Source organism: Peromyscus californicus, unplaced genomic scaffold (genome assembly GCF_007827085.1).
Source record: "Peromyscus californicus insignis strain IS unplaced genomic scaffold, ASM782708v3 Scaffold_20__1_contigs__length_68692818, whole genome shotgun sequence".
In the NCBI taxonomy this organism is placed as follows: domain Eukaryota; kingdom Metazoa; phylum Chordata; class Mammalia; order Rodentia; family Cricetidae; genus Peromyscus; species Peromyscus californicus.
Window position 1 is genome coordinate 53517044 of NW_026294503.1, and position 113578 is coordinate 53630621.

Here is a 113578-nt window from a genome sequence, read left to right on the forward strand (position 1 = left end):
CACATCTTCACTTTGGAGTTGTCTGAGTCACGGTTGTAAGCTTTTTAAAACCATTCTTCAGCAGCCTCCTCAGCTTCTTCCAGGAGGCCTAATGGGCCTCTCAGACATAACCCCTCTGAGGCTCGGCTTCAGCCTTCATCCACAAATTGCTTTGTTGTCTTCCTTCACTGCAGGAAGAGGTGTGTCTCCTGTAAAGGTGTTTTGAAGTCCTCAGTCACAGTACTGAACCATGACCTGGTTTGGAAACAGTCCTCACATGTGTACTCAAGGTCATGTCATTAAGCCAGGCCCTACTCCTGTGCCTAATATCCTTGTGGGAAACAGGAAATTGAGACACAGTAGGACAAAGACTGCAGTGATGTTACCACAAAGCCAAGGATGATGAAGGCCTGACAGCTTCATAATCAGGAGCTAGAAGAGACAGGAAGGGTCTTTCACTCAAGGTTTGAGAAGGAGGTGGCCCTACAGACACTTATTTGGGACTTTTGGCCTCCAGACTGTGGGACAACAAATTTCCTTTGACGAAGATATTCATTGTGTGTTCCAGAAGCTGTATGACACGAAGAAAGTCTCAAATTACTGGGACCCTCTTGCCTCTGAATGACAAGCAGTCTCAACTGCTCACACAAGATCCATCAGCAGTCAGACATGGTGGTGCATACCTTTAATCCCAGCACTCAGGAGGCAGAGACAGGCAGGTCTCTATGAGTTTATTGAGGACAACCAGAGCTACACAGTGAGACATTGTCAAAAAAAAAAAAATTCCATCAGCAAATTCTGTGAGTTCCTCTTACAATGCACCCAGAACCAGACCTGCAACACCAACTCCTCTGTTCTCCCAAGGCCAGTCAACATCTTTCCTCACCTGGATGACCCCTGTGTCTGACTCATCACTCAGATCTTCTTTGTACCTCCCTATTTCTCTATGCATTTTCCCATGCAGTGCAGCCCCTCAAGTGATTCCATCGTTCCCAAACTGAGAACATCATGGATGCCATCTCCCTCAGAATGAAAGACAAGATCCTCAACTCAAAACAAAAAACATTTTTAAAAATGGGCCAAGGACTGGAACAAACTCTTCTGCAAAGAGCACAGGGAAACACCCCACATCATCAACCATCATGGAACTGTAAATGCAAGATGTGACTGACTGCACAACCTCGGGGATAAACAGAACCCAAAAGGTCTAGGGTGAGTGCTGGCAGGGATGTAGAAACACTGAGACTCCTATGCGTGGTACTTTGGAAAAACAGGGGCTGCTCCTCAAATGCTAAGCATAAAGTTAGCCTGCCACTGCGACTCCACTCTACATTCATGCTCAAAAGAAATGAAAATACAGCTAGGTGGTGGTGGCACACACCCTTAATCCCAGTACTCGGGAGGCAGAGGCAGGTGGATCTCTGTGAGTTCGAGACCAGCCTGGTCTACAGAGTGAGATCCAGGACAGTCATAACTACACAGAGAAACCCTGTCTTGGAGGGGGGGAAAATAAAAGAAAGAAAGAAAGAAAGAAAGAAAAAGAAAGAAAGAAAGAAAGAAAGAAAGAAAGAAAGAAAGAAAGAAAGAAATGAAAATACATGTCTTATACAGAACATTAAAAGCAGTATTATTCACAACAGGCAAAAAGGGGGGAAGTGACTGATGATAAATAAAATGTATAACCATAAATAGAATATTATTTGAGATTAAAAGGAAGATGAACTACTGACATGTAATAATGTAGGTGAATCTGGCAAACAAGTTCAGCCGAAGGAGCCAGACACAAACGACACACGCCATGCGTCTCCACTTGGAGAAAATGTCCCGACTAGGCAAATCTACAAAGATGGATTTAGTTGCCAAGGACTGTGGGAGAAGGAAATTGAGAGTGACTGCTGATGGCTCTGAAACTGCTCTAAAAGTGACCGTGGAACCTGGCCTGGGATACCCGTCTGCGATAGCAGTACCTGACAGACTGAAATGGGGCACGACGAGGCAAGAGCCTGTCTCAAACCAGTAGGTAACCAGAGGCTTCTAGTCAAGCCTGATGATACTAATCTCTTCCTGCTCCTTCCAACCAAGCACAGCTTTTAAGTGACACAGCAGATAATTGTAGAAGTCTCCATGACAGGAAGAAGAAAGCATGCTGGCCAGTGGCCTAGGAAACACACAAGTTGTTACAAATTATCTTGAAATAGATGAACAAATAGAAAAGATCAGGAAAAAATTCTTTATCAAAAGAACCAGAGGCAAATTACAGAACTCAAAAAAAAAAAAAAAGATTTTGAAAAACTTACTGGATAGATTCAATAGCAAATTAAATAGGATATAGGAATGAATCTGGACTCTGAACTGGAAGATAAGGTCATAAAAGTTTCCCAACCGCACTAGAGAGAGAAACTAGATTGAAAGAACTTGAACATAGCCTTGAAGATGATCTATAAAACTATTAAAATAAATCTAGTTTTTGCTAGGCTTTTTGTCAGTGAAGTCCAAGAAGAAGCATGGGTCTGAGAACATTTTTTTAAAGTCTAATAGCAGAAACTTTGCAAATACAGCAAAAGATATAAACCTGCACATTCAAGGTTAGTGGGGTCCAAATAAGACAACCCCCCAGAAGCCTGCTCTGTGCATCGTAGTTAAACTTCTGAACTGGGGACAAAACATCTGCAAAGTGGACCCAGGAAGATGATACACTGCCTGCAGGGAAGGGGTGTCTCAGCAGAAGCCACTGAAGCCAGGAAGATGTGGACACCACTCTCCTAGAAAAGAACTGTCCACCAGGATTTCTCTATTTAATGGAACTCCTTCAGACTGAAAGAGAACAAATAAAGAGAATCTCTAATGTTAGAGGAACAACAGGAAGATGAGAACAATGCACAATCAGAACAATGTGAACAGAACTACACAGGAGAGAGACACAAGCAAGAGCAAAGACTCAGCAGTCAGGGAGCCCGCTGCACAATCCAGAGAACAGGAGTTCAGGTCTCAGCGCACGTAACAAGCTAGCATCCTGTGAATGCCTGTAAAACCCCAGCTCCTCCGAGGGGCAGACAGGAAGATTGCCGAGGCTTTCTGGCTTCCAGCCTAGCCCAGAAAATGGACGAAAAAATAAAAGGAGCTCCAGGTTCTCAGAAAAACCCTGCCCCAAAGGAACAGGCAGAGATAAGTAGAGGACCCCAGCACCCTCTTTTGGCCTCTGTGCACATACGCAGATATGCATGTGTATGTGTGTACATGTCCGCATGAGTGTGTGTATGTTTGTGTATGCCTGTGTGTATGCAGGCCCATGCCTGTACATATGTGTGTCATACATAGGACGATTAGCTGAAGGAAGCTCTCAAGGAGGAAAATCATGATAACAGAAGCCAACTTCAGCAATGGAAAAAGAATAATGCAATGAATGCAAGACAGGTAAGTGAGATTGGACATCATCAATGTGTTTCTTTTTTTTTAATTTATTTTTTATTTTATCTGCTTTGGTGTTTTGCCATGGGTGTTGGGTCCCCTGGAACTAGAGTTATAGACAGTTGTGAGCTGCCATGTGGGTGCTGGGAATTGAACCTGGGTCCTCTGGAAGAGCAGCCAGTGCTCTTAACTGCTGAGCCATCTCTCCAGCCCCATCCATGTGTTTCTTCAACCATACTGACGTTGTCATACAGACATACATGCAGACAAAACACCAATGTACTTAAAATAAAAATAAGTAAATTAAGCCGGGCGGTGGTGGCGCACGCCTTTAATCCCAGCATGCTGGAGGCAGAGGCAGGCGGATCTCTGTGAGTTCGAGGCCAGCCTGGTTTACAGAGCAAGTTCCAGGACAGGCACCAAAGCTGCACAGAGAAACTCTGTCTCGAAAAACAAACTAACAAAAAAAAAAGTAAATTAAACCATGCTAAATTGTTGAAGCAAAAAATAACACTGTCTAATGTTGTGGAATATCATTATTTTAACTAGGCAAAGATGTGTTACATTTGTTTATGTTGCAGAATATTACTTTAACTGTGTAAACGTGTGTTACATTTGTTTCTGCTGCCTTTAACAATGTAAAGATGTGTTACATTTATTTGTGCTATATTTGTTTAATTTTGTGAAAATGTGCTGCAATTGTTTCACCTTGCGTGCCTAAGGCACCTGATTGGTCTAATAAAGAACTGAACGGCCAATAGTTAGGCAGGAGAGGGACAGGCGGGGCTGGAGGGCTGAAAGAATTAGGAGGAGGGGAAATCTAGGCTTGAAAAAAGAGAGAAAAAGAGAATAACACACCCAGGGCCAGAAGCCAGGCAGCTGCCAGACAGACAGACATGAAAAACAGTGAAAAAGTAGGACACACCGGGAAAAAAAAAGGTAAAAAGCTCCAAGGCAAAATGTAAAGAGAAACAGAGTCAAATAAGAGCTAAGATAAGGACGCACATTCATAACTAATAATAAATCACTGTGTCACGATTTGGCCTAAAAGAAGGCCTGCTACAGTCTATATACATATAGGATATGTTATATAAATGTACATATAGGAAATTTTTTTTAATTATAGGTTTTGCTCAGTGATAATGCTGCACACCTTTAACCCTAGCACTCAGGAGGCAGAGGCAGATTGATCTCCAACTTTGAGGCCAGCCTGGTCTATAGAGTGAGTTCCAGGACAGCCAGGGTTACAGAGAGAAATTCTAAAAAAAAAAAAAAAACAACAACAACCAAAAAAAACAACAACCAAAAAAAAACAAAAGTATTTCTAGGTTTCAGTGGATAAGGTAAGGAGACAGATGTAGTGAAGTTTCTGTACTTCACTCATAATACTAAATGTCAATATGAGTAGACTATGATAATATACTCATGTTTATTGTAATACCCAGAAAACCACTGAGAAAATTACACAAATATTATGCTAATAACACTACAAAAAAATCAAAATGGAATTCTAAACAATGTTCATGTATCCCACAGGAAGGCAAGAAAAGAGAAGTGAAATGAGGAAGAAAGAAAATAAAAAGTAAAATGGCAAAACATTGCAATTTCTTTTTTCATTTTATTAAAAAATATAACTCAGGAGTAAATAAATATTAGGGAATAAGCTTGAGAGATCCACAGAGCGACAGAGACATGAACATCTGTCTCTCCCCACCAGCATCTTCTCAGCTCCTCCTTTTTCTCCTCCGTGTGTTCTTCTATCTCCGAGTGGACCAGGAAACTCTATGGTCCACTCCAGCCAGCTGAATGTGTACTCTGCCCTCTGAACCAATGTTGGACTCTACTGGTGGTCTCGAGCAATCAACAAATCTCCCCCAACAAAAACTAAAATCCAATGTACCAATAATTACTTTAGCGGGGTGGTGGTGGCACACACTTTTAATCCCAGCACTCAGGAGGCAGTGGCAGTAGGATCTCTGAGTTTGAGGCCAGCCTAGTCTACAGAGGGAGTTCTAGGACAGCCAGGACTACATAGAGAAACGCTGTCTCGAAAAAACAAACAACAACAACAAAACCTGGGTATGGGTGGGTGGTGCACACCTTTAAATAATAATGAAACACATGACACAGAAACATGATAAAAGCCTGGTGTGGTGGCACATGCCTGTAATCCAAGAATTTGGGAGGCAGAAATCAGGAGGCCTGAGAGTTCAAGGCTAGCCTGGTTTATTTGCTGAGATCCTGTTTCATAATAAGGGCTGAAAAGATGGCTTAGTGCTTAAGAGTATGTATGTACTGCTCTTGCAGAGGCCCTGAGTTTGGTTTCCAGTTACAATATTAGATACTTGTAACTCCAATCCAAGGAAATCCTCTTTTGGTCTCCTTGGACAGCTGAACTCACATGCACACCCACACATATACACATAAATACTAAAACTAAAAATTTAAAAATATTAATTTATATTTTAGGTATATGAGTGATCTGGATGTATGTATGTGTGCCATGTGTGATGCCTGTGGTGTCAGAAATGTGTGTGTGTATGTGTGTGTGTATGTCAGATCCCTTGGAACTGGATACGAGCTAGAACTGGGTGCTGGAATTGTACCCAAGTCCTCTATAAGAGCAACAAGTGTTTTTAACCACTGAGCCATCTCTCTACCACCTAAAATTAAAAACCAAAACAAGGCCGGGCGGTGGTGGCGCACACCTTTAATCCCAGCACTCGGGAGGCAGAGCCAGGCGGATCTCTGTGAGTTCGAGGCCAGTCTGGACTACCAAGTGAGTTCCAGGAAAGGCGCAAAGCTACACAGAGAAACCCTGTCTCAAAAAACTGAAAAAAAAAAAAAAAAAAAAAAAGAAACAACAACAACAAAAAAACACACACAAAAAAAACAAAGCAAAACAAAAAAGAAGTGGGTTGGGGGGAAGGCTGGGGGGGCAGGAGGAGGGAGGAAGGGGAATCTGTGGTTGCTGTGTAAAATGAATAGAAAATCTCTTAGTAATAAAAAATAAAAATAAAAAATAAAACAAAAAAGAGGCATTAGGAAATTGAAATACATTATATCCAGTGAAAAAGATACAACATATCAAAAACTGTGGACACAGGGAAATCTAAACTCTAAATACATATCTTAGAAAAAAGAAACATGGCCAGGCTTAGTTGTATATGCCTGTAATCCCAGAACTCAGGAGACAGAAGCAAGAGGACTGCTCTAAATTCAATACCAGCCTGGTCTACACAGTGAGTTCCAGGTTAGCTAGGGTTACATAGCAAGAACTTATCTTAAAAAGAAAAGAAACAGTATCTCAAAGCAATGGTGCAAGATCCCAGCTCCCATCTTTTTTTTTTTTTTTTTTTTTTTTTGGTTTTTCGAGACAGGGTTTCTCTGTGTAGTTTTGCGCCTTTCCTGGAACTCACTTGGTAGCCCAGGCTGGCCTCGAACTCACAGAGATCCGCCTGGCTCTGCCTCCCGAGTGCTGGGATTAAAGGTGTGCGCCACCACCGCCCGGCCCATCTTTTTTTTAAATGTTCACTGGTGTTTTGCCTGTATGTCTGTGTGAGGGTGTCAGATTCCTTGGAATTGGAGTTACGAACAGGTGTGAGCTGCCATGTGGGTGCTGGGAATTGACTCTGGGTCCTCTGGACAAGCAGTCAGTGCTCTTAACCACTGAGACATCTCTCCAGCCTGCCCCCACCCCAGCTCCCATCTTGAGAACATAGATATAGATGAGCAAAATTAACCCAAAACAAATGAAAGGAAATAATATAAAAATCAGTGGAATTGAAAATGAGAAAATCAGCCAGGCGGTGGTGGTGCACGCCATTAATCCCAGCACTCGGGAGGCAGAGCCAAGCGGATCTCTGTGACTTCGAGGCCAGCCTGGGCTACAGAGTAAGTTCCAGGAAAGGCACAAAGCTACACAGAGAAACCCAGTCAAAAAAAAAAAGAAAAAAAAAAAAAAGAAAATGAGAAAATCAATGAAACAAAAAGTTGGTTCTTCAAAGTGATCAATAAAATTGATAAAATTCAGTCAAGGAAAGAAGACCAAGTACTGATTGATATTGATATTGGGGAGACATAGGAAGTCAAACTCTGGAGCACCCAGATGTTATGAATCAGAGGGAAATGATGATGGCTAATAGGTATCAATGTCCCTGGGTATATTAGTTTGAATGACAATGCCTCTCAAAGGTTCATATATTTGCTTGCTTAATCGCCAGTAGATGAAATGTTTGGAAAGGATTAGGAGGCATAGCCTTATTGGAGGAGGTGTGTCAACAGAAATGTGGTTTGAGATTTCAAAAGCCCAGGCCAGGCCCAATCTGTCAGTCAGTCATTGCCTGCCTACCTGTCTGTCTCTCTCTTTCTGCTGCCTATGGATCAGGATTTAAAGCTCTCAGCTACTTCTCCAGCACCACACCTGCCTGCAGGCTGCCATGCTCCTCACCATGATGATCATGGACTAACCGTCTGAAACTGTAAGCAAGCCCTCAATTAAATGCTTTCTTTTGTAAGAGTTGCCTTGGTCATGGTGTCTCTTCACAGCAATAGAACAGTAACTAAGACACTGGGTCACCATACTCAGATATTTAGTCAAACATTCTGTTTGTTTCTGAATGAGATTTACTCTTCCGTCAGTGAGCTTTGAGTAAAGCAGATTGATCTCCATAATGAGGGAAGGCCTCTGCCAATCACTGTCTGCCTGAATACAAGTAATTGCAGTATCTCCAGAGCAAGAGGCTCCCTTTGAATATATTCTGCAACATCAGCTCCTTCTGGTTGACAGCCAAGGCTACACAGAGCAAACCTGTCTTGAAAACACATTAAATAAACTACCACCATCAACAACAAAAACCCTCCTAGAACTAGGGACTGGAGAGATGGCTCAGTGTTAGGTCTCAAAAAATTCGTTTTCCCAAAGTCTGGCATTTAGACAAAAGCATTTCCTCAAGGACTTAAGGGAAATATGGCTCCTCCAATAGCCTATGCCTGTGGTGCCTATCAGCATATCAAGGTCTATGCTAACCTCTGGGCTCCTTCAGTCTCTACTTACAAATCATCCTGTCTGACCCACCCCCTACCCTAAACCTCTCCAGCTCCTAAGCTTCCCTTCCCTTCCCCCAGCTTCTCTTTTCTCCTATATATAACCCAGTCGTTTTGGCTACTTGTTCTTTGGGTCCTCTCTTGGTTCTCACGAGCTCTCTTGGCCTCTTGGTTCCTCTATCTCCCTGTCTCTCTCCTCCCATGGCCTGGTTTAGTCTGTAACTTCCAGATGCCTCTGGCTCTATTCTCTCATGTCTACAATAAAACCTTTTCCTCAACCATAACTAGGATTGACCATGTCTTCAGTTTCTTTTCTTTTCTTTTCTTTTTTTTTGGTTTTTCAAGACAAGGTTTTTCTGTGTAGCTTTGGAGCCTGTCCTGGAACTCACTCTGTAGCCCAGGCTGGCCTTGAACTCACAGATATCCGCCTGCTCTTCCTCCCGAGTGCTGGGATTAAAGGCGTGCACCACCACCACCGCCGCCGCCGCCGCCACCACCGCCGCCAGGCCCCATGTCTTCATTTTCATTCACTCAGCAGTTAAGGGCACTTGGTGTTCTTCCAGAGGAATGGAGTTTAATTCTCAACAAGCATGTTAGGCAGCTTACAATGCTTGTAACCAGCTCTAAGGAACCTGACACCCTTTTCTTTCTTCCATGGAAACCACACACATGTGCAAACACACAGACACAGATACACATAAAGAAAAATAAACAAATCTTAAAAAAAAAAAAAAAAAACCTTAGAACTAATAAGTGAACTCGGCAAGTTTTCAAGACAGAAAAGACTTAAAAAAAATTTTTTTTTATTTTGTGTATATGAAAGTGCAGGTGCTAGCATGTGTGTGGAGGTCAAAGGGCAATTTCTGTAGTTGCTTCTTGCCTTACAACTTGTTGAGGCAAGGTCTCTCTTGTTTCTGCTATTCCACTGCTTGCTCCAGGTTAGCTGGCCCAGGAGTTTCTGGGTAATTCTCTTCTCTCCACCTCTCACCTTGCTGTAGGAACACAAACAAGCACATGCAGCACTTACCAAGTGCTGGGGATGGAACCTGGGTCAGGAGACCTGCACAGCTAGTACCTTTCCATGAAGCGCTATCTCCCTGTCCCACAAATAACATTAGAAAAAATCAATTATATCTTCCTACAAGCAGTAAACATAGGGACACTGATACTTAAAATACCACACATTTACAATGGGTTAAAATGGAATATTTAACATAAATTTAACAGAATACAATTTGTACACTGAAAACTATAAAACACTGATTAAGAACAGTTTGCTGGATAGTGGTGGTGCATACCTTTAGTCCCAGCACTCAGGAGGCAAAGCCAGGCAGATCTCTGTGAGTTTGAGGCTAGCCTTGTCTACAAAGCAAGTTACAGGACAGACAGAGTTGTTACACAGGGTAAGAAACCCTGTCTCAAAAAAAAAAAAAAAAAAAAAAAAACCACCCTTCCACGCCCCTATCCACACCACCTAGCAAAAAAAAAAAAAAGAAAGAGAGAAAAGAAAACAATGTTTGGCGGCCCCCCTATAAGCTGCCACAAAGTTGCAGTGAGATTCACAAAGTTGCAATGAGGTTCACTGGATCTGCCCACCTTTCTTTGTTCCAATTGAGAAAGGTGTAACTACTCATTTTTCTTTCTCTTTCTTGCAAATGCTGGCCAGAACTATGTTTTTCCTTGCTCTTTCTCTGAAGGCTCCTTTCCCTCCATGTGGCTGCCCACAAACAAGTGGCGGACCTCCATGCCAGCTTAACTCAATCAGCATGGCTTTTTCCTTCTCTCCTCCACTGCTCCCCTTTGGGCAGTAACTGAGATTTACAGCTTGCCTGCCTTCAAGTGTTTTTCTTTTAAATACTAATAAAATTCCCCCTGAAGTTAGAAAAAAAGAAAGAAAGAAAGAAAGAAAGAAAGAAAGAAAGAAAGAAAGAAAGAAAGAAAGAAAGAAAGAAAGAAAGAGAAAGGAAGGAAGAAAAGAAAAAGTTCTAAATAAATGAATGAGACATATTATGTTCACACACTAGTATATTCAAAATAATAAAAACATCAATTTCCTCCAAATTTAGCTCTAAGTTTAACCTAATTTCTACCAAAATCTGAGCAGTATTTTTGGATAGATACAACATTATTCTAAAAATTGACATGACAGCTAAAACAATTTTGGAAAAGGTGAATTATGGAGGAAAAAACGTCAGTCCACCTAACTTACTAAGAAGTGAAGCTGGGGGAGGGGAAGGCGAAGGAGTCGGATCAACCTAAGAATATCAAACTTTATGCAAGGATTTAGTCAAACTGAACAAAGGATTTAAATATAAACCTATCATCCTTTCCAAAAAGCACTAGTAGGAAGTCTCTGGGATCTAGAATTAAGCAACAATTTCCTAAACTGAATATCAAAAGCATGACCTCAAAAGGAAATATTGGTAAATGGGACCTTAACCAAAGCCGAAAGCATACCCCTACAAGGGTCTAAAAAGGTAAGCTAAAGATAGGAGAATATATCTGCATTCCACAAAAAGATGGACATACGGACCTTAACCTTCCAAGAGCTCAACTCAGCAGTACATATACTGAAAATAAAAGGATACAGACATTAGCATGGCCCCTGTGCAATGATGCTATGCAAATTCATGAAATGTTTTATTATTAAAAAAAAGTAATAGCTGGGCGGTGGTGTTGCACGCCTTTAATCCCAGCACTTGGAAGGCAGGGCAGGAGGATCTCTGAGTTTGAGGCCAGTCTGATCTACAAAGTGAGTTCCAGGACAGCCAAAGCTACAAAGCATCAAAACCAAAACCAGGGTTGGAGAAGTCGCTCAGTGGTTAAGAGCACTGGCTGTTGCCGGGCGGTGGTGGCGCACACCTTTAATCCCAGCACTCAGGAGGCAGAGCCAGGCGGATCTCTGTGAGTTCGAGGCCAGCCTGGTCTACAAAGTGAGTTCCAAGAAAGGTGCAAAACTACACAGAGAAACCCTGTCTCGAGAAACCAAAAAAAAAAAAAAAAAAAAAAAAAAAAGCACTGGCTGCTCTTCTAAAGGTCCTGTGTTCAGTTCCCAGCAACCACATGGTGGCTCACAACCATCTATAATGGGATCCAATTCCCTCTTCTGGTGTGCATGAAGACAGGTCACTCATATACATAAAATAAGTATTTAAAAAAATCAAAACCAACCAACTAAACAAACAAACAAACAAAAAACCCCAAACCACTCAGCAGGGTGTGGTGGCTCACACCTTCAATCTCAGCACAAGGAGATGGAGGCAGATGAATTTCTGTGAACTCAAAGTCAAAGTTACATGGTTAAGACACTATCTCAAAAAACAAAATAAAAAAACAAAACAACAGTAATTGCTGTGATACCACATACCTATAATCTCAGTACTCAGAAGGCTGAAGCAGGAGGCTCACTCCAAGTTTAAGGTCAACCTGGAATACATAGTGAGACCCATTCCCAAAACCAAAAGGCAGACATGGTGGTACAAGCCTTTAGTCCAGCAATCGGGAGTCAGCTTTATCTACAGTGAGTTCTAGGCCAGCCGAGGCTGTATAGTAAAATCCTGTCTCAAAATGAACGAACAACAAAATGTCAACAATATTTTTTGAAAATTTTATTTTCATCTTGGAAAATAAGTCAGAACCAAGGCCACTAGAAGTTGTTATCTTTCATGACCTTCTGGCAAATAGCCCATAGGGGCCCATCTGAACCCTCAGCTTCCACAGTCAGTCCAGCTTTTCCCTGGACCCCATTACCCTTCCCCCACCAGGACCCTGCAGCAAACCCTTAAACTCCTCCTTCCTTTGCTCCTTCCTAATGTCCTCACCATGATCCACCCTTCTCCTCATCCCTGCATACTGACCTTTCTCTCTCCATAAGACCCTTGTATCTCAACACTCCTGAGAGTTCCCTCCAGAGTACACAAAACCCTTCCCAGTCACATAGCCTTCTTTCCTCGGCTGCTTAAGTTTTACTGGTGTTACTCACTGCTATTAAGAACCTTTGCCTGTCCCTAACTCCCACGAGTTCCATCTCATCTGAGCTTAGCAGCCCCCTAGGTACTCATCTCCAACTTTCCTCCAAGGTAGTTCTTCACCAAGCGGTGCCCATTTTATATCACCTAAGGTATCTCAGTGGTCTCTGTGGATGGTCTCAAGCTGCCTCCATATCACCCCAGTGGTTGTCTAAACATTTCTCATCACATGCATACCTGTCACCTTGCCACCCCAGAAAGGGGCTCCAAACCCAGTCAGCACCCAGTGAGGCAGACAACCATAAAGAATAGTTTGGCAACCTGGGACTCTACTTGGTTTAGACTATGCACACAAACCTTTTTTTTTTTTTAATTTAATTAATTTTTTTTTTTATGCCAGATGCTGTTTATTGAAGGAGGGAAGAGGTCTTAAATACAGGCTTACAGCACAATGGGAGAACCCTGGAGGGCAGAAGTTCGCTACAGATGTTTTACAATCTTGCATCTCAGCTGTTAACGCCCATTATGCAGGATACACAGACAAGGAACTTCCCTTAAGCATTCAGGAGGGTGGAACCTGGCAGGGAATTAGCATAGGGAGGTTATCAAGATCAAGGTCAGCAAACAAGGCAACAATTTCCCAAAACGGGGGCTAGGACCCTACAGGTCCCCCTTTAACTAAAAGATGAGCTTCTGACTTAGGTTTCGACACACAAACCTTTTATAATGCATTTAACATTTTAGGACTTTTACCTGTATGTACTATGCACACACACACATCTCTCTGAGCACTGTACATAGCAACTTAGCAACCTAGGACTCTCATTTGTACTTAGCTACAAACCCACTCCACTCTGAAAAATGGAAGAAGTTTCTCGTCCCCTTAAGGCGCATCAAACTTGGCAAACAGATTCTCAATACAGGAATACATGGGTACAGAGGAAGTGGATTAATCTAACCTGGACTGGTTTGGGGTACATGTACAATAAAGCAAACTGTCTTCTCTAAGTGAACTTTTAAGGAGAAATCTATTTACTATTTAATGTCTGTGCATAATTGGGTATGTATATGATTAAAATCAGATACACTATGAGAAAGAATATGCATAGCATTAAAGTTTATGACTCAATCTGTCAAGATAAAGAACCATGCTACAGATCCCCCTAGTAACCAAACTCCTCTTGAGCTCCATAAAAGGAAGCCTTATGACTACAGAGATGGCTTGGAGGTTAAGAGCACTTGCTGGTCTTGCAAAGAACTTCATTTTGATTCCCAGTATCCACATGGTGGCTCACAGCCACCTGTAATTCCAGTTCGAAGGGATCTGAGGTCTTCTGGCCTCTATGAGCACTGCATGCAGGTAGTGCACAGACATCCATGCAGGCAAAACACTCATATACATTTTTTTCTTTTTTTCAGAGCTGAGGACCGAACCCAGGGCCTTGCGCTTGCTAGGCAATCGCTCTACCACTGAGCTAAATCCCCAACCCCTCATTTACATTTTTTAAAAAGGAAATTGTGCCCTTGAGTATGGACCACTATTTTCTTGTGATGTGTTCTGAATTGTTCTATTCTTTGAATAAAGTTTCCATGCTATTTTACAACAATCTGTGTGGGCTTTTATTTCACTTAAAGATTTCTGTATTTTATGCATATGAGTGCTCTATCTGCATTCACACCTGTACAGCAGAAGCGGGCTTCAGATCCCATTATAGATAGTTGTGAGCCACCATGTGGTTGCTGGTAATCGGACTCAGGACCTTTGGAAGAGGTCTCTAGCCTTTTCATTTCACTCTTTTTTTTTTTTTTTTGGTTTTTTGAGACAGGGTTTCTCTGTGTAGCTTTGCGCCTTTCCTGGTACTCGCTTTGGAGACCAGGCTGGCCTCGAACTCACAGAGATCCGCCTGGCTCTGCCTCCCGAGTGCTGGGATTAAAGGCGTGCGCCACCACCGCCCGGCCTCATTTCACTCTTAAACAAGGGGCCAAGAACCTGGAAACACCTAGCCCAACATCCTCTCCAGTGGGAATACTTGCACTTCTTCCTGTTATCTGGGCTTCTCATGCCTTCACTTAGAAAAACTGGCCATTTCGGTGGTTTGACCATTGGAGCGGTTCTTCCCTGGCTGCCCATCCAGACAGGGTTGGTGTACAAGCAGGGAGCTGTAGTGGACACAGCTCTTCCAAACCTACTCCATGTCTCAGATGGGAAACAGAGGCCTCACTGAATCTCAGTAGCAGGACTGGGATGGAGAGTGAGTGAACTAGAACCCAGAGCCCAGCACAGATCAGTATCCTGGCCAGAGTTCAATACATACCTTTTGGTTGGTGCCTGCACCTTCCTCTTAAAACCTGTGATATGATTAGTGCTGTCAACTTGATAGAGTCTAGAATTGCCTAGGACACAAGCCTCCGGGTACACTGAGGAGTAATTTAGGATAGCCTCTGGGCATGCCTGTGAGGGATTATCTTGATTAGGATAATTGAGTAGGAAGAACCACCCTAAGGGAGGGTGGCAGCATTTAAGGAAGCTAGCTAAACACCCATGTTCATTGGTCTCTTCTTCCTGACTGCAGATGCAAAGTGACCAGCTGCTTCAAGATCCTGCCACGCCTCCCCTGCCAGGGGTACTGTAAGCCAGAAGTAATTCTTCCGGCCTTGTTTTTGTCGGGAGCCAGTGATGACAGCAATGACAGGAACACACAGCACCCTGTCACCCCTCTAAGTCATCAGTGGACTCAGAAGTGGCCACTGGTGTAGCTCCACGATCCCAGGGATCAGGGCAGTCGTTCTGGAGCAGACTGTGAAGGAAACAGGGGCCTGGACTTCTGCCCTTGAGAATGGAGGAGGCAAACACCTCCTCATATAGGAAGCCTGGCAGGCACTCCCTTTCTGGACCTTGGAGCAACAGACGGTCTTCTGTGGGGTGGTCCTCTTAGAGCTGAGATGCAAGAGGTCATGACCAGAGCCTTTCCTGGACCCAAGGGGGTTCCTGTGCTGAGGTTTCAGTCTTCCTCGACATCAGGTAGGAATACAGCCAGATGTCTTAACAAGCCAGTTTCTGGCTAACTAGACCGTGCTCTTCCCCTTCCTAGGGCCAGTCACTCTCAAGGGGCTGCTGCTTTGCCTGATGCATCCACCTCCCGTTCGCTAGGCCCACTGCCTCACTAACATAGTAAAACAGAGACAAATAGGATTTCAAGTGTTGTCATCATCTTTTGCCGTTTTTTACTTGCCTTTTACACGGTCCTTAGGGACATGCAAATGTGCCCTAGCCCTCCAAAACCCCTGGGCATCTTGACGCTATGCAAGTCATGGAAGGGGAAGCCTGTTCTTTGCACACTGGGCAAGCAGCCTCGCTGCCCTTCCACTTCCCTTTTCCTTCTTCCCCTGCTCAGCTTGGGCAGGGCTAGGAGCATTGAGGGCACTCGGCCTGGCCTTGAGGGGCCACCTCCAGGTGAAGAGTTTGGGCAGGTACTTCAGTATGAAGGGGGACAAACAAGCCAATTGAGACCTCATGCTGGGCTGAGACACTCTGTGCAAATGCTCACTCTCTCCTAGATAGTTTACTTGTTCCAGACCCGACTCTCAGCTCTACACCCCAAGAACCCATGTCTGGAACAATTCTCCTGGGGCTTCTGAAGTCCTTCGTGAAGCTGGATTTGTCCCTGGGGTTGAGAATCCCTGCTATCTCTTGCATGAGGTGTGCGGTGATGTTCATGCGCGAACATGGGGAGGTAGATTACTGGAGAGAAACTTTTGTACCCTACAGGAACCTGCAATTTGAGGACCTCCACCCAGGCCTGTCTGCGTTGTTCCCTATCTAGCCTGATACGGAACCACCACCTCCAAGTACATACAACAGCTAACCTGAATGGAAGGCAGAGAAGACAGAAGACAAGACTCGAGGTTCCAGACCATTGACGGCCATTAAGTTCCATCCGCAGTGCAAACCACCTTCCTTCAGGCCTTGTCCTTGAACCTTGGCAAAAGCATCTCCATTGACTAGTGACTGTGAATCAGGGCAAGCAAGCCGCTTCAACCTGTGACATCAGCCACCAACCCAGAGCTGGGTTTATAATCCTAAATCACAGAAGAAACTCTCCCCAAATCGCAAGGCAGGAGACAAGCGTAGGCTAGAACTTCCGCATAAAATAACAAGCCGTGGTCTCAAGTGTCAACAGAGATTTCTGGGTCAAATTTCACCTGCAGAAATTATTTGGTCCGCACAGGAATTTGAATCGGGGGTGGGGGGGTGGGGGGCGTTCTACGACAAACACATATTTCTTTTACCCAAACAGGGCCTCAGGCCCCATGCAGTTAGCACCTGCTGTGTCTAGCCTCCACCCATGGGCTACTGGAAGAAGCTGCGCACACGCCCCCGTGAGGGCACCCGTCTCGACCACAAGCCCGGAAGCCCCGCGGCCAGCCGTTGGGAGGGCGCTGGACCACCACTAACGGCCCAGCCCGGAGAAGAAACCGCGGAGGACGAACGTTCGCAAACATGCAAGTCTAACCAACCGCCGCGGCGACTGCGCCTGCGTAGTCTGTGGACGAACCCCCTAACCGGGCAGGTGCGCCGGACCGCGCTTGCGTAGTTTGATGGAGGAGACCAGCAACAAGGCCCAGTGCGTGAGACTGCGCCGGCGTAACCTGACCTCCAGAGAGTGGGGGCGAGGGGGAACTGCGCCTGCGTAGTCTCCGCGGCCCCGCCCCATTTGCCTTGCTTAATTTGCTCAAGCCCATCCAGCGGTCTTCTGGGCCCAACCCAAGGCGGGGCAGGTGCGCACGGATTGCGCTTGCGCGCGCCAGCCCCGCCCCGGGCCCCGCCCCCCGACCCGCGCGGGGCCCTGGGAGGGGCGCAGCGTCCGGCGTCGCGGGCGGCGGGGCTGGGGCGGCGGGAGGGGCGGCGGGGGCAGACAAAGCGGCTAATGAATGGGCGCGCCCGTCGCGCTGTCCGCAGCCCGCGGGCCCGCGCTGCGCCGCGCGGAGCCGGCGCCTCAGGTGAGTGCGCGCGGGACGCTTCAGCGACGTCTTCGACGGCCGGCGCCGCGCAGGGGTCGGGGACCGCGCCATTGTCCGTGCGCGGCGGGCCGGGCCGGGGCTGCGTCCCGTGGGTGCACCCGGCCGGGCCTCTGACAGCTGCGCCTCGCGCCCCCGTCGGGCCCAGGCCGCGGAGAGGAGCGGCAGCGGGACGCCCCGCGGGATCTTTCATCAGGTGCCCGTCTCCCGCCCCGTCGTGGCACCCCCAAGCCGGTGCCGGTCGGCGCGCGTGTCCAGGAAGGGGCGCCGGCAGCCTGCGCGGTGGTGACACGAGTCGGTGTCACGCTTCTTGGTGCCTTGGCTGTAGCGTGTGCTTCTGGGGCTGACCTACCGAGGCTTTTACGAACACAAAACTTAACTCACGCCTTGGCTCCGCAGCGTCTTCCCGGTCGCAGTACCTGCCGTCATTTTTGTTCCTTTTGTCCTTTTTGGGCGACCCACTCGCCTCTGCTGGGATGGCTGCGGGTCCTCGTTCTGTGTGAAGGTTCTCACGAGGCTCGTGCGCGTCTTTTCAAGTCCCTGCAGCTAGGAGCCTCCGGAGGAGCTTCTGTCGCTGTTGTGGTGTTTGTAAAAAGGGAAGTCATTTGTTTTGAAGTTAATTAGGATAAGATTAAGTGCCGTTTTTAAAAAAAGACACACTTCAGGCTTGGTAAAACCAGTCAGCTATGGCAAGTGCATTCTTGTGACTTTGTAGGAAGAAAGAATTTTTTCCCCTTTATAGCGTGCTGATAAAATTAAGGCTAGGGAAATTTTAGTTTGAGTTTTTTTTAAAAAAAGTGCTAGAGATAATCCAAGTTTCGGGCTTGAGTTAATTCCATACTAACCAGAGTTGAGAGGTAGCTATAAGGTTGACGCTACACCAAAGGTTCTCAATCTGTGGGTCGCGACCCTGTAGGGTCGAACGACCCTTTCACTGGGATCGCTTAAAGACCATCGGAAACCACAGATATTTACATTCTGATTCATAATAGTAGAAAAATTACAGTTACAACGTAGCAATGAAAATAATTTTATGGTTGGGGTCACCACAACATGAGGGACCATATTAAAGGGTCGCAGCATTAGGAAGGTTGAGAACCACTGCTCTACATCCTGAGGGTTTCAGTAGCCAGTCCATGAAGGTATTGATGCTCCCTTCCTGTAATCTATAAACATATCTCTCTTTGTGATTTTTATTTTCAGGAAAAGATATATAACAAAATATTTTGTGAATCTTTAAAAAGTTTCAAAGTCTCAGTGTGCAGGTTGGTTTTTGTCAACTTGACAGAAACATCGTTGGAAGAGGGAATTTAAAATTTTTTTTTTTTTAAATGTTGGGTCCCCTGGAACTGGAGTTAAGAAAGTTGTGAGCTGTCATATGGGTTTTGGGAATTGAACCCAGGTCCTCTAGAAGAACTCTTAATCACTGAGCCACCTCTCTAGCCCCCAGAAGTGGGAGTCTTAATTGAGAAAATGCCTCCTTAAAATTGGCATGTAGGTAAGTCTGGCATTTTTTGATTAATGATCAATATAGGCAAGTCATGCCCAGGAAGATGGGGAGTGATGTGGTATGCCACCCCTAGGCAGGTGGTCTTGGGTGGTATAAAAAAGCAGGCTGAGCAAACCCTGAGAAACAAGCCAGTAAGCAGTGCTCCACGGCTTCTGCCTCCAGGTTCCTGCTCTGACTTCCCTCAGTGTAGACTGTTACTTGGAAGTGTAAGATGCAATAAACCCTTTCCTTCCCAAGTTGCTTTTGGTCATGGTGTTTGTCATGGCAATAGAAAGCCTAAGACACTCACTCTTTTAGGTAGGTATGCAATCTCCTACGTTGAAAGAAAGCAAGAGACTGGAGAGATGGCTCAGAGGTTAAGAGCAGTGGCTGTTCTTCCAGAGGACCCAGGTTCAATTCCCAGCACCCACGTGGCAGTTCACACCTGTCTGTAACTCCATTTCCAGGGCTTCTGACACAGTCACACAGACATACATGCAGGCAAAACACCAGCGAACATAAAGTAAAAATAAATTTAAAAAAAGGAAAGAAAGCTCTTAGTTCATTTGACAAGGGTTACACAAGTGTGTCCCTGACCAGTTAATCCCTTACTGTGGTGACCGATGTTTTGGTGATCGAAAACTCTTTGATGTTGGTACATACACGGAGAGTCCCTAACACCTTTGAAAGGGTTTTTAGGAAATTATGAGGGGAGTATATGAGAGCTCATGTATAGTATTTGTTCAGTGAAAACAATGTGTATGTGTTTCAGGTCTCTGGTGGGTCTAGAGTTTGGAAAGAGAGAACTGGGCAGTGAAGCTCCAGAACCATGGAGACAGTAAGGCCATGGTCACTGCCTCCGCCTCTTCACTTCATATCTGCGTTTTCTATGTGCCTGGCTTCAAATACTTTAGTTTTGACTTCTGGTTGACCTGATGAGAGGAAGGAGTAGGTAAGTGACTCTTTTCTTGGCCACCAACTGGTTAGCCCTGTGGTGGAGCCATCTGGGGCTAGAGGCCTAGCCACTAACCAGAGGCTCTTCCAACCAGCATTGTTTCCTTCTGCACATCTGCACAGACCCATTTAGAGTCACCTCTGTCACCCTTCTCATTTGTCACTCTTTGAGGATGCTGTTGTAGGGATTTGTAGTTCCTGCAGGTGTTCTGTATGTTACTGAATGTAGCTGCAAGAGTCTCAGTGTGTCCTTACCCTTCCTGACCTTCCTGATATCTGGGAAGTGCAGCAGCTCCCCAGGCTGTCATCCTCCAGGCCACTTTTTATTTCACGTGCATTGGTGTTTTGCCTGCATGTGTCTGTGTGAAGGTGTCAGATCCCTTGGAACTGGAGTTACAGGCAGTTATGAGCTGCCATGTGGGTGCTGGGAATTGAAACCTGGTCCTCTGGAAAAGCAGCCAGTGCTCTTAACTGCTGAACCATCTCTATAGCCTTCTTGCCCTACTTTTTAGTGTCTAGGCTTTTCTTTATCCTGGAATATGCCTGTAATTGGAGTCCTAGGCCAGAGTCCCAACTCCAGGTTTCGGCATACCAGGTCCAGCCACTCATCCCTGAAGAAAGCAAACAAGTCAGGCATGATGGCACACACCTTTGATCCTTTAATCCCAGCACTCAGGAGGCAGAGGCAAGCAGGTGTCTGAGTTCAAGGCCAGCCTGGTCTGCAGAACTGGTTTCAGGACAGTCAGGGCTACCCGGAGAAACCCTGTTGCAGGTGGGGAGTGCAAACAGAAGTGTGAGAGGGCACGAAAAAGTATAATCAAAACAACCATTAGGGGAGATGAAAAGTGTTTAAGCCCATCTTCGGGGCATGACATGAGCTGTAAGTTTAAACAGAATTAGGTAGGGGCAAGAGAGATGTATAATTAAGTAGTCTTGGTCACAGTGTGGTCTGGTTGATCATTATCTCAGTTCTGGTTCTTCAAGGTGGTAAGAAGACAGTCCAGTTACTCTGAGATGAGTATTCCTGCTGGGGGGTGATCTCATCATGAGGTGATGTATCTGTGGGGTTTAGGACAACTGGAGACTTAAGGTGCCTTCTGTGGGTTTGGGATAGGACATTGTCAAAACTGACAGTAAGATACCTCAGTTACTCTTTGTGCCTTCAACCTTGAAGGAACAGGAAATGGATTGGCTGTCATCAGCTTGTAGACGAGACTCCTTGAGGATATGGCATAGCTACAGTCAGAGTTAAACAGGTGAGGGACCCAGAGTCTCAAGACAGGAGACATGCAGAAAGAGGCCAGGAATGCCAGGCTTTTTGTTTGTTTGTTTTTGTTTTTCGAGACAGGGTTTCTCTGTGTAGTTTTGGTGCCTGTCCTGGATCTTGCTCTATAGACCAGGCTGGCCTCGAACTCACAGAGATCCGCCTGGCTCTGCCTCCTGAGTGCTGGGACCAAAGGCGTGCGCCACCACCGCCTGAATGCCAGGCTTTTGTCTGCATTTAGTTATCATGTGGTCCCAGGTGAGGAGTTGTTGCTTTTTAGCAAAAGTGATTTCAAAGTACTTGTTAATAGCAAGTTATTTCCTTGCTAATCATATTTTAATTTTTTTTTTATTATTGTTGTGTGCATGATGGGGTGGTGCATGTGCCACAGAACAGGACACATGTGGAGGTCAGAAGATAGTAGAGGCAGTTTTCTCCTTCCACCATTATGTGTATTCCAGGGATCCAACTTGGATTGTCTGGTTTGTGTGGCAGGCACCTTTACCCACAGAGCCATCTCAACAGCCCATCTTGCTAATTATTTCTAATTTTTAAAATTTTTTTTAAAATTTTTTGTAGTGCTGGGGATTGATCTCTGGGCCTTGGACCCGCTAGGCAAGCGCTCTACCACTGATCTACACTCAATACATAGCCTTCTTGCTAATTATTTGATATATGCTTTTAGTAGTTCAAATTTTGGAGGGTATTGCTAGGAATAGTAAAACTTTTCCTGTTTCTGAGGAAGAGGACATCTGGAGAGACGGAAGAACTTCCCTGCCTCGTGGGCCATTCTTGCCTCTTCCCTGTACCTGGTACTGCACTACCTGCTATAATAGTGGTGTCTTCATAAATTCCTGTTCCCAGAGAATTTTATAATTTTATAATGGTGGTAGGGATCTATATTGAGAAAAGGGCCCTCCCTGTACCTGGGTACATCTTTTGTTCCCAGCTCTTGAGGGAAGAGGCTGAGGCCAGAGGTTTGTTTGAACACAGAAGTTCAAAGCCAGTCTGTACAAAATATTGAGATGCTATCTCTAAAATAAGAAAATAAGGAGCTCCAATTCCCAAGTAGTTTTCTAAGGAAGATTAGACAGTTAAGGGCAGACTTGTTGCTGTGTGTTCTGTCTGAGAGTGTGCTATGAAGTGCTTCTGGCTCATTTGAGGGCATCTCTGAGGGGCGGTGCCGGGGGCGGGGTGTGTGTGTGTGTGTGTGTGTCCTGCCTTCAGGGTCTAGAGCCCGTCAGCTGTAGCTTCCTCCCCACTTCTTTTTTTTTTTTTTTTTTTTTTTTTTTTTTGGTTTTTCGAGACAGGGTTTCTCTGTGTAGCTTTGCGCCTTTCCTGGGACTCACTTGGTAGCCCAGGCTGGCCTCGAACTCACAGAGATCCGCCTGGCTCTGCCTCCCGAGTGCTGGGATTAAAGGCGTGCGCCACCACCGCCCGGCTTCCTCCCCACTTCTTTAGGGATATGCTTTGGGAAGTCAGTGGCCACACAATTTAAATGACTTGGTTGGTGTGAAAATGCTGGGACAAAAGTCCAACAAGGGACGAGTTCTGCTTACAGCTTCTCCCATGTGAGGGCCTCCCAGCAGCTGTGGCCCAGGTTTCTCTTTCTCTTTTGTACAGCGTCTACACTAGCAGCAGCAGTAAGCCTGTTTTTCTTTGCTGTCCTACAAGGGTGCTGTCGTGATTGCCATAGCTACTACTTCCTGATCTGGGGTCCCTTGGCTTGGTGAACCAGCAACCCCAGATTTGCATTGTTTAACTGCATTACCTCTGAAGATACTGTGAACAGTTGACTTTTCGTCTAAAGCAGCCATCATGGCTGCTCACTAAGTGTCACCTTATGGTCTCTTCTCCATCTGTCAGTCACAGGAATGTGGCTCTCTTTGGCCACTGCTGTATCATGAAAGCCACATTCACATCCTGTGAAGGACATTTAAAGATTTCCAGCGACTTTCAGCCGAAACTGTGGCTTAGGCCTGTCACTGGTGACTGCTTAGATCATAAAGGGTAGTTGGTGAAGATGCTAGTGTTAAGTTCAGGGGAAATACAAAAAGAGCAACCAGAAAAATCCAGGCTTGTGGTATGTGACCCAGAACATTTCAGGGACTAAACAGGGACCAAGTGACCTCAATGTGGGCTGTTTGCTTACTGTGGAATGTGCTTTGTTTCCAAGGTAGCCTTATCAGGGTTTCTGACCATGTCTTGTGGAAATAACTGGTTCTAGATTTCTGAAGTTTAACTCTTTGTAGCTTTGCGCTTCCCATCTCAGCATAGTCTCAGTGGTTATAGTTGTCATCTAGATAGGCCCAGTGACTCTATGGCATTTGTGGCATTAAGGCTATTGATGGTGTTGCTTCCCCTAGAATATGTTAGTTTTGCAGAACGCCTAGTAGATTAAAGTTGCCCTCGGGTATGGGCCAGGTTTTATTTAAGATCTTTGGAAACGAAGACCCCCTATGTGTCTTTGATAGCTCTGTGAGGACTTGTAAAGTCCCGTTGAAGACAGATGTTTCTTTTTTGTTGTTGCTGTTGTTTTTTGTTTTTGATTTATGTTGTGGAGTTTCTGAACTGCAGAGTTGGTGCTCCTTGATGTCCCATCTCTAGATGGGACCCTCAGGGTGCCAGCTGTCTCCTCTGTGGGCTTACAAACTTTTTGGAGGAAATTGTGGGTGTTAGAAGTATTCTTTTCTCTCCACTCCATTTCCATCACAGATAGCCTAAGAAATGAGAAGCCCTGGTATCATCCAGTGGCCAGTCTGTAGTTAAGTTCCCACTTGCCTTGAGTAGTTGTTTCTTCCAGACCAGAATCCTGTATCTTGGTTAGTATTGTGTCTGTTCTTCTGCCTCTGTATAGACCTTGTGACCTGGCATTTGGAGACTTCAGTGAGTGTAGGTGGCATGTTTGGACACATGGCTTGGGTGATGGAATATTCTTTGGTAGCCAACCCACAGGAAGGAGTCCAGCTTTGATCACAGCCTGCCCTCTACCACTTCATCACTCAGTGCAGCATGTCTGTGCAGTTGTCAGCATATCCTGCGGGTAGCAGACCTTCCCTGTGGGTTCCAGTCTTGCTGTGGAGAGTTCTTGTTGCCGAAGATGTCCTGTGTGCTCTTTATTTGGGGAGCATGGTCTTTTAGGTCTAACTAATCCTAGTATGGGGTTGCTAGGTGGAAGGGTAAATGTCATTCTGGTAAGAGCTTCTACATTCCCTCTTGTAGGCTTGTTTGACCTATATGAGAGCCTTAACCATAAAGGGCACTGTAGCTAGAGTTTTTCTGGTCCTGCCTGGCCCACAGTCAGGACAAGTCTCTCTCACCCGCCAGTCCCACAGCCACTCAGACCCAACCAAGTAAACACAAAGAGACTTATATTACTTATAAACTGATTGGCCATGGCAGGCTTCTTGCTAACTGTTCTTATATCTTAAATTAACCCATTTCTATTAATCTATAAGTTGCCACTTAGCTCATGGCTTACCCGTATCTTAACATCTGCTTCTCATCATGGTGGCTGGCAGCGTCTCTCTGCCTCAGCCTTCCACTTCCCACAATTCTCCTCTCTGTTTGTCCCACCTATCCTATACTTCCTGCCTGGGTACTGGCCAATCAGTGTTTTATTTATCGATCAGTCATAGCAACATATATTCACAACATACAGGACATCCCACAGCAGGGCACTCTCGTGTGTGTGGAGTTTTGGCAGAATGCTGCTGTTGAGAAATAGTATTTTAAAATGGTTTTCATTTAATATGTTACAATTTGAATGTGAAAAAGGAAAAGTTAATGCTGCCCCATGTTGGCTATATCAGGTAGTCAAAGCAGTTGAGTTGACTAAATGCAAGTGGGTGGTTGTGTTAGGAAATCACTGAGTGATCCCCACTGAAAGGGGGAGTGTCATCCTCATTGCGCACTTGTGCATAGCAAAGCTTTCATTAGAAAGCAACATTTTCTCCCAAATCAGAACATATGTCTTAAATTGAGATAGTTCCATGCCATGCTGTCTAAACTGTGGAAAGGATCCTTTGAACCAATTACTTTAAAATTTAGGAGGTTTTGTTTGGTTTGGTTTGGTTTTTCCAAGACAGGGTTTCTCCGTGTAGCTCTGTAGACCAGTCTGCCCTCCCCCACCCCCATTAAAGGTGGGCACCACCATTGCCTGGCTAAATTTAGGACTTTTATATTTGAAACTGAAAAATACAAAATACTAGAAAATTTGTTTTGGTGGTTTTTTTTTTTTTTTTTTTTTTTTTTTTTTTTTTTTTTTTTTTTGGTTTTTCGAGACAGGGTTTCTCTGTGCAGCTTTGCGCCTTTCCTGGGACTCACTTGGTACTTGGTAGCCCAGGCTGGCCTCGAACTCACAGAGATCCGCCTGGCTCTGCCTCCCGAGTGTTGGGATTAAAGGCGTGTGCCACCACCGCCCGGCTTTTTTTTTTGGTTTTTTGAGACAGGGTTTCTCTGTGTAGTTTTGTGCCTTTCCTAGATCTCGCTCTGTAGACCAGGCTGGCCTTGAACTCACAAAGATCCACCTGCCTCTGCCTCCCGAGTGCTGGGATTAAAGGCGTGCGCCACCCCCACCCCCCCCACCCCCCGGCAAAAATTTGTATTTTTTTTTAAGAATTGTATTTTATGTGCATTGATATTTTGCCTGCATGTATGTCTCTGTGAGGGTGTCACATCTGGGAGTTGCAGACAGTTGTAAGCTGCCATGTGGGTGCTGGGAATTGAACCAAGGTCATCTGGTAGAACAGCCAGTGGTCTTAACTGCTGAGCCGTCTGTCCAGCACCAAAAATTTGTATTTTTGAGTGCTCCCTTTCTGCCTCGTCTTTCCCTTTGTTCTTACCCTGCTCAAGCTCAAGTGCGGCAATATTTTCCACATCAAATGACTAGTCCTGGGTCAGAGGGTGGCTCTTGAGCTGGAGAGGGCTAAAGGACTGGGTCTGTTCTGGAAGGAACCTTTGTTTGTCATTGATGATCTTACTTTATATGTATGCCTCATGGAGAGAGAGAATACTTGTATGTGCAAGTGCATGCATTTGTGCATGGAGACCAGAGGAACATGTCAGATGTTCTGCTGTAACTCTACAGTATTACTTTACAATAGGATCTCTTGTTCAACCTGGAGCTAGGCTGGTGGGCAGCAAGGCTCAGCACTTCTCTTGTTTCTACCCTCCACAGTTCTGAGGTTACAGGGATGTGTGTTGCCATACTTGGCATTTTACATAAGTGCTGAGGATTCAAACTCAGGCCCCCATACTTTGGTAGCAAGTGTCTTATCCACTGAGCCATCTTCCCAGCCCTTAGTTTCATTTTAAACTGATTTTTATTTCCTGGAGAATAAAATGAGTGCTATGGAATAGATGCTGGCTCTGAATGCCATCCTCCTGGGAACTTTCATCTTTCAAGATCAAAGTGTCACCCCTACAGTCTTGGGATAGGTAGATTTTTTTCCCCCTATATCAGTTTTATTTAAAACACAAATAAGTATTTCTCTTTCGGTAATGGCAAATGGTTCAAATAATATTGAACGAATCACTGACTAATACAGGGCATTAAATATAAACAGACTTTCTTTTAAAGCAAAAGAATAGAGGTTATATACAAAAGGGACCTACAATCTATAGGCCAATTCAAAAAAGAAAATGTGTTTATAAAATGTGTGGTGAAAGCAGAACATTCCACCCCTGCTTTGGAGAAGGGCTATCTTCCATCATTCAGTCAGTCAGCTGAAGATGGATTGGTACAAGTGTCTATACATAAATTTCAAGTCATTTTTGCATGTGCAGAATCATCCAGATCTTCCCAGCCTGGAGGGCAGTCCTGTGGCTTTCTTCCTTTCCCATATTGCCAACAAGGCTACATGAACTTCAACTCTTGATGAGCCGCTTACAACAACAGTTCCTTAGGAGCCAACGTGACGACGACGGGCGGTCCAGGATTTCCCTGGGAGAAACAAACTGGCCGCCTACACAAAGTTTCACAATGAACAAGTCTTTCTTTCCGCCTTCCAATTCTGTACAGTGTCTCATTTCAAGACTATGACCCTCATCAGTAAGTAGATTCTTCTTCACATATGTGTGACAATGTTGTAGAGCCACAGGAGTCTGGTGCAGCAAAAACCAAAACTAATGTGCTTCCCCCCTCCTCCCTTTTTGATTTGAGGCCGAAGTAGCATTAAAAAAAAAGTTTTCTTAAAAAGATGACAAAAACTAAAATTTTGCTATTTATGGTTATAAAATGTTGAAAGTAATGGGGCTGGAGAGTTGGCTCAGTGGTTAAGAGCATAGCTGGGAGGTGGTGGCGCACGCCTTTAATCCCAGCACTTGGGAGGCAGAGACAGGCAGATCTCAGTGAGTTCAAGGCCAGCCTGGTCTACAAAGTGGGATCCAGGACTGTTACAAAGAGAAACCCTGTCTCCAAAAAGAAAAAAAAGGAAGATTAAAGCAGTGTCCCTCCCACACTTATTTAGAAGAGTCTGTCTCAGTGCTCTACATTGTTGCTACCAGTTTCTTGGGTACCATTGTTTGAATAGTTTGGTAGCCAAAAGGAGGTTCACAACTGTCTCTTTAGAATATCTTCCTTCCTGCCAGCTCCATTTCCTTACTCTTTGTTTTCATACTTCAGTCTCATGGTGAAATAATGCCTGTGTCTGAAACAGATATAGACACAATTTAAGTAGGATCTACTGTTAGGGTGTCAGGTAACCCTGTGTAAGAACCATTTCTCCAAAACAACTTTTCTTTTGTCTTTTTTTGGGGGAGGGTGGGGGTGGGCAGGACTTCACTATATAACCCTGGCTGGTCTGGAACTCTGTGTAGACCAACCTAGCCTGGAACTCCACCTGCCTCTACCTCCCAAGTGCTTGATTTAAAGGCATGCACCACCGTGCCCAGTTTTCTGTAACTTGGCTCTAGTCACTTTTGGAAGTGGTTCCTTTTGTTGTTGGCTTTGAAATAGGGTCTCTGTATGGGCCTAGGCTTACCTCAAACTTGAGATTCTCCTGCTGCAGCCTCCCAAATGCTGAGATCATAGGCAAGGACCATCATGCTCAGCAGATGTTGGTTTTATCCTGACAACTTCCCCACCTTGTCTCTGAAAACTACTCCTGTGAAAACACCACCGCTTAACCATCTGGTGGTTTTATCTCAGCTGCCCCTCATTGCCAGAGTGGGGTCTGTCCTGCTTGGTCTGGTCTGATCCCATGTTGTTGGGTAAGGAGTAAGTGAGTGATGTTAAGACGTTAGTGCCGATAAAAATCTTCACGTACAATTTTAACCAACTAAGCGGTTTAGAAGGAGTGGCTCTCAGGTCGGGCTGTCTTGGAGTCTGTTCTTCTGCTTTAACTCTGCCTGTTCTGTGGGCAGTGGGACTGTCGAGATGGCCAAGGGGTAAAGGCACTTGTTGCCAAGCCTGGCAACTTGAGTTCAATCCTAGGCCTCACATGTTGGAAGGAGAAAACTGCCTCCTCTGATGTCCATATATAGTCAGGTGCACATACACGCACAGTACATGTAATAAATTTTTTTTGTTTTGTTTTGTTTTCATTTTTTGAGACAGGATTTCTCTGTGTAGCCCTGGTGTCCTGGAACTCGCTCTGTAGACCAGGCTGGCCTCAAATTCAGATTCACCTGCCTCTGCCTCCCAAGTGCTGGGATTAAAGGGGTGTGCCACCACCACCCTGAAATAAAAATAAAAAAAGTTTTTTCAAGGGGCCAGTGAGATGGCTCATAAGGTAAGGGTGTTTGCCACCAAGCCTGACAGCTGAAGTTTATTCCTAGAAACCGTGTAGTAGGAGAGGACCAACTCCTGCAAGTTGTCTTCTGACCTGCCTGTGGAAGCATGAATACACATGCAAATAAATGTATATTTAAAATGAAAGAAAAAAAACATTGCTCAGGTTCTCTTGCTAGAAGTTGTACCTCTGTAGAACGTTCACAGACAACAATTAGAAAGATTTACAAAAACACAATCAACAAGAGCAAACATTTAAAGGAAACTGTTTTGAAAATTAAGTACTGCTTTACGGATGTGCTTGCTGGGTGGCAAATGTCCAGTGTCTTCAAAATTATTAGGCAGTGTTTGGGGTGCATGGTGTTGGGACATGTCTAGTGATCTTTGCTTAGAGAATAGTCATAATACAATTAGGAACCCATGAATAGGCCTGGGGAAGGTTAGCACCACTGAGAATTCTAGTTTGGAGGACACCAGCTTGGTAAAATATTCTGCTAAGCTTTGCATTTTAGGAAACTTGTGTAATACAATAAACACAATAGCTAGCAGCACTGTGAAGTGCTTTGTACAGCCAGATGGGTGGTAGCAAACGCCTTTGTGGTGATACTGTGTTCCCCAAAATATTGTGCACCCTAATAAACTTATCTGGGGTCAGAGAACCAAACAGCCACTAGATACAAAGGCCAGAAAGTGGTGGTGGCACACACCCTTTTAATCGTAGCATTCCGAAGGTAGACATCCATCCTGATCTCTGTGAGTTCAAAGCCACACTGGAAACAGCCAGGCATGGTGACTCACGCCTTTAATCCCAGGAAGTGATGGCAGAAAGCAGAAAGGTATATAAGTATATAAGGCATGAAAACCAGGAACTAGAGCTGGTTAAGCTTTTAGGCTTTTGAGCAGCAGTTAAGCTGAGATCCATTTGGATGAGAACACAGAGTTTTCCAGTCAGAGGAAACAGGATCATCTGAGGAATTGGCGAGGTGAGGTTAGCTGTGGCTGATTCTGTCTCTCTGATCTTCCAGCGTTCACCCCAATACCTGGCTCCAGATTTGTTTTTATTAATAAGCCCTTTTAAGATTCATGCTATATCTAGGTATTTATTGCTTACATATATTGTATATAGTTATTGTACTTGTTGTATATAGTTTTTCTTATATTAGTTATAACTTTTTCCTTTTTTCTTTTTATTAGAATAGAAGGAGGAAATATGGTGATATTTTATTTGTGCTGAAATGTGATTTTATTTGTATGTTAATAAAGTTGCCTGGGGATCAGAGCTAAGAGCAAGCCATTAAGCAGAAGTCTGGTAGTGGTAGCACATGCCCTTAATCCCTGATCACATGGCAGACAGAATCTCTGTGTGTTCAAGGACACAGCCAGCATGGAGACACACGCCTTTAATCTCAGTATCAACCATAGAGACCTGGAGGTCTGTATAGACAGGCAGTGATATATATAGTCATGTGGTTGGGTTTACAACCAATGAGAAGGCAGAACAGAAAGGCAATTAAAAATACAGATATACAGGAAGTAGGTCTCTTTCTCAGGGGAAGGACGCCAGTCACTGGTAAGCTAAAGGCAATTCGCTAGTGCTCTGACCTCTTGGGCTTTTAACTCTGTATTTGGCTCTGTGTTTCTTATTTAATAAGACTGTTTAGAATTACATCTACACGCCTTTAATCCCAGCACTTGGGAGGTAGGGGCAGGTGGATCTCTGGCCTGGTCTACAGAGCAAGTTCCAGGACAGCCAGGGCTACACAGAGAAACCCTGTCTCAAACACCACCACCACCTAAATAAAACCATAAAATATCTTAACATAGCCAGGTGATGGCACACGCCTTTAATCCCAGCACTTGGGAGGCAGAGACAGGCAGATCTCTTAGTTCAAGGCCAGCTTGGTCTACAAAGTGAGTTCCAGGACAGACTCCAAAGCTACAGAGAAACAATGTCTCGAAAAACAAACAAACAAACAAACAAATAAAAATTTAACACAAAGCTGGAGAGATAGTTCTGCTGTTAAGAGGATATACTGCTTTTTTTTTTTTTTTTTTTTTTTTTTTGAGACAGGGTTTCTCTGTGTAGCTTTGCACCTTTCCTGGAACTCACTTGGTAGTCCAGGCTAGCCTCGAACTCACAGAGATCCGCCTGGGCCGGATATACTGCTTTTGTAGAAGACTGGCGTTCAACTTCCCAGCACCTCACAATCCAACTTCAAAGGATCTTATGCCATCTTCTGGCCTCCATGGGCTACTGCAGTCACATGCATATACTCCCATATAGACACAATTAAAAAATATTCTTGCCAGGCATGGAGGAGGCATGTGCTTTTAAGATGCTCAGGATGTAGAGGCAGGTGGTTCAAAGACAGCCTTGCCTACATAGGGAATTCCAGGCCAGTCATGGCTACATAGTAAGATCCCGCCTAAACATAAACAAACAAATAAATAAAATCTTTAAGCAGATACTTAGCTGAACCTTGACCTTGTAAAGATATGTCTCTAAGTAGTCAATTCTGTAAGAATCAGCTAAAAATGAGGCTGGGGTGGTATCTCAGTGGTTAAGAACACTGGCTGTTTTTCCAGAGGACTTGGGTTTGATCCCCAGCACCCACATAGCAGCTTACAACTGTCCAGCTTCAGTCCCAGGGTATCCAACACTCTCTTCTGGCTTCCAGGGCCACTGCACATACCACACATGGTGCACAGACATACATGCAGGCAAAACACTCATGCACACGAAATAATAATTTTAAAAATCTGCAGAAAATAAGCAATTATGTTAATAATTAAAGCCTTCATGATTTTTCAACATGTATACCCAGTAAGTTATTAAAATATTCACTGTCATTATGTACAACAAAATGTTAGCATTTATCTCAAAATTCCATCTCTACATTGACATGTACACACACATATACACATATTTCATATGGACCACAGTATTTGCATACAGACAATCTGAAAATTAATTTTAAAAGTTTACATTTTTAAGTATGCCTAGCAAAATGTAATTTTTATGCATTTAGAAAAAGCATTAAAAGTTTTATTACTGCACTTATTTGTGTCTGTGTGTGGGAGCACACATACCCTTGGAAAGGTCTGAGGACAACTGGTGGGAGCTGTCTCTGCTTCCACCCTAGAACTCAGGTTGTCAAGTTTGGCAGTAAGCACTGTTATTAACTGCTAAACCACCTCACAGGCCCAGCCAAAGCGTTTTTACAGCCTAATTTTCTGTTACCCTTCCCTGCTAAAAATAAATAAAATCCAGTTTCTTCGTAGAATCTGTTTTGGAAGAAAATTTTATTAAAACTCTTTTTTTTTTTCTCTCTCTCTCGAGACAGGGTTTCTCTGTGTAGTTTTGGAGCCTGTCCTGGATCTCTGTAGACCAGGCTGACCTTGAACTCACAGATATCTGACTGGCTCTGCCTCATGAGTGCTGGGATTAAAAGTGTGCACCACCACCGCCCGGCTGAGTTATAAAATTTAATAATGTCTATAGAGGCCGGGGCAGTGGTGGCCCACGCCTTAAGTCCCAGCTCTCGGGAGGCAGAGCCAGGTGGATCTCTGTGAGTTCAAGGCCAGGCTGGTCTACAGAGTGAGGTCCAGGACAGGCACTAAAACTACACAGAGAAACCCTGTCTTGAAAAAAACAATAAATAAATAAATAAATAAATTAATTAATTAAATAAAAAATTATAACTTAACAAAATTGTTATCTTGGTGCCAATGAATGTTTCTTAAATAAACTCTGCTTTCAGTAAAATATTTTAGATGTCTGTTGACTATAAATAATTGTTTTAGGAGAACATTTACATCTCTTGAATCTTGAAACAAGATTTTTTTTTCTCAGCCTCAGTTTCCAGAATTGACATTTGGCGCCATCCCCAAACCATTCCACCTGAAAGAAAGCTGAAAATTACCATTTCCGTTAACATTTTAGTTAGGCCTGCCTCTGGTAAAGTCCTCATAGCCAGTTTCTTCAGTCCCCAGATCTATAGTTAATCGTTAATTATTTTCAGAGGAAGAGGAAAACAAAGAGAGGCCAAAGCTCCCCTATATTAACAGTCCAGAAGTCATTCCCAAATTCCCTCATGCACTCAGAACTACATTTAAATCAGGCATGCCAAGAACAGTGATTTCCGTATGTGATAAGTTCAAAAATGGAAAAAGAAGTGGGCAGGGGTTTGCTGCTCAGTTATTTTCAGGAACTTTCCAGGACAATTAATTTTTTCTCATAAGTTGTTAACCCCACCGATTAAGAATAAGACCACTACCACAATTTAAAACCAAATTTGAAATACGCTTTAATTAAATACTGGCCAGGTGAATGGGTTCAGGCCATGTCCATACCCAGGTTCCTGGGAAATGGCCCAGGATCAAGTTTTACCAGGGCTTAAGAAGGAAAACTATAATTCATTGTATTTCCCATCAGGGGCAAGCATACATACATCCTGAAGTACCTCCAGCCTATGTCCAATCAGGGGCAAGTGTACATCCTGCCCATTGAACCTCCTGCCCAGTGATCAAGCACAAACTTGTTTAGGGGAGTGAAAACATGTGGCTTGTTATCTCCATAAACAGTAGCTTCCAGTACTCCAGGAACTGTCTGTCCTTGGGCAAGGGGCTTGCAGATTAGAAGCATTTTTGTTTCATGGATGGCTAAGGCATGTAATTAAAACTTAAAATGTAACTTTGACTCTCACAAAGTTACAAGAGACTAGTTAACTAGATTTCTCCTTCAGGCATCAAGACAATATAGGCAATATTTTCCATGGTTATATAAATCACGGTAGGGATTTCTTCAGCACCCTTTTCCTGTTGGAGCCCATTTAGGTTTCCTAGTGGCTTTGCCCAGCAGGTCTGCCCCACATTGTTCAGCAGAACCCCAGTGATTCAGCAGAGCTCCAAAAGACTAATAATACATTTCAACCTTCCCTTGCATGTAGCAGATACCCAAGTCATTCAACAGACCTCCAAATTTTCTTAGCTTCTCAATTGACAAGGCCTGTCATAGAAATGGCAACAATAGCCAAAATAATTCAACAGAAGCTCAGTGGCTCCAAGACCTCACCAAGGGACAGTTGCTAAGATGGTTCAGTAAGAGCCCAGACAGCTCAAGGGAGCCTAAGCTAACAGGAAGGCAAAACCTGAGGTGCACTGATCTGGGAGGACTCACCCTGCTTCACACGATGAAAGTAGAAAGTACCCAGTGCTGGCAGAAGTGGGAAGATGGATTTCTGGAGTTCCCATAGCTGTGTGGCCCTGCGTAGTCTCTCCTGGAGTCCACGTGCTCTAAGTGACTGACAGGCAAAATATATCTTTTCCCCTGCCCTGGCTCACATTGTTCCCAGAGTTGTTGGGGTCAGAACCTGGCCCCTGTCAGCCTAAGCTTAGTCCCTTGCCTACAATAGGTCAACTAAGCAGAGTAGTGAAAAGCACAGAAAGATTTATTTAGTGTGGACATATTGGGAAAAGGAACAAATAGAGGTTCAGTGGCCCCACCCCCCAAATCCATCCTTGGACATAAGGTTTAAGTGGAAGGCAAGAGGTATACATAACTAAGCAGTCCTGGTCAAAGACCCATCATCTGGACTTCAGTCTCCTCAAAATGGTTCAGCAAGTCAGAACTGTGTCATATCTTCTTGGAGATAGATTGTTTTTCTTTGTTGGCTCCATGCTTCAGCTTTTCACTTCTCCTAGCATGAGATTCCTGGAGGAAATTCCAATTTCTTGGGGACCATTTTTTCAATAATCTGATAGTGAAAGAAATCAGATTCCCTTGGAATAACTTTATTCCTGGCAGGACAATTATAGCATCGTCTTTATAGAAATGAAGGGCATGTGTATCCTGTCTGTTCTTCTACCTTACCCTGGAGACCATCAGTCTATCAGCTCCAGTGCCACAGAGTCCTGTTGCTTTGTGTATGTGTATGCATGTACTGTTATATGTTTATTTAAAATATTTGTGTATGTGGGTGTGGATGTGTCAGTGCACACATGGAGGTCAGAGAAGAGCCTTCATGAGTTGGGTCTCCATTTCCACCATGTGGGTTTCAGGACTCAAACTCAGGCCATCAGACTTAGTGGAAAGTGCCTTTACCTCATGAGCTAATTTGCAGGCCTATGTATTTTTTATTTATTTTTTTTAAAACTTTTTTATGGCCGGGCGGTGGTGGCGCACGCCTTTAATCCCAGCACTTGGGAGGCAGAGCCAGGCGGATCTCTGTGAGTTCGAGGCCAGCCTGGGCTACCAAGTGAGTTCCAGGACAGGCGCAAAGCTACACAGAGAAACCCTGTCTCGAAAAACCAAAAAAAAAAAAAAAAAAAAAAAAAACTTTTTTGTAATTTTTATTTTATGTACATTAGTATTTTGCTATGGGTTTTGGGTCCCCTGGAACTGGCGTTACAGACAGTTTTGAACTGCCATGTGAATGCTGGGAATTGAACTCAGGACCTCTGGAAGAGCCGCCAGTGCTCTTAACCACTGAGCCATCTCTCCAGCCCCTTATTTTTTTGAGATTATTATTTTTAAGTCTTACTCTGTAGCCCAGGCTGACCTCAAACTCATGGCAATCCTGCCTCAATTTTCTAAATACTGGGATTATAGATAGAGGGCACTTTATGTTGTATATATACATACACACATATGTATGTTCCTAAGCCCTTCTTTCTTTCTTTCTTTCTTTCTTTCTTTCTTTCTTTCTTTCTTTCTTTCTTTCATTCATTCATTCATTCATTTATTTATTTATTTATTTATTGTTTTTCGAGACAGGGTTTCTCCTTGTAGTTTTGGTGCCTGTCCTGGATCTCGCTCCGTAGACCAGGCTGGCCTCGAACTCACAGAGATCCGCCTGGCTCTGCCTCCCGAGCGCTGGGACTAAAGGCGTGTGCCACTACTGCCTGGTTAGGAGTATCTTATTTTGATTGGCAGCTACTGGTGTACACCTGTAGATACGTACAGGCAGGCTTCTTTCCAGAAGCTACAGTTGTGTTATGGTTCTGACCCAGTTTGCTCAGTTGTCAGCTGGACTTCTACAAAGAAAGAACCTCTCCTTGTACCAAAGGTAGGAAACTAAAGATAGTGATTCTTTCTTCATATTTACCAGTTTACAGAATAATAATACTTTTCTTTTTTTTAATTAATTAATTTATTTTTAAAAATTACACTCATGATATTCATTAATTGCACTCATGATATTAATTACATTTGTGGTATTCATTGATTACATTCGCAGTAGAATAATAATTTTCTAATCATCTTTGGGTATCTGTGTTGTTCAGCTTTGTGTTTATACAGTGAGAGATACTTGAGGTTCTGGAAGTTTCCATCCAAGAACAGGTACCACTGTTAATCCCACAGACTCAGAAGACGACGACCACCAACCTCAAATCATGGCCAAATCAAAGCAAGCTTGTTCTGTGCACAGCAGAACTCCTGCACCCATCCCCCTCTTAAGACAGCGTTCAAGAGGTCAACCTGGAGCCAATTTCTCAAGCCTCTGTTATAGGGCAGAAATACAAGGCGGTGGGGGATTTTGCAAACAAGCATGGTTACAGAAGCAAGACTAGCTGTTCAGGAAATTTTCCTTTACAGAACATTGTGTGGCCATGGGAGTGGGGTGCAGCCCAAGAGACAGAAGCTTAAGTTTTATAGTAAACAGAAACCTAACTGGACAATGGCTGCGGTTACAAAATGGAGTCGGGCTGGTTTCTTATTCCCCCCCTCCCATTGTCTTATGTGTCCTTCTCAAATCCTTGGCAGGTAACTTTCATTTCTAGCTGCTGTAGGGGCTGATGATGCTGACAGAGGGCAAGTATTTTATCACTTGTTATCTAATGGAAAACAAAATTGTGAGACATTGGAAGATGCATGGACATTATCAGGAGAAGTAGGGTACCTGCAGCAGTTGCAGTAAGAGTTGTTAACTAGGGACCAGTTGAACAGTATTGGTACCAATTGTTTCCCTCCTGCTGGTGTAAATGCTTAGTTTTAGGATTGTTTCTAGTTATTCCTGCCTGGCTGGCATAAAAACAGTAGGTTTCTCCTAAGGCTATACATAAAGAGCAGGTTGAGGCCTCTCCTATTTTGTAAACTACCTCTGTTAGCAAGTCTACCTGATGTTCCAGTATGGAGACTGAGCTTTACCAAATACCCTAAGTCATGCTGTACTTCTTTGCTCAAGGTTCTAACTGCTGGTCTTGCAGGACTAGGACTGATGTTCCTCATGCTGCAGAACCTGTGATCCTTGCACCCAATAAGAGTGGAACCAGGGCTGGAGAGATGGCTCAGCGGTTAAGAGCACTAGCTATTCTTCCAGAGGTCTTGAGATCAATTCCCAGCAACCACATAGTGTCTCACAACCATCTGTAATGAGATCTGATCCCTCTTCTGGCCTGCAGGCAGAACACTGTATACATAATAAGTAAATAAATCTTTAAAAAAAAAAAAAAAAGAAAAGAAAAAAAAAGAGTGGAACCAATGAGAGGGGTCTGCTCATTTAGGTTGAGGATGGTCAAGTGCCATGGCTAAATGCAAGTGGTCTGTGTCCACATCATAAATATAAATTTATGAGAGGATGTGGGTAAGGATGCCAAAAAGTGGATGTGTCCCATGATCGATGCAGGAGATTGAGAGACATTGGGTAATACTATCTGTACAGGCCCACCGTATATTGGAGGGCGCAAGGAGGAACAGCTGCTGGCTTTCAGTACCCGGAGGTAGTCGAGTTCCAAAAATAGTTGCACAATTGTCCAAATAAGGAAAAGCCAAGTTATCTAGTAGCTTTGACATAATGCATAGTCCTCACCCTTGTATCATCTAGTGTTAATTTGGGTTGGGACCAGGAGCAAGTATCAGCAGTGGCTTGTGGCAATGCTGAGAGTAGTAGATAGTAAGGCATTCCTACATAGTAAGGGGGGGTTGGGTCAAGGCAGTGCCAGCAATCTTGTTTTAAGTTAGATGCAGAGTGGTTGAGGAAAGAAAAGGTTGCCATTAACATAGTCAGGAGAGACACTTCCAATGGATGGGTGGTCAAGGGTAGCTTAGGGGAGGTTAGAATAGGCAAGACAGTAGTTGGTGGATCCTTGGGGCGAGGTGCATAGCAGCAGATCTTGGGGCACTGGGAAAGGGTTCGTATTGGAACCTTTGAGTTAGGTATCTCAGATAAAATGCATTTTCTTTGGATTATAATCAAAGTACCTGGGTCTCTCATGGAGAGATATAACCTAGTTCCTCAGGTCCTTCCTGTGTCTCAGAATAATTCATCTGGGGAAACACGGGTTCCTGTCCATGGCGTTTAAGTGTGAAAGTTATGGGGTTGCAATTATCCCTGTTTACAATTGGGACTAATCTCTGTGGGGTTGGGAGGTGATAAGAACATCTTTTCCAAGGGGGCAATAGTTACACAGCTCCAAGAGGCACAATGATAGGTGCGTCTCCCTGGCAGGATTTAGGGTTAAGTGCAGGTGCCAGACATGTATACATTTTGATACTTTGTAAGTTTTTCTCCAGTTTTAAAGTGCCACAACCCTCCCCCAAAGTGCCCAAATGAAGTTTCCATCCTTGTTCATGTCCTTCTCCCCAAGGAGAAAAGAGTTTGGAGAGGGTAAAAGGCAGGAGATCAACCCAGTTACCACCAGTTTCAAGAGTATTTAAGACTTCCTTTACAGTCCTACTCATCTTTTTATCATTGCTGAACTCTGAGGAGTTTCCAATTTATATTGAGAGATTTTTGAGATCAATTGAGATAGCTTGGCTATGAAAGCCAGGCCATGTCAGACCCCAGGGTTAAGGGAAAGCCAAATCTTGAGATAATTTCCATCATTAATTAATTAATTAATTAATTAATTAATTATTTTTTTGGGGTGCCATCTGGGCCATTTCTGTTTAAGTTGGAAAGGCCTTTACCCAGCCCAAGACAGTGGCAGTAAAGACTAGCAAGTATTTCTATCCATATGGTCTTTGTTTGACTTCAGTAAAGTTCAATTCCTAGAATTCACCAGGTACTGTACCTTGACTCCCATGTCCTTTGGAGAGCATGCTCTTTTTGGCATTTATCTGAGCACAGGTTAAGCAATGATCTGAGATGTTTTGGAGTATCTCCCAATGTCCAGGCAACCAACACAAGGGGAGATGAGTTCTGAGGGTGTGTGTGTGTGTGTGTGTGTGTGTGTGTGTGTGTGTGTGTGTGTGTGTGTGTATGAAATGCATTGACTTGTGGAGAACAGTCAGCCAATTCCTTCCCAATAACTTCAGCATGCAAATTTTCCTGTCTGGTTGGATCCATAATCCATGGCAAATTTGATGGGCTCCCATGCTGGAGTATAATTTAGTCTCCTCTGGAGAGTACGTGGGGGCATTTTCATTGAGGTGGAGTTGGGACTCAGGATGGCTGATAGCTCCAATATGGTTTGGGGGCAAAGGTCCCCAAGAGCTGCCTCCCTGGCTGCTTTATCTACAAAATTGTTCCCCTGGGTCTGGGGGCCATTGTCCTTTTGATGTCCTGGCCAGTGTGTAATAGCTAGTTTAGCTGGCTTCCAACGGTTGGATGACTTTGTGCTTTGTGTTTGTTTTTAATTTTTTTCCCCTTCTGAGGTTAGTAGGCCTCTTTGTGTATTTATTTGTCCATGAACATGAGCATAGCAAAAGCATATCAGCTATTTGTGTAAATGTTCACTCTCTTTCCCTTGGCCTGAGTTAGGGCTATTATTTCTGCTCTTTGGGCTGGTATGCCTCTGGGTAGGGCTTGTGCCCATATTATTTCTTTCTAGCTTGTAATTACTGCCATCCCTGCATACCTTATTCCTTTATGGATGAAGCTGCTGCCATTGGTATAGAGGTCAGTGTCTCTTAAACAAGAGGGAACATCTGTCAGGTCTGGTCAGGAACCTTTGATGACATCTAGCATCTCCAGGCAGTTATGAATGCAGGGTGGCAGAGTTGATAGCCATGGATTTGTCAAAGGTCAACCTGTCCTTTTCTAGGAGAAGGGCCTGGTACTGGGTTAGGTAGGTGTTAGACATCCAGCAGTAGTGACAACTCTTAATAGGGTCTCTACAAGTTGTGGGACCATTATGGTCGGAATCTGTCCCAGGATAAGTTTATTTGCCTCTTTTACAAGAATTGTAGTAGCTGCTATGGCCCATAAACAGGGAGGCCATCCTGAGGTCATGGGATGCCATCTTTCTGAGATACAGGCTACCAGCCTTTTCCAAGGACCCAGGGTTTGGGTCAGGACTCCCCTGGCAACACAGTTTCTCTCATGAATGTAGAGATGAACGTGCTTGGAGAAATCAGGGAGAGTTAAAGCCAGGGCCTCTTTCAAGTTCTTAAAGGCCTGTTTATGTTCCTCAGTCCAGTCCAAGGGGGTGTTGCCTTATACTTGCCATGGCCAAGTATAGGGAGGGGCCTGGCAATTTCGGCAAACCCAGGTATCCAGAGACAACAGTACCCAACGGCCCCCAAGAATTCCCTAATTTGCTTTTTGGTGGTTGGAGTAGGAATTTTCATTAAGACCTTTATGTGGGCTTTTGATAATAGTTTTTTTCCTTCTTTTAATTCATATCCTAAATAGGTGACCTAGAGTGTGCAAATATGAGCTTCCTTTTTGGAGACCCAGTAGCCTAAATGAGCCAGAGTTTCTAAGAGACCCCGAGTGGCTCTTAAACAGTCCTCTTTGTCTTTAGCTACTAACAGTAAATCATCCACATATTAAAGTAGGGTGGCTTCTGGGTACTTACTGCAAAAAATGACTTAAGTTCTGTTTGAGGGCTTCATCAAAGATGGTAGAAGAATTCTTGAACCCCTAAGGTAATCAAGTCCAGGTTAGTTGCTCCAATATTCCCAGTTCAAGATCAGCCCATTCAATTGCAAAGATGGGCTTGCTTAGTTTTGATAAAGCTATGGGAAAGAATGCATTCTTCAAATCTAATACAGTATAAACCTTATGTTCCAGTGGTAACATTCTGAGCAGTATATAAGGATTGAGGACAGTTGAGTGAATAGTCTGCACCTGCTCGTTTACTTCTCTTAAGTCCTGTACTGGTCTATAGTCTCAGGTTTCATGCTTTTGAACTGGTAATAAGGGAATGTTCCAGGCTGATTGGCATGGAGTGAGTATGCCTGCCTTGAGGAGGCGTTTGATACAGACCCCATCCCTTTCTGGCTTCTGAATTGATGGGGTACTATTTGACTTGATCCTTTCTCTGGCTTCTGAACTGATGGGGTATTGTTTGACTCAGATGGGCATAGCCTCAGAGGTCAGTTGTACTATAACTGGTGGTACATGTTTGGCCAAACTAGGAGAGTTGTCTTCAACCCAAATGATTGGAGCATTCTTAATCAGTTACTCTTTTAATTCCCCTTCAGGGGCCTGAGTTGGGCCTGGGAGGAGGAGGTACTCCAAACTCAAGGGACAGGTGAAGATCAAGGCTTTGGCCGGCCTCCCATTTGTAGCATACGTTGTACCTCCTGAGACCAAGATAGTTGCCTGGAGTTTATTCAGAAAGTCTCTTCCCACTAAGGGGAATAGGCATTTGAGGATAATGATAAAAAGAATGAGTTACTGTTCACTTTCCCAGATTAATGGTCCATTCTGTGGTTCATTTATATTTTCTGACTTACCTTGTTGCTCCCTGCACCATTCATTGTTAGACTGATGAGGGGCCCCAGGAACTTCTGTAATATCGAATATGAAGCTTCCATGTCAACTGGGAAGCTTACAGGTTGGCCTCCAATTGAAAACATTACCATAGGCTCCCAGGGGTCCAGGTTGAAAGATTCATGACCCTACTATTCCTCCAAGGCCAAAACTGGTCTTGCATTGAGGGCATTCATTTTTCCAGTATCCCAATTCTTTGCAGTAAGCACATTGGTCTCTTTGCAGGGGCTTTCTCTTTTTGTTGTATGTTGGTTACCCAGGATTGAGGGTGCCAGGGGCAGGGGCATGTAGCATGGCCTTCGTGCCAGATTTACTTTCCTTGTCAACAGCTCTTCTTTGCTGTCTTTATTGTCAAATACTTTTTGGGCTATTTATAATAACTCTGACCTGTTCTTCCCTGCAGACCCATTCATTTTCTGGATTTCTTGCATATGTCTGGGGCAGACTAGGCTACAAAGGCTAGGTTAATTGCCTTGAGATTTACCGAGTCTTCCAGGTCTATGGGAGTATGTAGACTGTAAGCTTCTAGGAGGTATTTGAAAATGCCAAAGGCAATTTGGTTGGGCCTTTTCTTACATCTGTCACCCTAGACAAGTTAGTGGGTTTTTGGGCCGCCCCACTTTAGTCCCTCCAGTAAAGCCTGATGGTACTTAGTGACTTCCTACTTTCTTCCGTTCTATAGTTCCAGTCAGGTCTCTGTCTGGGCAGAATGGGGTTAACTGCATCTGCCCTCTGTTCATTGGTCAATGCATCTATTCCAGGGAGTACCTTAGCTGCCTCAGTCAGAATCCATTACTTCTCTTCCATAGTAAAGAGGGTACATAGAGTCTGTGGATAATCCCAGGTAGGAAGATGGTTAAAGAAGAAAGAGTCAGTTAGAGAGATTAAGGAGCCTGGGTCTGTGCTGAAAAGGGGAATTCTGGTTCTTCCAGTTACAAAGATCAGTTGTAGAAAAAGGAACATAGACATATCAGTTATCAGGGGGAACCTGGCACAGGGGAAGGACAGGGGATAATATTGCTCTTCAGTATGCTCAGGGAGACCATAAAGGAGCCCTTGGCAGATGTGGGAGGGGAGAGGACAGAAGGTGAGTGGGGTGAGCTGACTGGTGGAGTAGGGGCAGAGGGGGTAGTGGAATGAGGTAGCTGAGGCTAAGGGTTGGGGTTGAGGTAGAGGCTGAGGAATGGGAGATAATGGGGCACAAAGGTGATTATATGGGGGAAGGAGTGGGTCTTCATCCTCCTGAGGGTCTTGTAAAATGGGGGGTTTCTGAGCTTCCTTTGAAGGTCCCCCAGGGGCCCTTCCTGTAATGACCAAGACCTGGCCGTCTTGTCTGTGGGGCGTTTACTCACCACCCCCACAGTTCCCCAGAGTTTTCTTGAGTGCGAGCAGCAGGAAATATTAGATAGAAGAATTTATTGCGGAGAATCTTGCGGAGATAAACAGGTAGAAAATAAAGGATAGCCTCGAGAGGGCCTGGAACCTTTTCCAACAGGCCCCAACAGTCTCTGCCCCAGGGTTTTTATAGAGACGCCAAGGGGTGGAGCAAAAGACCTCCTCCCCCAGCACAGCCAAGTGCAGACCATCTCAGACACCTGCACTCATGCCCGTGGTCCTAATCATCCTCTATGCGGACCTGCTGGGTAAAGCCACAAGGAACCCGAGAATGGGCTCCCACACTTGTCCATTGTGGACTATATAGATCTTCATTTATGGAGGCAAATTTGATGTTGCTTCTGCTCATGGCAAGATGTATGTGATGTAGTCAGAGTGACCAGAGTTTCCAAGGGCAAAATTTGGTATTGCCCATGCCACTTGAGGGTCAAACGTACCCTCTGGGGAATCATTTGACCCCCAAAATGGGCCACTCCAATTTACAGAGAGTGTGGAGAGAGCCTTTAGTGATGGGATAATCATAATCCTGTGACTATAAGAGGATAAAGTTTTTCAGAATTTTTTCAAGACACAGCTTAATGGAGTATCAGGCTTATTAGTCTTGTTGCCCATTCTGTCCGTCCTTCCAGTCACCTCAAGTCCAGACCGTGGAAGATACACAGTAAAGAGAAGAGACAAACAAAACAGAACAAGACGTGGGGCCAAGAACCAGGCAGGGGCAGTATGATGCCTTGCTTAGTGCCTTGGAGAGGAGCTCTTCTCTTGTACCTCACCAGACACCTCACTGTCCCCCGATGAGAAACCAGCAGAACCAGAACCAGATGTCATAGAAATAGAACTATGACTTGTTGGACTGTGACTTACAAATGGAGGCCTCTGCAGACAGGTGCTTTCTGTTTTCTTTCTTGCTGTGGCCATTCACTCCAGCAGTCTGCCAATCTGAAAGCAGGCCTGGGGCCTTGGAACATTTCAAGTTGTGCACCACCTGGGAAGCTGTGCTCTAATCCTGGAGACCTGGAGGAAGGGTCTGGCTTCTGAATTTGGGTTGGGGTCTTAATATTGCTGGGGCCTCCAAATGTTAATCCTACAGCTGCCAGGAAAAAGACCACCAACCACAAATTATGGCCAAATCAAAGCAAGCTTTATTCTGTGCACAGTAGAACCAACCACTCCTGTGGCTGTCTCTCCCTAAAATGGGGATTCAAGAAATTAGCCCAAAGCCAATTTCTCAAGCCTCTTTTATAGGGCAAAACTGCAGGGGGACGGGGGATTTTGCAAGCAAGCATGGTTACAGAAGCAGGACCCATGGTTAAGGAAATTTTCCTTTACAGAATATTCTGTGGCCATGGGGGGTGGGGCACAGCCCAATTCCAAGGAACAGAAACTTAAGTTTTACAGTAAACAGAAACCTAATTGAACAATGGTTCTTGGTTACAAAATGGAGTTGGGCTGGTTTCTCACAAACCCTTCCCATTGGTTTGGGACTTTGCTTGGCAGGAGTCCATGTTAAAGCTGGGAGCAGATAGACACTAGGAGATTGGGATCCCACCATCCCATCCAAGGGTACTTCAGTGATTTAAGGATTTCCCATAGATTTCACCTCTTAAAGACCCATAGCACCTCCCAGTCCTGCTACTCTGGGGACCTGTAGCATGCACTTAGTTTGTATTCAAACCATAGTGGTGCACAGTGACTTTATAAATTTAAACATTGATGTATTGCTTATTTGTTTGTGTTCAGATTGTTTCTCTGGGCACTAGAAAGCTTTGCAAGAGTCTAGATGCTTTTGAAATCGATCTCATACACTCTGAAAGGTTTCTTGCTGTCTGCCATGCCAAAATGTTCTGGGCTCATTGTGTATTTGTTCAGCTCCAAACCTAAAATAAGCCATTTCCTCATCTCTGGTTTTCGTTAATAGTTTTGAAGAGATGGTTTTGAACTATAGTCCAGGCTGGATATGAGAGATGCCATTCTGTGAGCTGGTTGTTGTTTGCAGGCCTTGGCAGTGAACAGAATCAGTGTATAACTGTTTAGAGAGTATAGGGTATATCCTTGCTTCAGTTTCTGTCTCCTTTTTACACTGGTCCTTGGGAGCAGAGGTGATGAGAGGAGAAGACTTGGCAATTACTTATTAGATTATGTTTGCTTTGCTTTGTGATTTTTGACACTTTCAGTTACTCCCTAAATTCCACATAAGAGAGAAAACGTGCTTGTTGTCTTTCTGAGTCTGGCTTATTTCACATAACATGATGATCTCCAGTTCCATACATTTTCCTGCAAATGACATTTCCTTCTTCTTTGTGGCTGAATAAAACTCTTTTGTGTACATTAGTACATTTTCTTTATTCATGTTATTGGTGGGCTCCTGGGCTGACTCCATGACTTGCTTGTGAACAATGCTGTGATAAACATGGTTGTACAGGTGTCTCTGAGATAGACTGACTTAGACTCCATGGGGTACATACCCAGAAGAGCTATATAGCTGGGTCATATGCTAGGTCTATTTCTAGTTTTTCCAGGAATCCTCATAATGATTTCCATAGTGGCTACACAAGTTCACTTTCCATCAGCAGTGTATGAAGGCTGCTTTTTTTGTCATATCCTAGCCAGTTTTTGTTGTTTTGAGGATAGCCAATTCTGACTAGGGTGAGATAGAATTTGAATATAGTTTTAACTTACATTTTGTTGATGGTTAAGGATTTTGAACTTTTTTTTTTGTTTATTTATTGGCCATTTGTACTTTTAAAAAATTGAACACCTATAAATCTGTGGGGGGAGGCACATGAATGCACACATGTGCCACAGCATGTGTTGTGTATGTGTGGAGGTCAAAGTACAGATTGAAAGACTCAATTCTCTCCATCATATGGGCTCTGAAAACTAAACATGGTTTCTCAGACTTGGCAGCAAGTGCCTTTACCTGCTGAGCTATCTCACTATTTTTTAAAAAATGGTCTTTAACAGTTTTTAATTTAAAAATACATTTAAATTTTTATTTATATGTTTGTGTGTATGTATGCACATGTGTGCGCCATTGCCCCAGAGACCAGAAGGTGTCAGATCATCTGGAGCTGGAGTTGCAGGCAGTTGTGAACCACCCAATAATGAATGAGTACTAGGAACTGAACTCTGGTTGTCTGCAAGAGCACCATTGCTCTTAACTAGCCAGCCAGCTCTCCATTTACATTTTTTTTAATATCCATAGCTATAAGCCTCCCCTTTAGAGCTGTCATGTTGTATACTGAAAGTTCTAGGATGTTTTCATTTTCTTCTTTTTTCTTTTCTTCCCCTAATCTTCCTTCTTTCTCTTCCTCTTTCCCTTCTTCCTTTCTTCTTTTGTGTATTACATGTTTGTGAAAGAGTGTGTGTGCACAGCGCATTTGTAGAGAGATCAGAGGACAACCTTGAGTGTTGGTCTTTGCTTTCTACCTTGTTAGAGACAAGCTGTCTCTTGTTTTTTGCTATATATGCTGGGCTAGCTGGCCTAAGAGCTTCTGGGGAGTCTGTGTCTCCACCTCCCATCTCCTTACAAAGGCACTGAGACTGCATATGCTTGCACTACACATCCATCCTTTACATTGATTCTGGGTATTTGAACTCAGGCCCTCAGGCTTGTGTGGCAAGCGCTTTTACTCACAGCGCCATCTCCCTAGCCCTTCTTACTTGATTTAGAAGTACTTAAATTTCTTCTCTGATTTTCTCAGTCACCCATTGATTGTTCAAAAGTTTACTCAGTCTTCATGTATTTCTATAGTTCATGTAATTTCTCTTTCTATTTGTTTCTATTCTTTTCCATTATGATTTGGTAAAATACAAGAAATACTTTTATATTTCTGTATTTGTTAAGACTTGTAGTCTGTCTAAAATGTGGTTTGTCTTGAAAATTTTATGAGCTGCTGAGAATATATTCTGCAGTTGTAGATGGAATATTTTGTTAAGTTCATTACATTTATGGCACAGCTCTTTGGTTCTTTTGATTTTTTTGTGGGGGAGTCTGACTAATCTTTTGATTAGAGTGGAATATTGAGTTCCCTACTATATTGTATCTGTACCTGTGTGTCACTTTATGTCCAGTAGTATGTTTTATTAAATTTGGTGCCTGACATTCAGTACGCATATACATTTAAAATCCTTAACACATCCCCTGTTTGAGACACTGTCTCACGTAGCTCATACTGGCCTCAAACTCTAGCTAGCCAAGACCTTGAACTTCTGATCCTCTTGCCCTCGTTTCTCCAGTGCTGGGATTACAGCACACCTGACTTACACAGCCCAGTGCTGGGGATCTAACCCAAGGCTCACTGCATTCTAGGCAAGCATTCTACCAACTGAGCTACATCTCCAGCCCTATATATTTCTTTTTGACAGATTGTTTCCTTTATTAATTTGTAATGACCTTCTTTATCCCTTCCGATTTGACTTGGGGTCTGCTTTGTCAGATATAAATTAGCTACTCTTGCTTGCTTCCGGGTTCTATTTCCTTAGAATCTGGGTAGTAAGTAGGAAAGCTGTTGCCAGCTTTTCATGTCTGTGATCACCACCCTGTGCTGACTGCTGGTCTTCACCCTGGTTGTCCCAGGTGTGAAGGTAAAACCTACTACTATATCACAGCTCAAAGTATAAGCCCTGCACCATACATATGCTCAAAATAATATGTAAAAACAAAAATACATCTTGTAATTACTGAATGAAGTGGTGCACTCATGAACACAACACTCAGGAAGCTTAGGAAGGAAAATTCCAAGTTCAAGATCAGCCTGTATAACAAGGCCCTTTCTTAAAAAAGAAAGGAAAGAGCCAGGCAGTACTGGCACATGCCTTTAATCCCAGTGACAGAAGCAGGTGATAGCTGTGAATTTGAAGGCAGCCTGGTCTTCAGAGCAAGTTCCGGGACAGTCACAGCTATACAGAGAAAACCTGTCTCGAAAAACCAAAAAGAGAAAAAGAAAGAAAGAAAAAACATCTCATAAATAAGAATTTTATTTTGAGAGGATATTATTTATATAATTTTTAAAATGCATATTTTGCAGCTAATCATCTGTAGAAATACAGTTGCTTACCTGGGTGTGGTGGTGCACATCTTTAATTCCAGCACTTGGGAGGCAGAGGCAGACAGATCTCTGAGTTCTAGGACAGCCTGGGCTACACAGAGGAAAAACCCTGTTTTGAAAGATTAAAAAGAAAAAGGAATAAAAGAAAAAGAGTTGCTTTTTGTATGTTAACCTTATGTCTTGCAACTTGCTTTTTTGGGGGGGTGGTTTCCAAGACAGGGTTTCTCTGTGTAGCTTTGGAGCCTATCCTGAAACTTGCTTTGTAGACCAGACCAGACTGGCCTTGAACTCACAGAGATCCTCCTGCCTCTGCCTTCCGAGTGCTGGGATTAAAGGCGTGTGCCACCACCACCCGGCATGTTATTTCTTTAATATTTTTACTTATTAAGAATTTTATTCATGTATATAGTGTATTTTGATCCTATCTTTTGACCCTGTCTACCCTCTGTTCCCCTGCTCTCCAAGCAAATCTCTCTCCCAGGTTCATGTCTTTTTTTTTTTTAAGGCAGGGATTCACTATGTAACCCTGGCTGTTCTGGAACTCTCTATGTAGACCAGGTTGGCCTTGAACTCACAGAGATCTGCCTGCCTGTGCCTCCTGAGTGGTGAATTCAAGGCATGAGCCACTATGCCTGGTCCAAATTCATGTCTTTTTTTTTTTTTTTTTAAAGATTTATTATTTATTATGTATACATTGTTCTGCCTACATGCATGCTTGCAGGCCAGAAGAGGGCGCCAAATCTCATTTCAGATGGTTGTGAGCCACCATGTGGTTGCTGGGAATTGAACTCAGCACCTCTGGAAGAACAGCACAGTGCTCTTAACCGCTGAGCCATCTCTCCAGCCCCCAAATTTGTGTCTTTTGAGGCAAGTTCTCACTCTGTACCCCTGGCTGTTCAGGATCTCACCAGGCTGGCTTTGAACACAGAGCTCTACCTGCAAAAGGCACAGGTTAGTTCTCAAACCTTTTGCATCCCAAGTTCTGGGATTAAAGGCATGCACCACCATACCTAACTTTTATTTGTTTGTTTTGAGACAGAGTTTTTCTTTGTAGCTCTGGCTGTCCTGAAACTCACTCTAGACCATGCTGACGTCAAACTCAGAGATCCACCTGCTTTTGCCTCCCAAGTGCTGGGATCAAAGGCATGTGTTACCAACCCCATTTTTGGTAATATAATTGCTTGCCTTTTTATTTTATTTTATTTTATTTTATTTTTTATTTCAGGTCTGAGGACCAAACCCAGGGCCTTGTGCTTGCTAGGCAAGCACTCTACCACTGAGCTAAATCCCCAACCCTGATTGCTTGCCTTTAGTTGTTATTTTTGCCTTGCTTTTCTGGCCCCCACCATTGGGACTCTGAAAGTGATGGGAACAAACTACTTCCTAGAGGCATTCCTGATCTTCGGAGGAATGTTGAGGGTTTGTCTGAACATGGAAGAGATTGGAACTATTTCTAGATTCCCCTAAGCAGATCATGGAAACTCCTTTTTCATTTGCTGAGGTGTTTCAGCATGAACGGGTGCTGAATTATGTAAACTGCCTTTTCTGTATCTAGAAATTATCATGTTCTCTCACTGGAGTGAAATATGGTCATTTCTGTGAGAATCCAGCCTGATCTAACCATGGCCTCCCTAAGTGGAAACTGCCAAAGTTGCCTGACTGATCCTGGTGCTTTTTTAGAAATCATTTTCTAGCACATATAACCAAAACTGTTAGGATGCTACATGCAGCTTTGTAAGTGAGTGTTGGTGACATGAGCCCCAGGATATTAAGTCATTGATACTAGCTTGAGATAAGCAACCTTGGATGATGTCATTTTTGTCCTACTTGGAAGCTTTCTTCCTCTAACTGGAACTGCGAGGATCTTTGATCCAGCTGATAGAATACGGATGTGAAAGTCTTGTCTGGACATACGTTTTCATTTCTCTTGAGTAGTATTCTAGTTTGAATGAGAATGGCCCCATAGGCTCATATATCCGAATGCTTAGTCTACAGTTGGTGGAACTGTTTGGGAAGGGTTATGAGGTGTGACCTTGTTGGAGCGGGTGTGTCACTGGGGGCGAGCTTTGGGGTTTCAAAAGACCATGTCATTCCCAGTAAGCTCTCTATCTGCTTGTGGATCAGATGTAAGATTTCAGCTAGTTTTGCAGCAGCATGCCTGCTTGCTGCCATGTTCCCCACCACAAGCCCCCAATTAACTGCCGCCTTTTATAAGATGTCTTGGTCATGGTATCTCTTCACAGCAATAGAAAAGTAACTGAGCCGGGCGGTGGTGGCGCATGCTTTTAATCCCAGCACTAGGGAGGCAGAGCCAGTCAGATCTCTGTGAGTTCAAGGCTAGCCTGGTCTACAGAGATCCAGGACAGGCACCAAAACTACACAGAGAAACCCTATCTCAAAAAAAAGTAACTGAGACAGATAGTATCTGGCAGTGGATCTGTTAAATTTTTATTTCATCCATCCTAGTGTCTCTCTCTATATTTTTTAAAATAGAACATCTATCTATCTATCTATATCTATCTATCTATCTATCTATCTATCTATCTATTTATTATGTATAGTGTTCTGTCTGCATATACACCTGCAGACCAGAAGAGAGTACCAGATCTCATTACAGATGGTTGTGAGCCACCATGTAGTAGCTGGGAATTGAACTCAGGACCTCAAGAAGAATAGCAGGTGCTTCTTAACCTCTCAGCCATCTCTCCAACCCCCTAGTGTGTATATTAATGTATTAGTTTGATTTGTATATGTTTTTCTAACTGTTGTGTTTAATTCTTTTCCTAATCTACTTATCATTGGTCTCTTATTTTGCTCAATTTTGCTTTCTATATTAAAAATACGTGTTTGTAGTTATGTATGAACTATATATTGTTTGTTTGTTGTTTTTGTTTTTGCTTGATTTTTTGAGACAAGGTTTCTCTGTGTAGTCCTAGCTGTCCTGGATCTTGCTCTGTAGACCAGGCTCATCTTAGCCGCCTGCCTCTGCCTCCTGAGTGCTGAGATTAAAGGTGTGTGCCATCACTGCCTGGCAGAACTACATGTTGTTTTATGGACAGCGGTGTGTAATTGTTTTAAACTGTGCATGTGATGAGAGCCTTTATGTTCTGAACTGTACTTTGTTTCCTTTTCAATACAAGGACTCACTATAGAGCCCTGTTCTAGACTGGACTGTTTTTTCTTTTGTCAACTTTAACTCATGGTGACTTGCTTCTCATTATCCCCTCCACCCTACTCCTGCATACAAGAGTGAGTGTGTGTGTGTGTGTGCGCGCGCGCGCATACACATGTGGAGGCCAGGAGTCAACCCTAGGTGTCCTTTCCTAGGAGCTATCCACTTTAGTGTTTTGTTACTTGGGGTTTTTTTTTGTTTGTTTGTTTTTTTTTTTTTTGGTTTTTCGAGACAGGGTTTCTCTGTGTAGCTTTGTGCTTTTCCTGGATCTCACTTGGTAGACCAGGCTGGCCTCGAACTCACAAAGATCCACCTGCCTCTGCCTCCCGAGTGCTGTTGTTACTTGTTTTTGTTTGAGACAGGATCTCACTGAACTTGTGCCTTACTGAGTTGACTAGGCTGTCTGGTCAACAAGCTCCAGGGATCTGTCTATTCCTGTCCCCCTATGCACCAGCACAAGGATTACAGGCACACACCATCATGCCCAGCTTTTTATTATTGTCACATGCATGCACACACACACACATAAATTTATAGATTCAACCTGCTGAGTTCATTTAGTGTTGCTCATATGTATATGAGTTTTGAGCTGGCCACTGGGATTGATCATCTATTTGAGATTTGTCCCTGGAGCAGACTAATTCTCTCTCTCTCAGCAGTCAATAATTACCCATAATTCTTTATGTAGGGGTGAGGTCTTGTGAGATTTTCTTCATTCATGTTGATATGTCAACTGGTGGTGTTACTGTTCAGGTCTCACTTATGCAACCATATTGAGAGTTTGTGGGTACAGCTTCCCTGATATATATAGAAGACACTATCTCACCGCAGAAGCCCTGGTCCTATGGCTCTTAAACGTGTCCTGCCCCCTCTTTCACAGTGTTCCTTAAGCCTTCTGTGTAGGGGTTGCTTTATAGATGCATTAGTTGGTGTTAGGCAGCCCTTTGTCTTTGTATAATGGCCTCTGTCTTTGCCCACTGAACCATCTTGCCAGCCCTTTTGTTGCTTTTTAAACTGTTCCTCTCCTGTTCCACACACCTATATTCTCCTTTGGATTTCAGTCTGATTTACTCTGTGGATTTGATTATTTCATAGATTCTTTGGAATTTTTTAAACTCCACATTTTCTATTAGGAAAGTAGAATGAATTGGTTTCAAGGCATTTAGGTTTTACTAAATTTTTTACTAAATACTGTGTAGTGCCTCTGGAAAACTGCAAGGTGAGACTTGTGTCTAGAGAGATGGCTCAGCAGTTAAGAACACTTGTTGCCCTTGCAGAAAACCTGGGTTCAGTTTCTAGAATCCACATGGTAGTTCTCACCCATCTGTAATTGCAGTTCCAAGAGATCTTACGTCCTCTTCTGGCTTCTGTAGAGTCTTGGTGTGTCTGTGGTACACACACATGCATGTAGGTAAAACACTCTTACATGTAATATAAAAATAAGTTTTGCTGAGCGGTGGTGGCGCACGCCTTTAATCCCAGCACTCAGGAGGCAGAGGCAGGTGGATGGATCTCTGAGTTTGAGGCCACCCTGGTCTACAGAGTGAGTTCCAGGAAAAGCGCAAAGCTACACAGAGAAACCCTGTCTCGAAAAACAAAAACAAAAGTTTTGTTTGTTTATTTGCCAACAGGGTGTCATTGTGTACTGTGACTAGCCCTAAACTTACTGTGTAGACCTGGCAGGACTCAAACTCACAGAGATCCACCTGCCTCTGCCTTTTAGTGTCATCATTGCTTTTCACTCATATTTCTTACTCCTTTACTGGTTGGAGATTTGAATTTGAATTTATATCTTTTTGCTAATTTTGTAGTATTGGGTTTTTTTTATGATATGAATGGATTGCAAATTGTCACTAGCAACATTTTTGACTTTAGCTTTCTATCATGGAAATTTTCTTCTATACAGTTAGGTTGATCTTTGGGACAACATAGATTTTTAAATTTATAGTTCAGTTCTGTGCTTAATTTGATGTCATCTATTACAGGATATGCAAAAGGACTGTGTGTATGCCTTCAAGATGGTGGGGCTCCTGTCTTGGAGAAGAAAAACAAACCTGTGCTGCATGTATTGGTGTACACACCAAGAAGTACTTATTTGTGGCACTCCTGGAGAACAGCACTCCATGCCCTGTGACAGTGTGCTTGTGTGAGCTACATACTCTGCTTTCCAGTGACATTCATGGTCAGCCATGCTAAATAAACATCCTAGAAGATGGGATTATGAAAAAGTGAATAAAATCTACTTTTGGGGTCACAAGTAGGCATTATAACCAGTTTTTATTCACTTAAGATGTCAGAATGATGAAGCAGCCAGGATAATTATGGTTGGTCATGGAGGATAAGCAGGAAGCTTGTCCCAAGGGGGACAGTGATTTTGTTTCTGACAAAGTAAATTTCAAAATAGAAGAGGAAGATGATCAGATTCCATGTCACAGTTTGGGAAGAGTGGACTTTAAAAGTGAGCCAGAGGACATGAGACAGACAGACAGTGGCGATGAGCAGGCAGAGATCAGGGCAGCAAGCTGTGCCTGTCAGCCTCCTGGGAAGTACTTCCCTGCTGAGAGTGAGGAGGACTATGGCTCACTCTTCTCCCAGTATAGCAGCACACTGTACAACGTAGCCATGGAAGCCGTGACCCAGAGCCTTCTTTCTAGCCGACACATAAGCTCCAGGAAGAAGTCTCCAGCCTGGAAGCATTTCTTTATCTCTCCTCGAGATAGCACTAAAGCAATATGCACATACTGTATGAAAGAGTTCAGTAGGGGCAAAAATGAAAAAGACTTGAGTACAAGTTGCCTCATGAGACATGTGAGGCGGGCACATCCCACCAAGCTCATTCAAGAAAATGGAAGTCTATCAGCAGGGTCCTCCTTTTCCTCTCCCTCTCTTCTGCTTCCATCACAGCATACAGATGCGGGAGATCTCAGCACTGTGCTCTCACCTGTCAGACTTGTCCAGAAAGTGGCTCCCAAGACCCTATCCCCTGACCAAATAATGGAAGAGCCCGTGACTGTGGTCTCTTGCGAAGAGGTGTCCTCTGATGTGTCTGTCACTGAAAAGTATAGCAGAGAAGAGGCCTTAGCAGGCTCCTCCCCCAACCTCTCCATGCTCCATTATGATGACGCTTCAGAAAGCATGGCAGAAAGAAACCTTCCCCTTCCCAAAAGCACATCTGGGTCCAGGAGGAGGTCGGCCGTCTGGAAGCACTTCTACCTGTCGCCCCTCGATAGCTCCAAGGCTGTCTGTGTCCACTGTATGAATGAATTCAGCAGAGGGAAGAACGGGAAGGACCTGGGCACAAGCTGCCTCATCAGGCACATGTGGAGAGCACATCGATCCATTGTACTACAGGAGAATGGGGGCAGCACAGGCATCCCACCATTGTACCCTATGCCTCCAACCCTGCTGCCTGCCCTGATGCCCCCAGAGGGGGAGCTAAACTCTGCATCGTTGTCTCCAGGCAAACAAGTCAAAGAGTGCCCTTCTGCCTCCTCATCCCCAGAGAGGCTGCCTGAGGACTTGTCATCACACACAAATCCTGGGGATGTGTCCCGGGAAGACGTGTCCATGTTGTCATCCTCTGATGACTTGGGGGAGGCCTCTGTAGTGTCCTCTCCAGAGAAGCAGCCAGCAGATACAGGAAGTTCAAGGTTTGAATCGGGCACTGTCTTCCAGCAAAATAAGAAGGTCATGAGAAGACTGAAGTCAGAAGTCTGGCATCACTTCTCCCTGGCCCCCATGGACAGTCTCAAAGCAGTGTGCCGGTACTGTAGCTGTGTGATTAGTCGGGGTAAGAAGGGGGACGTAGGCACCAGTTGTTTGATGCGACATCTGTACAGACGCCACCCCGAGGTTGTCGGGAACCAGAAGAACTTTTTGGGTGCCAGTTTGGCAAACTCTCCGTATGCCACTTTGGCTTCTGCAGAAAGCTCCTCCAAATTAACTGACTTGCCAGCAGTGGTCAGAAAAAACCATCAAGGTGTGTTTCCTGCTCATAGCAAGAAGACCTCAAAGCTGTGGAACCACTTCTCTATTTGCTCTGCAGACTCAACCAAGGTGGTATGCCTGCACTGTGGCCGCACCATCAGCAGGGGCAAGAAGCCCACCAACCTGGGCACCAGCTGTCTCTTGAGACACCTGCAGCGGTTCCATGGCCATGTCCTCAAGAACGATGGCTCAGAGGCCACTCTGCCCCGTTCTTCAGGAGTCCGGAGACCTCTGGCCATGGAGCTCTCAGGAGCTTCCTCTTTCCGTGACTCAACAGAGAAGTTCTATGACTCTCATCCAGTTGCCAAAAAAATCACAAGTCTCATAGCTGAAATGATTGCACTTGACCTTCAGCCATACTCCCTTGTAGACAACATTGGCTTTAACAGGCTGCTTGAATACTTGAAACCTCAATACTCTTTACCCTCCCCTTCTTACTTCTCTAGAACAGCTATCCCAGGTATGTATGACAATGTGAAGCAGATAATTATGTCACATCTGAAGGAAGCTGAGAGTGGTGTGGTCCACTTCACCTCTGGAATATGGATGAGTAGCCAGACTCGTGAGTACCTGACCCTTACAGCTCACTGGGTCACCTTTGCATCTGCTGTCCGGCCACATTGTGAGGACCACCATTGCTCAGCACTTTTAGATGTGTCACAGATTGACTGTGACTATAGTGGGAACAGCATTCAGAAGCAGCTGGAGTGTTGGTGGGAAGCCTGGGTGACCTCCATCGGCCTTCAGATTGGCATCACTGTCACTGACAATCCAAGTATAGGGAAGATGCTGAGTGAGGGTGAACACTCAAGCGTGCAGTGCTTCAGCCACACGGTGAATCTGATTGTGAGTGAGGCTATCAAGAGCCAGAGGATGGTGCAGAACTTACTGAGCATTGCCCGGAAGCTGTGCGAGCGGGTCCACCGGTCACCCAGGGCAAGAGAGAAGCTAGCAGAACTGCAGAAGGAGTACGAGCTGCCGCAGCACCAGCTGATCCAGGATGTGCCATCCAAGTGGAGCACGTCATTCCACATGCTTGAACGGCTAATTGAGCAGAAGAGGGCAGTTAACGAGGTGTCCATTGAGTGTAACTTCAGAGAATTGATCAGCTGTGACCAGTGGGAGGTCATGCAGTCTGTGTGCCATGTGCTGAGACCGTTTGATGCTGCAAGCCGAGAGATGAGCGCCCACATGTCTACTCTGAGCCAGGTCATCCCCATGATCCACATCCTCAGCAGGAAAGTCGAGATGCTCTTTGGGGAGACAATGGGCATTGACACCATGCTTAAGTCCCTGAAGGAAGCCATGGCGAGCCGCCTATCTGCCACTCTCCACGACCCCAGGTACATCTTTGCCACACTGCTGGACCCTCGCTACAAAGCTTCCCTGTTCACAGAGGAAGAGGCGGAGCAGTACAGGCAAGACTTAATCAGGGAGCTAGAAATATTGAATTCTACCTCAGAGGACATGGCCACCTCCAATGGCTGTGACTCAGGGTCCCCACTTAAAGACACTGGCACAGGGGAGAGCCTGTGGTCACTTGTTGCACCAATAAAGAGAGAGAAGAGAGAGAAGCTACCCGAAGACATGGTGCTTGCATATTTGGAGGAAGAGGTGCTGGAACACAGCTGTGACCCACTTACCTACTGGAACCTGAAGCGGTCATCCTGGCCTGGGCTGTCTACCTTAGCAGTCCGATTTCTGGGCTGCCCCCCAAGTACAGTTCCCTCAGAAAAGCTCTTCAACACACCCATGGAGGCTGGCAGCTTTGGGCAGCCCAGGCTTGCGATGGAGCATTTTGAAAAGCTCATCTTTTTAAAAGTGAATCTCCCCTTGATATGCTTTCAGTATTGAACTCATGATGGAGCCACCAGGCTGGAAATGCGCTTCAGAGTGCCAGCTATGGTGCCAGGGCTGACGTGTCTGGCAGGGCCATGTAGGACGCCAGACCAGGTATCTAGGGCCACCTGCCAGCTCTCACCGTAATATCCACATGTGCCTTACTCCTCCTTCAGGCCAGGTGTCGAGGTGCGTTTTCAGAAGCCCACTAGAAACAGTCTTGGCAATTACGAAATAGGATGATCAGGTTTAATTCATAACTATAAAGTTTTTTTTGGCTGTTTGTTTTTTTAGGGGATAGTAATTTGGTTTACTAGAATGGAGGGAAGATATAAACAGTTTTATTGTGTAGGGTTTTTATTCAGTTGTGTAAAAACCACAAATCAGGTGCTGCATTTTAATTAAATATTATTTTAATTGCAACAAAACAGCTTTTGTGGCTGTCAGATGAAACCTGTAAATAGGAGGTGGAGGTTAAGCCATCCTGACTGAATAGTTCTTAACCACAGGCTCCAAAGTTATGTCGAGGAGAGAATATTCTGGAAGCTGTTTACTGTAACAGAAACCAGGCATTTGAAAACAAAACTGAACTTAGACATATCATGGAGTGTCAGTTACAGTTACGTGGCTGTTTGGTCACGAGAACTTTCCCATGTCAGGTGTTTGCATTCAGGTTTTACACGGTCAGTTAACTCAGAGATATCCCACTTATCATGAACTCCTTGAAATTGGATCCAAGTTTTAAAGTCATGCTTAGGATTTCACCAGTGCATGATAGGACACGTTTACAGCAGATGGCCTGTTGATCAAATCTCCATGCCTCTGATTTATATGCGTCTCTATACTATAAAGCTATCTCCTAAGAAGTGTGCACTGACCCCCTCCTGTTCGATCAGACTGTAGCTCAGATTCTACTTTGAGGAGATAGCTTGTTAACAGGGAAAGCGCTTGTCTATTGCAGTTGTCAGAAGAGCCTTAGGCATTTAGATTTTTTTCCTATGATAGGGAAGATTCAACTGTCACTGGGGTATTATTATAGAATCCCAAGGATATCAAAATGAAGTATCAGCTGTCAGATTCTTTTACCAGACTCCAAAGTTTTTGTTTTAAAAAATGTCTAAAGAAAAAAATTAATTTTCTCATTTCAAGTCAGTTAAATATTATGGGTGAGACCAATCACTCATTTGCTTCTGACCTTCTAGAAAAAGCTGTTCTTTTGTTGAAATACTGTACGTAGGCTCAGTCTAAATTTGCGTGGACTATGCTTTAGTGTATTTATAAATGATGAACTTGGATTCTGAAATTAAACTTTTTATTTGCGATTTTCTACTGCTGATTGATGCTGGCTTTTTATTTTTAGGATAATCAACAGGCATGCGTTCATGGGTTAATATAGAGACTTGATTTGAACAGTGTTTAAAGTGTCATCCTAGTTACGGTAGGGTACTAGGGAGTCGGGCAGTCTTCCTAACAGTAGTAGTTCTGATGAAGGTAATGATGGTTAGAACTCGGCTAGCACCTCTCCATAGCCCCTCTTACCTGGTGTTTGTGCATTTACCTCCTAGACACCAGCCTGGTTCCAGAGGGTCATAGAGCTCTTGACCTGGAACATGAGTCCTATGGTCCACCCACTGCACTGTCCCTGGCCAGCACTCCTGGCATGGGAAGGGCTAGTCGTTGGTAGGAGCAAGAAAACAGTAGTTTAGCAGATCTTGCTGAACACTGCCCACAGCAGTTGCCATTCTGTTTTTTCTTTCCGTTGCTTTCATTTTTTCTTTTTCTTTTTTTCTTTTTAAAAGATTTATTTATTTATTATGTATACAGTATTCTGCCTGCATGTGTCCCTGCAGGCCAGAAGAGGACACCAGATATCATTACAAGTGGTTGTAAGTCACCATGTGGTTGCTGGGAATTGAACTCAGGACCTCTGGAAGAGCAGTCGGTGCTCTTAACCACTGAGCCATCTCTCCAGCCCCCATTTTTTCTTTTTGAGGCAGGATCTTGTGTAGTCCAGGCTGACCTCCAGTTCACTGTGTAGTCAACGATGCGAATGAGTTTAAACTGTGCTTCTACCTCCCAGGTACTGAGATGACAAGTTTATGTTACCATGCCTGGTTTTATGCAGTGCTGAGAACAGAGCCAAGAGTTTGGTACATGTTAGACAACTCAACTACATCCCAGCCCCTCATCCTGATTTTCTTAAGAGTTATACTTTTGAATGATAATATCCTTAGATTTGGAGGATATTTAACTTCATAGATTTCTGTTTCCCCATCCAAAACAAGTCAGCCCTTCTAGATGTAGTACATGCTGGTCCTAGCACTTGGGAGATGGAGGCAGAAATATCTCCAGTTTGAGTCCAGTCTGGGCTGCAGAGTTAGACCTTATTCACATCAAAACAAAAACAGACTAAGTCTGCTCAAGTAACTTGTAGGATTACATTTAGTGTCCTCAATCAAGAGTGACTGAGAGCCCTTCTTTCTCCAGAACCTGGGCTAATTCTGTCATAGCACTGACTCACCTGGATGTATCCAGATCTGGCCCAGTCTGTAAGCTTGACCAAGGATGCCAGACTACAGCTGTTTCTGGTGTTCTGTATGCTTTTGTATGTAAAACTTGCTTGGATCACCAGGACAGGCTCCAAAGCTATACAGAGAAACCCTGTCTCAAAAAGCCAAAAAAAAAAAAAAAAAAAAAAAAAAAAAAAAAAAAAAAAAAATCAACCACTTTCTTGGATCACAGGCACATTTTTTTGTTTGCATATTGTGTAAGAGCTTCTGTCATTCTGCAGTGACAAGATGGAATGGTCGTGATGGCAACCAGAGGCATATATGTTGGAGATGCTCACAAGGGTCCATTTAGAGCTGTACTGGTCCCTGACCTCACCTGCTATTCTATCCCTGTTTTTAAATTTTCAGCATTACACTATCATTTTCTAGTTTAATTCCTATGTCACAGGATATAAAAAGAGATTGCAGAAAAACATGCTAACAGCAGAAATATGGCTTCCTAAATGACACTAAAAGCATCTTTATCCTAAATATACACTGACATGTGATGGATGTGTTTGGACACCTGTCACCCTTAGTACTAAGGACACAGATGAGCTGTCCCTATCCTCAGTTGCTGATAGCCCTGCAAGAGAACAGGCAAGAGCCCTAATGCTGGTAACCGGTTCTCATGGTTTGGCACTTACATGGACAGGTATTCGGGTGGTAGATTGTAGGTTTCACTAGAATGTTTCACTAGAATATTCTCAACCATCTTACCTTGACTTACCTTCTGAGTTGTTTGTTTTTCTGCTTCAGATGACATTGGGGCAGGTTGTTCCCGGATTCTTCCTGTCTAGCTGGAGTAGTGCCCTAGTTAGGGTTACTGTTGCTGTGATAAAACACCATGACCAAAGCAAACTGGGGAGGAAAGGGTTTATTTGACCTACACTTGCACATTGAGGGAAGCCAGGACAGGAACTCAAACAGGATAGGAACCTGGAGGCAGGAGCTGATGCAGAGACCATGGTGTGTGTGTGCGCGTGCGCGCACACACACTGCTTACTGGCTTGCTCCCCATGGCTTGTTCAGCCTGCTTTTTTTTTTTTTTTTTTTTTTTGGTTTTTCGACACAGAGTTTCTCTGTGTAGTTCTGGTTCCTCTCCTGGATCTCGCTCTCTAGACCAGGCTGGCCTCGAACTCACAGAGATCTGCCTGGCCCTGCCTCCCCAGTGCTGGGGTTAAAGGTGTGCACCACCACCACCACCCTGCCAGCCTGCTTTCTTAGAGAACTCAGGACCACCAGCCCCGGGATGGGACCACCCACAATTAGCTGGGCCCTCCCCCATCAATCACTAATTAAGAAAATGCCTTACAACCTAATTTTGGTTTTGCTTTGTTTTGTTATTTTTGAGACAGAGTCTCTGTGTGTAGCCCTAGCTGTCCTAGAACTCGCTCTGTAGATCAGGCTGGCCTTGAGATCTGCCTGCCTCTGTCTCCTGAGTGCTGGGATTAAAGGTGTGCGCCACTACCACCTCCTGGCTTTTTTTGGGGGGGGGGGCATTCGAGACAGGGTTTCTCTGTGTAGCTTTGCTCCTTTCCTGGATCTCGCTCTGTAGACCAGGCTGACCTCGAACTCACAAAGATCCGCTTGCCTCTGCCTCCTGAGTGCTGGGATTAAAGGTGTGCGCCACTACCACCTCCTGGCTTTTTTTGGGGGGGGCATTCGAGACAGGGTTTCTCTGTGTAGCTTTGCTCCTTTCCTGGATCTCGCTCTGTAGACCAGGCTGACCTCGAACTCACAAAGATCCGCTTGCCTCTGCCTCCTGAGTGCTGGGATTAAAGGTGTGCGCCATCACCTGGCTTTTACAGCCTGATTTTAAGAGGCATTTTCTCCATTGAGTTTCCCTCCTTCCAGATAACTCTAGCTTGTATCAAGCTGGCACAAAACTAGCCAGCACAGTAAGTAATACGACTTTTATAAAAGTCTCAATAAGGCCGGGTGGTGGTGGCACACACCTTTAATCCCAGCTCTCAGGAGGCAGAGCCAGGTGGATCTCCGTAAATTTGAGGCCAGCCTGATCTACAGAGCAGGATCCAGGACAGGCACCAAAGCTACACAGAGAAAGCCTGTCTCGAAAAACAGTCAAACAAACAAACAAACAAAAAGAGCTATGGAATCACCGAAAACTCCACAGAGACAAAGGTCTTGGAGAAGAAAGAACCTTAGTGTGGGCCATATGTTCTGTGTGTACCTTCCCCTGAGGAAACAGGTGCTGCTTCATCTTAGACCACTCCTATTAAGGGTCAGCAAGCCAGAATCCAAAGCAGAGGTCCAGAAAAGCTGAAGAGACAGCTTGATGTAGGGAGATAAACCTGTACCTAAGTGCCTGCCACAGAGAAGCCCCAGGGACTCGAGGTGAGACCCTCAGAGCAGTGAAGGTGAGCAGACTACTAAACCTGGGGTGCTTTGAGTCACCCCAGCCATAGCTGCACCAGGATGACTTGCCCAACGCTCCTTTCAGTGGAAAGACAGAGCTTCTAGCCTCACATCTATATAGTTGGAGTCAATAAAAGTACCACTGAAATAAAAATAACCAAATGCTAACGGGTAGTAATAATAGAGAATAGAAACAGACACTTAAGGCAAAAACTAGAGTTTTCAAATGTGGGTCTCAGTCAGTTTAGTAATGCAGATACACTGACTTAAGATGGATTACACCTAAGCTGGACAGTGGGAGGTAGGTGGATCTACAGAGTGAGTTCTAGGACAGCCAGCACTACACAGAGGAACCCCCCCCCCCCCCCATAAAAAACAAAACAAAAAAGATGGGAAGTGAGATGTGAGTTGAAGGTATATTCAGTACTTAATCTGAGCATAAGAGCAGCTGGGCCTTTAGAATCGCCTTCTTGCCACATGTGGTTTGCTACAGAGAGGACTGAAAACTTTGAATCCAGGTCAGGTAGGTGAGTCAATTTCCACAGCTTGTCAGTTATCCCTGCTAGTGCGTATCTAGTGCTCCTGGGGTCCCTACAGCCACCACAGCCGGCAGAACACCTATCTGTGGAAGGCAAGAAAGTAACTCAGTTCAACAGGACTGAGGAGCTGGTATTGGTTCAAACTTTGGGAGTCTGACCCCAAGTAGTTTTATTTAAGTGTATTTAAGCCCAGTACAATTTGGTGAAAAATTTCCTGGTGATAGTTAACAGAATCCCATATGCACAGTAAAGCTTAAGACATGACTATATTGAAAATCTCTGTAAAGTGCATATGACATCTTCCATAAAGATGGCTATAGGTTGACTACATATAACACCTTCCATACAGAAAGGTTCTATAGATTGACAAGTTCATAAGGGTCTGGGAGAGGATTCAGTGTGGCCTTGGATCCACACAGATATCCCAGAGGTCACTAGGCTATTAGCTACATCTGTTCCCAGCCTTCTGGGTGGGTAACAGGTTATTTATGCATCCCTTCCTTAAAGGAATAGCCCTGTTGTTTCATATTACTGGTTCACCTGCTAGCTATCTGTGAGCACAAGGACCTCTGTGCCTCCTACATAGTACTGTCTGGTCTTCCAACTTTGAACATACTATGAGGTCACCCCTCAACTTGGACATTGGCCATCTCTCCAGCAAAAACAGGAGAGTCAAGTAAATGAGATCTTGCGTAGCCCACAGGTGAGTGTGGCCACCATTGGCTCCTGGTACACAAACGGAAAATTGTAACTTGAACACAGACTTGAACTGGTCTGACCCATGGCCAGTTCACAGCACCAGGCTGAATGACACTCAGCTACAACTCACCTTCCACCCTGCAGATTCCAGTATTAGAGAGCCCAGAAAAAAAAAAAAAAAAGCCTCTCCCATTCTTGTCAGTTTTTTAATATTTTTTCATTTAACTCTATTGTAATATTGGTGGTTTTTTTTGTTTGTTTGTTTTTTGTTTTTTTGTTTTTTAAGACAGAGTTTCTCTGTAGCTTTGGAGCCTGTCCTGGAGCTCACTCTCTAGACCAGGCTGGCATAATATTTTTATTCTGTGTTTAAAAAGCCTTTGTTTTATTATTCTTGCCTTTATCTAATCATACATTTTCCTTTATAATCAATTTTTCTCTTGACCTTTCTTTCCCTCACATTCTTTTTTTTTTTCTTTTTTGGTTTTTCGAGACAGGGTTTCTCTGTGTAGCTCTGCACCTTTCCTGGATCTCGCTCTGTAGACCAGGCTGGCCTCGAACTCACAAAGATCCCCCTGGCTCTGCCTCCCAAGTGCTGGGATTAAAGGCGTGCGCCACCGCCGCCGCCGCCGCCGCCGCCACCACCACCACCCCTGGCTCCTCACATTCTTTTTATAGCTTGCTTTTCTTTCCCATGTCACATTTCTTTTAAGTTAATTTATTATTAGTTTACTCTTTAACTTGATGTTATTTTTGACATTTTCATTTCTGTGGTTATTGGTGTATTTGCCTTTGATTGATTTTGGTTGCATTCCTCTATCTGGTTTGGTGTGGTAGTGTTGCTCTTATGGTGATTACTTTTCTCTCAGTGTAACTGACAACAGAGCCTCAAGAGAAAGCTGCTAATGAGGAAGACTCCCGAGTGAAATTGGAGGGGAGAGCTGGCTACCCTATGGGATGTGAACTGTAGCTTATAAACATGAGAAGCATGAAAAACCAAGGCAACATGACCCCTCCAAATGAATAGAATTCTTCAATAACTAAGACCAAAGACACAGAGATTTTAAATTGCTCAGCAAACGATTCAAAAACAGTATTTAAAATGATAGTTACCTCAAAGGAGATAAAGAAGTCAATTCAGAACTGGACAAAAAAAAAGTCAACATTAATGAGAAATTCCACAATGAAATTGAGAGTTTGGAGAAGTGAGCAGAAATGTTGAAATTGAATTCAGGAAATAAATTTTTTTTTTTTAAAGTTGAAATCACAACTAGATCAAACCAAAAAAAATCAAGGGTTAAAAGCTGAGATGATTCTGCATTTAGACATACATGAACATGACCACAACTTTAAAGAATCCGGGACATCCGGGATCAAGAGATCAAACCTGAGAATTGGTGCTGTAGAAGGAAGAGCAAAGATGGAAACTAACGGCAGGGGACCTACTCAGTGGAACTGTGCCAGAGAGAGGAAAGAAAGCTAAGTAAACACAAAAGGAATGTTATACCAGAAAGGTCCCCATCTAGGTAAAGATGGGGACATTCAAGTAGATGTAGAACCCCAACTAGACATGACCAAGAAAAATGACACCTTATAGTTAAAATTCTAAGACTACAGAGCAAGGAAATAACAGCAAAAGTTATAAGAGGAAAACTCATAAAGGCAAAGTCATTAGAATATCAGGCCTCAGCAGAAACCTTAAAAGCCAAGAATATATAGGCTGATTTATTTCAGTTATTGAGGATAAATTGCAAGCAAGACTTACTGTATATAGCAATAGTTTTATATATATATATTTTTTTTTCTTTATGTGCATTGGTGTTTTGCCTGCATGTATGTCTGTGTGAGGGTGTCTGATCCCCTGGAATAGGAGTTACAGACAGTTGTGAGCTGCCATGTAGGTGCTGGGAATTGAACTCAGGACCTCTGGAAGGGCAGCCAGTGCTCTTAACTGCTGAGCCATCTCTCCAGCCCAGCAGTAATATCTTTTGAAATCAATGGTGAAATGAAGAGTTTAAATTTGAGTTTAAAAAAAATTGTGGCTACTAAGCCAATATTGCAGAAGATACTTAAAGGAATCCTATACACAGAGGAAGAAAAAAGATGATCACAAACAGTATAGCTCAGGAAAGAAAAAACTTCACGAGAGAAATAAATGAACAAACGAGAAGTAGAAAAGAATTACGCATACTTCAGTTAGCAAGCAAACCCAAAGATGAATAAAGGAGAAGGAAAAGAACAGTATTCAAACAAATAAGGAAAAGGAGTCGACAAAAATTAGGAATCAGCCAGGCGGTGGTGAAGCACACCTTTAATCCCAGCATTTGGGAGGCAGAGGCGGGTGGATCTCTGTGAGTCTGAGGCCAGCCTGGGCTACAGAGTGAGTTTCAGGAAAGGTGCAAAGCTACACAGAGAAACCCTGTCTCAAAAAAACAAAAACAAAAACAAAAAACACCACAGGAATCACCAAATATCTCTCAATAAATATAAATGGACTTATGTCTCCAATTAAAATGTACAGACTAGTGCCGGAGGATAAAGTTCATTTTGTGATTGCCTAGTAGATAGACAGTCAAATGCTGCAGGAACATCATCCTATGGCTACATAGTTTGAGGCGGGTCTGGGCATTCAACCTGTCTCAAAATAAGACTAGCTGATTGGATTGACAAACAAGAACCAACTATTGATTGCTTATAAGAAACTCACTTCACTGGCAAAGACACAAGTGAATTTTTTTTTTTTTAAGACAAGGTTTCTCTGTGTAGCCTTGGCTGTCCTGGAACTCCCAGAGATCCACCTGCCTCTGCCTCCCAAGTGCTGGGATTAAAGATGTGTGCCCCCACCACCTGGCTGTGTCAGCATTTTTAATAGCCAGAAACTGGCAGCAACTCAGACATCAGCTGGTGAGTGGACAAGCAGACTGGAGAGTATGCCATTCAGTATGAAGCTATCTCAGAGAACAGGAACAAAATACTGATGCATGGTTAGAGTACATCTGAGAAACCTCAGGAACAGCACTGCCCTGGTTAGTTTTTGGTCACTTTAACACAAGCTTGAGTTATCTGGGAAGAGGAACCTCAATTGAGAAGATGCCTTCATCAGATTGCCTGTGGGCAAGTCTATAGGGCATTTTATTGACTAATGATTGATGTGGGAGGGCCCAGATCACTGCTGGCAGTGACACCCCTGGGCAGGTGGTCCTGGGTAGTCTAAGTAAGCAAGCCATGGGGATCAGGTCAGCAAGCAGCACTCTTCCATGGCCTCCACTTCAGTTCCTGCCCTGACTTCTCTTGGTATGATCTGAAAGTTGTAAGATGGAATAAACCCTTTCCTCCCCAAGTTGCTTTTGGTGATGATCTTTATCACAGCAAAAGAAAGCAAATTAGAACACATCACATGAAAGAGCTACAGCTAAAAAGATATGCATTATATGTTGTTTATATTCCGTTCTGGAAAGGGCATTGTAATGGCCTTTTAAGTTTGGTTTCAAGATAGAGGGTGAGGGGAGGTCAAATGCAAACACATCTGGGAATAGTTCTATATGTGTGTCACACAGAAGTAACTATATAGCCCAAACTGACGGATTATATGTACATATATCTTAGTAAGAAAAAAATCAGTAGTGCCCATAAATAGAAGTAACCTAGTGAGATGGCATGACCAATGATAAAACTTTACAATAGCAACAAAACAATATAAACCCTTAAGAAAAGTTTAATAACACACATCCAAACTGGCCCGGGGGTGGGGAGAACAAAACATCCTGATACACTTAAAGGACATGTGGGCACAGGGGAGGAACTGCTTGCTCTGTCTTCCCTGGGAAACTTCAACAGCATCAGGTTCTGCCTACTTTCTAAGCATAGTGTATTTGAGTGTAATCACAGCAAAATCATGTGAGCTTTTTATGGATCATGTTTGGCATAGGGAAATGGTCTTATTTCCAGATGACAAAAACTGACAGGAAAGTACTACACAGGAAGAGCTGAGTACCCAGGAAGCACAGACACAATCTGGGTGTAGAGGAAGCACAGCCATAGTCTGAGTACACAGGAAGCACAGCCATAATCTGAGAACACAGGAAGTGCAGCCATAATCTGAGAACACAGGAAGTACAGCCATAGTCTGAGAACACAGGAAACACAGCTGCATTCTGAGTGTACAGGAAACATGGCTCACTCTGTGTACAGGAGAAGGCTGATGTAACACACAGAAGCTGGTAAGTAGAAACACTCCAGAATGAGACAGCCCGTTCATAAGGCGATAGACTAACAGGGCAAAGGAGTCATTAAATTTGGGAAATAAAAGGCAAGGACTCCTAGTCATTACATCATTTTATAAAAAGGAAGAAAATAACCTAAAAGCCATTAGAGAAATGGACAGAAGGTACAAAGAGAAAAGTCACAGAATCTTCCTGAAAACTCAGACATTCTGCTTTGCATGTGGAAGCACACCAAAATGGCAGCCACACTAAAAAGGCCTGGCCCTGTCAGGTGAGTGGTGGTACCTTACAAGGCAGGCACAGTACACGAGCTCCCTCTGCCCAGCATTCTCAGATCTACCTCAACCTGAAGATACACCTCAAACAATATGTCCCACGAGGCTAATGTAAGTGCTACACTTATATTAGGTTTCCCCACTGTAGGGTAAAAGGACCAGGGAAAGAACAGCCTAACCCTGACTTGACCCCAAGACCAGGGCCAAGAACTTGAAATCCCACCAATCCCTGAGCTTGCCCCAGAGTCATGCCATAGAATCACACCAATCCCCAAGCTTGCCCAAGTCTAACCACTTACCAATCTCAGGCCACCCTGGAAAGCACCCCCCACCCCCACCCCAAAATAAAACAAAAACCCAACTCTATATAAACTCTGCCTTCTTCTCAGTTCCCTGCTCCTTCTCACCTGAGCAGAGGCAGTCACCCTCCTGGGTTTTTCCCTTCCAATAAATCTCTTGTGTGAGGTTTGTTGTGCTGTGTAACACTTTCACAGGAGCCAAGCTGTAACTCTTCTACATGAGCAGAGCAGAGTTGTAACACTTTTGCTGGGGGAAACTTTCCCTTTGTGGAGCAGAGCTCTAACATTTCTGCTGGGGAAACATTGGGGTGGGGCAGATACTTCTGCTAGGGAAACAGTTCCCTTCAGAGCTGCAGCAGAGCTGTAATACTTCTGCTAGGGAAACAGTTCCCTTCAGAGCTGCAACACTTACACCCACTGCAAGTGTTACAGCTCTGGAGGGAAAAGTATCCTGACAATTGGGAGCCAAGGAGCAACACAAAGTCACACTACACAACAAACCTCACCCAAGGGATTTACTGGGAGGGAAACCCCTAGGATGGCAGCTGCCTCTGCTCAGGCAAGAAGCAGTGGAGAACTGAGCAGAAGACCGAGTTTATATAGTGGGTTTTTTTTGGGGGGGGGGGGGGCATTCCAGGGTGGGGATCAGTGGGATTTCAAGTCCTGAGCTTGGGCATTTTACTCTGTGGGGTAGGGACTGGATCCCATTAGGGCAGTTAGTGTATTTTGTGGGTGGAACCTGGGGGTTGGAGGTCCTCAGGGGAGGGGCCTGGCCACTCATGTGCCTTGAAGAGCTTACACTTAACCTGAGTCACTGAGTTACAGGAGACCCAGAGGACAAGCCTACCTGGTGGAATATCATGTGTGGATGGATGATTTCCGGGTACTGCTACGTGCAAAAGCCATCTACAGAAAGAAAGAGAAATAAAAATGTGTGCATCTCTGCCTGTCTTTACAAAGATAAACATAAACAATGACACTAATGACCAAGAAGAGGGGTGGAGGTGTGTTGGAATGCAGTCTAAGAATGAGTCATATAAGGAGAATTCTGATTGCTTGTGAGAAAACTCCAAGAAAACAAGAATCTTATGACCTCAGTTTCTTCAAAAACATGGACTTATTCTTGAAATGTGCTTTTGTGCACCTCCCAAGTGTAGCGGATAGGAGTGACTTTATTCATTACGACTGGCTATTATTTGTTTATATGTCTCTATGGAAAAAAAATGTTTTTGCCATGTGCGCTTATCCTTATGATTGTAAACTTTACTCATGTGACTCTTCTTAACTCTCAGGGTAGAAACTGTCTGATGCTCTGAATAAAGTTGGCTGCTGCATGAGACGTTAGTCCGCCTTTTTCAGGCTCCACCACCCCCGGCTCCTCTGCCTATAGAGCGTAAACAGAGGTGAGGAAGAAACCTCCCTGCACTTGCCTCTAGTAGTGGGTCAATCCCTAGAAGCATAGTCATGCTATACAAACCGAAAATGATGGGAAGGTGGTAAAAGCTTCTAAGACAAAGGCTTGCATGCACACAAACACATATTATCTGCATTTCAAGTGGAAAACAACTGTACTGAGGCAGGGCAAGGGCCAGCCCAAGAAACTTATCAACAGTGTTTGTACACCTAGTCATGAGCAGGGAAGTGAACTGCAAACGGATCTTGACCTCCCTCCGGCAAGTTGGTTCTGCACAGCAATTCCAGAATTACAAAATGTGTATTTTGTTGTTGAACAAAGTACCGAATGTATGGACACTGCCAAGAGCCAGTTTCCATTGTGGAAGGAGTTTGCACAGTTGTGGCATGGAGGATGACAGGAACTCCATGACATGGGATGAACTGTATGGGTACTGGGGCTGAGGATATAGCTCAGTGGTACATGCTAGGCTAGTATGCATAAGGCCCTGGGTTCAATCTCCAGTCCTACCAAACAGGTAGTATAGCTATGGCTCATGACTGTCCATACATGTTCATGTGTGCACATGCAGGCATGCCTGTATGTCCTGATCTGTCTACAGGAAGTGCCTAAGAGCAGACATCCAAAGAGCAACAAGGATACTCAGCCCCAGATCTCAGCCTAAGGCCATTCTCCACCAAAAGGAGCCAGGGCATTTGAGACATGACTAATCCCACAGCCCAGGAGGACACACACTTCAGAGTGCTGTACACCACAAACATTCAAAGGGGCATGTCACAAGGTAAACACCACGTGACAGGGCTCCCATTGGGCACATCTCACACCATAGAAACATCAGAATTAAGAATGATTTACAGAACATTGACGTTAAGGAGTAATCCCCCACCACACACACACACACACACACACACACAGAGGCATAAGTCTATAGCTGTGGAGTATCCTGGGCAGATATGTGCTTTGCAGGCTGTGTATGTGATATCTGCATGTGCATACACATGAGCATGTGTGGTGTGGGCCTTCATACTGGATACGTGATGTGCACACAAGTTATTTGTATGATCACTGTCATACTTCATAAATGAATGTTCAGTACAATGTGACAGAGCCAGTGACCCCTACTGTGAAACCAGGGCAGAGACTGTCTCTGGAGGTAACCACATAACAAGACAATATAAGAAAACATAATTTTTATTTCTGTTCTTTTATAAACATGTTTATGTCCTAAGAATCGACAGCTGCAATAATGGGTGGTGGTGGAGCTACCCTGTCCTGAAGCTCTGGGTTTGTATTGTGGTCTCCTGAGGCCATGGGCAACAAGTGTGGTTCAGGGCAGGAAATACACACCAAGGGTCACTGCAGAGCTGGGGTGGCAGGGTGTTTTTGCCTGGCTCACTGTCCCCTCTTGGTTATGAATGGTTCCCAGTTTGAATATAAACGATCCTGTGGGCCACCTAACCATGGCAAACAGGTCTGAGCAGGCCACCATCACACTTGGTAGTGTGTCCTGGGCTCTACATTCTCTCCACCCTGTGCCCTAGGTGTGGCTGTGGCAGGGCCCAGCCTGCTGCAGGCCGACACCAGAGGCATGCTGGGAGTCCTTGGTCCTTTGCTTTGCTTTCCTGAACTGTCTTCACCGAGTTAGAAGGGTGACCACACTTCGATGCTCCTGGTGAACTCCCATCCTCTCAGGCCGGCCTAAGCAGCCGCTCCAGAAGCACCAGTTTTGTCTGCAGGTTGACATCAAAGGGTGGCAGTTTGGTCAGAGTCAGACTCACACCTGTAGTGCCCTCAATACTGGCCAGGACACGGTGTGTGTCCCTGTAGAGGGCCAGGTGCCTGGGTGCTGCCTCCATGAGAATGTGCGTGTAGTCCAGCATGCCCTCTGCTCCAGGCTGGACATCTTCCCTCTTGTCATACCTGGGAAAGAAAAGCCAACTGTCTCACACGGTCTCTCCCTACCACCTAGGTGCCACTGAAGTGACTTAAAGGTGGCCTCTGTGAGAAGCAACTCCACCTGTAGCTATAATACTTCAGAAACAAACCTCCAGTCATCGTTGACCTGTAGAAACCGTGACACACCTGTCTGGGCAGCAGCCACATCAATGTGCAGAAGAACATCTAGGAAAACCAAACCTCAGTTAGAAGCCAACATGGTACCTCACTCAGGGCCAGCCTGGTCCCCAGGGAGCACCCTGTACCAACCTGTCTGGGGGGGCACCAGCTCATGCAGCCGCTGCATCGCAACACCACCAGGATAGTTGAAATGGGATACATAGAGGGATGTGGCTGTATATGCCACATTGACCATGATGTGTCCTACCACAAGCAGAGTTCCCATCTTGTACAGCCAAGGCTTTTTACAGTTATTCAGGCTGTAAAAAAGAATGACATTCAATGAAATGCATATGGTGGCAAGAACACCAGCATATCCAGTCACATCTAGGAAAAGTGGTCCTAGAATATCAGCCCACTCCAACTTCACCAAGTCATTACAAGCAGGGAAGTTAATTAAAGATATATCTGGACCATCAGCCAAAGATCAAAAGGGCTTTGAAACCGCTCTTAATAAAAGCACCAACTCGCCGGGCAGTGGTGGTGCACGCCTTTAATCCCAGCACTTGAGAGGCAGAGGCAAGTGGATCTCTGTGAGTTCAAGGCCAGCCTAGTCTACAGAGTGAGTTCCAGGAAAGGCTCCAAAGCTACACAGAGAAACCCTGTGTCAAAAAAACAAAACAAAAAAAGGATCAGCTCCTCATCTGGATCCACATGGTAACTAAACATAGACAAAAGCCTGGCATTCCTGGCCTCTTTCTGCATGTCTCCTGTCTTGAGACTCTGGGTCCCTCACCTGTTTAACTCTGACTGTAGCTATGCCATATCCTCAAGGAGTCTTGTCTACAAGCTGATGACAGCCAATCCATTTCCTGTTCCTTCAAGGTTGAAGGCACAAAGAGTAACTGAGGTATCTTACTGTCAGCTTTGACAATGTCCTATCCCAAACCCACAGAAGGCACCTTAAGTCTCCAGTTGTCCTAAACCCCACAGACACATCACCTCATGATCATCTCTTCTAATTGTCATATGGGGACAGACAGATTGCTGGGACTCCTGAGCTTAGGCTAAACTTGCCCTCAAATCCTCAAGTAACCAAAGTGACTAAAATACAATCTGAAGAACTTTGTGGTTGCCTGCAGTGGCACAGGCCTGGAATCCCAGCATTGGGAAGGCTGAAGAACAATGATGGCAAATTTGAAACCAGCCTGGGTTACATAGCAGGACTGTCTCAAAACAAACAAAAAGGGCCAGTGACATGGCTCAGCGGGTAAAGGCACTTGCCCTGTAAGCCTGGCAACCTGAGTACAAACCCACATAAAGGTGTAGAAAGAACTGGCTCCACAAATTGGTATTCTGACCTCCACAATCATGCCACAGCATGTGCACCCCCCATAATGCACACACATAATAATATGTAAAGGGAAACTTCAGATTTCCACTCAAGAGCCAATTCAAGTTTATACTAGGTTTTTTAAAAGGCATTTCAAAAGACTCCTCAGTTACTGCTTAGGGCAGAAGTCCAGCTCACTGCTTGCTTCTGTTGTGTCTAAACAAAGCACACAGAGCAAATCAAGTTTCCAAAATGCCAGCCTGAGGACTGGGAGGCAGACTTCAACAAGGAGCCCTGTACTGAGGATCTTTCAGCATGCTCAGAATCTCCAGGCCAGAACAGCCCAACTCTGTACCAGGTCCTGGGAGTGGCTCACCCTCCCTTCCTTTCCCAAGACTGTCTCTGGTTGGTGAGAGGGGCTGGCATTTTCTGTGGGGGCATGAGTGTGATATATGTGTGTACCTTTGTGCGCAAATGCACGCACTGGGGTATGCATATGCAGAAGCCAGATAGCATCAGGTGTCCTCCTCTATCACTCTCCATCTTATTCCTTTGAGACAGTGCCTCTCATTGAACATGGAATCTGCCATTTTTTTCTGTCCCCCCTCATGGCTACCACAGTGCTGGCATTACAGGTTAACACATTAACACTGGTGTTGGGGTCCCAAATGCAGATCCTCATACTTGTATAGCAAGCATTCTTACCTATGGTCCAGCCCCCTTCGTTGGCTTCCTGAACGCTGTGATTACAAGTGTGTACTACCAAACCCAGCTCCAAGATGTCTGTATCTTTGGTCTTCTCGGTCAATTTCTGGGAACAGCTTTACATGCATTTTCTAAATCATCCTGTTTAAGTTAGTTTGCGCCTACACTGATCTAGATTCTTTTACAATTATTTACTTATAAAGGGTCTCATGTAGTCTAGGCCAATCTTGAAATGGCTATATAGCCAAAGATGACCTTGAACCTCCACCTCCTGAACGGTTACAGGCATGTAAAGTGCACCTAATTGCTGTGGTGCTGAGATAGAATCAAGAGCGTTGTGCATGCTGGGCAGGTACTCTACAAACTGAGCTTTATCCCAGCCCTTTTCTGATTTTCATTTTTGAAAAAGACCCATTCTATAGCACAGGAGGATCTGAAATTCATGGTGTAGGTTGGGATGGCTCAAGTTGGTGGTCTCAAGTACTGGGATTACAGGTGAGTCACTACACCTGCCCTGCCTAGATTGCTGTGGGCAATGAGTGCTCTGTTCACCTTCCCTGAGGTTTGCCTTTAAGACCCGATTGGGTCTATAAGACCATAGCACACATCAGCCTGAACCTGGTTCCTAAGCTGCAGCTTAGGTCACCCCACATAAACTCTGGGCTGTCTTCTGTTCTGTCTCAGCTGCCCTGCCTTCGTTTTCACTGTCAGTCACCTGAGACTGGCCTTCAACAACGGCAGTTAGCAGCTGTGACAGAGACCTTCGGCCCACAGAGAGGAGAACGTTGGTTCTCTGGTCCTTTAAGAAATAGTCTACCAACCACATTTTTAAACTGTTGGCCTCAAACAAAGATTTTCAGCACAATTTCACCCACTCTATCCCAACTAAGGACCTGGGCAAACTAGGACAGGGTTTCTAAAAAGTGGTGCATGCCTGTTAAAAAAAAAAAAAAGTCGGGCGGAGGTGGCACACGCCTTTTATCCCAGCATTTGGGAGGCAGAGGCAGGCAGATCTCTGTGAGTTCGAGGCTAGCATCATCTACAAAGCAAGCTCCAGGATAGCCATGGCTACAACACAAAGAAATTCTGTCTCGAAAAACAAAAAACAGAACAAAAAGAGGAGTTGTCCTCCACAAACCTGCTCTTGCACACTAATTAACACCCAGCTTCACCTGTGACTCAAGCCAGGGTCTGCACCTTTCATGGAACTCTGAGCTGACCCAAGGCAGAAAACGAAGAGAAAAGAAGCAAGAGGCATGCTGTGATTTGAGTGAGAAACCAGCAAACTCACTCATTTTTGTTTTTTGTTTTTGATATTTTGAGACAAAGTCTCACTATATAGAGCACATGAGCCTTGAACTCACAGAGAGCCCCCTGCTTCTGTCTCCCAAATGCTAGGATCAAAGGTATATGCTACGACACCCAGCCCAGAAAACCTATTTCTTTTTTTTTTTTTTTTTTTGGTTTTTCGAGACAGGGTTTCTCTGTGTAGCTTTGCGCCTTTTCCTGGAACTCACTTGGTAGCCCAGGCTGGCCTCGAACTCACAGAGATCCGCCTGGCTCTGCCTCCCGAGTGCTGGGACTAAAGGCGTGCGCCACCACCGCCCGGCTGAAAACCTATTTCTAATGGAGCTTTAAAAATATCTACCAGCTAGGTAATCCCCAGCACCCCCAGAAAATACAGTAAAAATGAAAAAGCAGACAAGTATCCCGAGGATGAAACCCTCACACATAGGTGCAGCCTCTGGCAGCCATGATATTGAGCGCAGGGAAGGTATAGATGATGAACCGCAGTTCCTTATGCGGCAGGAGCGAATACAAAGCCACGAATCCCAGGCTTGGCAGGGCCAGTGCATGGGTCCTCTTGTCCACTGCACCCAGGGGGATGAAGAGAAGGCTGCAGCCCAGGCCTCGGGGCAGGGCAGAGTAGAAATACCAGAGGAGCGGGGAGGTCTTGAGGTCAGGTTAAGGAGGCATGATATGGTTAGAGGTTGAGTCACCGTGCACTGAATGGAGCTAGGATGGTAACAGCATCAGGCTGAAGTGGCCCCAAAGACAGGTATGCCAAAAGACACAGCAGAGACCTGCTTAGGAGTTGTGGGGATGAAGGATCTGGGCACAGCATATTCAGCTACAGTAGAGGCCCCAGAGGACTATGTTCCTTTATTCTTCACAGTATTAATAGTTGAGGATGGCATGTCGTCAAGTCATAGGTATGCTGTCCTTTCTGACCAAGAGCCCGTCTGAAGTACTCGGTGATAGATGTTTTTGAAGGCAGACTACTCTGTGAACCAAGGGCAAGACTAGGCGATGCTAGCCAGGCCGTGGCGGGGCACGCCTTTAATCCCAGCACTCGGGAGGCAGAGGCAGATGGATTTCTGTGAGTTGGAAGCCAGCCTGGTCTACAGAGCGAGATCCAGAACAGGCTCCAAAGCTACACAGAGAAACCCTGTCTCGAAAAACAAAAAAAACAAAAAAAAAAAAAAAGAAAGAAAGAAAAGAGTAGGCAATGCTGAGGGAGAGATTGACACAGGATAGGTAGAAGACAGCACGGGCCTCAGTGCCACCCAGGGCCAGTGAGTCCCAGGTGTGACCCTAGACAGCCATCCTACCTGTGCCGGACCAGTTGCCTGACAGGGAGACAGGAGATAGAGGCCAGGGTCATGGGGCTGACTAGCCTTGCACTTCTACTCTAATACTGAAAGGATACGCCCCAGTTGGAACTTTTGTTCAGGATAGTGTTGTACCAAAGCACCTCTCCTTCTGGCCATACAAGGTATCTCCAGAAATAGGAGTCCACAGCAACCGTCAGTCCTAATAACAGAACAAAAGTGTCCTCAGTAAGGAACATAGCCAACTATAAAATTCAAGCCTCAACCCACACACATGTGCACTGTGCTTAACTGCCCCCACAAAGTGGCTGCCTGGCCACAGAAACTACCAGCAGCTTTCCATAAAAGGAGCTGGTGGTATGTGACACCATTTCCCATCAAGTATTATCCCCAGCACAGAACACACTACCCCCTCCTGCCTGGCCAAGAAGCTTGAAGGACAGTGGGTGGATGCATGCTTCCAGGTAGAAGCCACCACTAGAAAAAGAACTGGGATGTTCTACTGATGCCAAAGTTCAGATCATCTTATTTCCACCTTAAAAAAAAAATTTGGGGTGGAGAGAGATGATTCAGTAGTTAAGAGTGCATACTGCTCTTTCAGAGGACCCAAGTTCAGTTCCCAGAACCCATAAAGGAAGGCTCACAACTGCCTGTTATTCCAGTTCCAGGAAATACAACATAGTCTTCTGGATTCTATGGGTGCCTACAATCACACACAACATATTACCACACTGGGATACATGTATAAATACATCATTAAAAATAAAATAAAGATTTTTTAAAAAATCTTTTAGTCTTTTGGGGGCCAGTGGGTAAAGGAACTTGCTGCCAAGCCTGATGATCTGAGTTCAATCCCTGGGGTCTACACGGTGGAAGGAGAGAACTAACTCCCACAAGATGTGTTCTGACCTCCAGATATGCACTGTAGTGTGCACAGGCTCATGTGTGGCCATGCACATACACACACACACACACACACAAGTTAAGTGTAATAATAATAAAAAAAAAATCTCAAGGGTTGAGACAACCACTTAGTAAAGAGCTGGCCTTGCAAGCTTGAAGGCCCGAGTTTCATCCCAGAGCTCACATAAAAAGCTAAGAACAGGTTGGGTGTAGTGGTGCATGCTTTTAGTCCCAGGACTCAGGAGGCAGGTGGATCTCTATGAACTCAAGGGCAACCTTGTCTTTTTTTTTTTTTTTGGTTTTTCAAGACAGAGTTTCTCTGTGTAGTTTTGGTGCCTGTTCTGGATCTCACTCGTAGACCAGGCTGGCCTCAAAAATGCAGAAATCCGCCTGGCTCTGCCTCCCAAGTGCTGGAATTAAAGATGTGCGCCACCACCACCCAGCTCAAGGCCAACCTTGTCTACAGAGTAAGTTCTAGGAGAGCCAGGGCTATGTAGAGACATTGTCTCATTCATACACACACACACACACACACACACACACACACACACACACACACACACACACACACATCCGTGTATATATATATCTCCAGGTATGAGGCTGGAGAGATGCCTTAGCATACCCACATGGTGGCTAACAATTGTCCATAACTCCAGTTCCTGGGGGTTTGATACCCTCTATGGCCTCCATGGGCACCAGGCGCACATGCAGTACACAGACAGACATGCAGGCAAAGTACCCATACACATATAATAGGAATAAATATTTCTCAAAAAGTCTAGAAAAACAAAATCAAACCAAGGTGGCTAACTCAGTGAGGAACGACACTGAGGTTGACCTTTGGATGCTACACACACATGCACATACTAAGTTTCAAACTGGCACACTTATAATTTTAGCACTATGAAGGCTAACACAGGAGGAGCTTGAATTTGAGGCCAGCCTGGGCTACACAGTGAGTGTGGTGGTTTGAAAGAGAATGGCCCCTATAGGCTAAGAAATTTGAATGTTTGGTTCCTAGTTGGAAGAGGTTTAAGAATAATTGGATGTGGCCTTACTGGAGGAGGTGTGTCACTGGAGCTGGGCTTTGAGGTTTCAAATGAGCCCACACCAGGCCCAGTCTCAATCTCTGTCTCTGCCTGCTGCCTGTAGATCAGGATGTGAACTCTCAGCTACTGCTCCAGCACCATGCCTGCCTGCTGCCAAGCTTCCTGCCATGATGGCCATGACTAACCTTCTGAAACTGGAAGCCAGCCCCCAATGAAAAGCTTTCTTTTAAAGCTGCTTTGGTCATGGTGTCTCTTCACAACAACAGAATAGTAACTAAAACAGTAGGACTCTGTCTCAAAACACCAAAACCAAAACTGAAATACAGACAAACCGAGACACTGACTTACCCAGACAGAGAATCCCTGCTGGGATGGCGTGCTGGAACAATCTGGCTACAGACAATCTTCTTTGGTACAAGGTCAGCAGCAGCATAAGGCCCAGCAGCATGCACAGCTCAGCCCTGAAGCCAATAATGGCGAAGGCTGAGAGCCAGACAAAGAGGGCCCACCTATGCTGCAGCCAGGCTGTGAGGGCTGGCAGAACTGCAAAACACAAAACACACACAAGGGGACTCACTCTCTCTCTTTCTTTTTTGGCTTTTGAGACAGGGTTTCTTTGTGTAACAATCCTGGCTGCTATGGAACTTGTTCTGCAGACCAGGCTGGCCTAGAATTCAGAGATCCGCCCGCCTCTGCCTCTGGAGCACTGGGATTAAAGGCGTGCGCCACCACCAGGCTCACTTTCTTATTATAAAAGACACATAGACAAATCACTCTATAAGCTGCAGCAATGGCTCAGCCATTAAAAGACTGGCTACTCTTGCAGAGGACCCACATGGCAGCTCACAGTTGTCTGTAACTCCAGTTCCAGAGGACCTGATGCCCTCTTCTGGCCTCTGCAGGCACTGCATATACATGATGTGCTTAAATACATTCAGAACACTCATACACAAAATAAAAATAAATCTTCAGTACTGCAGTTTAAGGTAGGAGGCTCTAGCATTCAAGGCAGCCTGGACTACATAGTAGGAATATGTCCCTCCCGAAACACATCCAGACAAACTTCAAAGACGCCTACTTGCCTGTTGGGGTGGCACACAGGTACTCCAGGGTAGCATTTTCTACAAAGTACAGCCTGAATACAGAGACCCCTGCTTCCATAGCAGGAGACCCTGAGCGGGTTATGAGGAGCCGATGGGGTAGGCGGGGGCAGTGCTATGGGTAGATGTGTGTGTGCTTAGCTGAAGTGAGGAGTCAGAAGGCACATCCTGAAGCTACGTACCCACAGCCAGGGCCAACACGTTGGGGAGTGTCCTCGTACAGTAGAACATGAGGTGAAACTGTGTGGCTGATATCCAGCAGAACATGGCAGCCACCGTGGCCCCAAACTGTCGTCTCACTTCCTTTTGTAATGTCCAGAGTCCAAAAATCACACCAAGTCCAAGGACTCCTCTGACTACATCAAATGAACAACAAAATCATGCTGTGAGTGACCCAAGAGCACACGTGCATGAAGAAGCCAGAGGCTCGGGGGTCTCCCTTGAAGTGCTAGTCAGTGACAACATGCAGGGGACTACCTGGGAGTGCACATTAGGTGCCAGACGTGGCCACTGGAGACCCGGGGCCTGTGTTTGCACCGAGACTTTACACCATCCAAGCTTCTTCCTTCCTTTCAGCCCCACAGGCCTGGCTGAGTGTTTGCCAAATGCTGGGCAAAGCTGGAGAGCAGTGTTGGGAGGGCAGGGTAACCAGAGACCTCTAGACTGGGGACGGGGGAGTGCTGATGAAGGCTCAACTCAAAAACAACCCCGTGAAGCATCCAGATCATGTTGTGGTGGCAACACCAGCTGCAGGGGCAGGAAGATGATGGGGAACTATCACTGGAGCAAGTGATCTTAGGTGAGGCAGGTACCCCTGGACAGGGTCGGTCCACATAGCCTGAGTAGACAAGCCTCATTAGCCACTGGCCAGTGGGTGCCAAGGCCTAAACTGATGGGACAAGAAACTGATAGCCATGGGAACGGCCCCAGGATGGGAGCTGCAGACATTTAGAGCTGACCTAGGCATTCAGAGTGGGCCCTGCCCAGCACCGGGCTTCTCTCTTCTCTCTTCCTGCATACTACTGGATACTGGACTCAAAGCACAGATGTCTCACTTTGGGACCCGTGACCATGAGAGTCTGGGTCCAGTTGCTGTACTGATGCTACCAGGGAGCTTGTCTGGTACTTCTGTTTACGATGCCCAGGCAAAGCTCTTTTACTTTCTTCAAGATCCCATCTGCTCAATCTGTCACCTGAATCCTAGGGCTCCTCCTGGTTCCCATCTTTCCAAATGTCTGTCTGAGTTCTGGACAAGGACAGTTGATCACACAACCTCCATTCTAGGATGGCTATCATAACCCTGAGAGGAATCGTTTGGGCCTCTTGCAGGAGCTGGCATCATCAGAAATCCCATGCTGAGAACAAAATGTCACTGTGCAAAGGCAGCTGGCATACCCACCACAGATTTCCTTCAGGGCTGGACCTGCCCCATTAGAGGCTTTGGCTGCCCTTCCCTGCGGCTGCAGCCTGCAAGCTGCCCTGGGCAAGGGCAAGTCTCCCCACCCTAATCAGCCTTTCTGAGAAGTAGGCTGTGTTTCCCTCAGGAATTCAGCTTTTAAAGCTTTCCATGGGGGCTGGAGAATTGGCTCAGGGGTTAAGAGCAGTGTCTGCTCTTCCAGAGGACCCAGGTTCAATTCCTAGCACCCACATGACAGTTCACACCTGTCTGTAACTCCAGTTTCAGAGGATCCAACACCTTCACACAGATATACATGCACGCAAAACCACAAATGTATATGAAATTAAAAAAAAGGAAAAAAAAAAAGGCTTTCCACTTCCACATAAGCTAGACAAACTGAAATCTTACTATGGCCAGCTGTGTTAGACACAATAAAATGTAGAATGTTCTTAACCTAGTATGAAAAAAAAAAGTATGGGGTTAGGGATTTAGCTCAGTGGTAGAGTGTTTGCCAAGTGAGCACAAAGGCCCTGGGTTCGGTCCTCATCCTGGTGGTGTTGGATGGGTGGGTGGGTATGAGAGATGGCTTAGTGTGGTGGCGCATTCCTTTAATCCTGGCACGCAGGAGGCAGAGGCAGGCAAATCTCTATGAGTTTGAGGCCAGCTTAGTCTACAGTATGCACTCCAGGACCACATCGCAAAAAAAAAAAAAAAAAAAAAAAAGACGAGGTGGGGGGGTGCTGAAGAAATGGTTCAGCAGTTAAGAGTACTTACAGAGGACCTGAATTCAGTTCCCACTAATCACATGGTGGCTCACAACCATCTGTAACTCCAGTTCCAAGGGATCTGCTCCCTTCTAACTACCACGGGCGCCAGACATGTACATGGTGCACATGCATATGTGTAGCAAAACATTCATGCATATTAAAAAAAAAAAAAAAGTATGGGTCCCAACTATAGAAGTGGGGTGACTGCTGATCTCCAGCACGGCAGTATGTCACCAATGGAGGACTCTCTTTAAAACAGCTAGAAAAGCCAAGGGTGGTGGCACACACCTACCAAACCAGCTCTCAGAGGATGAGGCAGGAGGACTGTTGAGTCCTAGGCCATCCTGGGCTATACAGTGAGACCCTGGCTTAAAACAAGCAAACAAGCAAATAAATAAATAAAAATAAAAAGAAGAGGCTGGGCGGTGGTGGTGGTGCACACCTTTATTCCCAGCACTCGGGAGGCAGAGGCAGGCAGATCTCTGTGAGTTTGAGGCCAGCCTGGTCCACAGAGCAAGTTCCAAGACAGGCGCCAAAGCTACACAGAGAAACCCTATCACAAAAAAATAAATAAATAAAAATTAAAAACAAACAAACAAACAAACAAATAAAAAGAGGAGCCACAGTGTTCCCAATACCCCAAAACAAGTATTATAAGAAACAAACAAAAAAACCCTAAGTGCTCTGGTCTGATTGCTATATCATACACCTGTGCTAAAATATTGTATTGTGTCCTACTAGTAAGAACCACTCTTCTGCATCACTGAAAAACTATGTGCACAGAGAAGGGCCCAGGGGCTCTGTATGCAGATCAGTGTAATGATCTCAGACCTTGAGGTCTGCCGGCACATCCCCTGTGGAATATGCAGACTCTGCAACAGCCGAGGCTCTGTGAGTTACTACTGAGACCCTCCAGCTGAAACAGGGGCAGGGGGAATTATCACCACCTTCTTCACTAGCCCTGCATCTAAATGTATGTCATGAGGAATTCAGTGGAGTCTAGGCTACAGTGAGTCCCGCCAACGCCCACCCCACACCCCCACCCCGCCCCACCTGGGATCATGTGACGCTGTCACAGTTCTCGCCCATGTGAGGCCCTTACCTGTCAACTGAGAATAAAACTTGGATACTTCCAACAGCGAAAGCACATAAACCACAGGACTGGAGAACACTGCAATCAGCAGTGGCCCAAGGAACGTCCTGGGAACGACTCCAGGAAACTCATGGTGGTCGTACTGCAAGGAGAAGAGGTGGTCAGCACAGAGGCTGGGGAAGTAGAGCAAGTCTCAGCGCCAAGCCGCAGCCTCACCTTGTCTATATCCAGCCGGTGGTACAGCAGGTCATGTGTAGCCTGTAGGTTGAAGCTTTCCTCTACCTTGGTATAGGGACAGGCCACAAGGTGGATGGCAGCTACAGTGACCAGCAGCCCCAGAAACAGCAGTGGTTGCCCGCCGGATGATTTCTTTTTCCTTTTCTTTTTTTTTTGGTTTTTCGAGACAGGGTTTCTCTGTGTAGCCTTGGCTGTCCTGGAACTCCCTCTGTGGACCAGGCTGGCCTCAAGCTGACAGAGATCCTCCTGCCTCTGCCTCCCGGGTGCTGAAATGAAAGGTGTGCCGTCCGACTTGCCTGATGATTTCTTGCCAGCCATGTGGTGCTTTAAACTTCATGTACCTTCACAGAACCGAAGACAAGAAGTATCCAACATTAACACTATCACCCTATACATCCCGACAGAACAGAATCACAGCTCCTAAACCTCCAAACTCTGCCTGAGGTCACACCGGTAAGATGTGGGGGAAGAGGAAGCAATGGCCCTTATGATGACTATTCTTTGTCAACTTGACTACATCTGGAAATCACTACAACCCAAGCAACTGGATACACCTGTGGGGGACTGTTTCTTAAGTAAATCTGAGGCAGGAAGCTCCACCTTTAGTCTGGGCCACACCTGCTGCTGGCGGCCTACATAAAGAACACGTGGAAGAAGAAAGCTCTCTCTGCCTGTTTGCTCTTCCTCACTCTCGCTGGCAAGTCCATTCCTTCATTGGCAATAGAGCCTACTTCCTCAGGACTCCAGTGCATACTGAAGACCATCTGAAACACTCGGCCTTGTGGACTGGACAACTACTGGACCCTTGGACCTTCCGTTGGCAGACAGCCATTGCTGGACTAGCTAGACCACAGCCTGTAAGCCATTCTCATAAATCCCCTATATACATACACACACACACATATATATATATATACATATATATACACTTATATTTCATTCTATCAGTTCTGTTCTTAGAGAACCCTGACCAACACACCTTTTTAATTTTTTGAAAATTATTTTTTAAGTATATGGGTGTTTTGCCTACATGTATACCTGGACATCTGGTCCCCTGGAATTTGAGTTACAGATAGTTGCGAGGCGCTATGTGGGTGCTAGGAATTGAATCTTGGGCCTCTAAAAGAATAGTCAGCATTCCTAACCACAGAGATATCTCTCCAGCCCCAACCCTTTGAAATATAATAGTTCTCATAATTCCTATTATCTTAGTTAGGGTTTATACTGCTGTGATAAGACACCATGACCAAGAACAGCTTGGGGAGAAAAGGGTTTATTTCATCTTACAGTCCATCATCCGAGGAAATCAAAGGCAGGAACCTGGAGGCAGGAACTGATGCAGAGGTCAAGAAGGAGTGCTGCTTACTGGCTTGCTCCTCATGGCTTGCTCAGCCTGCCTTCTTATAGCACCCAGTACCACCAGCCCAGGGATGGCACAGCCCACAGTGAGTTGGGCTCTCTCACATCATCAACCAAGAAAATGCCCCAAAGGCATTCATCAACCCTGCATGAAGGCATGTCATGAGGACTTTAGTGGAATGTAAATAAAGCACAGCTTGCATTTGCTTGTCCTAAGTTTGGCTGCACGGCTACAGTGGGTCTGGCCAACCCTCCACCTGACTATGGTCACCTGTGTTAGACACAATAAAATGTACTGAATTGGAAAGTGTAATTGTTGACTAAAAGAAAAATGTCAGGTCACGGAACACTGTTCTCAACCCAGCATAAAAACAGGGCACGGTGATGCACGCCTATAACTCCAGCACTTGGGAGGCTGAGACAGGAGGAACTAGAGTTCAAGGCCAACCTGGGCAACTTGGTAAGAGCACAAAGCCCTGGGTTCAATCCCCAGAACCTCATAAAACCCAGGTGTGGGGCTGAAGAGATGGCTCAGAGGTTAAGAGCACTGGCTGTTCTTCCAGAGGTCCTGAGTTCAATTCCCAGCACCCACATGGTGGCTTACAACCATCTGTAATGAGATCTGATGCCCTTTTCCAGCATACAGTCAGGACACTGTATACTAAATAAAAACAAAAACAAAAAACAAAAAACCCAGGTGTGCTAGAAGACATGTGTATACCCAGCACCTAGGAGATAGAGGCAAGAGGATCAGAAGCTCAAGGTCATTCTTGGTTCCAGGCCCAGCCTTCACTATGTGAGACCCAGTCTCAAAAGAGGAGGGAGGGACCCACGTCACTGAGGCAGCAGCAGTCCAACTGAGCTGTCCCAACCATCTGCTCCTCATACCTTTGAAGGAAATCCAAGCTTTAGGGTGAATATTATCCACAGAACTCACCTGATCCTCCTCCTTCCCAGCCAGGGCACTTCCTCACAGCCAGATAGGGATGCTTTCTGCTGAGGACCAACAGTAGCTATTTTCAAAGACAACAGAAGACCAGAGTGAGTTGGAATGCTCAACTAGGAGCAAAAAAACAACATAAGATATTCACCAGTACAAAAAAAAAACACCTACCACGGGAATGGGGGGAGCTGCTGGGCAGACAGATGGCTAATCGCCTTCCAGCAGCCAAGTTCAAAAAGGCCATACTGTTAGCAAATGGACCGGAGAAGGAGGGCACCTCAGATTAGGTAGTACCCTTCAAAGATCCTGTTGTCCCTGTCAATTGGGATTCCAAGGCTTCCGCGGAAATTGTCGGAATCATTCGTTCAAATTGTGGCTTTAAGCTGGAAACATAAATGATCTGGTGCAAATGAGGCCTACTTGTCAACCAAAGACCAGATGAAACTGCATTATTTGTACAAACAGGTGTTCTCTAAAATCTAGATAATGCATATTACTTCTCGATCAAGTCATTTAAAAATCGTTAGGTCACTGTGTGCCCGCTGCCTGAGGCCCCCTGCGGAAATGTCGACTACTGGGCCCCCAAACACATTGAGCCGGTCCCCAGGAGCAGAACTTAGTTTACAGGTGACAAGTCGGCCGCCCGGTGAGGAGGGTGGGGGAAGGTTGAAAGGTCCAGGCCTCAGGTGCGATGTCCAGCCCCCGGGGACATGCTCAGCCCCTAAGTCCGATCCCCAGGTGAGTTGTTCAGCCCCCCGGTGAGGAACTCAAAGGCCGTCACGCTCGGAAGAGCCCCAGCCTCGCCACCTCCCGAGTACCTCAATCCCCACGGCGAGCGCTGAACTCTTCCGCTCGCTCTCTCTCGTCCTGACCCCTCGGAGTTTAACGGACTGCCTTCAGCAGGAAGCGGGCGGCGGAAACGCAGCCCAGAAACGAAGTCTTTGCCCAAACTTAATATGGCCACCACAGCCCAGACTGGCAACAGAGGAAGGCGCTTCCGGCCCGGAGTAAAGATGGCCGCCGCAGGCCTCGAGTAGAGGGCGGGGCACGAGGACTGGTTAAAAGCCTGTGGTCCTGCCCTTCTCTCGCGGGATGCTGACCCGGGGCCTTTTCATTGGTCGCTGCCCGTGGCGAGCTTGAATTGGTCCACATCAGGCAGGGCGTATTCCTCCGGCCAATGGCAGCGCGCCTGCTGAGAGCTGGGCGGGGCCTCGGCGATGCCGTGAAGTAGCCCGGGGAACGGCCGGCGCGCGGGCCGGTGGGCGGAGGCCGAGACTCCACAGTTCCTTGCCGGTCGCCCGGCAGTCCGCCCGCCATGCACCTGCCGCCCGCTGCCGCATTCGGGCTGCTGCTGCTGCTGCTGCTGTCGCCGCCGGCGGCCATGACCTCCCGAAAGCCGACAATGTGCCAGAGGTGCCGGACGCTGGTGGACAAGTTTAACCAGGTAGGCGGGCGGCGGGCCCGGGGGCAGCGGCGCAGGGCGGGGGCTAGCGGGGTTCACAGCGGACCACCGAGCCGGTGCCACCTCCTCCGCAGGGGATGGCCAACACGGCCAGGAAGAATTTCGGCGGCGGCAACACGGCGTGGGAGGAGAAAACTCTTTCCAAGTACGAATTCAGGTAAGTGCCCAAGAACTGCGCGGATTGGCGGCCACGAACTGCAAATCTGCAGTCAGACCTTGGGGTTTGTGCTAACCACCGGCACACGGAAGGGGTCCTTAGATGGTGGACACCTGTCCTTGGTTATACCTGCCTCTGGCCACTCACTGACTTTACAGCCTTCCACACTCCTTACAGCCATTTCTGCGCGCGCGTGTAGTGTATACACACGCACACCCACACAAAGGCTTTTTGAAAACGCAAACTGGAACCCCCAGCCCTCCTAGGGACGGAATGAGCTCTCCTTCCCATGCTGTGGTGATGGAGGCACCTGCTATCCCTGGGTCCCCTGCACATCCCAAGTTAGCTTCCCTTTACTGACTAACCCTGCCCGTGGTTGTGGAGGGTCTCCTCTTCACTAAAGTAGTCTCTAAGTGGGACATGTCTAAAGTGAGCAGACTGGTGCTTTGGGGTGCTGGTGCTTTGGGGTGCTGACAGGTTATGTTTCAGTGAGATTCGGCTCCTGGAGATCCTGGAGGGCCTGTGTGACAGCAGCGACTTTGAGTGCAACCAGCTCTTGGAACAGCAGGAGGAGCAGCTAGAGGCCTGGTGGCAGACACTGTGAGTGTTCAGGACCTGCCTTCTGATCGGTATTTTTCAGTCACTTCCCAGTAGAGAAATTACAGAAGCATTAGCAGTCCTACATCCCTGTCCCATTTTACCCACTTATTACCATCGTCTCTTACCAGAGCACAGCTCTTAGAGTCGGGAAGCTTGCAAAGAGGTCCTGTGCACACCTGACTCTTGATTCCCTCATCACACAGCTTTGGGGGCTTGTACAGTGCCTCCTACCCCAAATCACCTGAGGTAGTTACTTCAGCCTAAAGATAAGTCTCATCACAGTGTATCATATCCTGTTTTGATATTGTGGATCCCTTACTATGCCTAGTTTACAAATTAGACTTCCCCACCAGAATGTTCGTAAAGGCCTATAGTATATTTAGGGTATGAAACTGTCCAAGGCTTCAGACATCTCTTAGGGTGTTCTTGTGTGTGCTCCACCACTGAGCCATTCCCCCAGCCCAGCATTTCATGGGATTTAATGTCCATTTCTAAATCCTCAGGAAGAAGGAGTACCCTAACCTATTTGAGTGGTTCTGTGTACACACACTGAAAGCATGCTGTCTTCCGGGCACCTATGGGCCACACTGTCAGGGTACGTTTTTTTCTTGGGAAATCCCAAGTCTGCATCTTTCCTGTTATTCCTCTCTGACTCTCTCGTGTCTAAAAGCACAGAGGGGACTTGAACTCATCATCTTTCTGTGGAGTTGGGGACCCTGCTTCTTTCCGCAGATGAGTAGCTATCCACCCCCACTCTGGTGCTGTGAGCCTGGACCATGGGCTCCTGCATCACTGCTAACTTTAGGAAAGTTCCTCTTTTGCACTGTAGAGCTCAGAGCCTCTGGTCCTAATGTGTTTTTAGGGTAGGGATCATGGACTCAGGAGCTCGTGTGTACTCCACAGACCTGTTGATGAGGAGTTGGGGGTGGTAGGCATGCTTAGCTGGCCTTGGCCCTTCTATGAAGTGAGCTTTGAGACCGGACTCAGTCATGTAGATCGGGCTGGGTCTGGTGGCAGCAGTTTCAGTTTCAGGCATGCATACGGGCTGAGATGCCTCTTGCTTGTCTCCCTCTGGCCAGGTGCCGAACACATCAGATTTCTCTCTGCGGGCACATAATGTGTTGTCCCACAGCTGGCTCCCCACAGGCATTACAGTGTTGATCTTGCAGGCTCTGGGTAGTCAGTGTCTGTCTTTGGCCCTTTCCTTCAGCTTTCAGGCCCCTGTTTCCTCAGCAGGATTGGTGCCAGGTGTAAATTGTCAGGGATCCCAATGGCTGTTAGGCTGTGAGCATGTTGAGGTGTTGTGTGAGAGAGAACAGCATGGCCACCCCTGGGGCATGCTCCAAGCAAAGATTTATGTCTCCCAAGAATGCCAGGGTGGGTCTGAGAGGCCTTGCAGCGGGAATGGCCACTGCAGTGGAGATGGCAGCAGAGAGGGTGACGGGTCCTGCCAGTGTCACATAGGATACAAGGGGCCACTGTGTGTCGACTGCATGGATGGCTACTTCAGCTTGATGAGGAACGAGACATACAGCATCTGCGCAGGTAAGCAGCAGCACCCAGAGTCTGTCCAGCTTGGTTTATGATGAGGCTGTGGGGAGCAGCCCTCTGCCGAAACTGCATAGCTGGGAACAGAGGGCCTCTTGATCCCCTAACCCCAGGTGTCCAGAGCAGTTCAGGAGGACTAGAGGTGTGGCCTTTTTGAAGTATCCGTAAACTACACCAGAAGGAAAAGCTACTTGCCGCTTCTTGTGGGCGTGACATGGAGTTTGAGTGCATATGTATCAGGTTCTGTCATGCCTATGCCAAATGCCCTTGGGTTTTTTGACCTAGCACCTAGTAGTGGGCCATAATCCATATGATCACCTGGAATATTCTGATGAAAGGCTTGCTCCCAACCTATGACTGTCCCTTGAGGATGGACAGGTCCTTCAGTTTCCTGCCAGGTAGCCTTGGAGAGAGGAGGCAAGATAGAGAGGCTAGGATGTATCCGTAGTCCATCAAACAACTCAGAGGGAATAAGGACTTTCTGAGCCCATAAGAGATGGCTACACCCTTGGAACCTGGACCCTTGGAGTACTGGCTCCACCAGCTCTCTTGTTTTTACCTGGTTGTCAAGGTTACCCGGGCAGGTGCTTCCCACCACTGAGGTCAGCTCTGCTTGTCAAATCACTGAGCAGAGCACAGGCCTTGCCGGCCTTCGGGGGCCCTGTAGTTGTGCTTGCACAGGGCAGTGTCCCTGGTTGAGTTCACACACTTCATGTTTTATGAATCCATGAGGGATGCTGCATGTAGTGACATCTTGTTCAGAATTAACGGCTGCTTATTTTCTTGTTTTCATTTTTTGTTATTTCTCCGCTGAGCTTAAACCCTCATTTCTGAAGTAAGCTTTCCTCTGTGTGGGAGAGGACGGGACCCTGTTCCCTGAAGGGCCCTCTAATACAGCCTTTGCTTTTCAGCCTGTGATGAGTCCTGCAAGACATGCTCAGGTCCAACCAACAAAGACTGTGTGGAGTGCGAAGTGGGCTGGTCACTTGTGGAGGATGCCTGTGTGGGTGAGGAGGGTACTGGGTGGGAGGGGGAAAGGTTCCTTAGAGCGGAGGGTCCCGTCTCTCCCCACCCCCCCCACCCCACCCCGTCTGACTCCCACCTGATGATACCTTTTATCTCTGCCCCTCAGGGCTGTGGAAGGCCACTCTTAGGGCCTGCATGTGCTTTTGATTAAGCAGGTGTCCCCACCACAACTGGTAGCATCACAATACCGGGCATGCGGCCCTGCCCTGGCACTGGCTTGGTCTTCTGTAGCCCCAGGTGCCCCCCGCCTACCCTCCTCCCTCTATTAGTTCTAGTTTGGTTTCACCCCTAAGCAGCTGCTTGGCCTTAGGCAGATTCAGAACTCAGCCCCAAGCTGGTGTCAAGCCATGAGTAGGAGGGCACAGGAAGGGAGGGTTTGAGCTGGTGAGGAAGCATGGGAGCCCTTTGCAGTCGTGGGTGGTGCCTCAGCCCTGCCATCTTGGCTCTGCTCACAGCCTTGCTGTTTTGTTCCAGATGTGGATGAGTGTGCAGCAGAGACCCCTCCCTGCAGCGATGCACAGTACTGTGAGAATGTCAACGGCTCATACACGTGTGAAGGTGACCCGAGTGTTGGGACCTGTCACCCTCCATAGGGCTCCTCTTTCTTCCTTCAGCATGTGAGACTAGGATGACCTCTGCGGTCTGCTTCAGCAACTTGGAAGGGGTGGCATCGGCAGTAGACATGGTGCAGAAAAACCGCACATCTCTATCCTCCAGTGTTTCCTACATCATAGTAATCTTTTTTTTAAGTCACATCAGTCTTTTCCCTCGTAGGGAAAACTTTTCACTTTTTTTTTGTTTGTTTTTTGAGACAGGATCCCTCTATGTAGCCCTGGGTATCCTGGAGCTCACCATGTAGACCACGTTAGACTCAAACTCAGATCCTCTGCCTCTGCTTCCTAAGTTCTAGGATTAAAGGTGTGTGCCACCATGCCCAGCTTAGAAAATACTTCACACTTTTTTGCTTTCCGAATTTGCTAGTCAAGGGTGTGAGTATTTTAGGGTCTTAGGCAATTCCCAGGGAGGCAGGGGCGAGGCTGCCACCCAGTGCCTGCAGGTCTAAGCTAGCAGGGTGCAGTGTCCTCTCAGTGAAATGTGACACTGGGACCGCAGAGCCTGCAGTCTCCACGCGCCTGTTCTCACTGAGGTCTTGATTGGGGAAACCAGCTGGCACTGGGCTTGAGGTGGCTTTGTTCCTGAAGTTCCTCCATGTTGCTAGGGGCTGTTCCGTGGTGTGCTACTCTCGCCCTGCCTTACTGAAGTGGAAGTTGCCTGACATCTCCCCTCCTTGTTTCTAGAATGTGATTCTACCTGTGTGGGCTGCACAGGAAAAGGCCCAGCCAATTGTAAAGAGTGTATCTCTGGCTACAGCAAGCAGAATGGAGAGTGTACAGGTCAGTGAGCTGTCTGCGGAAGAAGAGGAACTTCATAGGAGGAACACATCACTTGCCCAAGGGCCCCTGTGGGTGGGACCCTTTCAACCTCTGATAGAAGTGGGGTCTGCCCCTGCACAGACAGTGCTGTGGGCCTGGTTGCAGCCACACTTACTGAGCCCCTGTGCCATCATCAGCTCCCAAGGGACTTGGCTGTCTTGGCTCGAGGTCATCTCCACGGTATTGGGCACTGCCCAGGGCACTGGGCTTCCCATCCTCACTGCTGAGATGTCTCTGCTCCACCAGTTGAGGCCTGGCCACTGAGGCCCAGGAAGCTCTCCTCTGAGCACCTCCCCGATCTCCACTTCTTTCTCTGATGGGCATTCATGATCCCATTGATTTCATTTGTGAATGAGCGAGTTTCCTAATCGTGTGTGTGTGTGTGTGTGTGTGTGTGTGTGTGTGTGTGTGTGTGTGCGCGCGCGCAGTCGTTTATTGAAATGGACTATTTTTATTTCAGATATAGATGAATGCTCACTAGCAGAAAAGGCGTGTAAGAAGAAAAATGAGAACTGCTACAATATTCCAGGGAGCTTTGTCTGCGTGTGTCCAGAAGGTTTTGAGGAGACCGAAGATGCTTGTGTACAGACAGCTGAAGGCGGTGAGTGGCAGAAGGCGAGGAGCAGCGTGGCCTGCCCTCCCCAGGGCTGGGACTAGCCAGACACTTGGGATCGGCCAAATGAGAAGTGGACAAAGAGTTGTTCTGGTGATAGTGCAGAAGTCAGGTAAAACCTCTGTGCAGTGCACACCCAGGTCATGGAGGAGGAGGAGGGGGAGGGGGAGGAGGAGGAGGGCACTTGTCAGGAGTGGAGAGGCCAGTCCAGGGAGGAGGAGTCAGTTAACGCCTTCAGACTGGGTCTGCAGATGGCTGGAGAAGAGAGGAAGAGCAGAGTGTGCCAGACCCACTGACGGGGAGCAAGAGCAGAGTGCAGCCTCATTGAGCCACCAGCCCCTCCAGGATTCCCAGCAGAGTGAGCTTGGGTTCTGGAACTCCGGCCCAAGGTCAGATCTGTGGCTGGCGCTGAGGCTGTAAAGTAGGGTCTGTTCAGTTCTTCCAGAACCTTCTTAGTCCTTGCATGGTCTCCATGTGTCACCCTTGACTGGGCCCATCCTGATTTTCCTAATTATCTGCAAAAAACTCTTGTTTCTAAGCCAAGCCACATTGATAGGTGCCAGTCTGAAAGTCAGCTCCTCCTTGCGAGAGAGAGTTCAGTCTGACAGACTCTCAAGAGTTGTAGAAAGTAGGAGCAGGCAGTGTTTAGAGAGGCCAACAGTGACAAGAGTTTCCCAGAAGCCCATCCTGAGCAGGGCCAACAGTTGTACATCCACGTGTAGGAGTGCTGTGGTCAGTGAAATACCAAGGATCAAAGAGGAACCTAACAGCCATTGGACAGGATTGTCTGCTGCCACTGCCTGCCCTCTGCCTCCTGTCTGTCACCCTCCCTGCTCAGCCTCTAGGCTGTGAAGTGCCCGCCTGGGTACCCCAGTGGGTACTGGGACACCAGCACCTGTACATACAGCTCCCATCCCATCTAAACCCATCCTCAAGGCCCTCCAGCACTGGGTACTCATGCAGTGATCTGTATGTCTTCTGACAGAAGTTGCCGAGGAAACCCCCACACAGCCACCCTCCCATGAGGATTTGTGACGGGCATCCTGGTTCAGAAGCCAGACTCACCCTTTTAAGTTATTGAGAGGACATCCTATAGAAAATGTGGCCCATGGACATCAACCCCATTTCTCCAGGAGACTTTGGAGGGAGAAGCTGCCTGCTTTGAAACAGTTGATACTCACTTGGCCCTTTAAAAAGCTGCATTTCTTGGTGGTTCTTAAACAGATTCGTATATTTTGATACTGTTCTTTATAATAAAATTGATCATTGAAGGTCACCAGGAATAAAATGTGTTGGTTTGTGTCATTGAGAATGGAGATCTTCAATGCTATTGAGTTTGCACCTGTCCTGCCAGAGCTGGGACATAGATGGAACCCCATGTCTTCCCATGAGGACTCAGAGTTACTGACCTTGGTGGGCACCTGTTGAGTTGTCCCTGAACAAGTGCCCAGTGTGGTAGAGGAGAGGAGGGTCCTGCCCTACCCTGTGGTCTGTCTGCCTCAGGTAAGCAAATTATGTAACATGTAGCGTCAGGGACTACTGAATACCTTTTCTAAAGACCGGGCTCCCGCTACGGTGCTTCCGGGGAGTTGGGGCCCAGTGGAAGGTGGACACACCTTCCAAGTGGGGAGGTGTTGGGATGCTGGCTCACTCTTCCATTCTTGACCATAGGGGAATCATGTCTACCACTGACTGCCACGATGTGCCGCTCAACACATCCCAAAGCACTGGGGACACGTGAACGCGTACTGGAACCCTAAACTAAGCTAGCATAGCCTTTCCTCTATTGCTTGGGATTCCTGACTTGCTCTGGGGCTCAGCCTATGAGCCTGCTGTGGCAGGGTTGACAGCAGCATTCAAAGAGGAAGGCACCAACCTCAGTTGAGCTGGACAGAAAAAAATCAGGATATAGGTTGAGCGTCTGTGGCCTCTGGGGGAGCCCTGGCCTTGCCAGCATGGTGCTAGACCGTGCTCCTCTGCTGCAGCTCTCCAGGGATCTGGGGTTCTGAAGGTCCTTGGGGGTCCTCTTGGTCTAGCCTCACCACTCCACCCCCTTGCCTGCCATGCTGCCCCAAGCTGTGTCCTGCATGTGTTCCTGCAGCCCTGTGCATACATGTGAAAGGAGCGGATACCCGTTATACCCTTTTCCCTTGAGAGGGTTTGAAAGAAAATGGCCCCCAAAGGGAGTGTACTATTAGGAGGTGTGGCCTTGTTGGAGTAGGTGTGGTCTTGTTGGAGGAAGTGTGTCACTGTGGAGGCGGTCTTTGAGGACTCATATGCTCAAGCCACGCCCAGTGAGGCAGACCACTTTCTGTTGCCTTCTGATCAAGATATAGCCAGTACCATGTCTGCCTTCACATCACTATGTCCCACCATGATGATAATGGACTAAACATCTGAAAATGTAAACTACCCTAATTATGCTTTTCCTTTATAAGAGCTTCTGGGTCATGGTGTCTTTTCACAGCAATAGAAACCCGAAGAAGCTGGGCAGTGGTGGTGCATCTTTAATCCCATCACTTGAAAGGAAGAGCCAGGCGGATCTCTGCATTTTTGAGGCCAGCCTGGTCTACGAGTGAGATCCAGGACAGGCAACAAAACTACACAGAGAAACCCTGTCTCAAAAAACCAAAAAGAAACAACAACAACAACAAAAAGAAATGGAATAAAGGGATTGGTGACCTGTTGTGGAATATTACTTTAACTATGTAAAGGTGTGTTAAGTTTGTTTGTTCTGCATTTGTTTAACTATTAAAAAAAATACTGTATTTGTTTACACTGCATTTGTTTAATGTGTAAAGATGTGTTGCTTTGCCTGCTTAAGGCACCTGATTGGTCTAATAAAAAGCTGAATGGCCAATAGCTGGGCAGAGGAGGGATAGGTGGGGCTGACAGAAAAGTAAGACACACAGAATGAAAGAAAGGTACAAAGCTGCAAAGCAAAACGTAGATGAAGAGAAACAGGTTAAATTAAGTTATAAGAGCTGATGGGACAAACATAGAATAAGGTCGAGCATTCATTATTGATACTAAGTCTCCAAGAGCTGGTGGGACAAACATAGAGTAAGGCCGAGCATTCATTATTGATACTAAGTCTCCATGTCTTGATTTGAGAGTTGGTTTTGGTCCAAGAAAGTCTGATACAGTGACCTCAGGGCAAGATCCCACCCAGTTAAGTTTCCAACTTGTAAAAAGGAAATAAATAAAAGCGTAGAGCCAGGTGTGGTGGTGCATGCCTTTAATCCCAGCACTCCAGAGGCAGAGGCTGGCAGATCTCTTGAGTTCAAGGCCAGCTTGGTCTACCAGAGCAAATTGCAGAACAGCCAAGCTTAGGCAGTAAGGAAACCATGGAAAACAGAAAGCTGGTGAAGATGTACTTAAATGAGTGGGCCTTGTTCCAGCCCCAGTAAGCAGCAGAACTTGGCAGCTTTGGCCATGTGGTTCTAGCTTTAAGTTAAGGATAGAAAAAAGGTGTTACGGAATTTGCCTCCATGCCTAAAGAAAGCCACTGAGGCCAGGCATGTGTCAAGGGTGTCCCTGAATGGAGGCCTAGAGAGGCCATTGCTTGAAGCTGTGAAGTTGAAGCCTGGATTGCCTTGAAGACCCCAAGATGTTGGAGATGCCAGAGCTGTGTGGGATCCCTGCCAAGGAGAGCTGCTAACGGAGTGGAACCAGCCCAAGAGAAAAAAGTATATTGCAGTCAACAAAGCTGAACGGAGTTGGAGATCTGAAGAGCATTTTGACCTCAGACATGGAGGTGCAGTTTGGAGTTTGTCCAGCTGGTTTTCTGTCTTGCTTTGGTCCAGTACTTCCTCACTATGTTCCTTCCCTAAGTTTTGGAATGGTAATTTATATCCCATGCCATTATATGTCAGAAATATGTGATCTGTTTTTTGATTTTGATTTTACAGGGGATTACAGCTAATAGATTGCATGAATCTCAGAAGAGACTTTGAACTTTGAAACATTGTTGAGACTGTGATAGACTATGAGGACCTTTGGAGTTGGACTGAATGCATTTTTGCATTATGATATAGCTATAAGCCTTAGGAGGCCAGGGAGTGGAATGTGGTGGTTTGAAAGAAAATGGCTCCCAAAGGGAGTGGCACTATTAGGAAGTGTGGCCTTGTTGGAGGAAGTGTGTCACTGTGGAGGTGGGCTTTGAGTCATATATACCCAAGCCACACCCAGTGAGACAGTATACTTCCTATTGCTTCCTGATCAAGATGTAGTCAGAACCATGTCTGCCATGATGATAATGGACTAATCCTCTGAAAATGTAAGCCACCCTAATTAAATGTTTTTCCTTTATAAGAGTTGCCATGGTCGGGGCTGGTAAGATGGCTCAGCAGTTAAGGGCACTGGCTGCTCTTCCAGAAGGCCAGGGTTCAATTCCCAGCACCCAATTCCCAGCTCACAACTGGAACTCTTGTTCCTGAAGATCCAGCACCCTCACACAGACATATGGGCAAAACACCAATGTACATAAAATACAAATAAATAAATAATAATAATAAAAAGAGTTACCATAGCTGGGTGGCAGTGGCGTACGCCTTTAATCCCAGCACTTGGGAGGCAGAGCCAGGCAGATCTCTGTGAGTTCGAGGCCAGCCTGGTCTACAGAGCGAGATCCAGGACAGTCACCAAAACTACACAGAGAAACCCTGTTTCGAAAAACCAAAAAAAAAAAAAAAAAAAAAAAAAAAGTTTGCCATGGTCATGGTGTCTCTTCACAGCAATAGAAACCCTAATTAAGACACCCCCATAGAGGGACAAGTGGTGTTTAGCCACCCGAGATTAAACAATAACAGGTCTATGATGCCCTTTTAATATTAAAGTAAGAAGTAATTAAATTTAAAAAAAGACACACCCCTGTACCACACTTACACAACTAGCATCATGTCAACCCTTGGTGGTCAGCGTCCACCTGGACGCTTGGCTTCTGCTCCATTCCATCCGCCTGGCTCTGTCTTTTAGATACTGTTCTTATCCAACTGGGATAGGGTGTGTATGTCAGGATACTGACATGGTTAATAAGCTAACAGACCTGTATGTGCAGGCCCCGCTCCCTGCTGGTTCCCTTTATACCACAGCCACTCAGGTCACAAGAGGCACACCACAGCCAGCCATCCTCCTAAAGCACAGGGGTCCCTAAGTGGCGCTGTTTCCACACGGCCAGTGGAGAGGTGGGTATACATCCTAGGGAAGGGCTGGTCTCTGGAGCAGCGCTCTTCCCTTGAATGGTGCTGCAGGTATCCAGGAGCCGGGTGTGGGTGGCCGCTCTTTCGGCACCGGTTGCTGTGACCTTGGACCAGGAATTCCTGCTGCTGGGATGTGTGCTCTTGTAATCTGAGTCCACCAACTTGATGACCTGGCACCCTTTCTCAGGCTAGGGTGGGTGGCCGCGACTTTGACCTCTCTAAATAAATGAAAGTTTCTGGTGGAGGAGCCTGGGGCCATATGCAGCAGCGAGGAGGGTCCGTTGCTTGGCAGTGGAGGGGACTAGACGGGTATAGATTGAAAAGAGAGGTGGACAGGCTTCAGTAGGACCCTGCCCAGCACGCAAATGATACAGGCAGGGTCCTTGACCACAGAGGCGGTGGGGATGGGGTGGGGGAGGGTGGGGGTGGTCACTAGCTGGAGATGGGGCAGGGCATGGACTCTGGGGTTTGAATGTAGGCACCTCTGTGCCAGCTCTCCGCCTTCTGGGTTGGGGTGGGGGACCTAAATAGCTTATCCACCCAAGTTCCCTCTGCTCCTCGGCCCCAGCAGATCATGTCCGAGGGCTTTGCCCTCGGACGGTATGGATGGCCTGTAGGAATCAATCACGTCAGTCCTCCCTGGGTATATGGCCAGCAGGTGGCAGTATGGGCTTGTACTGGCCAAGTCATTGAACCCACGTGTTCCAGTAAAAGACTACTGTTTCTGGGTTGGGCCAATCCTGTACTATGTGACCCTGCCCCAGAACTCCAGGCTGAGGTAAGTCAGGAGCATGGCAAGCTCATGTTCTTCCCTCCCACTAGTGTTTGTGAGAAAGCATCTTCAAAACTGATCTTCAAAACTGCACATAAGCCAGGTGGTGGTGACACACGCCTTTAATCTCAGCACTTGGGAGGCAAAAGCGGTGGATCTCTGTGAGTTCAAGGCTAGCCTGGTCTACAAAGAGAGTTCCAGAACAGCCAGGACTTGCCCCATAGTCCCCAAGGAATTAACCGGGGGCCTGTGCTGATTTTCTGGCCCAATCGCCTCTTTGCCACACCGTTAAGGAAGAACACATATGTGCACATGTACGTCTGTAGAACCAAAAGGATCTCACTTTTGATTCTAGATCCAGCAGGGTCTTTGGGGTCTAACATAAGGCCAGGTCTGGAGCCTTGCAGGTACATCCTTCCTTGGCTGGCTGTTAGCAGGCATGGTGGAAGCTTATGGACCTGGCTGGTAGAAGTTCTTTCCAAGACTGACTTTGTTAGAAGGTATACCTCAAAGTGGCCATCTGGGAACGCTGGAGGATAAGGATAAGCCATTCTTCAAGGCAGTGGTTATCAGCAGGCAGCCACTGCGACCCCAGTGGTGGGGTACACTGTCTAAAAATACTGTGTCACAACTGAGGGACCAATGTGACTGCCCGGAGTAGGTAGGTCCAGGAGTGTAACTCCACATTCCAGGATGCACAACACTACACACACACACACACACACACACACACACACACACACACACACACACACACAATCACCCAATGACTAGCTCCAGTTATCCACAGCCGAGAAGAAATGCTGACAGGAGCACCCGGCAGGGCAGCCTGATTCTCAGCCAAGATCTCTGGGGAGAGGGGAGCTGGGCTGTGCCCATGGGCTGTTGGGTGAGAACAAACCTCCCACTGTGGCAGGGCAACAGCCAATCTCCTGGAGGCACTGTCCTGGAGGCACTGTCCTGGGTGCACCCTGGAACACTGGGGCAGCCTTGCTGTCCAGTGAGGGCATAACTTCTGCCTAAACAATCACTGCCTTCCATTCCTATGCTCGTTGTGATGTGACAGAGACTGACAGCATGGCTGGTGTCACCCAACTAAGTCATTCTGTCTACCTGGCTGGCCAAAACAGCTTCCACGGTAGGTGCTTGTTGCTGATTACTGGAGACACATGAAAAAAACATCTCATCACCCCCAAAAGGTCAGCTGCAGCAGAAACCACACAACCTAAGCCCAGCTTGCCAAAGCAATGAATGTATTGGTGAAGAGTTACAGGCGCACAGGTGGCCCTCTAAGACAGTCATGTCACCCAGAAGTCCCCACCTTAGCATGGGTGACAACCTGGAAGCCTCAGAGAGGGAGTCTTCTCCAGCCCCCACCCTTTACTTACACCTTCACCTTGTATGTAGTCTAACCACACCCAAAGCACATAAATCTGAGGCAGGAGGGAGCGGCTGGATCTCAAGTAAAGGGCTGAAGACCCTTCCCCAACTCGCTCCACAAGGGCATGGTAATAGTCTTCCATCTTGTGAGGGTCTCACGCAGATAATCAACAGCCACTTTGATTTCAAGGTGGGCATGACCACGTCATGCCCGAGGTCAGCATTCTTCAACAATCCTACTTCCATAGTAGGGTTTCACCACTTTCACAGTCATGGGTACTACACTTTCATGGTGAGTAATCTTCAGTGTAGGGACATCCTTTGGAGATTGGGGTGATATTTCACTGTCAACACCTGTGTCTATACCCCAGTCCTTCCATCTGTCTCACACCAGACCTCTTCTCTCTGGTATTTCCATCTTTCTCCTCCCAGCACCCACCCAATCAAACAGACTATATATCTGTGAGTCTCTTGGTTTCTCCATTCAAGTGTGTGACCAGGGTTACCACAGAAGCACTAACTCTTCCCATAACTGCCACACTGTTGATTGTAGCAGGCTTTCTTGGACTTCCAGCCCCCAAATCATGACACAGAGACTTATTATTAATTATGAATGATCGGCCTTAGCTTAGGCTTGTTTCTAGCTAGCTTTTTTTCTTTTTAACTTAAATTAACCCATTTCTATTCATCTGTATGCTGCCCCAAGGCTCATTTACCTCATCTATGTACTGTCCATCCTGCTTTCCTGTTTCCTCTGTGTCTGTCTTTCTGTCTAGCTCCCCTTTTCTCTGTCCGCCAGCCCTGCCTATCCCTCCTCTGCCTAGCTATTGGCTGTATAGCTTATTATTAGACCAATCAGGTGCTTTAGGCAGACAAGGTAAAACAGCAACACATCTTTACTACACTTGATCTTAGCCAAAAGGCCAAGAAGCGATAACACATCTTTATATAGTTAAATGCAACATAAAAGCAACACATCTTCACGTAGTTAAACAAATGTAGCATAGACAAATGCAACACATCTTTACACAGTTAAACAATTATTCTGCAACACAAATACAACACATCTTTACATAGTTAAACAGTTATTCTGCAACACATCTTTACATAATTAAACAAATATTCTATTCCACAACAATTGGTGACTGTCTATTTGTGTCCCTATGCCAAAGTGACATCCCTGAACCATTACAGTTGGTGGTAGGAGCTCCTGACAGGCCATATGAGCCCAGGGTCAGGCACACATGGGTAGTGAGTACCATGTGGCAAGTCCCACAAAGATCTGAGCCACGCATGCATGTGGCAAGTTATATATCCTGCCATCACAGAATCACTACATTACCTAGTGACTGTCCCTGGGTTTGCTGACCTGATGTCAGAGCATGAAAGAATCAGGCTAAGTAGTCAGTCAGCCTAAGAAGAAGACGGTCACAGAATAGTCTGTGGTCAGCTGTTTTGCCTCCAACTCAGCAGGCACCGTCCCTCACTGTGGGTGAACAGCCTGGCCCTGCACCCAGAATTTCTGTGACAGGTCCACCATAGGCACTCGGCCACGGACTCCATATTTCCTACCGAGCCCTTCAATCTGGAGTCAGATTGCAGTATGTGGAAACCAGACCACTTTATGTGTGGTTCACTGGCGGCTCTCCCTATTTAAAACTGCCCTTTTGTGTCCCTGGTTTGGGGCTAAAGATTTCCCAAGTGCAGAAGCCGCCACTCACCATTGGAGCACCCTCCCTACATTGTGTGTCATCTAGTGGAGGGCACAGGCTGCAGCTGAGAGACCTGCTTTGAAGTTCTCTTACTCCAGCACCCTGGGCCCACAGGCCTCCCAGCTCTCAGTCACCCAGCAAGTTCAAGCCACTAGACAACCAAAAGACAAGAGTTACTACAGCCCTGGGCAGAAGCACATCCATATAACTATGACTTGTCGTGAACACAAATGTATGGATCCTCTGCTAAGCAAAGTGGCAAAGCACACACACGTGCAAGGGACGTGTAAGCCCAGAGCTGGAGAGCCCTGCTTCGGCAAAGATGCCACCTCTGGCTCCTATTCAGACCGTTTTTGTGCCATCTACTCTCCTCCCCCTATGCCCATCCCCTTGCCTTGTATTAGACATTTTAGTGGGATGAATGGAGCTCCTGTGAAACTGCCAGCCTTGTGTCTTTGGAGTCTTTAAATGGTGTCCCGACAACCTTTCTTGTGAGTGACCAAGGACAGAATCCACATTGATGTCCCACTCTGTTCTGGGTCTGGTTGCTGTTGCCTGGTATCTGGAGGTGTGGACTCATGATAAGCAGGTTGGATGTGGCTACAGTTCCACGCTAGGGTAGCCATAATGACACCTCAGGACATTAGGGTCAGGACAGGACAGTGGTTCTCCAAATGCCTGATGCATCCCTCTGTCTGTATAGTCCCCCAAGCCAGTGGCCTGGGACCTTTAGGTGGGACTTGCAATGGTGTTGGGGACCCAGCTTCCTTAGGGGGTTTTGAGTCTGGAAACTGGGCAATGGGTCATGACTTTACCAGTGACTGCCCTGGCCTCTAGTCACGCATCCCTGCTTTCTTCTGCCCTGCAGGCTAAGTTCCCTGGGTGACTGCCCATCTACCTCCCAGGAACACGGTGTTCTGTTCACCTTAGCCAGGCCTTTGGCCCCACGCCAAGCTGCTTCTCAAACAGCCAGCCGCATTCCAGCCACTGACAGCCAGAAGCACCTGCACCACCATCCACGTCATTGTCACAGCTTTCGGTGACGGCTTCCGTCAGTACTCCACCGTGGCCTCACTTGGTATTCCCTAGGGCATGGCCACATAGTATGTCCTCTATCCTCCAGGAGTAGGATACCTGCTTCTCTTCTTGTGTCTTCCCTCATGCCCACCAGGCAGGTCTCGTAGAGTCTGTCTCCTTGGCTGTGTTAACATATGCCTTTTATCGTGTCTCCTATGCTGCTGGGAGCCTCCTAACACTGCGTCCATACCATGTTCTTCAGCCCATGTCCTCGGGAAAGGACTCCATGACCACCAAGCTCCCTTCACTAGGGGACCTTATGCCAGGAGGCACATTGTAGATCCTGAGGTTCTTGTGGAGTACAGTCTTTTTGTTTCTTCCAAGCCAGCTTGTCCCAGCCAAGATGTACTATAACTTCATTCTAGCTATGGATTTAGTGTCCAGGAGGGAGGTGGGGAAGTCCTGGCACGCTTTGCATATTTCCCAGCTGATGCAGTGGAGGATTTGGGTGCGATATCCCCACCACCACCTGGGCACAACACACTGGGCATAACAAATGCGCTCATGTGCACACGCGAGCACACACGCATACACACACACACACACACACACACGCACACGCACATGCACACGCACACGCAGCATGCATGAGGTGAAAAGAGGGCACTGGAACTCATGGAATTAGAGTTACAGGCAGTTGTGAGCCACCATGAAGGTACTGCCAACAGAACCTGGGTCCTCTGCAAGAGCAGTAAGTGATCTTAGCCACTGAGCCATCTCTCCAGCCCCTATTGTTGGCATCTTAAGGGTCCCCTCAAAAGGCCCATGGGTTGCGGGCTTTAGTCCCCAGCTTGGTGTTATTGGGAGGACCAGAAGACTTTAAGAGGTAGGGCCTAGTGGGAAGTTTCAGAACACCGGGGATTGATATGCCCTTCAAGGGAACTGTACAGCTCTCTTCCTGAGTTGCCATTCCGCTGCCAGTCATGGTAACTCAGGTTCCCCCCTCAACTATGTCCCCTTGCCCTGTTCTCACTGCCAAGTCTGCTGCTGCCACTGCTGAAGAGACTGACTCGGCTAGAGCCAACTGTGTGTGTGTGTGTGTGTGTGTGTGTGTGTGTGTGTGTGTGTGTGTGCGCGTGCGCTGATGGCTCTGCATTTGAGTTCACACAGTACACCCTCCATGACTTTCAGAAAATAGCCTACGGTCTGGATGTGCAGGAGACCCTCCTGCTGCTGCAGACTGAGCACTGTGACCTATGTGCCTGCTCGCCAGCTGGATGATGAAGACCCTGGTGTTGGCCGGTGGTGTTCCCTGTCAATAAAGACCTGCTGGCAAATGAAATAACGGAGACTGGAGCTGATCCTGATGGCCTGGATGCGGGAAAACTGGCCCTACCCCTCACCCCTCGACGGCTGTGACACTAGAGAGAACGGACTCTGCCCCTCACCTGGGCAGTGCAGGAGAGCTGGTCCTGGTGGCATGGGCACGGGAGAGCTGGTGGACTCACCAACTCAGCTACCATCCAGGTCCAGATCCAGGACTTTGAGTTGACCCACCCCAACATCTAACCTATCTATGAGCTGCAGGATCTCTATGACTCAGAGCAACAGCAGGCTATCCAAAAGGAGTCCAATATTGATCGTGCAGCAGAAGCCAGAGGCCTCAGACCAGACCAATGACTTGTTGCAATGAATATTTACAAGTAAAGCCATTTGGACAAAAGGATATATTGTGTGACACACCATGGCACACTACAACTTCTGTGGTGAGATTTTGTTTGTTTGTTTGTTTTGTTTTGTTTCACTTATTTTTTGAGACTGGGTTTCTTTGTGTAACAGCTCTGGTTGCCCTGGAAATAAATCCCTTTGTAGACCAGGCTGGCCTAAAACTCACAGAAATCCACCTGCCTCTGCCTCCAGAGTGCTGGGATTAAAAGTGTGCACCACCACCGCCAGGTTTTTTTATTTAATTTTTATTTCTTATTTTTCATTTTCTTTTGTGGGGGAGGTTACAAGGGTGGAAGGTGGATATGGAGGGACTGGGAAATGAGTGGGATTGGGGTGCAAGATTTGAAATTCACAGAGAATCAAAAAAATTATGAAAAAAAAAAGATTGTGGGGAGGCTGAAGAGATTGCTTAGTGGTAAGAGCCTCTTATTCTCTGGCAGAGGGCCCAGGTTAGATTCCCAACATGTGCATGACAGTTCACAATCATCTGTAACTCTAGTTCACAGAGATCTGACACCAGGCATGTACATGGCACACACATATACATACATGCAGGCAGAACACTCATACACATAAAATAAAAATAAATGTGTTTTTAAAGTTGGAGGGAATTTGTGGGACCCTGCCTCAGACACTTTCCACCCTGGCCATGATGGTCTACCTCCATCAGCTCAAAGGCAACACAGGCGGAAACTTCTAAAACTATGACAGACAGCCGACTGATAAGTGGTTTCGGACTCTGCCCAGCAAACAGTCCCTTCTTGTCAACTCTCAACCCACCACCAGGGACAGTCAGGACATCTGGACACCTGCTGGGCAGAAGCCCAAGCCCTTCAACTCCTATGGCTTGGTAACAGCTCTGAGGGGGCAGTCAGCTGCGAAGCCCCTGAGATGACCCTTTGAAGTGTTCTGAGCTATGGCAAGGGAGCTGTGACCCACATGGGCTGCTTAGAAAGAAAGGCTCCAGCCTGGGGCAAGTGGTGCCTCTCCAACATCTGGCATGCTCCTGCCTCCCCATCTTTCCGGTGCTGGACCCCTAGTCTCACCAAACCCAGCCTACCTAATTCTAAACCTAACCCCGTGACCACTGCCTGTCCACTTACAGCCACTTTTGTCTGCACCATTTGGCCCTTACCAGACAACTCCTGCCTGGTCCCAGAAATGCCAGGGGACTACCCCTGCAGCTCCAGAGACCGAGCACGGTGAACTAGTGAGCCAACCTTCCCCAGCCTCCAGCAGATGCTCCCTGAGCTAAGTGTCCTCCTAAACTTGTGTCTTGGACAAGATTGGCCCCTGAAGACCCCTGGGCCTGACACTCTCTGCTCCCCTTCCCCCCCAGTGCAACCTCCCTCTGGGGTCCTGCTCCACGGAACTGTGATCCACTGATCTTGGGGCCAAGGCAGCAGACAGACAGGAAGGCCTGGGGATGGGTGATCTAGCCCAGTGGGGCAGGGTGTCTCATAGTGAGGACACAGAGGTGGTAGGAATACTGAACTGTGACAAAGTCATCCACTAACGGTGTTAAAACCTTGGGGACAGCAGATAGTTGGCTGTACCTCTGGTTAGCCCCAGGTGACAGAACTGACCTTCAGGAGGGGGCAGGACAGTAATTGGCTTCAAAGTCTCCCCTCTCCCTCTCTCTCTCTCCCTCCCTCCTCTTCTTCCCTCCCTCTCCATCCCTCTCTCAAAGCGATCATTGTGGCTGGTTGCTCCAGACGCCAGGCCAGCTCCTTTGGAGGCAGGTTCCCAAGTCGGCTGTCCCAACCCAGAAAGGCGCTTGCCCCCGCCTTTGTCCAAGGCTCACACACCCCAGCTGCACCCACCGCCAGCAGCGGGCTTCTGATCAGGCTCGCCACGCCCCTTGAGATGGGTTGCGGCCAGCCTCAGTGACCTTGTCCCTTTAGGGGCCAATGAACTCAAGAACACTCCCACATCCCACTCCAGGCCCTTCCCGAGCCGCAGTGATCCAGGTCCGCAGCTGGCACCGGCGGGTTCGGGTCCTGGGAAGGGCGCAGAGCAGCGCCGCTGGAAAAGGAATCCTGGAGGGTTTCCGGTGGGGAACCGGGAGGGGCGGGGATGCGCAGGGGACCGGCCGAGCTCAGAGTCGCAAGTCCCGCCCCTTGCCCCGCCCCTGCCCCGGTCGAGGCTCCTGGAACACCCGCCCCCAGCGCAGAAGCGAATAACAGCTCTACACCAGCCCATTCAGGGTGAAGGCCACGACCTTCCTGGAAAGCACTTGGCAACAAATGGCCGTGGGCGGGAGCTGGCACCCCTCGTCATCCTATGTACCCACGTTTCCTGCAGAAGATGAGCCCCTGGGCCGCGCGCGCCCTCCCTGTGTGTCTGGGCACGGGCTGGGGTGTGTGGGTCCGCGGCTTTGGGACACAGTGGGGCGAACCTTCCGCTTGAGAGCGGGTGCGCCACACTGCAGGGTTGGGACGTCGCACCACACCCCCTGCGGGTGCTCGCCTTTTGGGGTCGGGCCCATGTTTTCACCCGTTGTATGGTTAGGAGTGTGGGCTGGCTGCAACCTGGAGGGCACCCGCTGAGATTCCCGCGTTCCTGTGTCCCGGGACAAAGCAATGGGAGCCGGGTCACGTGGATCGTGATAGGAATAGAGAATTTATTATAAGAAAAGCACTTCCGAGAGTGGAAGTGGGCTAAAGTGCTGGGCCAGGTCCAAGGCTCAAAGGCCTCCTGCCAGGATAGTCCTCCATTCATAGGTCATTGCCATAGTGTCCACCTTTTCCCGCATTCCTAGATCCCGGCTTTTCTCTGCACTTCCTCTGCTAGCTGTAGCCCAAGGCGGGAAGCTTACTGTCTTTCTGTCATTGGCTGCTGCTGCTCCCTCCTCTTCTTCCTCCTCTTTTCTTTTTATTCCTCTTCCTCCTCCTTTTCTTCTTATTTTTATTTGTTTGGTGGGGGTGGGTGGGTGGGGTGAGTGGGGTGGGTCGGTATGTGGAAGTCAGAGGACGGCATGTGGGGAGTCAGTTCTCTCCTTCCATCATGTGGGTCCTGAGGATCGAACTCAGCTCCTCAGGCTTGACGACGAATATGTTTACCTGCTGAGGCATCTCGCAGGCCCCACTGGTTTCTTTTATTATTAATCTACATGTCTCTTGCTACATTCCTGTTCTCCTTCACGTTTCCAAAAGCAATCCAGGGATGGAGCCTGGGGCAGAGCCCAGGGAAGCTGCCCTCCCCCAGCCGCGATATCCCCAGGGCAGCCACTCCTATAGTTGAGGGCTGCCGACCTCCTCCTAGGTCACCCATTGACTGCCAAGATACCCGTTTAAGCTTCCAGAAGGGTAACCTGTGGCAGCGAGATTGCTACACAGGTTGGGGGCAGGAAAATGACATCTCTGTGACATAGACCTTCCCTAACTCCCCACTGAGTCTGGTGATTCTAGGTCCCCCTGACCCATACACAGCAACCCTCAGGTCAAGTGTGGAGGAGAAAGGGGATGATGCTTTAGCCTTAGGTAAGCTCTGAGTCCCTGGCTCAGCTGCTGTCCAGATAACAGCGGCCCTTGTTGGGCTGCTCGAGTGGGGGCTAGTACCAGCCCCGGGTGTCTCCAGCAGAGAAGGCCCCGCCCCCACCGCCTGGGCAGCAGGGACAGGCACATTTTCCACTCACCCTTGGCCCTAACTATTAATAGTGCACTCTCCCTGCAGGAGCCGCTATAAATAGCCCCCCCAGCCCCTTACACAGGCCCATTCAGGCGCCCGCCGCTGGGATGCATACAATCACCCACACACACTGCACACTGCGGCTCAGAATCGTCCGCTGGGCACCTTGCCCGCTCTTGGCTCCTCCAGAGCCAGGCACATGGAGAGGGCACCCCCCACCTCATCTGGCTTCCAGAAAGACCAGACTCTATCCCTGTACCCCTTCAGGGTCCACCCACGCCCGGGCCAGGGAGCTTGTCCTCATTTCTGTATCAGGGCCTGGAGCTGGTCTGGCTTCCTTTGCCCCCCAGTTTTCTCCATCAGGGACTTTGGCATAGTGGGGTACTCTCTGGCCCTCTAGCTCTTCATCTGTCAAGCACCTGGCAGCTGGCCTGAAGGGAAACCTGCCCGAAGGGAGGGCCTAGATCTGCTGCCCCTTTCCAGGGGACTACCCACTACTAAGTCAGGCTATGAGGGTCACTGAGTCCCACCAAGTCCTAAGGGGCATAAGCTCAGTCATTTCAGTTCACCCCAAAGCTGGTCCACTCTCCACATGCCCTGTAGAGTGGGTACCTCTGAATTCCTGTTCCTTGTGTCCTCCTCAGGCCTCACCATGGCAGGCAAGCTGTGAACTCTTGCCCAATTCTCTGGTAAAGGATGGCTGTTTGGCCTAGGAGTGCTAGACCTCTCCTCTCCGACTGCCTAGGCCTGGTGGCTGGTGGTGACAGGCATCAGGGTGGGGGACTTGGGGGATGCTGGTATTGTGTAGAGAGGAAAAGAAGAAAACAACCCTGTTTACGGAAAAGTTACCTCCGGCCAGTGGCCTTCCTGGGGGGGGGGGGGGGGGGGGGGGGGGGACAGAGGTCCTTTGTTGGAAAAACAGGAAGCCAGGATTTCCAGGACCTGCCAGGCCACCCGCAGGCCACTTGCCCCAGCTTCCGCCAATTCTCATTGCTTCTGCCAGTCATCAGCTGCTCCTCTTGTCCATCCTTGTTTGGTCCATCCCTCTGGCTGGTACTCAGGCCTCCGGCTTTCAGGCAAAGCTGTCTGCCAAAGCTTGCAGTGTGGAGACAGGACTCTCCTTCAGAGGGGCAGATACTTCATAGAACTCCCACTGTCCACCTTATACCCAGCTGTGAACCTGACAGGCACAGCCAGCCTCTTGATGCCATTATCTATGAGCCACCAATCTCTGAGGGAAGCCCACTGAGAGACCAGCCACAAACGTTCAGTGTGTGTGTGTGTGTGTGTGTGTGTGTGTGTGTGTGTGTGTGTGTGTGTGTGTTCCTCTTAGGTTCCATAGCCAAGGGTGCCTCTAAGGGCAGTCTATGAACTAATACTCCAACGTAGGGCGGTCTCACAGAGAAGGACTGGAAAATGATGGGGGTGGGGGGACGGGGTGAGGGAGGTGAGTTATCCTGGAGCCAGGAGACCAAAGCAGTCAAAAGCCCAAGGAACACAAACACACAGTGAAGGCCAGCTAGGTCCTGGTCCTGGATCAGTGACCGTGTGTTCCAGCTACCCATGCCAGCGTTAGGGGACAGTCCGCATACTGCATGCTACTCCCTGGCTAACCCATTGCTGCATGAGCAAGTGTGCATTCACATGTCAGGCATGCACCAACACCATACATCAACCCAGGCGTGCTCAGCATCTTCACCTCTGCACGTACACAGCACAGACATGTTTGTGTACACACACACACACACACACACACACACACACACAAGTCACTTGTCATCACCCAGCAGTCCCTCCTCCACCTGGCCCAAGAGCAGTTGCTCCCACCTCCAACACTACCTGCCAGGGAGGCAAGAGATGGCAGGTCTCCCCTGCCTCTAACGGGAGGGAGCACCGAACCCAGCTGCCCTGTCAGAGTCACTCATACTCAGACAGCCGTGAGGCATTGTGTGGCGCCTGGCGCTGCAGAAGCTGGGCCAGCAATGGTGTGTGGACTGACTGCCAGCGGCTCTCCAACCTGCCTGGGAAGGCTCCCAGATGCTGCTCTCTCACTCATTGGCTCCTTTATTCTCATGTCCAGCTTGGCCACCACTGAACACCTCTTGTGCCCTGTCTGGGTGAGGGTTAGGCTGCATCACTGGTGAGCATGTAGGATGCTGCTCTGAGGCGGAGCAGGGCGGGGGTGGGGTGCGGTGGGGAGGGGATTCATCCAGGTCTGGCTGATGCCCCTACACTCTCACACCTCAATTCGGCAAGAGGGAATCCTGGTGCCCCCTCTGGACATGTCAGTTGGGTCAACCTGACAGCAGGAAAGGGGACTAGCCAGGGTTAGCTCCCAGGAAAAGGGAATTCACTGGGCAGAGTAAATGAGTGGTGAATACATGAATGGGTGAATAGTAAGTGGTTAGTTAATGACTGAAGGATGAGTGAGTGAATGAATGAAGGAGTAATGAGTGAATGCATGTGTTAACGAGTGAGTGAATGAGGGTAAGTGAATAAATGAGTGAGTGAATGAACAAATGGATGGTGAGTGAACCAATAATGAATGAGTGTGAGAGAATGAGAGTTGAGTGAGTGAATGAATGAGTGTGAATGAGAGACTGAGAGAGTGAATGAAGGGCTGTGTGTGCATGAACGTGACCTGCCCCTCCCCCAGCTCCCACTGCAAATCCCAGGCCCCTTGAGTGGAGCCCCCAGGTCGCAGAGGCCATGTGTGGGAAACAAGAAATAGCCCAAGATGCCTAGCGCGTTAAACTCTGGGGCTGCAGGCAGCGCCTGGGTGTCTGGAGTAGCTGAGGCCACTGCCTCCTGTTTCTGAAGGCACAAAGCTGCAGCTGTTCATGGCCACAGTGAGCCCCATGCAGGGTGGCAGATGTGTGTGTGTGTGTGTGTATAGAGAGGAGGTGGGGAGAATGAGTCACTTTAGACCTAAGCCTCCTCCATACCACTTTTTCTGGTCCCACACCCCAACCTCAGCCTCAACACCACTCTCTCCGCTAGAGTCCCGAGTCTCTGTAATACCTCATAGGACTGAGAAAATAGTTGTCAGCACACCAGGCAAGAGCCTCAATCCAGGGACCTCCAGAGTGTGAGCATCTAAAACTCCAGAACATGCAGCCCTCATTCCAACAGCCAGCAGTAACCCACGGGGACAGGATCAGAAGGTGTGTATGTCTGCAGACTGCAGAGGGTCTAGTCGCCAGAGCTGTCCTGGGAAATGAGCTCATGACCCATCCAAAGTGCCATTCACCGCTCACCAGGCACTCAGGGTCCCAGGACTCTGGAGGCAAAAGCTGCTTCATCCCATACTTGGGTCCTGTAGCACCAAAGGGGTCATGCTTCAGAGCATCACAACCCAATCAGACGCCAGGTTTTCACCAGGGGGCACTTTCAAGATGGAGGGAGGCAGCTAAACCAGAGCTGGGGTTCAGACCCACTCAGAAACTGTGATAATGAATGGATGTTGGGTCAGGCAAGTCAGTCACAGAGTGTTGAAGTGGAAATGGACCCTGACCTTAGCATGATAGCTGAGGTAGAGAAGGGTGGCAAGACCAGAACTCGGGATGGCTCATGAGCCGAACTGGACCTATCATTGGAGCAGCAAGGAGGGTGGTGTAGGAAATTCTGGAGTGGATGGGCAAACACAGAATGTGTCCTCAGGAGGGCAGAGGGAGAAGCCCCCAAACCGCATCAAAACACCACTGTGAGAACAGGGAGAAAGGAGCAGGAAGTGGCTTGGGACATGGCTCAGTTAATAAAGTGCTCGGAGTGCAAACATTAGGATCCACGCTCTACCACCCAGCATCCATTTTAAAAAATGGGTGTGGTGGTGCATACTTCTAATGCCAGCACAAGGGAGGCAGAGACAGGAGGATCCTTACGGCTCATCAGTCATCCAGCCTAGTTTAAATGAGTCCTGGGTCTCAGTGAGAGACCCCGTCTAAAAAACTAGTGTGGATGGTTCTCATGAGATAGAGGTCTAGACTGGAGTCCTAGGTCCACCAAGGGAGGTGGGCCAGGAGGGAGGGTCCAGGAACTGTGTGCTGGCCACAGAAGCAGTATGGAAGCTAGCCTGACACACACTCTGTGAGGAGCTTGCTCTGTCTGGAGTCCCACGGCTGGTGGTCTATGGCGACCTGTCAACAGGAGAGACGATGGGTTTGTAACCCTGGTGGAGAAGCAATGCCTGGAGAGGGATCCTGCTAGGGGCACTCACAGAAAGGGCATCTAGGATGGGATGCTAGAGTTTGGACGGGGAAGGTTGGAACAGAAGGCGCAGGTGGGGTTTCTCCAGCCAAGTTCAGCTGCAAGGGCTGCAAGAGCACAGACTTGGGGAGGGGGTGGGGGAGCAGGAGAGTAAGGTCAACACAGTCTGAGCTGGGGTGGGGGCAAGAAGGGGTCAGGAAAGACAGGGCACTGCTTTCTAAATCTACAGTCAGACGCCACTTCATACCTGCAGGGATGGCTGCTGTAAGAAAATGAAGATGGTAAGTGGCGGTGTGCCTGGAACACAGGGCAGCTGCCATTCTTCAGAGGGCTAGTCACGAGTTCCTCTGGGCCCCTCTGTTTCGTGTAGTTACAGCACAGTTCCCAATATCTGGTCATTCACAAGCAGGACTGAAGTGGCTCAACACTCATAGCTCTAAAAGCCAGGGACTCAGGGGTGTGTGGGAGTCTGGTGAGGGCTTTCTTTCTGTTATCCTGTGGTAGGACACAGAAAGCAAGAGAGAAGATCACAGAGAGACAAGGGAGAAGAGGAAGCAGGTTTAAAAAAAAAAAAAAGGACAGGGTTGAGGCAGAAGCCAAAGAGCAGGAGCAGGAAGAGCTGAACTAGTTATGATGCCAGGAACTCAATCCCATGATAAGGGCATCAAGGCAAGGCCCCCATCCTTGAAAGTCAGGCCTTGGGATTCATTTCTCAGCATCACCCAATTGGGGACCGAGCTTCCCACATTCGAGTTTCAGGGACACATTCAGATCATAGTACTGTATGGTCCAGGCTATTCCACTTCTAAGTCTAGAATATGGAGAACTACACAGTATGGTGATATTTTATTTGTATTAAAATATTATTTGTATGTTAATAAATAAAGTTGCCCGGGGGTCAGAGCTATTAGCAAGCCATAGGAAAGCAGGGCAGTGGTAGCGTACGCTTGTAATTCCAGCACTTGGTAGGCAGAGCTGGGTAAGTCTCTGTGTGTTCAGGGATACAGCCATTATTGGATACACATGCCTTTAATCTTAATACCAATCATGGAAAACCTGGAGGCCTATACAGACAGGCTGTGAGGAGGCGGTCATGTGGTTGGGTTTACAACCAATGAGAAGGCAGGACAGGAACTCTACATAAAGACTTTAACACGGGGTAGCTCTGGTTCGGAGAGGTAGGACCACCGCAGGAGGAAGGGTAAGGTTTTAGCTTTTAGCTCTGACCTCTTGGCTTTCTTCTTTGCATTGGTTCTGTGTTTATTATTTAATAAGAAGGTTGGATACATCTACAACACAGACCCTCACACACCTTCCTGCCCAGCTGGCTTTACACGTGGCGGTGCCATCTGTCATGGTCACAACATGGAAGCCACCCCAGTGTCCAGGACTGATGGATGGATGACCCAGGCATGGCACATCCACACGATGGAACATGATTCGGACTTGAAAAGGAAGAGAACTGATGAATGCTATACCATAGAGTGGGGCATAGGCAGAGAAGCTGGATGTAAGAGGAAAACATTGGGGGTTCTGGTTATGAGAGGTCCCTGGGGCCGTCACAGTCCGAGAGACAGAAGGTAGGATGGCAGTCGCAGCAGCTGGGGTTGGGACCTGGAGTTGTGTAATCGGCACAGGTTTTGGGGTTCTTCAGCGATCCTGGAGACGATGGTGGTGATGGATGCATTGTGAGTCTGCCTGAGAACATGAACTTAATAGACTTAATAACGGCAAAAAAAGCAACCTTTGTGCTATTTATATATTACCACAGTCAAAACAAGATAGCAGTGCCTCTAGCAGCCCGGCGAGAACAAAACAAACATGGAGATGGAGCCACGAGATCTCAGCACAGCCACTGAAAAATCTGCCTTAGACTCAGGAGGCTGAAGCAGGGGGGATACAAGTTTAAGACCAGCCTGGGCAACTTATGAAAAATATTAAAATATATTAAATTAAAAATATTTTAGCCGGGCGGTGGTGGCGCACGCCTTTAATCCCAGCACTCGGGAGGCAGAGCCAGGTGGATCTCTGTGAGTTCGAGGCCAGCCTGGGCTACCAAGCGAGTCCCAGGAAAGGCGCAAAGCTGCACAGAGAAACCCTGTCTCGAAAAACGAAAAAAAAAAAAAAATATTTTAAAAAGTGGAAGACTCGCCGGGCGGTGGTGGCGCACGCCTTTAATCCCAGCACTCGGGAGGC

The 113578-nt window shown here is 46.7% G+C and overlaps 3 protein-coding genes and 1 non-coding gene across 8 annotated transcripts; 3 read left to right on the forward strand and 1 right to left on the reverse strand.

Moving 5' to 3' along the window:
• Positions 1-10979: 10979 nt before the first annotated feature.
• Positions 10980-11083, forward strand: LOC128117292 (U6 spliceosomal RNA). Its single transcript, XR_008220774.1, has one exon. It is a non-coding gene; the product is annotated as a U6 spliceosomal RNA (small nuclear RNA).
• A 6208-nt stretch (positions 11084-17291) lies between these two features.
• Zbed4 (zinc finger BED-type containing 4) lies at positions 17292-58294 on the forward strand. Of its 3 annotated transcripts, XM_052748593.1 has the most exons (4): positions 17292-17402; positions 19682-19861; positions 26915-27179; positions 53125-58294. In XM_052748593.1, the coding sequence occupies exon 4, from the start codon at positions 53471-53473 to the stop codon at positions 56978-56980; it is 3510 nt and encodes a 1169-aa protein (XP_052604553.1). In that variant the 5' UTR covers positions 17292-17402; positions 19682-19861; positions 26915-27179; positions 53125-53470; the 3' UTR covers positions 56981-58294. The 3 variants fall into 3 exon arrangements, with proteins under 3 accessions (XP_052604553.1, XP_052604552.1, XP_052604554.1); XM_052748592.1 differs by lacking the exon at positions 26915-27179; XM_052748594.1 differs by lacking the exons at positions 19682-19861; positions 26915-27179 and having other exon boundaries at positions 17322-17402.
• Positions 58295-70514: 12220 nt separating this feature from the next.
• Alg12 (ALG12 alpha-1,6-mannosyltransferase) lies at positions 70515-85847 on the reverse strand. 3 transcript variants are annotated; one of them, XM_052748595.1, is made up of 12 exons: positions 85716-85847; positions 85069-85280; positions 84892-84967; positions 82575-82936; positions 82368-82500; positions 79282-79455; positions 78348-78542; positions 76143-76246; positions 75162-75385; positions 71545-71714; positions 71385-71460; positions 70515-71259 (listed from the first exon to the last, which is right to left on the reverse strand). In XM_052748595.1, exons 4-12 carry the CDS (start codon positions 82911-82913, stop codon positions 71028-71030), a joined length of 1647 nt encoding a protein of 548 aa, XP_052604555.1. In that variant the 5' UTR covers positions 82914-82936; positions 84892-84967; positions 85069-85280; positions 85716-85847; the 3' UTR covers positions 70515-71027. The 3 variants fall into 3 exon arrangements, with proteins under 3 accessions (XP_052604555.1, XP_052604556.1, XP_052604557.1); XM_052748596.1 differs by lacking the exon at positions 85069-85280 and having other exon boundaries at positions 85716-85836; XM_052748597.1 differs by lacking the exons at positions 79282-79455; positions 85716-85847 and having other exon boundaries at positions 85069-85709.
• Positions 85848-86095: 248 nt separating this feature from the next.
• Positions 86096-93024, forward strand: Creld2 (cysteine rich with EGF like domains 2). The gene is made up of 10 exons (XM_052748598.1): positions 86096-86341; positions 86434-86516; positions 87006-87116; positions 87620-87711; positions 88485-88661; positions 89576-89671; positions 90165-90248; positions 90989-91084; positions 91584-91724; positions 92722-93024. Exons 1-10 carry the CDS (start codon positions 86213-86215, stop codon positions 92769-92771), a joined length of 1059 nt encoding a protein of 352 aa, XP_052604558.1. The 5' UTR covers positions 86096-86212; the 3' UTR covers positions 92772-93024.
• Positions 93025-113578: the final 20554 nt, after the last annotated feature.

Bases quoted from the DNA above. Each gene is read 5' to 3' on its own strand.
- Alg12 (XM_052748595.1), bottom strand. From the start codon at position 82,913: ATGGCTGGCAAGAAATCATCAGGCAAGTCGGACGGCACACCTTTCATT. The intron at 82,501-82,574 runs GTGAGGCTGCGG...TTCTCCTTGCAG, and splicing joins ACCGGCTGGATATAGACAAG to TACGACCACCATGAGTTTCC. The intron at 71,461-71,544 runs GTTGGTACAGGG...TGGTTTTCCTAG, and splicing joins GCTGGTGCCCCCCCAGACAG to ATGTTCTTCTGCACATTGAT.
- Creld2 (XM_052748598.1), top strand. From the start codon at position 86,213: ATGCACCTGCCGCCCGCTGCCGCATTCGGGCTGCTGCTGCTGCTGCTG. The intron at 86,342-86,433 runs GTAGGCGGGCGG...CCTCCTCCGCAG, and splicing joins TGGTGGACAAGTTTAACCAG to GGGATGGCCAACACGGCCAG. The intron at 87,117-87,619 runs GTGAGTGTTCAG...CTAAATCCTCAG, and splicing joins GAGGCCTGGTGGCAGACACT to GAAGAAGGAGTACCCTAACC.
- Zbed4 (XM_052748593.1), top strand. From the start codon at position 53,471: ATGGAGGATAAGCAGGAAGCTTGTCCCAAGGGGGACAGTGATTTTGTT.